At 41.0% G+C, this 144,179-nt stretch overlaps 2 protein-coding genes across 3 annotated transcripts; one reads left to right on the forward strand and one right to left on the reverse strand.

The window, feature by feature from the left end:
• Positions 1-268: 268 nt before the first annotated feature.
• Positions 269-23,086, reverse strand: LOC128468165 (rap1 GTPase-GDP dissociation stimulator 1-A-like). 2 transcript variants are annotated; one of them, XM_053449856.1, is made up of 14 exons: positions 22,911-23,086; positions 9,652-9,810; positions 8,736-8,853; positions 7,828-7,953; positions 7,403-7,531; positions 6,315-6,440; positions 5,279-5,422; positions 4,448-4,579; positions 2,885-3,019; positions 2,558-2,683; positions 2,307-2,446; positions 1,607-1,733; positions 1,105-1,233; positions 269-615 (listed from the first exon to the last, which is right to left on the reverse strand). In XM_053449856.1, exons 2-14 carry the CDS (start codon positions 9,784-9,786, stop codon positions 464-466), a joined length of 1,719 nt encoding a protein of 572 aa, XP_053305831.1. In that variant the 5' UTR covers positions 9,787-9,810; positions 22,911-23,086; the 3' UTR covers positions 269-463. The 2 variants fall into 2 exon arrangements, with proteins under 2 accessions (XP_053305831.1, XP_053305830.1); XM_053449855.1 differs by having other exon boundaries at positions 8,736-8,858.
• An 8,577-nt stretch (positions 23,087-31,663) lies between these two features.
• On the forward strand, positions 31,664-56,018 carry SH2D4B (SH2 domain containing 4B). Its single transcript, XM_053449884.1, has 8 exons — positions 31,664-31,847; positions 35,968-36,127; positions 36,290-36,437; positions 43,570-43,717; positions 44,430-44,640; positions 45,139-45,266; positions 54,599-54,819; positions 55,622-56,018. Exons 1-8 carry the CDS (start codon positions 31,664-31,666, stop codon positions 55,712-55,714), a joined length of 1,293 nt encoding a protein of 430 aa, XP_053305859.1. The 3' UTR covers positions 55,715-56,018.
• The last annotated feature ends 88,161 nt before the right edge of the window (positions 56,019-144,179 follow it).

Here is a 144,179-nt window from a genome sequence, read left to right on the forward strand (position 1 = left end):
GGTGCTCGTGGTAAACCAGAGTTCATCATTTTGGGTTATCGAGGAAAGATTGAGGAGATTATAGATCGAAACTACCTATTGAGAATAGTCATCCGGTCATGGAAGGTACCTTCTTACAGCGTTGGTTATCGAACGTGCTTTGGCACTGTCTTAATCTGCAGAATACTCCCTCATAAATGGAAAAATTGGGAACATCTAATGACTTCCTGTTGGAAAACCATCTTCTGTAAGCACACTGTCCCCGACGATACAGATTTGAGGAGGACCATTTTAGGTTTAAGGCTAAATTTATTTTGCTACTCTCCATTGGAGGTAATGCATGCCAAGGTATGAACGCTATAATCTCCTTATGTTACTTTCACAAAGATGGGGAACATCCCACATGGATGATGGGAAAAGTCAATGCTGGGGTTCTAGATGCCAACCTAGATGCAATTCATATAGCTAATGGATAAGTCGAGAACTAGGCAAAGAAGTGGCCACTGTTTTGGTTGGCGGTGATGAGTATCTGTAGGACAGTTGTGGCCTGCTTGGCTACGTTGCTGTTGTTGTGTCCACGAAGCTTCTCCAAGGTCTCTTTTAAGTTGACTGCTTCCATTTCTTTCCGTAACTCATCTGGTGGAGAAAACACAGTAAGGAGGTCATACGTCTACTGTATCTCCCTCGCCACCACCTTCTGCAAAAACCTTCCATGTTATGATGCCCGGTCTAGTCTATAGGGTTTATTCTCTGAACAAAGACCCCGCGGATAGGTTTGATCTCATCAGAAAACTTTACTTCGACTGCTTAACTTATGAGGAACCAATAGTGGTGGGTTTCTTCTATGAGAAAGCGAGGAACTATCTGGTTGACCTGTACATTGTATAGGCCGGATAAAAGTTCCTGCAGAAGAAGCTCCTCGTGGTTGGCCGGTCATAGCAGATGAGCCTACAGAATCATGATATTGTGAATTAATTCCAACCTCCAGAGGAGTTTGGAGAATATATCAACCACCCCTCTCCCTAAAACCAGTAGACCCACTTTCAATGGTGGCTTCTTCTAGCCTTGGACTTAATGTTCCTCCGATGGGATGTCACACGTTATAGTAATACGTCAGAGTAATACCTGAGTCCATTATGCTGCAGAGTAAGCCCATGGAGTTGTATTTCACCTCTGGACCCATCGAGTCACCCTCTAAAATTTTGTGCAGAACTGACACCAGCTCCGTCTCCTGGAAAGTTTCTTTCACGATATCTGGAGGTAAAAAGGGAGAAGATGGTGAATGACAAGAGCAGAGACTGAATGGGGATTTGGGCTCTTATCTCCTGGCTAGCTCTAGGGTCAACTTGTATGGGGCGTGAAGACTTTGCAAGAAACAGGTTTCAATGTTTATTTTTTAACCTAAACCCCTTCCTTTTCACTAACACCAGCCTTACAAAAACTACCTGAGCCAATCGACATCAGCAACAATAGGGGAGATGTAACTTAATGGGGAGGAATAATCATGTAGATCTTGAGAGCAGGAGTTTAAGATGGCTGCTCCCTGTGGACCACACACAGGGTCGGTTTCTTAAACATATATTGCTTACCTAAACTCCATGAATTAACAATATTGTTACTTTTGTACCAATGTTAATTGCAGAGGCGATGGCCAATGCGATGAGGGCTTCGTTTTGCATGATTGCATGCTCGCTCGTTGTCATGGATACCAGGTGCTTCAATCCGTTGGCCTGCTGAACTGCCTTCACCACGTCCTGGGGGGGCACAAAATACCTTCTCGTTAAACAGACGACCTTGACGTTTATAGGAGATTTTTAAGGACCCTTCAGATGTTTCTATGCAGGTCCAAGCTAGAGCTACCAAGTAGGGTAGCCAGGAGAGCAATGTCTAGAGGTTAGAGTTAGCGTTAGGTGTCTAATGACATCTATCTACTGACCCAAGGGACCTTCCTTACACTAGGGTCGATCACCATCCTCTAGAGGATTTATTTATTTCCATTGATATATAAGTTATGTCCAAAAGCAATTGTCCAAGCGCCCAATGAATTCACAGAACATGTCTAGTACATGCTTAATCAACATGTATTTGCTGTGGTCGCCACCAAAGAATAGTCCTCTGGGAAGTCAACAGCTTATGTGACTTTAGATTTTTTTCTGTTTGGTCCAATGAAAGCTATCATGGTAGAATCAGAGCAAAAGTCAGAAGCCACCACTCCTTCTGAAGGACAAATAACCTCACATGTCCTTTACGTCGACATTGACCAGATACTGGACATGGATAAATAGGAACCTGAGGTCTTTCATCATAACCTCCATGAGGCACGTTACCTGTGACTTGCTGTGACGCAGAAGAGATGCCAGCAGTCGGTTGGCTTCTCCTCGTACCCCTACGTGGTCTTTGGATTCGCTCCATTGGACTAATCTGGCCAAAAGCCTGGAATCCTGTCCCAGTATCCTGGCCGTATCAGCTTCACAAAAAACAAAGAGGGCAGAGTTAACGAGTGCTCTTTCTATCAGGATCTGAACTCTCTCTGGTGTGTCAGATGTCCTTCTGGATGGGGTCTCCAGAACGTTAGTACCTTGTCCATCTGTCAGCATCCTGAGAGTCCCGAGGAGTTTAAATTGTACGGGAGGCATTTCTGATCTAAGCAACATCTGAATTCTGTCGGCCACCCCTTCCTCCAGCATCTGCACCTTGTTCAGCACTGGACAACAAAAAAAAATATATTGAAAAGCGACGTTTTTGGTTAACTGTAACTGTGAAAAGTTCACTGTTTCTGGACTGTTTCTGTGAAGCATCTTAGAGGATTCCGACCAACCCAACCGCTCTACATGTCTCTTTGGTGAATCGTGGGACCCATGTGGTGTCACTTATCATCAAGAAATCCACCGTCGACTATTGTTACCTGGTATTGCGAGGTTCCGGAGTGCGCTAAGGGCCGCGTGCTGTACTCCGACATCTCCGTTCTCCACGTGCATCTCCAAGAGGTCCAACAGCTGGTGGACCACGCCAAGCTTCACCATACACACACAGTTACCGTCTGCGGAGAGAGCCAAACGCAGTCATCATCTGGCCCTACGTCATACTATAGTCCTGTTGTAGGAGTCGGATTTATCAAGCAATTGGTAATTCAAGAAACTTGGTGAGGTAGCCTCAAAAATGAGTTATTGGGTTTAACCGGTAGCCCATTCTCATACCTGGCCCCCAATAACAATAAAAGTTTAGCTGAAATTAGGTGAAATTCCATTAAAACGTTCCAAATTCCATTCCAACGATCAAGAAAAGATGATAAATGTGGCTACTCGTGGCCAGATCTTGCTAGAGGGGCTCCAAAACCTACGAATAAGCCCACCACGTTCATATATCTTACTTAAACAAGCCGATACAGTTTCTATAGCAACAGCCTATCAGCGCCTGCCTTTGTATCACCTGACAATTAAGTGTTCCCAGGAAAAAGTACGAACGGGACGCGGTCAGATCATTATTTCTTTTGCCCCCAGTGTGTTATGGGTGATATCCCTGTAAGGATTCCATGAGGGCCGGTATTACAGCCATTTGAGGGGTCACTACATAGAATCTTCCCGATGGGCTATTGAAGGGTTAATATCTCAAGAGTCTCAGGGCCAGCTCATATGTCCATAAGAGGTTAACCCCCTCATCTTCTTGACTTTAGCCTTTGAGCTTGAAGGCACCATCTGTCTCTCCCCCCCCCATGATCTCTAAACCTGTCTCTTCTGATTGACGACGTCTTTTTCTTTTTCCTCCCCACCCTTAAACTCGCCCTCCAGTCTCCGGAGAATGAGGCTTTTCAATCCCCTTTTGTGAGCCGGTGTCAGGCTACTCGATCTTCGTCCAGTTGGTTTCAGCTAATGGAAGAAAACATCTTCTTGAGACACTTGACAAATGTCTCGGCTCGGAGCCCAGACGCTCCATCACACGAGAACGTGCGCGGGGACGGGAAAGGACTACTTCGAAAGTCTTGTGCAAGGATTGACAAAATATTAAAGGAAACCAATAAAAAATAAATAGAAACCTTCTATTCTCCTATTTGATTCCATCACGTATCAGCCGGCTGAGAGCTATGACATCATATATGACGTCATCATGCTAAACATTTGCACATATAAATTTAAATATATTTTTTAATGGCTCCAAGGTAATTATAAACAGGACTTTAACACTGACACTCCGCAGCTATGGGTGGATTGTATCTCCCATGATGACATTGCCGGCAGATCGGCCCCATCCGGCCCCCGTCTAGTCTGCCGGTTTCTCCTTAATCAGTCGTTGGTCTCGTCTTAGATTCAGGAGCCGTATGTCTATCCCATGCATGTTTAATACCCTCACTGTATTACCCTCTACCACTTCTGCTGGGAGGCTGTTCCACTTATCCACCACCCTCTCAGCAATTAAGCGTCGCATGGTAGCCACAAGGGAGGTCAGGACTGTACCAAAAAAGCATGCTTACCATTTCTAGCGAAGTTCGCGATGGCGAGGGCCCCTGTCATTTGAAGGATCGTGTGCCGCGAGGTCAGCCACGAAGGGACATTCTGGTAGACTATGCCATGCCCGTCGTCAAACAGCTTCTGCATTGACTCATCTACAATTTTACAAAAAAAAAACCCCAAAACATTATTTGATAAAAAAAAAAGACAATTCCTGTGAACATCGTGGGGAGGAATAAGCACGTAGCTCCCGAGAACAGGAAGTTAAGATGGCTGCTCCTATAGTATACACACGAGGTGGGTTTCTTATACAAAAATACAGATTTTTTTAAGCCATAGACATAATTATATAGATTTATCAAATTTACTTAAAATAAAAGAAATGAGAAGATAAGGGTACTTTAAATATTAGCTCCACCCACTTTTGGTCACATGATCGCTACTTTTTACCCTACTTTACTAATGCTCTGGATCATACCATTAACCCATATTTTGCAATTTGTCTCAATTTTATTATTATTATGATTATTATTATAATATTATTATTTATTTATTTTAATTTATTTTAATAAATATAAATAAATATTTAATAAAAATAAATTAAATAATTAATAAATAATAAATGAAATAAAATAATAAATTAACCCCGCCTAAGGCGTAATCTGTAAATTATTCCCTCTGAATTTTTTTTGTAATCTTCTTTGGTTTTGGTGAATACAGAATTCAAATTAAAAATCGAAATACAATTTGTGTTTATTTTATGGCAAAATAAAAATAAATAAATAAATAAAAGAAAAAAATATATATATTATTTTTTTATTTTTTTTACGCAGAATTGGACAAAATTGTCTCACCGCCGAGGAGTAGAGATACGATGAGGTCAGATGATGACTTCATTGTGCACATATCTTCTGTCTGGGAGCTGTCCTGGAGTCTTCGCAGAATGTCACACAATGTCTCTTGCACGGAGGTCTCCACAAGCTGGATTTTTAAGACATCTAAAGGGTTAAAAAAAAATAGGCCGCAAAATTATTATATTGTCTCTCTTTCTGAATGTTTGCTGCATATGAGCAAAAAGTTGAGAGGGTGGTGGATAAGTGGAACAGCCTCCCAGCAGAGGTGGTAGAGGGTAACACAGCGAGGGTATTAAACATGCATGGGATAGACATACGGCTCCTGAACCTAAGACGAGACCAACGACTGATTAAGGTTTGAGTCGTTACAGCAGGAGAAACGTGCGACTAGACGGGGGCCGGATGGGGCCGATCTGCACTCTTAGAGAGAATTAAACATGCAGATTACAGAACAGATAATGTTATTTCCATTTTTCCCACTTCTGAAAACCTCATTTGCTGCCACCTGTTGTGAATGAACATGGGTTTTTTTTCTTATCGTTTTCAATTAAATCATTCTTTGTGCTAAAAATTGTAATTTTAAATGAAACCAGAGTCCTGTAAATCATTTCATGCTGAGAAGCTTCCGTAATCAGTAATAACCCCCAGCGCTGTATACATTAATAACCCCCCCAGCGCTGTATACAGTGATATAACCCCCCCCAGCACTGTATACAGTAATAACCCCCCAGCTTAAATACCACACTGAGCTGATGCTTTATGGCCATGCTAATGAAGTCCGCTCCTCCATAGACTTGCATTAGTGAGAGAGTCCAACTGGCGATTAAGACTGAGCCATTCTATTGTTTCCCCACAGGCGGTATGATAAGGAGTCGGGGGGTTTAGTAGATTGGGGATCAGATAACAGAGCGAGGACTCATACGAAGATCCACCCAAACCCCTGGAGGCAAAGCCAACTTCAAGATGATGAGCCCGGTATTCATCTCCCCCCCAACTCCACCACTCCTGATTATCGGGGTTCCCCATGCGCGTGTACCGTTCTCAGCCAGCATCTGTAGAACTTCGATGATGATTTCAACTCTTTCGTGGTTTTCTGCTCTCTTCAACTGCTTTACCAGCTGCTCAACGACCACACTTTTACTTAATGCTTCCTTCGCACTCTCTACAAGACGAGAAAAGAGAAGAACACATAATGTAACCACCGATGGTGGTGGTCAACAAAAGCCACCAGGTATCGTCAAACACATGCGCTACCAGCATTTGGTGCTCCTCTTCTGTGAAACCCTCCACCGGCTCCCTATAACCTTTAGAATTAAATTAAAATCCTGGTACTGACATATAAGGCCCTCCATAACACTGCCCCCCACCCCATAATACTGTTCCTCAATACATTTGTGCCCTCATAAGCAAATACTCACCTACTCGATCCCTACGTTCTTCCCATGGGCTGAGGCTCTCCTCCTCCTCACTTATCACCTCTTCCTTTTCCCGTCACTCGTTCTGCCCCCATATCTCTGGAATCTCCTTCCAACGAACCTTCAGCTTTCACCCTCCCTCCCGAAATTCAAGAAACATCTAAAAACCCACTTCTTCAGAGAAGCCGCGCCATCTTAGCTGCTAGAACCTCCTTGTCATTGGTACAACCCCCACACTATAATAAGGGATAACAACCAGTACCAATGTATGGGGCCCGGGTAGGCTGTTGGACTTGGATCTATCACGGGTCAACTCAGTGACCCTCATGGTCCACTACCCATGTCTGGGCCCTTGTGGGCTTTGCGACACAGATGGTTCCATTTTGAGATTGCACCCCGGTGATCCCTTTCCAGGATTTGAGATCTAGTGACCTCTTCGCGGATTTTGGGTCCTGGTGGTGGCCCCGTTGCTAGCATGGGGCAGGAAAGTAGAAGGACCATGGGGTGGAATGGGGAAGCGGAACCATGTCTTTAGGTTTGTAATGTTCATTATGATTTCTGGTAGCATCCCCGAGATAGATAACCATGTTGGGTACAATAAAAAAGGGTCATAAACTCAAATATTAGTAATGTAAAATACCAAAAGCGAGGGTAATATACAAGCTGAAATATTGTTACGCATATCTTGAGGTTGAGAGAAGATTCTAACCTAGATCGGCCAAGTTGGACAACGCCAAGAGACCCACACGCACCAATGTGTCATTGTCTGGGAAATCCGTTAAAATTCTGACCAAAGGCGTGATGACGTCAAGTTCAACCAACTGCTCTTGTAGATCATCTGAAAGAAACAGAAATGACCACGATGAGTGTTTCCCAATCCGTACGATTGGAGATAATTAGGGAAGCTGAGATGACGGGACAGTCTGTGGTAGAGCAAGCATTATCTAATCTATTTCATGTCCTGAAGTTCTCTCCCTTCTTCTTCTCCACCCTTACAAGGGCTTCCTGAACCAATCAGCAACAATCAGCAACTTAAGAATAGGGAAGAGATGACTTAATGCGGAGAACACGAAGTTAAGATGGCGGCTCCCATGGTATACAGTGAATACAAAAAATGAGAATCCCGATACTTACTGTTTTCATAGCAGATGCGGCCAATGGCGCGGCCGGCGTGGAGAAGAATCTCTTGATCGGAACTTTGCAGAAGCGGTACCAGGGCTATAACCAGCCCTGCTTCGATACAAGGCTTTCTCGTTTCTTCTGTAGACAGAATATTAATGTTAATAATAAAATTGGGCCAATTTGGGGGGCCTCCCTTGTACTGCCCAGTTATGTGTCTGTAAGGAAGAAGACATCCTGAGGTCAAATCCCTTCCGGTCCAGTTGAGGAGAAGGAAGATAAGTGACGCTCAATATAAGACCAAGGTCGAATGGGTCTTATCTGACGGCAGATTCTATGTTTCTATGTGTTGGGTAGTAACACCATGATCCTGAATCTCTTCAGAAGGGCCATCAGCTAGCAGAGGTAGATAAAAGCTGATGGCCAACGGTGGTAGCACATTGGGTATCATTTTTGAGTCATCCCATACATGGTCATCTTCTCCAAAATGATCAACCACCGGAACCCAACAGGTACAAACTAGAACTTTGATTCTGTCTGGCTTTACTTCCTTGTAGGTGGGATTTGATCTGGAATAAAGGGTCAACCTCAACCATGGGACCACTAAGACCAGACCAAAGACTGATCAAGGTCGGAGCCTTCACAGGAGGAAAAACAGGCCGATTAGATGGGCTGAATGAGTCTTATCTGCCGGCGGCATTCCAAAAGCTCCACCAAAACCCAATGGTCTGTTAATTGTCACGAGGCCTTTATAAATATTGTCCTAGATGTTCCATGACACCCAATTACTTCTCAGATCTCCCCTGTCCTGACATTTCTTTGTACCTCCTCGCCCTTTTTTAATCAAAAAAGGGCATCATCCATATCAAGCCAACGCACTACAAAGGAGAAGAACTTTGACCACTGTGGACCATAACGCTCACCATTCTTTGCCAGCTCTGCTAGGACATGCGCGGCCTTCTCTGCACAGGTGGGGCTTGATTTCAGAATGTTGCCTAGGGCGGATAGAACGTCAAAGTCCGACAGCTTTTTGGCGGATGTCTGCACTATTGTGAAAACACAAAAAAGTGACAATTAATAATCTTTCCCAATGATTCTAAAAATAACTGGTAATAACCGGGTGACGTGATTAATACAAACCAAACACAACGGGGGAAAGAGAGACAAAAACAAAGCGAAAGGGCAATATTAAAAAAGAGCTATTTTATTATTATTATTATTATTATTTATTATTATTATTTTATATTTTTTATTATTAAGTTGTTTTTATAATAATTTTTTTATTATATTATATTATTTATTTTTAATATATATATTTTTTCTTTTTTTGTGATAAACGTCAAATGGACAAAACAAAGGTCACGTGTTAAAAAAATATAGTTAAAAACTTAAGAAATGACGGATAAAATTCCTGTTATGTTACTTTTACAGAACGGATTCCATCGCCATGCCAACAAGGATGAATTAACCAGGCCGACATATCATGTGATATCTTGGATGACTTTCCCGACTCAAACACCACACTGAGCTGATGCTTTATGGAAATGCTAATGAAGTCCGCCCCTCCATAGACTTTCATTATTCAGAGAGTCCACTTGGTTGATTAAGACTGAGCTATTCTATTGTTTCCCACAGGCAGTATGATAAGGAGTCACACTTGTTGATATTGTACTTGTTGTGACCCATGCTTGGTTTGTCACTATTCCAGATCACCAAAACACAATCTTAATGTTCCCTGAGCCCTTATCTTGATAATTTGAAATCCACATATCTTTTGCTGTAAAAAAATTAGCATTTTAGACCAAACTTCAGCTGTAATTTGGCAGAATAATACTTAACTGTCTTCACCCAACGCCTGCAGGACCACATCAAGGCTTTTGAGGATTTCGTTCTCTTCCCCTCTGCAAAGTTTGAGACATTCCAAGTGGTGGCAGAGGCTGTCCGCATGGGACGCCGAAGCTCCGTCCGAGACATCTGGGTTTGTGAGACCCTCCGGCACTAAAGAGAATCAATAATGAGTGTTAAATGCCTTAATGATAAAAATTATATTTGTATAAAAACAAATAAAAAACTAATAATAATTACAAAAAAAATAAAAAAAAATATATATAAAAAATATACAAAAATTAAAAAAAAATAAAATAAAATAATAAAAACATAATAACTAAGGTTTACCACAATAGGTTTTCAATATAATAAATCACTGTTAAATAATAAAATAAAATAAATAATATAAGTATAATATATATGTACAGTATATATTATAAATAATAATAATAATAAAAAAATAGTAAAGTTGAATAAAATGTTATTACTACCAAAGATTTTCAATAAAATACATTAATAGTAAATAATACAATTATATAATTATATTTATATATAAATGCTGAAATTTATGTATTATGTCCTGTCCACCCATTGTACAGCGCTACGGAATTTGATGGCGCTATATAAAACAATAAATAATAATAATATAATAAAACATAAATTTAAAAAAATAAAAAAAATACAAAATAAATAATAATAATGTTAATAATAATAATAATAATAACAGTGCATGGGTTGGCTAGACATTGGCCACTAATTTTGTTATACGTTTTAATAACAGGGCTATGGAATTTATATGTAAAACAATAAATAATAATAATAATAATGATAATAATAAAGTAACATTCATCATATGGTGAATGTACCAAGCTCCAAAAATATATTTCATCCATTGGATTTTGGAAATGGCGAGATATTCACGTTGTTGGAAATTGTTTCTTTATATTAATCAAACTAATTAAAATGTCAAGATAGGAAAAGAGACTTTTCTTTTTAATAGCACGGCTTCAAAACATGATAACCTTTACACGGCTTTAAGAAATATCTTTCACCGCTTACGCTGTAGAGAATTTTAGCTCCTGCATTCTGCCATTTTTTTTTAGAATGATTCGATTGAACGTGGAATGACTTCTGCTTGTGGGTCTTCTCCATTAAACCTGGGTTATTTGGAAGAGGGTGAGAGGTGATTGGCAAATCTAGGACAAGATACGTTGGACAATTCGCACCCAATGGTTGTGTACAGTAGTACCCTGTACAAGGGTTCCTTTCACCCAACTGTAATCAAGTCCAACTTCCTTTTGACCCTCGATTTTCTGTCAGGTCCTCAAATTCAGTGTTTCTAGTAGCTAATTTTGCTTGTCCTTTGAAGCAAAGGCCCCACAGACACCTTCTAGAACCAATCCCATGCAGGAACATACTGGATCTACCTCATTGGTTTTCCACTTGGGCTTCAGATTTGTCTTGCTGAAGGACCTTCATAGCGATGAGCCAGCCAAACCATATGACTCGCGTATCTTAGTCTTCTGTAAGGTATGGCCAGCTCTGCTGCAGAACCAGGATGCTAAAAGGGCTGATTATCAGAGGAGTATTCATAATTACAGCCAGGATTGGTTGGAAACTCACGCTGGACCGACCCACCAAGTCATAAGGAAACCAGGATTCTGAAGGACACTCCATAGCTCAGAACAACAAATCCACTTCCTAGTAGCTAATTTTGCTTTTGCTTGGAACACCCCAGTACTTCACCAGCTCCTGCTCATAGACACCTTCTAGACCTAGTCTGAATCCAGGAACATACTGGATCCAGATCCATCTTGATGAAGGACCTTTAAAATAATGAGCTAACCAAACCACATCATACGCCAACCTAAATCTTCAATGCAGTAGGATCCTACAAGGATTGGTGACCACAAGGGGTAGCCATAATTACTGCCAGTTTTGTAGGTCTGGAGACCATGCTGGACCAGAATCCAGAAGCATCGACCCATCTAGACCTAAGGAAACCATGATTCTGAAGGATTCTCCATAGCTGTGCCACCTCAGAACCACATGATCTACCCTGTTCACGAATACGCCCTTCCATAGCCTGCCTTGCAGTAAGCTCTTGTAACGCGCTGTTGAAGAACGATTCTTCTGGTTGGTGGCATGTCTTCCACTACTCTCAGCCATGGGACCAACAGCTTAAACACAACATTTATTAAGCAGAAAAAGAATTAATGACGTGGGAATTCTAACCTTTGCTTGTCTCAATGATTTAGGTCCATAAATAACATGGTCTTGGCCTGTCTTGTTTCAAATGTCACCATATATATTTTACTAAAATAATATGTAAAAAATACCAATATTAGGCGTTCCCACGCTGGTTCGTGGCTTTATATCCTTACTACAAAAGCAGAGTGAGTAATGGAATAACAAATGTCATTTCAAATGATTTATCCTTGAAACGTTTCTCCATAGGCTTACGACCCACTCCTACGACGTCCTGCCGTGACAATGCGCGGATGTGACCGCTCAGAAAGAACCCCCCCGAAAGGGTTAAAAAACCAAAAAAATTAAAAACCTAAAAAACTGCAGGTGCTCCGTTGGGTCTCTAAAGAGACATCAGCCGAACCACACCATATGCGCGATGACAGATAAACGTCCTTGAAAGGCCTCCATCTGTTTCCAGGAGATTGCGGTTACATAATGATACCAAAGGCTAGAGACGAGAGAAGGAGAATAAAGGCCCCCCCACTCTGCCGGCATCCCGGTCCAACCACGTGGACGGGCTGTCTCTTTAGAAAATGCGGAGATGTGTTCTCTGCCAGCTTTCCATATTTACCTGCCAAGCGTCCCTGTTTCCTCCTCTGACCCCCTCTATTCTAGGAGGTCAGAATGTCCTGCCGGGTACGAGGGGATCGCAGGGTTCTACGGCCCTAAAAAGCCCCCAATAATGTGTATAAAAACAGGCTTTTTTTCTAGTAGAAATGAAAATTTGTAGGTCATGTGCGTTAATTGAAACGACAGATGGGTTTTTTAGCGTTCTGGAATGAGAGGTTCTTGCCCTGATGCCAAAGGCCACAGCGTAGAGTTCCTCATGCAGCTAGCCGTGGATTTACTGAGCAGTAATTGTGTCTATGATCACTTTGTGTCGTGTTTTCAAAGTGACTTTTGCGCTCATGCGTTAAATATAGCCTACTGCTGCAGGGCAAAGCACGCCACGGAATGTCTTACTGGGATTTTGCAGGCTGACTGCTGTATGAGTAGGAGTTTTATCTATTAACCCCCTTATATTAACCCCCAGCAATCTTTAGTTCCTGTTCTCAGGATCTTCTGCATGATTATTCTTGCCCATTAAGTCATCTCTGCCCTGGTGTTAAGTTGCTGAATGTTGTTGATGGGGTGATCTGGACAAAAGCGATAGAAAGCTGATGTTGCAGACTGACGATGGTTCATGTGGAGGACGACAAGATGGTGGTGAGGTAGAAAAGATCTTAATGTGGAATAGTAGGGGTGGAAATGGTGTGTGGTGTTGTGTTGGTGAGGTCATTACCAGGAACAATTTAAATTGTTAACTGGAGTGGTTTAATGTGGTACATTATGAGGTGGTGGTGGTGAGGTCAAAAGGAGCAGAAAGATGATCATGTGGATGGGGTTGACATGGTGGACAATGAGGTGGTGGTGAGGACTAAAGATAATGTACATTGGATGGGGTTGATGTGGACAATGAAGTGGTGGTGTGGACAATGAAGTGGTGGTGAGGACAAAACGGGCAGAAAGATGATAATGTAGATTGGATGGGGTTGACGTGGGGGACAATGAGGCGTGGTGAGGTCAAAAGGAGAAGAAAGATGAAAATGTCAATTGGTTGGGGTTGATGTGGTGGGCAATCAGGTGGTGGCGAGGTCAAAAGAAGCAGAAAGATGATAATGTAGATTGGATGGGGTTGACGTGGACAATGAAGTGGTGGTGAGGACAAAACGAGCAGAAAGATGACAATGTAGATTGGATGGGGTTGACGTGGGGGACAATGAGGCGTGGTGAGGTCAAAAGGAGAAGAAAGATGAAAATGTCAATTGGTTGGGGTTGACGTGGTGGGCAATCAGGTGGTGGCGAGGTCAAAAGAAGCAGAAAGATAATAATGTAGATTAGATGGGGGTGACATGTTGGACAATGAGGTGGTGGTGAGGTCAAAAGGAGCAGAAAGATGTGTAATGACTATTATGAGATATCAAGTTATTTGTCGAGGTAGGAGGAAATAAGATGAAGCATTTGAGTTATCATATGGAAAAATATGGAAATATATATGTATTTATACTGTGCATATACACTTTATATCATTCAGAAACATTGTCTACGCAAATCTCCGTTGGCTCATCAATACACAGAGTGTCCCTTGACATCATTAGTTTGAAACATATAAAGGGAAAGGACAGATTATATCATACAATTCAGACGTATCGTGACCTTAGGTCGCTAATTTCATACTTTGCCATCAAGCATTGGAACCAATATCGTCAACGAGATTGCAACAATGATTCATTTACAGCGGCCTTCATCCGATTGGATTCCAGAAGAGCCGGCCAAAGCTGCGTTCTCCATTCGCCTCGCAATCACCGGGAAAAGAGCTATGGAAATGAGAACTGTCCTTTCGGCGGCAATGAATGAGAAGTGATTATCAGTCACATTGACTCTATCAACGGTCGCGCCGTCGGAGGAGTTTTACGAATTAGCCGGGCCGCAGATGGAAGAGGGACTTCTTTGAATCCCGTTCAGTAGCTCTCATCTAGAAAGCCCTGTTGGCAATGCTTTTATGAGCCGTTCAACAGAGGCTCAATTTAAAGTCAGCGTGTGTACAGAAGTTAAGAGGGACCTTGTACTCATTGTCCGGGATGATAAGAGAAAGATTAGTACCCATCACCATTCACCAGCCATGATGGCTTCCTTCCTTCACCTGCATTATTCACCCTTCCAGAGCTTCGACCCCTCAAAGATCTTAACTTTCCAGATCCAAGGCTCTGCATGTTTATTCCACCCCCTTAAGTTACCTCTCCCCTGTTGTTTATTCGTTCCAGTAGACTGAGGTTCATGTGGTGAAGACTAGGGTGGTGGTGGTGTGGAGGCCAAGATAATAATGTGGACAAGTTGAGGTTGATATGGTGAATGGTGGTATGCTCCACCTCCAACTAAAAAATTAAGCCTTTTTAGCTCAATTATCGATAATTCTTGTGGACTTCCAAGCAATATTTTTGGTGTCCCATGTGATCTCTTTTGCCCTCGTTCTTATCTCGTCACGACAACATGGATTTTTCCATTGCGCGTAGTTGGACTCGTATCGTAGATGCGCCCTCCTGTCTAACAGTATGTCTCCATAAATCCAGACGGTCAACTAAATTATGGACAATGTTCTTCATGTTCTTCATCTCATTGGTTGCTTCTTGTTTATAAAAAAAAAACAAATTTCCATATTTAATCACAACAATGGAGGCTTTCTTGGACCTCAAATGGACCTCTTGGCCTAGAAGATCCAATTTATCTCTCCCCATCTTTCTTCTCTCTTTCATCCCATCCTCATTCTTCTCCCCTTTACCCCATAATTCTTCCAACTCCATCCATTTTTGTTTCCCTTTTTACATCTAATTTCCTGGATTCCATCATTTCCCAGGGTGGCAAAAAAACCCTTAATTACCCTCTACTTCTACCCTTTCCAAAGGAAACGTCTACTTTTGGAATCCTATCATGTATCCTACAATCCTTAAACTAACCTTATCTTCCAATCTTTCCGTTGGCCGTTCAATTTGCCCGCCGCCTTTTCTATAAAAGCGGTATTTTATATTTCACATTTTACTGGAAACCTATCATTTTGCTCTTCCATTAACAAGACCTCAAGTTCTCTCGCTTTTTTCCTTCGGGTTGGTTGTAAAAGTCAAGAGCGTGTACTTTATGACCTAGTGAATGGCATGGCGTCGTCTCTTACCGGCGCTCGATAATTTTCTCTAAGTGAATGGGAAATGTACATTTTATAGAAAATCAAGGCTGCCGGTCAAAGCGTCCCGATGTTACGGGGTTTGTGGTGTAGGGAAAAAATGAAAAAAGGAGAAAAGACAAAAAAAGAAGGAGCCGGCCCTAATCTTTTTTTTTTAGAAGGTCAGCCCCTACAGTGTCGTAATAAATCAGAAGTGCTATTATCTGGACCTTTCGCCGGGTAAAGAAGCCACTCATGGGGGAGACGTTCGAAAAGCTCTTTGGAAAAGGATTATTAAAGCCGGGATTCAAAGTTACCCTCGGGGCAGGATTTGGATGAGTTCTTCAGAAAAAAAGAAGAATTTTTTTTTAAGGCTCATGGTCGGAATGATATTTATACTTAGAAACGTAGCTACGGAAATATATCATTCTAATATAAATTATAGATGGATATTTTAGGAGAAGGGCTGGGAACATTAGCTGTTATGTGAGTTAAGAGCCAGAGGGGCTGCACTTTAATGGGAACTTGGTGATGGTGCCGGTACCATTGTACGGCCGTAGAGGAACACCGGGTTCCCAATCGTCTTCTTCTGGGGCTACACTTCTCATAGGGTTTTGTGTATGCCTGGGAACTCTCTGGGTTCCATCTGGAGGTTCCTGGAGTTCTCGACACCCTCAATTTATCAGTTAAATAACCGTGTGGCCCTCGACGTCAGACGGACTCCCTGCCCGCATCCTACAAGGGAGAGCTCCAGATACCCGGAGCCATAAAGCTCCAAGGTATGGTTACGTGCATTCCTAGAAACTCTCTGGATCACTTCTCCGGCTCTCCCCCTATTCCGCTCCTGACCCATGCGCTGGTCCCATTCATGTACATATCTAGCCCCTGCCCCTTGCATGCCTGGTCCAACCCCTAGCAAAGCCACCATTAAGGTTGAGGGCTCCATGTAGCCTGAGCCAGGAAGTTCCAAGGTATGCATTTGTAGCCCCTTGATGAAAGGTGCCAAAAAACATGTCCAACATATGGGCTGCAAATGGACACCAGATCACCAATCCTTCCTTCTTTGGAGCTGCAGCCCCTGAAGGGGATATGAAACCCCTACCCTCCAAAAGGCCTGCAAGAGGGCCGAATCTTATCTGACTATTGGGTTCACAATCTTTATCTTCTGGGGCTGCACTTCCTACAAGTGGAAATATGCAGCCCCTTCCTTCCCTCCTTGGATGAAGTCAAGGGATGGGCCTGGCCTTCTAGGGCCCACTCCAGAAAGCGAGCACACTGAAGTCCTCATGGAGGAGGGGCGGCCCTTCCACAAAAAAACTGAATCTTCGGGGCCCTAGCACCATGGTGCGACAGTGCTCTTACCAACCCAAGTAGTCCTCTTGGTCCCCATTATGGAGCCCCTGGTTTGGTCCACCAGGGTGCTCTGAGGCGGGGGCCACAAACCACTACAGTGCCAGAGTGCCCTGTCGGACCAAACCAGGGGCTCCATAATGGCCACTCTCCCTTAAGGTCAGAGCATCAAGAGGACCACTTGATCTTAGCCAAAAGGTCCAGAAATATTAGCTGTTATGACCAATAAAATCCAATTTGACCAACAAATCATATTCGTTAGCTGTTTAACCCAAGGACACCTTGCGCCCTAATTTGTTTTATAACATAATTACCAGATTTAGTTATTATTTCAAGAAAATGTGGATTTTTGTGTAAACAAGGAACTTATTTTTTATTTTTACAAATATAAATTGTATGTTTTATATATTTTTTTAAATCAGGAAAATTCTCTATAAAGCAGTGTTGCACGTTAATTCTCTTTAGATGCAATTAAGGAGTGCATTGTGGGTCTTCCCCCCCCCCTTTTTCTTCATTCCTAAGCCTTTGCATTCCTAAATTTAGCTTGCGCGAGTGTCAGTGGTAGAAAACCTAATTAGAATTCACAGCTGAGGAGCCACAAATTTAATCCCTAGGACAGCTCCTGCAAGGTTTTTGTTCAGATGAGTGAATGAGGTTCAGCAAAAAAGGAGAAAAATTTACAGAAAAAGGAGATTTAGATCCAAAACCTTCAACGTATTCTCCGCCGTTGTGAGTTACGTTGAAAAAAAAAAACATTTAAACAAAATCTTATATGAATATTTAACACGTTTTTTACAATATAAATATTCTATAAATTGCATTATTTGAATTGATTTCTTTTTATTTTATTGTTAAGAAAATAAATTCGGCAATTCATTATTAATTGTTAATTAAAATAAATTGAATTAACATAGAAAGAAAAATCTATAAATAAAAAAAATAAAAATAAAATATAAATACATTTAATTAACATAGAAAGAAAAATATATAAATAAAAAATTAAAATATAAATACATTTAATTAACATAGAAAGCATTGTGAGCTACATCAAAACAATATTTAAACAAAATCTTATAAAAATATTTAATATATACCATATAAGTGTTCGATAAATCTTATAAGTTTAATGTATTTCTTTTAATTTTTAGAAAATAAATTGAATAAAAAAAAATATTTAACATTAAAATGAAAAAATCAGCTTAAAACAATATTTAAACATAATTTTATATAAATATTTAATAATACTATTATACTTTTGTTACTATTAATTAAAATAAAAAATACTACTTTTATACCTTTGGAATATTCTATAACTATTACTATTATTACTATTGATAATACTAAAAAATACTATTTTCATGCCATTTAAATACTCTATAACTTATTATAACGTATTATTATTTTTAATTTATTTATATTTAAATTTTAAGTAAATAAATTTGATTTTTATTTATTTTATTTAAAACAATTAGAATAAAAGAGATAATTCCAAGCAGCTTCTGTATAATTAACTGTTTAAACGCATCCTGCGGTGAAGGAAAAAACAGACTCACTGAGCGATTTAGGAAGAAAGGAGCTGTGATTGTCATTTATACACCTTAGTTAAAGCAGGGTTTTTGCTGATCTGTTGGGAATTGCTTCTAGAATAAGTAGAGGGTCCGCCCCCCCCGCCACCGAATGGACCTTGTGCCAGATGACAATGAGACCCGAGGGGACCTGGACCTTCACCACCTCACCACCTCACTAACCAAGCCGGAGTCTCCAGTCAATGATGATGCCTATGATTTGGCCAACATTGGTGAAAGCCATAAAGTCACATGAGCTTTTAGGACCTCAGAGGTCTCCTCTTTCCTTAACCAAACTCGATTCACCTGGACACTAGAGTCCTTGGATAAAGTCCTTGACCGCGACACAAGACATCCTTCCGATGTCCTGCTAATCATGAGCTTGTCTGAGAAGACATCTCCTCATCAGTCCAGACTCTTACGTGATGCGCTACTAGTACGAGTTTGCCCATTCTACAACGCCGCGGACTAGGGCGGTGCTATAGAAGTCAATAAATAATCATTATTATTGGACCCAAGAAATGAGTTCTTTTTTGGAGGACCAGTCAAGCTGTCTTTGGGTTCCATCTTGAAGGTCTTTCAAGATGGAGACTTGTTTTGGGGTTGAGCGAAGGTCCTCCTGAGACCGCAGCAGGGGAAGCCATCCCCGTTAAGTGAGAGCGTCTCATTTAATCGCTTTAATAATAAAAAAAATAGTGCTGACTGTCTCTTTAAGAGACGATATGGCGGACTACCGAGTTGCGTAGCTTCCTCCGGGCAGCCATTACAAACATCGCACTCGGGGAACGATAAATTAACCCATAAATTACTGCAAGAGAGGCACTCAAACTGAGATATGGGCTTCAGAGCTGAGTCAAAATCAATTTTTAGATAGCCTCGCCATAAATCCCCCCCCCCCCGTCGCCTGCATTCGCTCGCGCATGTTTTCATAAGACTGATCCGGCCAAAAACAAGAGATTTATTTTCTGTCCGTCACTATTTTTTCCCCCCGTAAACCCATAAATAATTATATTTTTTTTCTCGTTTTAATGTTCCCTGTGCTGTAAAATGCATATACGCTTTTTTAATGTAAGTTTTATGGGTTTCGGGCGAGACGAGGCTTTTTTTTTTGATTTATAATAAAAAATGAAAAAAAAATCGCCATTATTTATGAGATTCTGGTATGTCACGGAATATATTCAAGGTACGAAGCTTCTATAATACATGACAAGGGTCCTGCGGCACCTACCAACACCAAGCCACAAAATCGGCTGAGCATTGGAAGTTTTACTTTACTGAAAGGGTGGTAGTTAGGTGGAACAGCCTCCCAGCAGAAGTGGTAGGGGTATTACTGTATACAGCGCTGGGAGTTATGCTCAAAGGGGGAAATATTTTTGTAAGGGACTCCTCCTTGTCTCTGACTCTCAACCAACCTACTTCGTCTTACCCAATAGATTGTAAGCTCACTGGACCAGGACCCTCGTGTCCTTCTCTACCAGCATGCCTCAATGTTATTATCAGTTTTAAGCTGTCTTTGCAAAATATCTTCACTGTCCCCCTATTGTAACCGCCCTACAGAATCTGCTGGCGCTATATAAATAAATGTATTGTTTTCTGCTTAATCTTGCCCAAAACGCTCATTTTTTTCCTCAAAACAGCAGTAGGTGGCCTTAATATTGCCCGTCGCCTAGTGTCTCTTGTGTCTCTGCTGTCTGGGCTGTTCCGCAAGATGCGTTTGCATCAGTGACCTACTTACATTAAACCCGACACCGTGTACGTATGGAGAGCGGGGGGGGGGGCATTAATTTTTTTAACCCATTGATTGCCATCCTTAACCTATATATATATATGGTCACAGCACACAAAATATCACAGGTTAGGCACACGCAAGAAAGGGTTAAATAACATAATCGTGCTATACCACGTCTGCTGGGAGGCTGTTTCACTCATTCCAGGAAAAACTTCCTTGTATTCCATCTAAGCCTCTGAAGACGTAGGGGACATGATGGGATGCCCTACCCAATCACTATTGATTTTTCGGACACTCTAGGCCATTCTGTCCAATCACATGGCAGCGTTGTGTGTATAAACATAGAATTTGGGGCCCCCGTCGGCCCCGTCTGGTCACCCGTTTCTCCTGCTGTAAAGACTCAACCCTCAATCGGTCATCGGTCTCATCTCAGATTCAGGAGCCCTATGTCTATCCCCCCAGCGGAGGTAGAATGAAGATACACTGGATGGGCACCGGAGAATACTTTCTTGAAGGCCCTCTAGCATGGTCTCCATAGTATCAATGGGCCTGTTGAGGGGAGCAGAGATCCTGACCCATTGAGTACCGGCACAATGGAGAGGCAGGTAGACCAAGAGGCTGATCTGTTCTTCGGTTTGGCCACCTCCTTGGACCGGCCCTTGTAGGTCCACCCCGCCTCGGCTCGAATCCCTCGCTGTGAGCTGATTAAACGTACCTTACCCAGCAGAACACAGAGCTCCGACGGAGCGATATCTCATGTCTCCCTCCCGGAGCGGACAATATAAACGTATTGAGATTGTATCTAGTGAGGCGTGTGGCGCGTGCATTAAAGTTGTTGGCCCCAAGTGCGCCGCACCTGCTGCATCTATAGAAACTCTGCCAGCGCCTAATTCTGAAGCTCTCTGGTCCATAAACCATAACTAGCTGGTGGTAGCTGCTGCCGAATGACTAAACGCTGTGGAATTAACGCGACTAATATGTGAGGCACGGCGTAATGTGCTAAAATTAAAAGTCTCGCATTCATTCCAAAAGTTCTAGAAGTCACTCCTGAATTTAATTTTTTTAACCAAATTATTAAGGGCTTTAATTAAAGGAGAAGCAGTAGACCCAAGATGATTTGGTTCCAGGGCTTGGCGAAGACGAGGCTAAATATCTGTGGCCTCATTTTTTATGTTGCACCACGCAGCACCCAATCTGCTGACAGTGGCCCATTAGACATTTGACCGGTGCGCCTGTCCAGGCCTGGCTGGTTCTCATGTGGAGCCTAAAAATGTACTTGCCCCAATGCTGTAGGTCAACATGGAGGAGTCCTACAACACATTCAATGTCTAGAAGGACCATCCTGAACCTGGTGGAGTCTTTTAAGGTGTCTTCCATGGTGTGGTCCTAAATTCAGACCCAACTGATTTTAATATTGGATACATTTGCCTGGTGGGCCAGACCTCCAGTCCGAGCCTGGTTGGTTCTCATGCAGAACCTAGAACTGTACTTGGCCCAATGCTGTAGGACAGCTTGGAGGAGTCCTACTGTTAACACCCTGAGAAGGTCCACCCTGAACCTGGTGGAGTATTTTTGGGTGTCTTAAGAGGTCAGGACCTAAATTCAGATCCAACTGATTTTAAAGGGGTCTCAGTTGGATGGGTCACCAAAAAAAAAAAAAAAAAGGGTCGCATGCTTTTTAATTTAACACAATAGCTAAATTTCAAAATTGTCATAAATCAGCTCTAAGTTGCACCTTTTTTCTAATTATACCAACTTTATATGCACACTTTGAATAAACTTTTTTTTTGCATCTAGGGACGGAATAAAAGCATTGTTATGATATAAAAAGGGGTCATCTAGATTCACATTTTCACATTTTCAACAATTCAACAACAATTTACGCAGACAAAATACAGTGATTATGTAAAAAAAAATTGACTGATGTTGAGTTAACTTTTTTCCCCCCTGGTACTTAATGATAGAAGAAAGGCCACAATGAACAAAAATGTTTCAGGTCCTCGTCTCATTAGAGCTGATAAAAACCGTTAATTTGCTATTTTTGGAGTCGATTTGACGTCACCAGTGGTCTAACAGTAAATAATTAAAAGTATTAAAATTCAATACTTCGTATAAATCTAAGTTACCGTGAAGGTCTCAAGTCAAGGACTGCTCAATTCTGGTCTTCATGGGCATCAAACGGGCCATAGTTTTTGGATATATCGCAATTTGACCAAAGGCATCTGGATTGAAAATCAAGTCCCCCCTCGAGAAGCAGACTTGTCCACCTCCGACGCAGAAGGACCACTGACTGTGGTTTTATGACAACCTACTCGCTCTTAAACTTGCCAGATTATGGCTGAAATGACACAATTTTGTATTGAAGGTCAAAAAGCGGACGTCTACCTTCTGCTGAATCCAGAATGGGTTAAGAGAGGTCCATCAAAGTACTGAGGGACACAGACATAAGAGGCCCATGTAGAAGAACCAATACTCGGTAACCCACGGGTTAAACCGCAACAAACCAATCACAGCTAAGCAGCAAAACACAGACGTGAATACGTTCTATGACTTCAAGGTTCGACATTGCCCATTCCGTCGAGAAGAAGAAGCTCTACACAGGGCCCCGTGCTACGTTACATTTTTGAAGGAACCTTCAAAATATCTTCCCACGTCAACCCATTATTGCATAATTTCTACTTACCCATCGCCGTCGTGAATATCAAAAGAGGGAGGCCGCAAAAATTGAGAGACGTTTTTGGAGGCAAACTGTCCTTCACATCTACCAGGCTATGAGGAAGGGATAGATCTCTCTCCCCCTCTCTCTCCCTCTCTCAGTGACTCCCTCTCCGTATCAGCCTCCCTCCCTCTCTCTTTCAATGACCCAGCTCCTCAAACGCATCTAATACTACCTAATTACTTAATCCCTCACCACAGCTTACATGACAAACTTACAATTGTCATCAACGGCGATATAAACATGGAAGTAACGGAGTAGCGGGGACGCGCGGGGGGGGGGGGGGCTCGGAAAAGGGGCTTCCTTTTATGCTTCCGACGAATTAGATTTAATCTCAGCAGGCGAGGTATCATTTATCTCGGCACGTTTACAAAAGGACTCCGTATTCTATTCCCACCACAGAGCTATAAATAGGGCTCTATCGAAGGGGGCGGGCGGGCAGGGGGGGCATTCACTACCAGAAAAAAAGGATAAAACGATCGGAGATAAATAGAAGAGGGAAAAAAATAGGGAAAGGGAAGTTTAACCAGTTGAGTCCTAAGGAGGTCTTCTTACTAAACAACCAAACCATCATTGGGATTTGAAATAATCTTTAAAATGTATTTGTGAACAATTTGCGATCAGCGTGGATTAGGCTTGAAATGTTTTTTGTGGGTGCTGTGTACAGGAATATAACCCCCCCAGCGCAGTATACAGTGATATAACCCCCCCTCGCTGTATACAGTAATAACCCCCAGCGCTGTATGCAGACCTGGAGCCGCCATTTTGGGTGACTTTCCCGGCTCAAACACCACACTGAGCTGATGCTTTATGGCGATGCTAATGAAGTCCGTTCCTCATAGACTTTCATTAGTCAGAGAGTCCGACTGGGTGATTAAGACTGAGCCATTCTATTGTTCCCCACAGGCAGTATGATAAGGAGTCGGGGGGGGGTTAGTAGATCGGGGATCAGATAACAGAGCGAGAATCATACAAACGACTGATATGCAGCAAAAACTACAACGGGGGTGAACAGATTAATATTTTTGAAAACGTATTTTTAATCTAATATTAGGAATAAAAAAAATAATAAAAAGAGAACACAAGACATGCGTGTTCTGAATGGGCCGCTCTACTTAATAAACAGCAGCAAGTCGTGTATCTGCTCCGTATATTCCTGGAAATATTTACATGGCAGCCCCTGAGATGCCTTTTGATTGAAAGGAATAAAATGATGTCACGTGATCTCATTTAGTTTTATGTTCTCCCGCGGTGTTGATGTTCTTATAATTGAAAGATTCATCCATCGGAAAACGCAAGCAATTAACATATAAAAAAAAAAAAATTAGTAATTTGTTAATTTATTATTGGGAGTTAAATTCCAGGAAGGGCATCAGTAATAAACAGTACCAAATAGAAATATCCTAAAGGAGTCATACCTCCCAACAGTCCCGATGTTTGAGGTACAATTGGTATTTCCAGGCATTGTCCTGCTTTTGACCACATAGGGGAGCCTGGGGCCGATTGGGGCCGATCCTCCCAACAAACTCTCTATAGGAGGCGCTTCGGGTAAGGTGAGCGGATGACCACGCCCTCTCCCACGCCCACTTCTGTTGCTGGTTCCGCCCCTTCTGACTTGGACACCAGAAATTGTTTTGGGGAGTTTGAGGAATAGAATGGGATAATAAAAGTTGGGATGTAGGGAGTGGCTAGTGAAAAAGGGGCGGAGAAAAGACAGAAAGCAGTGGTACTGGATGCACAGCGGGTGGAGCTAAAAGCCACTCCCACCATCAAGAGATAAGCACTACATTTATTTCCATTTCCCATGACACCTCACTTCCTGTTGTAGCCCTGCATAGTTTTAGCGGACGGCGCATGTGCATCTAGCACTCCCTCCGCAACGCTATTATCACAGATATTTTACAACGAGGGGGTGCTTTATATATGATGGGGCAAAAAGATGGCCGCCCCCGCATAGAGCACGAATTAAAAAAATGGTTATTTATCAAATTAATACATTTTCAAAGCAAATGTGGAATACACATATTTACTGGTCCTCAATGAAAGAAATCCAGTTGGAGACCGACGTGGTTTTGAAGTGATTATTTTCATTGGATGCCCGTTTCGTAGATGTCTTTCTTGTATCTGGGCCAAACGAGAATCAACCATCTGGAATCGGAGGCTGACAATTAATCTGGACGCGCCTGCTAATCCGATTTATCAACCTTTGTGGCTTTTGTTGACCTACTGGGACCGGGTCATGTGACAGCAATTATCTCTGTTATATAGAAGCACAGAAATGTGCCAGCAGATCAGCCCCATTCGGCCCTTCTTGTTCCTGCTGTAAAGACGCAATCCTTGATCTTGTCTTAGATTCTACTTGCAATTCCTCACACAGCCACTAGGTGTCTCAAGCAGGAAGTACGTGATTTACACTATTTTTTTAAACCTTTCTGTGCTGGCGTTCAGTGACATACTAATCATTGGTACTACCAGCCTCTCACCCCCACCCTGCGATAATTTTTCTGAGCACCAGGATATGACATCATATCCCAACGCTCCGCCTTTTAAAGACCCGGATGCCCTCCATAGCGTTAATGGGCTGGTTGGGGAGATAGATTTAAATTAATATTACAATTAAAAAGGGAAACTCACAGGGCCCTACCAAACAATACGGATCTCCTTTCATGATAATTGCTGCATTAAAACAGCCCACAAAAAATATTTTTGTAAATCTTAAAAAAATATATATTTTTGGGGGGGAAATGTGTTTTTTTTAAAAAAAAGTAATTTACACAGTTGAATAATCAGTGATTTATTAAATAATAAAATGGATTTTAGGCTTCTTTTTTGGAGGTTTTCTTCGATGCGACACGCGTCTTAAACTAGTATCCCCCCCTCCCCCGTTCTTTCGGAATCTCTTAAGCAACCTACAAAATGGAACCTAAGCTGTAATATAAAGCAATTTTTTATTTCGCCATGGCAACCGATCAAATAAGTACATTACCCGGAGCATCCCAGCTCTAATCATTCAATTAAAATAATACCGTTATCATTCCCTGATCCCGCCGGATGAAGTCACCGCGACCTTCTGATGAATTAGTGAAACTATAATCCGTACGGCTTTTTGCTTCATCGCCCAGAATGCATTTTTTTTATATATTTTATTCACATTTCTAGAGCTGTGGGGATTGTGTTAATATCACATGGTGTGTAATTACCACACAATAACCTAATCTAAATGTACATTGTATTTTCTTCTTAATCGCTGATTATTATCAAAGGGGAGCTGCGATCATTTTTTCTGTGCGCCAGGATATGACATCATCTCCCAACGCTATGTTCCCAACGCTCATGTTCATCAAAAATGAAGGTTTAGCATTTTGGGGTCACTATATACCTATCACTCAATGTTTCGGGAGACCAAATTGGGAAAGGGGTGGGACCAGAGACAGGAAGGGGTGGGTCAGAGGCGGGGATGGAAGTGCTGATTTGGCCCGCTCTGCTTCTCAGAGAGAGAGCTACAATGGAGGTCTGTGCTTCAATAGCCCAGATCTTCATTAACTTGGTCCAGGGATCAAAGGATCGCCCTAATTGGCCTGTGCTCTTCAGCAGGACAGTGCCTGAAAGTGGAAACTCTTCCTTGAAAACTAGGAGTGTTGGGAGGTATGCCCAAGGTAACTTGGTAGTCCTTCAGGTTTCTGACGAGACAGTTCTTGAAAATCGAGACTGTCCTGTGAAAAAGCACGACCACTGGGAGGTATGTGTACCAGGTATTTCCCTACCCTACAATAGCCTCAGAGTGATGCATTTAGGTTTGGCCCTAGGACTGACCCTAGGCAGAACCAAAGAAATCCACCATGCCCTACCTCTGCTATGTGTTGCCCTAGGCCTGTACAGTCTATTGGACCTATATAGCCTGCCCCTATAGAGACCTCATATTTATTTTTAGTTATTTTCATTCTTTAGGTTTAGAAGGAAATCTAAAATTTCCAAAATATGGTAGCCTCAACTCACCCCTTGATTCAATACTCCTCCGAAACCAAAAAATATACTTCCTTATTGACATTTTCTGTGCCCAGTGATGCGAGTCATGGCTTTATGAGATCCATCACTGCTTTATGAGATCCCCTCACGTATTTCAAGACCATATCTCCATCTGTAGACCTCACAGGACATGTCGGATGGAGAACATCCAGTTTTGTCCCAGTGTACCCCCATCTTGGCCACGATGGATGGACATCATTCATCTTCTAGCACCCTATTTATGGATCTGTTATGGAGTGATGATTATCTCCAAACCTTTTGGTAACCAAAGAGCAAACGGCATGACCATGAAGATGATTCCAAGATGGAGAGGAGGAGAGGGAATGGAAGGTGTTATCGGGAGGTAGAAGATGAGCTGAAGTGAAGAGGTTTCTAATGGTCCACGGTGTCTGCTGAGATCATTGGTACAATGTCACCATAACAATGCAGCGTTTAATCAGGAAGCTTCTATGTTTACACTTGAAACGTCTGCCTCTAGAGGGCAGCAGAGACAATGAAATATTTTTTTTGTTTCTTTTTTTTGTCTTTTACTCCATTTTGACAACGATGCAAAGAAAATGACATTATATATATTTATTCATTTTTATTATTTCCTTTACTCTTAATATATAGTCTATATCATGATATTGTTCACTATATTAGTACGTATTGTAAGGAAGTTTTACTTTACCGAGAGGGTAGTAGTTGAGTGGAACAGCCTCCCAGCAGAAGTGGTAGAGGCTAATACACAGAGGGGATTTTAGGGCGGCTGGTGACGCTGCCCAGGGATCACCAAAGATAGAAACCCCACTGGATACAACTATATTTATTTCTTGGGAACATCTAAGAAATATCTAGCACCCAGGACCTTTATCTAACGGACACATAAAGGAAAAGCCATTTTGTCTACAGACCTTCAGGAGTGGTTGACAAGGTGGCAAGGTTTGGGGTGGGCTAAGAGGTCACAGGCAGACCATCTGTCTGTGACCTGAAGACCAGTTGGGCCAATTGTTCCTGGTGGGTCAAAGTAGTCATAGATGGGCTAGGAGGAAACAGGAATCCATATTGGGAACCAGGTAGACGTTCTAGTTATGGTGGAATTCCACCAAGTGGCCCCCAAAAATATGCCAAATAACTTCAACACTGGGACGGTATACCGATAACATTAAGTACAGCTTCGTGAGGCTTTGTTACCGCAAGAAGGTTTGAGGAAACTCCAGCCAAAACCTTCTTAGATGATTCTTTGGAAACCCGACCGCATGTCAACATGTAGCTACGTGCCTCCCGAGAGTATCGGGTGCTGACTGACAGGACCATTACCCGGAATGATGGCTCCATCGGAAACATAAGATTAATGTGCCACGTCTGAAGCCGGAATTATCTCGCCGTCGTACATTAACCGGTGCTTCTCCCGTTGGTGGAACTCGACGTCTTGTGTGAGGTTACCTGGACTCTGTAGGATCCTGGTCGTGTTCCAAGATGTCACCGAGGAACGCCGGACCCAGAACTCGTCACCTGACGTATACAAGAGGGCACATTTTGAAAGGGTCCTCAATTTCTGTGATTTTTCAATAAGAAATGCCGCCCCGTTGATGACGGAGGACATAATATCACGTCCCACCAATGTCACTTGACCAAAGGAACTGGCGACACCATCGCGTGGGACATTTAAGTAGCCCATGATCTTCATGATGTGAGCGTCACGTGATGTTACACTCTCTCTGGATCGCCTCCTCTGTAAATTCCCCATGTACAATGGTATTAACCCCTTACATACCGCTACCCAGCAACAAACCCCTCAATCTTCTAACGAAACATGCATTTTTTTCCTAATTACTTGTGCTGAACGGACAGGAGGAAAATCGGCAAACCGTGGTCTCTTGGGCGGGTGGAAACCCCTTAACCCCTTAACGCCCCGTAAGACGATTTCTTTTAATCAAACGTGACTCCAGAAAGGTGAATCGACCTAACCTTTTAAAATGGACCGACGTCTTCAATTTTAGCGAATTGACCAATATATAACGGTCCTAGAGGTCCAATCAATAAATGTACTCAGGCTCGGAAAAAAAATTGTTAACGAATTCCCTAAATCCGGTGGCTTTAAGGCATTTTACAATTAACCCCTTTATTCCCGGGGTATCCGAAAAAAGACAGATGATATTGTTTGTTTCCTGCATGTCCTAGGCATTACTAGGGAAACTATGGAAAGTTTCAGTAATGTTTCGACCTTTAATGGTATAATGTATGGCGATTGTGTGATATATGGATAGGGTTTTCACTACAACAGAGAAAACCTTGATGGCTTTCATCTCTTTGTCTGTTCGGATTAAGTATTTTGTAATCTATTTATATAAAAATGTATAATATAATTATATAACTATATATAATATATATATATATATAATAACTATATAAATATATTATATTTATTTATTATATATATAATTAAAATTCAATAAATATTAAAATTTTGGGTAAATATTTAAATTTTGGGGTCCAGTTAGACCCTAACGTAGAACATGGTCTATCGCCGTAGCTACAGAGAAAATACTTATCTGGATTGGTTGCTATAGTGATAAGACCACTTTAAACATTGTTTTATATATACGACTCCCCATCAGAGCTAATTTACAATAAAATTGACTAAATTGACGATAAGAACTCAAATACAGGTACAGAAACATTTAAATAGACCCCCCCCCTTCCCTCAGTTGGTACGGCCTGAATCTGTCTCAGATTCTGGAGGCCGCCCTTGTTGTCAAACACCACACTGAGCTGATGCTTTATGGCAATGCTAATGAAGTCTGCCCTCCATAGACTTTCTTTAGTCAGAGAGTCCATCGGGGTGATTGAGACCGAGGCATTCTATTGTCTCCCACAGGCAGTATGATAAGGAGTCGGGGGGGGTAGTCGATCGGGGGGTCAGATAACAGAGCGAGAATCATAGAAATGGCTGATATGCAGCTGCCTGAAAACTTTATATTATGGGGCGAAAACTGCAACTGGGGTAAAAAAGAATATTTTGGAAAATGTATTGTTAATCTGATATGTGCGCCCCTTTTTAAATTTACCTATACATGACAAAGGCCTAATAGATTGTAAGCTCCCAAAACCAGTGCCTTCTTCTCCTTCTGTACTAGTATCTCCTAACGTATATTGTTAATTTTAAAGTTATTTTTAGTGTCCACTGTCACAGCGCTACAGAACCTGCTGGCGCTATATAAATTAATGTTATGTAATGTAACCCCCCCCCACCGTAACAGCTCTATGGTATCTGCCGGCGATATATAAATGAATGTAATGTAATGAAACGCAAAGGTCCGCATTACCCCCGGTCATGCACGTTATGAATTATTCGGTACATATCCTGAAATAGATATAACCATGATTCCAATATTCAGAAATAGAACATTACGGGCCGACCTGCCAATAATTCCGATTTTCCATACGTGACGGCCGGCAGCGACAGACATTAACGTCATTCTCCAAGCAACATGCTTCACGTCATTTAAAACAAGTCTGTCGCTTTTCTCAAATGCCACGTTTTTTAAAATAAAGCGAAATAATGCCGTTAATAGAATAAATTAAGCGACAGATATGTATTTCGACTCCCCCCCTTTCTGTGTATGACATGGAACGCTCCAACGTAACTTCCTGCTCTCAGGATCTGCATGATTTTTTTTGAATAGTTTTTGTTTTAGTTTTATTAAAGATTTTATTCAAGCCTTTCGCAAAAGAGGAACGGTTAATCGGCAGAGGGAAATCTTAAAATAAAAAATATATATAATTTTGGGGGATATTTTGCATTAAAAAAATAAGATTCTCGTTTAGATTTTATTCAAAATAAGCAGAATGGTTAAGAAGTGAAATCTTAAAAAAATAAAAAATAATTTTGGGATATTTTGCATTAAAAAAATAGATTCCTAGATTTTTTTGAATAGTTTTTGTTTTAGTTTTTTTCAAGATTTTATTCAAGCCTTCGCAAAAGAGGAACGCTTCATCGGCAGAGCGAAATCTTGAAAATAAAATATTTTTGGGGGATATTTTGCTTTAAAAAAATAAAAATTCCTAGATTTTTTTAATATTTTTTGTTAGTTTTTCTAGATTTTATTCAAGCCTTTGGCAGAAGCGGAAGGGTTAATCGGCAGAGCGAAATCTTACACCCGTTTTAAGCCGCACAAACGTGACTCGCAACAAAGCCGAGACTTCCGCCTGTCACCGGAGATCGCTTCCCAGGGGCCAAACAGACCTGTTACTTTTAACCATGACATCACTCACAACATTGTTACCTTTGAGCAGACGTTGTCACCAAGTCAGAGACAAGCCAGTCGTAACGGAGACGGCGGTAGTTACCGTATTCCTTCGCCGGGTCCCTTAAAACGTCTCAGGCGAGAACCCCCCTTTTTTTTTTTCCTTTTGGATACTTTTCATCGTCCAATCACATAAAACTTTTTTTTTTTTTTTTTTTATAAATTCTATAATTCTGAATGCAATTTTTTTTCTTCCTTTGACGTTCCGGAAGATAGAACCATTATGCCGTCACATTTTTGGTGGACGGACTAAATAAAATATTCTTTTTTTTAAAGATTTTTTGGAAATTTTTGGAATTTTTTTAACCGACAAAAAAAAAAAAAATTTTTCTAAAATTTTCAAAAATTTCATTTAAAAAAAAAAAAAATCAAAAAAATTTAAATCAAGGGCTCATTAGAAACACGATGCTCCAGCAAATTCTTCGCGACATGTACATCGACCCGGATCTCTTGGCCGAGCTGAATGAGGAGCAGAAGCAGATTCTCTTTTACAAGATGAGAGAGGAGCAGATCAAACGATGGAGACAATGGGACGCAAATTTGGATAAGGAAGAATCCAAGATGAAGCTCAAGGCCAAATTCCAGCACAGTAAGTGCCTTTCTCGTGTTCTAGAACAGTAGCACAGCATCCGCCGGCAGATCGGCCCCCGGCGGCCCCCGTTTAGTCTGCCCTCCTGCTGTAAAGACTCCAACCTTAATCGGTCGTTGGTCTCGTCTTAGATTCAGGAGCCGTATGTCTATCCCATGCATGTTTAAATCCCCTCACTGTATTACTCTCTACCACCTCTGCTGGGAGGCTGTTCCACTTATCTACCGTTCCATCTCAGCCTCTGACCCTCTAGTTTAGACCTTGGCCTCTCGGTCTTACATTTGTCCTCCTTTGAAGCAAACTTCCCTCCTGTCCTTTGTTAAATCCCTTTATGTCTTTAAGTGTTTCTGTCCCATCACAGTGAGCGATCGATTCCATTAAACAGCCTAAAATCATATCTTTTAGGAAATATTTTTCTACCTAATTTTAATAAATAAATAAATAATAATAAAAAGAAATAAAAGTTGAGACAGTGCGCACCTTTAAAATAAATAATTATTAAAATGAAATGCATTATTTAAAATAATGAATATTCTATATTCTATATATATAACTTTTTGTTGTGCGCTTACCTTGATAAAGTTCCTAGGTGTCAATCAGAATGTGGGTGTGGCCGTTGTACAGGGCTACGGCATATGAGAGCGCCATATAAACTGATAAATAAGACTTATTATTGAACCGAAGCAGGGTTTTGCAGGCGAATTACGGTTAATCACCCGTTTTTTCCTGCTCTAAAAACCTTAATCAGTCCCTGGAGGAGCCGTATGCCGATCCTGTGTTACCCTCTACCTCCTCTGCTGGGAGGCCGCTCCACTTATCCACCACACTGTCTGTAAAGTAAAACTCCTAAGACGAGACCAAGGACTGATTAAGGTTTGAGTCTTTACAGCAAACACCAAGGGGGGGCCGTGTGGGGCCGATCTGCCGGCAGAGACAAACGTATACTATATGCTTGCTGTGGGTGATGGGAGTGATGTATTCAGAGAGCCAATAGAAGAGAAAAAAATGACAAAAAGGATAATAATGGAAAAACAAAAACAATTTGGGGTTTAGGGATTTAATATTTTTTAAACATGGTGTATTTCTATAGCACCAACATATACTGTAGTGCTGTAAATAATAATAATAATAATAATAATAATAGTAATAATAGTAGTAATAATAATACTAGTAATAAAAATAATAGTAATAATAAAAGTAGTAATAATAATAGTAATAATAATAATAATAATAGTAGTAATAATAATAGTAATAATAATAATAATAATAGTAGTAATAATAATAGTAATAATAGTAATAATAATAATAATAGTAATAATAATAATAATAGTAATAATAATAATAATTATTATTATTATTATTATTTGTGGGCAGCCAACTCCTTTATAACTCAATTTACACCCAAGACTACTGCCTCGTTTAATTATACCAGTGGCATCACTTTTTCTAATAGATCTGGCAAAGAAAGGGTTAAACATTGAAAAAAAATGTGTGGTCGGCACTGACATATTAACCCATATTAACATGTATTTATTGCATGTTGTTAATATGACCACAGTCTTCATTTTTTTTTAGCCTATTAATATTTATTTTACCATAAACTATTTTTTTTTCTACTTCTGTGCCTCGTATGCGGCCCCGTATGCAAATTACTATCAATTCATTTGCATATAGTGCAAAAACACGTAAAAACCCTCTTGGCTCTTTACCTATACATCTCCTTCTTATGGTCTTTTCCCATCGTATACCACGTTCACCATTTTTTTTAAAGGTGATCTATGAGGTTTTTTTTTTTTAATTAACCCCATGAATGCCAGAAACATCAGTAACCCCACAACACGTGTGTATTGCATGTTATCACTCATTTGTTTTAATATACATGTATTCACCCATATATGTGTCATACTTCTCACATGTGAAATCAGCATGCGGCCCCATATGCAAATTGCATTGGCTAATTTGCATACTGTGCCACCGACCACGCACACACATGTAAAAGCTATTTGCTCTTTACCCTTTCCTTGTGATGCTGCTAGCACATCGTATAGATCAACCCTGAGCGCTCTACACGCGGCGTGCGCCCCTCTTTAAGTGACGCTTTAACCCTTTGAGTGCTGGAGCACATTCCAGAGCCATATATATATCCTTTTTCATCTTTAGGCTCTGTCTTATTCCTCCCCAAAAGTAGAATGCCGATCTACCCTCCCCGTACGGCGCTCGAAACGAGTCCCGTTTTCATCCGTATTGATCGCATGCCTGACAAGACACGGCGCCCGATAAATAATGAACGGCTAATAATAGCTCCTGCCGCTGGTACAGATTAAACATCATAAGGCTCGTCTCGTACGAAACAAAGCGATCCCCCAGCAGTCATTCGGTGGGAACAGCTGCGCGGCGGGCTCTGCAGGTGTCTCCTCTGACAGCTCTCCGCCGCGCACGTTGTAGGAGTATCTCATTTCTCTCGCCCCGAGAACTAAAACAGCTCTCTGTAACTTGGTCCATAGTTAAAGACCCAAGTCCCTGTTCGAAGTCGATACCTTAGATCGGGCCAACATAGAGAAGAGAAAAAAAAAGAAGATAAAAATTGTATCAGTGTGGGGACCTCGGCGGTCTCTTCTTCAGATGGAAATAAAAAAAAAAATGGCGCTCAGCAGCTGGCGCAGGAAACTTTGCCTGTATTTGCCGTCATGGCTACCGTATGCCTGCATTGTCTTCAAGTATCCCACTTCCGCCACCAACTTTATGTGATATCCAACATTCGGCCCCCCTAGTCTGCCTGCTTTTAAAGACTCAGACCTCCACCAGCATCTTCAGGAGCCATATGCTTAAGTTCCCTCGCTGTATTAGCATCTACCTCCTCCACTGGGAGGCTGTTCCACCTATCTACCACCCTTTCGATAAAAGAAAATGTAAATTTGGTTAATGGAAGCAATTTAAAAAAAAGGATATGATCCAGGATTCGGTGATTTATCAGGCTGGGGGATGGGGCCGTGGTCAGAATTGATGTATTTATGCACACGGGGAAGATTTACTAATCAATGCCTCGAGATGATTGCTGAGGTTCCTCCACCTTGCCGGAGGTCAGTTCATCATCGAGGGATTCTGACTTCATTTCCACCTCCTCTGCGACTCCTCTGCGTTTATTCCTTCTATGCAAATGGACACCCGGCAGCCACACATACGGGATTGTTGGATTTTACTTGATGTCGACTTTGTATGATATTAACATTCCAGACGCAGAACCAAAAGACTCGGTTCTTTTTTTAATCTTTATTAGAGAGTGATAGATAAGTGGAACAGCCTCCCAGCAGAGGCGGTAGAGGTTAATACAGCAAGGGTATTAAACATGCATGGGATAGGCACACGGCTCCTGAATCTAAGACGAGACCAACGACTGATTAAGGAAAAACGGGCTGACTAGACGGGCCGAATGGGGCTGATCTTCAGGCCAATTCTATCACGCTTAAGAAGGGGTTCCAAATGTAGAGGTTGGCTCTGGGATGCGTCGATTCCGACCAGATAACCGCCTACCGATCTGATGTATCACAGAATCATCTATTTGTTTCCGACACATCACTTGAGTAGAAGGTCCTTGGGTCAAGCATTGCGGAAGTCATAGATGGAGCTGACATGAGGTCATCGATGTACAATTAGAAGGTCAGGTGTTTAGATGTGATGTCAGAAGTAAGTACGTGGTTCTCCCTGTGTCTTCACTCTACCACAGAGCTGGTTACCTCCATAAGCCCCACTTATACTAGAAGTGATTTCAACCAGTGGTCTCATGGAGGTAAGAGACAGGCAATGCTCAAGATTCATGGACTTCGACCCAGTGTGGACATCACGATTCTTCTTCTGGATTGTTGGCCACCAAAAAACGATTAGTCTCCATAGGCATAGAGGAGAAGTTCTGGGTGTGTTATCCGTTCTTAGAGTATGTGTCCTGAGATGTTGACTAAGCCTAAACTTAGGCCAAGGAGGTATGGTGCCCCAGGGATCTTGATCTCCCAGTAGAGCGATCTCCACCCAGTTATGTGGTAGAAGAGCTGCCGCCGGCCCTGGATCTTCTGCTAAGTCTTCTAGACTCTACACCACTAAACTTTTTTTTTTTTTATTTATCTAGATAACTCCAAACATATTCAATGGCTGCGCGGTGCGGATGGAGACGTTTGGGTCTGGATTATGGGAGAAGCCCGTGGAGACAAGCCGTATGAACAAATTAGTGAGGAGCTCATGGCAGAACGAGCTAGACAGCAAGCCCAGAAGGAGGCAGAAGAAGAATGGTGAGAGTCAGTTACCCCCCTATGGCGCAGATCCCTCATTCTTTAATGAAGATGGTCAAACTTCAGGTCCTCTGCTACTTTTTGGGGAAAGTCACCCCAAAATATCCCATGTCTGACCTGTTAATATTGTTAACACTGCTGCGTTATTGTGATTTGCTGAAGGAGGCAGAAAGAAGCCGAGATTGAGAAGAAGTTCAGAGATGCCATGGCCAAAGAAAAAGCAAGAATTGTGGCTGAGAAATGGAAAGTGGAGATTGAAGATCGGAAGGCAGCGAAACTCTTGGAGAAAAAGTTCCAGGAAGAATTAAAGGTGAGAAAAAAAATAAAAATATATATATTTATACATTTTCTTCCATTTACAGGCCATATATTAGCGTTCTATATAAATAATCTAAAAAAAAATCTTTAGAATATATTTTTTTTAACATTTACAATGTTTCTAAATAAATTTGTTTCTAAAATTATTTATTTTCTAAAAATAAGTATTTTCAAACTCTTTTTTCCCCTTATTTTTTCACGCACACTCTCCCAATTAAAATAAAAATGCCATTTTTTAATCATAATTTTTTTTTTCATTGATATTTTGTTGTTGCTCCACAATGACGGCCGCTTTCACGGGCTAAAACGCACATCATTAATTAAAAAAAATATATATTTTTTAATTGTAAGAGTGTGCGTGGTCTAAGACATCATCTTGTGTTAATAAAACGTAAAAAGCTTGAGCGCGCACCAGAATTTAATGAAAAACCGAAACGTATTTGCCGTGGAAACCCTCCTAATGATCAGAAACAAGAGAAAATAAACCACGCGCACTCTTACAATTAGAAAAAGAATGCTGTTTATTAGAATGCTACGGGTTTCGACCCATGAAGGGGCCTTCATCAGGGCATAACAATTAGTTTTGCTGCCAACATACGTCATATGATTAATAAATATAGCATTTTTTTAATTTTTTTATTAGAGTGCGCGTGGTTTATTTTCTATTCTATAGAATCTTGTGTTAGGACGCCGTCGCTTTAATATCAGTTCTTCCTTCTTTAAGAATAAAAATCTCTCGGATGAAAAACGGGCCTATAAAACCTCTCATTTTAATGGAGAATAATAAAAAAAAAAAAAAAAGTATATTTTTCCTCTTTTTTTATTTTCTAGCACAATTTCTGTATAGTAGAAAAAAAAAAGAATGCTGCTAATTAGCAGAAATGCGAACGGCAATCTGTAAAATTCTGAATTTACATACTAATCTATCAAATGCGTTTACACGCTCGCATAATGCCGTGTAGCAGACCTGGCCCTATTGCTTTTCCCGATGGCTGAGCAGGATAAATCGACAACACTCTTTTTTTTTTTATTATTATTATTATTTTTTTTTTTTTTTTTTTTTTTTTATAACCGGCCCTTTGACCTCTGATAAATCACTCGACAGTCTTACTGCTCCGGTTAAAAAAACACGCCGGCCAATCAATGCCGCGCGCGGTGACCCCCTGACGCAAACGGCAGGATTCGCTACGGTCTAAAAATAAGAATTAATTTGTTCCCCGTGTACAGTCTTTTTTTTTTCGCGAAAACCAACGGAGAGGAACGCGCATTCTTAATTAAAGTCATGGATTTCAACGTATTGCAGTAATTACGTCTGCAAATCCTTTCGGAACGAAATAAATCAGTAACCCCGTTTGATAAACGTACATTTTTTTTCCCCGTTCCCATTGGATTATGACGTTTTTTGGTTTTTTTTTTCGCGTGAAATTAACTCCTTTTGTCGAAAAATAAATAAATAAATAAATTAATTAATAAATATTGCTGTCGGCTAAAAAAAGGGGTCTAATTTTCATGCTAATTCCTTGATGGTTTCAATCGGATCTCCAGCTGTTCTAGAATTAGGACTTCCGCCACTGTGTTTTTTTTTCCGATGGATGGATTGCAGCTCTCGTAACCCTCAGCCAGCCTACTGCCGCTTTCTGAGAAGGAAAAAATTAATCTGGAAACAATACAGCAGTCGAAGCCACTTTTAATCTGGATTCATTTATATTGTTCAGAAAAAAATATATATACTATTTCAGAATGGCTATTGGGTGTATTGCATGCATACTTGCCGAACAGCTTAAATTTATTGGGACAGTCCCAAGAGCAGAAAAGCAGAAAGTGGTATGGCCCAGCTTTTTTGTACCCTAGCAGAATGGTTTCTCCCTGTGGTCAAATCTCGCCGGGGAGGCTGCCCTGAGCCTGACTCAGGGTCTTGCGCCAGCCAACCCCTACCTCTTACCTCTGTGGCCACCGTATACCGCGCTGGGCTTCGGGATATGACATTCTACATATGTGGTGCTGGGTATGGTGACTATGAAGGCCGTGCCGGTTAGGCACAGTGCTCTGCAGTGTATAAAAGGGCCGGTTAAAAGGTGATCTCCCCAACCAACCCAAGGAGGAATGCTGTTCCAGAGATCTTGATCTCCCAGTAGAGCGATCCCCACCGAGTTTTGTGGTAGAAGAGCTTCCACCAGCCCTGGACCAGCCACTATAGGCTTCTAGACTCTACGCTCACCCTAGACTCTAGAGTTGACGTGGCCTCTCATCAACACACTACTCATAATTAATTAATTCAGCTTTCTATGCCTAGAAATGCTATGGCTTGGGAATGGATCACCACCATGACCATCTCAATACCTTTATCCTCACCCACCAGTAGCTGCCTTCCATGACCAGGACTACCTACCTTGGGTAAGCGCCATACAAAGTCCCAACATTCCAAATCATTCTACACATGGAATGTTATTATTGAGTGAATTATTCGCTTGTTAACATCACAAGAATGTCCAAGATGGTCCAACCCAACCTTTCAACTTCCGACCTATTTCTACAACCTAAAATCAAACCTTAGTTGACCTTCTTCCCTGTCGTTCCTTCTCCATTTTTTTTTTTAACCCCGAATTCTATCAACGCTCCCGGCATTTTACATTTCGACTGCTAAATCTGTAACGCAGTGAGCCGTTCCCAGAGAACCGTGCCTTCATTAACGATTCACAAGCTTTGAATTATACACAGAACATTTAACGAGCATGCTTTAGAAATGCTAAAATATTTAACACCTCACAAATCCTCCTTCCTAAAAATGATGAGTTGACCATATTTAAAGCAGAGAGCTCGTCATTAAAAAAAACGTCAAATCTATTAAAAGGCCATTTACCCCCCCAAATTTATGCAAATTATTTCTTTGTCGTTTAACTGGCGGAGACCTATTTTGATATATTTGGAGAAGGACAAAAATAGATTGCATTATAGGTCTAAGCAACACTATATGACCAAAAGTATGTGGACACCTGACCATCACACGTATATAAGCCTTTTCAACATCCAAAACCACGGGCGTTAATGTAGAGTTGGCTCCCCTTTTGGGGGTATAATAGCCTTTCTAGGCTTTCTTCAAGATTTTGGAGTGTGGGGTGAAGGACCCACCTCTGAGACCTCAAGTTGTTTTGAACAACTGACGCTCAAATATTGTCTTATGCATTTTTGGCCAAAGTAGTCTTCTTGAACCATGAAAGCCAATAGGAAAGCAGAAGAAGAAGAAGAAGAACTTGTTATAACTAATTTTGATCATTAAGTGCCACCCAGAGAACTTGTGATGTCATGGAAGTGGCCTTAGTTGGAGATGAGATGGTAGGGATGGTACATCTTGACCCATGATCTGAAGGATCTTGCTCTGGGACCTTAAGGTGCTTCAAACGACTAGAAATCCACAGAAAAAATCATTAGACTGTTTTAATTGTTGGCCCATGTGCAAAAAGTCATCTTTGTCGACCATGAAAACCATTAGAGAAGCACAAGAACTTTCTATGAGTTATTTTGATCGAGTGCCGCCAGAAGAACTTAACTTGCAAAGACCTGGCATAGGATGGCAATGAGATGGTAACTAGGGACAGCTCTTCACAAACCGCCAGGTGAAGGATCTAAGCTTGGTCCTCAACTGGCTCCCAATGGCTTCCACCAAAGGACATTTCTAACAAACCACGGGAAAAAAAACACAAAACATCAGGCTTTTGTTGACCATGAAAACCAAGCAGAAGACGTTTCTCCAACATAGATGGAGGACAAGTCAGGCAGTTGCCCCTTAAACAAAGAAAGTAGGTTTTTTATTAAAATAAATTGTAGATTTGGGTGAAAAATACCACAAAATTGGATTAGTATTAGTCGAAATTATTAAGGCGAGACAGTAACGATGATGTATTGGGTTGTAAGACAATTATTAACAAAACGCCGCTCTAGGTGTGTGTCAAGCCGAGCGAAAGGCCACGTACCTTTAATGCCTTATCTCTTGCGTTATGGGTTTTCTCATTTAGACATTTTGCTGAGTTGCTTCGTTTCGAGCCAAGCCTCCTCGTTTTAGTAGCCCGCGCACGTCCGTTCTGGTACAGTCGCTGAAACGCTTTCTACAGCAAATCAATGAAATTTGCAATTCTCAAAGTGGAAGGCCGGTCAATTTTAGTCCATACGAATATTAACCCAAACATCAATGCGACTTCTATATTTCAGTTCTTCTAACATGCCCGTTCGTGTCATCTTAACCCCTTAATGACAAAGCCTGTACATGTACGGGCTCAAAATGCATTGTTTTCAATGGGTTAAGGGACCGCCCATTGTCCTTAAGGGGTTAATTAAAAAAAAATACAATATTTTTGCTGATTTGCTAAAGATTTATGAAGAAGGCCATTCCCATGGATCGGATTCGGGCTTTGAGCCTCCCCAACGGACCCCGGCGCCAATTAACTCAACCTTCTGGCTGGAAAGTCAAACTGTAACTTTGGACGCTCGATTTTGAGAATATGCAGTTTTCACATAAAACCAAATTCCGGCGTTTTTATCGGTGCAAAGATGCCCCTAATTCTAAAACAGGAGGCTACGGATCAGACATTCTATCAGAAAGGGTAGTCGCTGGCACCAAATGGCACTAAGACTGGAATCAGAGAAGAATATGAAGCAGTCGGCTCTAGACTGTGTGACCCTGAGAATCTGCCCCAAAATCCTGAGGCCTTCAGACTGGGGTAAAAACCTTGAGAATATACCCCCCCACCTGAGACCCCCAAGACTGAGCTAAACACCCAGGGAATCTACCCATTCGCCCCAAGACCCTGAGGCAGGGATAAAAACATTGAGAATCTGCCCATCCGCCCCCCACCCGAGACCCCCAAGACTGAGATAAAGATCCGGGAAATCTCGCCATTCACCCCAAGACCCTGAGACTGGGGTAAGAAAAACTGAGAATCTACACTTTCGGCCCGAGACCCTGAGATTGAGATCAAAACCTTGAGAGTTGGTGGCCATCCTCGACAGTTGAGTTGTCCACGTCTTGTGAGCCACATCCCTGCTTCTCTTTTATGAAAGTCAGGTAGAACGTAACTTCTAAACTCATTATCATCTAAAAATGTTCATTGTTATTAATGAGGGGTTTTTTTTTTGGGCGTAATTTGAATTGAATGATCTTTTCCGGTTCTGTGTGTTTCGGTTTCCCGCGGACATGTGGGTGTTAAGTAATACAAATGAGGCATCATCGGGTATTGTTGAGGGTCACTTTATTCCAGGCCTTAATTGCTTTAACAATGAAGTCCACATTCTGAACGCGATACACAAAGCTCTCATAAAGCTTCCATCCGCCCTCTCCTTTCTCTTCCAATGACTCCTTACTACTCCACATCATTACAATCTCATTTCGCGTTCATTATAATCGTGTTAATCATGCCGAACTAATGTGCTGTTCTACTCGCGCTTTCCCCCAGAATCCCGTTATAATTTACCTATTCATTAACGCGCTCTCCATTATTTTAAAGTCTCGCCATAAAATGCCAGAGAGCTCGCGGCCCAAAGTTCACGTCGAAAGAGACTGGGGAAATGAAACGTCTGCAGGCGGTGGGAAGATTAGCTTTGCAAAGTATGTAGAGAAGACATACTGCATACAGCCCAACAGTCTAAATGTCCCAGGAATCAGTTGACCCAAACGTTAGGCTCTACAGCTGTCAGCTAGGACCTCGTTGACTTTGATGACCATTAAGCTTTGGAGGACCATTAAGCTTGGGCTATGCCATTGTTTGATGGACATACTTGGTTGATGCCATCATGTTGGTTCTTGGTCCTGAAACTTGGTTTGCCTTGGGTGGTGGAGTAGAGGAGATCCATTTAGGCCTAGCTCTAGGTCTAGCTCTAGCTCTTAGATTATTATTTATTAATTCATATAGCTTCATCACGTTCCACAGGACAATACAAGTCATACATCACGCAATTTTGACTATTCAGTGGAAAACAGTCCGGTAAGACCAACAAACCAAAGAACTGTTCATAAGAGGATTAGATTTGCCTCAAAAAGAAGATTTTTTTCGAAGGAAATGGAGAAGTTTTTTAGTAAATAGTTTGAAACGGGAACCAGGGAAGGAATTGAGTAAAAGTGATGTAGAAAGAGAGAATGGAGGGGTGGTTGAGTACTCGACGGGATAAGGTTGGTGTCCTCTCCATGGGACATCCAGCAAAGGAACTTTAGGAGAGACCTTGCAGAGTTAGAGTAGGGTGTTGGTCAATGGATGGGTTTATGAGAGCATCTTGGGTAAAGCCACCAAGGCACCAGAATCCCATCCTGGGAGCAGTTCCTTACTGCTCAAAAGAATCAGAAATTTAGGAGAATGTCTTCAGGGGAAGCAAAAAGATTCATCTAGATAAATCAGAAGTATTGTCCTCTGCAAGAACCATCACTAGACCAAGGACTGATTAAGGTCCAAGTCCTTACATCAGAAGAAATGGGCAGAGGAGATGGACTGAATTGGCCCAATCTGTCGTCAAATCCTATGTTCCTATGACCGGTTTTCTTAATTTTTTTTGTTCTATATCCACAATGTACATTTCCTCATCGACGGGATTCTTCATACGCTTCACAATACGCTATTGTCCTGTCGTCCTTGACGGTCGAGTCGCTTCTAAAGTTAAAATGGTTTAGTTTGAAAGGTTGATTTTTCAACAAAAAAATGAAAAAAATTCTTCACAGTTTTGAAAGAAGCAAACAATCCTGAAGGGTTTAAGGTTAAAAAAAGTGCAATTGTTAAATTATTTATAATTGTTATAATTTTTTTTTTATGTTTAGTTTTTTATTTATTATTTTTTTCATTATTTCAGCTAAAATAAAGTGCTTCTGTATCCTAGAGACCCAGACAGATGAAATAATACCCTTATGTGGGAACATTCTAAATGATCTAACCTCGAGACTTTAAATTAACCCTTTAAAAGCCCTTTAAAAAAGTTCCTGCTTGGCTAATGTTGGCGACTAAATGATCCTTATGGATGGAGTCACCTGTGTTCAAGCAGGGATTTCAGTTGGGATATAGCATGGGAAAAAAAACACTTTGATGCTCAGCTATCATGTGATCTGTCATGTGATCTAATATAATTAATCTATTTATGTTTGGAGCCAGAGAAGAGAAGAAGAAGAACGGCGGAAAGGAGAGGAACAGATCCGTCAGCGAGAGGAACTTCGTGCGAAAGAACTCTATTTGAGTCTCAAGAGGGCGCAACAGCAGAGTCAGAAGAATGAAAATGAGGAGGAACAATGGCAGGAACAGTGTAAGTTCTATTAAGCGGGTGATTCTATCTCCATGTACTGCAGTACTCAAACTGTCCACAAGGGCGTGCTCACATCTACCAACAGATGGTTAGATGGAAAGACAGGTTCCAGAACCACTTTAGCCTGCTTTAAATGGGCAACGCCATGATGTGATGGGGCATTCCACCTGTGAAGTGCCTCATCTTTGCCTCATTTTGACCATTCCCCGTTTAGAGCTAGAAGATCGAGGCTACGGCACCCTCTGTTGCTACCCCCATCACATGTATGGTGGGATATAGAGAATAATGAACAAATAGGGGAGGCTCACGGTCCTTATCCCGCTTCTACCACCATCATGTGGCCTGTAGAATGGGTGGGTATAATTAAAAAAAAAACTTACATTTTTGTCGGGACCACTGAATTATCATGTGACACAAAAGCAAGCACCGATAGGTTGTTGCTACAAATGCTTACGAAGCTTCTTAAATGTTTCTGTGTTGTTTTTATGCGATTAAACCTACAGAGGAGAGAATAAAGTAGCAGATCTTCTGAGGTTTGTTTGCTGATCATACAAAAGAAATTAACACCAGGGCGCACGGATTTCGGAACAGGGACTGATCAAATGAAACAGGGGCACTTGGCACATGTGGTATTGTGTAGCTAACTAACATGCTATTGTGCTGACGGCCGCCATTACTTACTGCTCTAATTGCTTGGCTATGTGATTTGCAGTACGCAAGTCGAAGGCAGCAGACGAGGATCGTAAGCACAAGGCACGGCGAGCTCGGGTCGAATACCATCGTCAGTCCTTACGTGCCATACAGAAGGGAAAGGTGGCTGGTCTCAGTAACCTATTTCAGGGCACCATCTGGAATAACGTCCAGGAATCTAATCAAGAAAACACCCTGGTGCACCCACTCATCAGACCCCAGGTGCCAGCTGGGTGAGTTCTTTGTCATATATTTCGGCTATCACTAGAGGTTGCCAAGCTGGTCTGATCCACCATGGAAAGAGCAATGTACTCCTGTGTGTCCAAAACTTTTGGAAGAGGCTGGCATTCGTCTACACCTCATGAGTTCAGCTTGAGTTGACTTGACGAACCCACTTAGACACCCATATCTATTTTTCAACCATGCCAAGATGGCAGCCAGTTGAAGACATCTTGGATCTTCTCGGTTTTGTAATTTTACCATTTTTTACAACAGTTGCATATAGTCATGAAAATATTTAATCAATTCCATCTCAAAAATGCTCCTACAGGACCTCCGATGTACCTGATTCGCCATCAGTTAAAATCTTTCATGACCTGAGCGGTTGGTCTACAGCCAGTCAAGGGGAGGTCAAGGGAATTGTGGGCTTTCAATGTTCTAACCCGTCCATATAGTTAACTCGAGAAACTGTCCTGCTTCTTCTTTAAACTCTTGTCCTTTTTTTTTAAAAGGAAACAATGGGGGAGACCACCTCGTCCAACCTCAAGGGACGTTATCATTCGTTGGTTTAAAGAAGAGCAAATCCCGCGACGGGCTGGTATTGATAAGACCACCGGGAACATCGCATTATGGTTTCATGGTAACGTTGCCCATTTTCATTTTTATATTTCTGTAGTGCCATGCATCATCTTCTGAAGGTTCTTCATTAGTCACCTTGACCTTTGAAGTAGAACCTTGTTTTAAAAGAATCTTTACGTCAAATTTTTAGTCAAAGATTATGCTGACTGGCCTTTGTGAAGGGGTTGGTAACCTTTAACCCAACGTTTCTGATGGTCCTCAACAGACCTGCCTTTGTCTTACTTTGAAGAACCTGAATTCTTGGACAATTAGAAAAAGGCAGGTCATATGCCTTGGAACCTTACAAAACTGACCATTTATTTAATTAGAATTCTAGGGTACATTGCCTACATTGTCTATCCAAGGCCTTTCCATTAGTAACCAAGTGTTATCCAGTTCCTCAATCTCCATCCTCCTCACTTGCATGGTTTAATTTTTTCCATAAATGCTCAGGTAAGGTAACCGGAGGTCCTCTTTGACCAGCGAGGGGTTATGGCAAGCACATTATGTAGGGTCAGCTAGTTCGGGGTGGTTCAGAATGGATGATCTGCTGATGATAGGATATAACCAGAGACCTTTCTTCCTTGGATGAATAAACAGTTATGTATTTGTATAATGGAAATACTCTTGAATCTTGAAGATCTCCTTCAAAGTAAAGGAGTGATGGGGCCACCAAGGTTCCTTTCTGCTTGGGTTCTTTGAGTTGTTTATAAAAGTCGTGGGAACCTTCTTAAGACTCTCACTTCAGCGGAACGATCAAAGCATAAAAAGGTATGGCCAGGATAGTGTTTGTCACCCTACCCATTCCTACAAGTTCCTAGGCCGTCTTCTCCGCATATTACATGTCACTACAAAAAGACGCCAGGGACAGGTCGGCTTGCCAGTACAGAGGTGTTAGAAGAATAACAGAATCCTCGAGATAAGGTGCCGTTTCCAACCAGGAAAGGCATATCTCGGCCAACCATATCCTGTGACCCAAGTTTACGAAACCCAAAACTCTTTAACGTCTTCGCGCTCTTCACGCCTTTACACGTCTGCCCCAATGACATCTTTTCCATTAACCCATTGTTTTCAAAGCTAAACGCAGAATTGTATTTATAAATATAATTTTCGACTCATAGCTACCTGCAAGTTATATTTCATCCATCTTTATTCCCAAAAAAAAAAAACTTGGCTTTTTTTAAAAATTAAATCCCACAAAACCCACAAAATTATGTTTATAGAATAAAATGGGCAATAAATATATCTGAACGCCCACTTTATGAGCACCCCATTGGAGCGGCCATCTTAACTTCCTGTTCTCAGGATCTACAGCAATATTCCAGCCCATTTCCCATGGATGGGCTTGGACTTAAAGAAACAGGATGTCCTCTAAAGTTAAGTCAACAAATAAATAAAAATCCATGAATCCAGACACACCAAGACTGTTGAGAAAGTTGACCCTGGAACCTCTATAACACATAAATCAAAATGGCCACAGAGTTTCCATCTCATGGGAACTAAACTGACCCCAGGGTCTCCTGTAGAACTTGGCAAAGGCCCAAATTTTCTTTTTGTAGATGTATTCTTGACCCCCCATGCCATTTTTACTGTTATGGGAACATCAACTCTTAGGAAACCTTGAATATCTGCTGGGTGACACCACAACACATGCAACAGCTCTATACAACTCAAGCTATTTGGGTTGTGATGTCATATCACATTATGTGATGTAACCGGCCGCCGTGGAAACTTCAGGCATCCTCTGGACACTATTTTTTGCCCACCGCTACTTTGTTGACATCAAGAAGAGCCAACTCTAAAACCACTACACAAATGGTAACAAAGACTATGGACAGAAACAACAAGGGGCCACAGTACCAGGGGAACAATGTAGGGGTTGCCATAAAGTCTCCAAGTCATTTGATGAGTTAAGATAGACAGATGTAGGTTTCTGGACTAACCATAGAGAAGACCTTGACCCATTAAGAACACAGCGCACCCTACAGGACACTGGGAGAATAAGAAAGCGTTTTTACGTGATATGAGTGTGAAAATCTAGATGTACGATTGTCCCTTTAACATTTTGTTGTTGGTAGCTCGGAGCTATCGGTCAATAAATGAATAATCTGTCTGGTTTTAGGACAGTAGCCGTTAGTAATTGCTACAGTTCATCAGCTTTTATTAGCTGTTTTCTCATTACGGCCTGCTTTGCTGGTATCTGTAAAGAGAAGTTATTAGCAAAGCACACCAAGCGAATTAGAACTTCATCACCATAACAAAGAGAGTGGAAAATCGCAGGGTGGTAACGTGAACCGAAGAGCAGATAGAGGGACACAAAAAAAAAAAGGCAACCGAGTCGCCAACGCTTTGAAACCAGACCGTCGGACTGTTCTAAATTATTCACGCAAATTGGCTAATTACCAGTGCGAAAATAGTATTTTTTTTTAAAGCTCTCCATAATACTTATGTCACATGCTTGCTCTTTTTATTGTTTCATTGACACGTCTGATGTTGAGCTCGGAACAATGTAAAACGAAACCTCTTTGTAAAACTTTAACTTCTTGGCGGTGGGGGTGGTGGGGGTGGTGGGGGTTGGATTTTCCGCGCTATGGAAACTTAGCATTCCTGGCTAGATTTTGAATAGCTCTTAAAAGGTTTTAACTAATGCCGCTGAGCAACAGTAGCTATTAACTATTAATCTGTCCTTTAGGTGGACATCTGCTTCTGTGATAGAGTTTCAACCCAACAAGGCTCCAGCACTGACGGCCATTAAATAAGATGAAAAAAAATAAGAGATCTAACAATTTGAGTTGAGTTTCCGCAGCTAGTTTAAGCTAATAAATGTATTTATTATTGACGCGAAATATGGGGACTTCTTCTCAACTCTTGGCCCGGCCAGGACCTCATGTCTGAAGTCAAAGAAAATCTTTACGTATATTTAATTCAATGGAGCTCCAATATCAGGGGCATACTGTAGGCCACTGCAACCCCCTGTAGGACAGATGCCAGGTTAGAAGGGGCCGTCCCACCATGTAAGTGACTTCGTAGACTGAGCTTGAAGATGGTACCTCCAACATGGTTTCTTCAGCATGTCGTAGTGGACGCCAGTGACATAAGTATGACCAGACCCTAAGGAATTCCAAGGCTAACCATGAAGCTATCATCCTCACCTTCCAACCTCGTTCTTTGGTGTCTTGGTGGGAAGCGGGACCTCTAGTGTCTACTTCCGATGGGTCCTACAACGCGGTTCTCAAGGATCAAGCTGAACATTTGAGAAGATTTAACAAATTCTCTTATCCAAATGTATCATTTGCCTTGTTGAGACGTGTCCCTCCATGGCTCATTTTGTCGAGAGAGATGCCGATACGAAAAACCAACAGCGATGGTATAATAATCCCTGTGTGAAAGTCTTCCTGTTAGAATGTGAAGTGTTCTAGCGTATCATAGTTTGGCACCAAACGAGGATTCTCGCCCCTCGCGTCTTTTTGGAAGCTGGATGAATGTCAAAAGCGCCGAATGCGGAGGTCTGATAATACACCGAGTCTGGTTTAGACCCGGCTGCCTCCTGATAGCATTGTCTCATGATGGAAAACCCAGCCAAAGGCCGTAGCTGCGAATTCCAGATTACGACTAAAACTGAGCCATCCTTCTCAATTACGGGGGAAAAAAAACCAACGAGTTTCGTACGCCAACCAGATATCACACATCACGTTTAGAATTTAATTGGTTTACCTTTTTTCCCAAACTTTAGGTTCATTTTGTAACTTTTCAGAAGCACAAAAAAAAGAGAGCTTCCTATTTGTTTTTCGACAATTTTTTACTTTTTTTTTTTAGATATTTTTTTTAGTATTTACTGGTTATTTATTGGTAATTTCCATTTATTTCAAGGTTTAACCCCTCATCTTCTGAAAGTGTTTGCTAATCGCTAGGCAGATTTTCGGCTGTAGGACCGAAGGCATTGTTCACCCTTCATATGGTTTGACCCCCAAAACTTCAAGGAAAGTCTTTAACGCCCAACGTTTTCTGATTGCTTCATATAGATATGAGATTGGGGTACCCATGGGCTGAACCCCACCGTTCCCAGGTATGTTCAAAAAAATGAATGTAGAAATACGGATCTGCTTTGAAAACGAGGAGAATCGGGGCAGGTGGCTTCTCTTCCGCCATAGACAAGTCTCTATTTGTCTTCTAAGCCTAGGTCACATAAACGAACGGTTAAACCCAAGCCTTAAGACTCATTTGCGTTTCCTTTATACATTAACCCTTTATAAATAGCTCCTTAATAGCATCTCTAACGGATTTGCGCTACATAACAACATTGATAATCTCCTTGGTTCCTTGAACAAGTATTCTTGAAGATAAATAGTCCCCAATGGACCTCTTTAGCCCATTTGTAAGTGACACGGCCGACGAGAGCGATTCATAAAGGGTTCTTTGCCGACCCTCGTCCACGGCATAGTCTCCATTTCTTTTTCTTTCCAATTTTTGGACCCTATCAATGATTTCGAAGAAATATAACCCTTGAGCCGAGTTTCTAATTTGGAGAAACCCATCCTTGATTCGGCCACCTGAAGATCTTAAATGGCATGAGATAATTGGTGCGTGGAAAATTGAAGTCTTAAGGGGACGCGAACATTCTAAGAGACAAATTGAGCATTCCGTTAAGAACGCGTACTGTTTATTCTTTCGGGAAGACTCTGAGCTCGAAGCTATTTGTTTGTTAATTTAAGTCATTATAGAGTCGCGGTAGCCGGAGTCGAGGCCGTAAACCAATAATTAGGTGGAATTTGTTGGTTAAGATCAGGTCGTTCTAAAAGTCAAGGGTTTGCCTCGTAATCTGTGCACAAAACTAATGTCTTTCTCCCACTTATGAACGTGTTCATCTCTACACCTCGTAAAAAGGCTCTGTTATCAGAAATAATGGGATGTCTCGCGAAACGAATGACGGCCATTTGAATATTTCTTTTAGGTTTTGGTCAGCTTCATTAACATCAATTTTTTTTTACTTTTTTTCCCCCTTCAATGTATGTTTTTTTGTGGAGGTCGTTTTGATCCCAGTCTCGTTGGGGGTTGATGGCTAATGGTGATACTGGTTTTCCAACTGTGATGAAAGACGGGAACGTTCTTGAAGACCACCTAGATCAAGGGTGTCCAACCTGCGGCCCTCCAGCTGGTGCAGAACTACATCTCCCATAATGCTATCAGCTAAGGATCTGGCTGAGAAGTATGGGAGATGTAGTCCTGCAGTAGCTGGAGGGCTGCAGGTTGGACACTCCTGACCTAGATGATATGTTCAGAAAGGAGATAACTGGGGAAAAGCCTGTTGGCTCACTAAAGAGCTTAACATTTTGTTCTCTGAGCACAAATACTAAAGCATTCATGAGTTGACCTTGTGGAGAAGCTCACTTGGGTATGGTCTTCATCGTGTCCAGTGAGATCAGGAAGAGGGAACATTGAGGTCTCCTTGGAAAATAAATGTTTCTAAGTCGTTTCTAGGTTGGGGTTATGTATTTGTTGACGAGCTAGAGTTTTTTTTTTGTTAGTGAACTGATTATTCTCGTGCCTCCTTCACTCCTTCTGTGTCTACCAACTCAACAGACCAGCACTGGTGCCTTCAGAAGCATCAAGAGGATGGCTATTTCAGGCATCGACACCTTCCATTTAACACATGATCTACGGAAGAAGTAAATGGGTCAGAAGTGGTGAATAAGACTTCACGCTGACCAAGATCTATTATTTATCTGATGTTGTATTAGTATCCTTCTTAAGCCACGGCGGGATTAACCATGTGAGAATCCACGGCGTCCATCAACCAACACGTTCTAAATGGAACGGTTGTTAATTGTGTAGTTCAAGGACGTTCCGAAGGACACCAGCTGACACGACGGATGTGCCTGCCTCTTCCTCATCTCGTATATTCATTATTCTTACCTCTGAGATTTCCATGTTCACGCCGCGTCTAATGATCTAACAAGAACATCAATCAAACGCGGGATTTATATCTCATCATGAAAGAACCTCCACTAGCTCGTTTTATGAAAATTAGATTGAATAATGTGAGCTTTTGTCACAAACATCATGTCTCCGATCTGCACGCTTACACTAATCCGAGGTTTGTGGATAACTACTTCTTACGGAGCTTGGAGAATCCTTTTTTTAGAAGACATTAGTGTTTACGCTAATCTAATTCCACATTTTCTTTCAGGTGGATCTTCCTGCCCTGGAGAATCCAGAGACATCATTTTGTAGATTTGTTTTTCTATTAAAGTTTTTGGGTAAATAGTACATTTTGTGAATATTTTTGCTTTACTTAGTTCAGAAGGAAACCGATGGAACTTTTTGGATGGAGGAATCCAAAAAGCGTCACCATGACTGCTTTAAGGGACTGTTTTATCTCCAGGGAAGCTCAGATCTTTGGTTGACTTTGGTTGACAACAAGATCGAAGCGCCTAGATGAACGTAATTCTTCTGGTCCTCTTGTCTCATGCCGGCCAACATTTCCGCTTGGTTTAGCATTGGAGGCACAGCTCTGGATTAGAGGCTTGGCTTTGGGCAAAGCTTTAGCTGGACTTGGGTCCTACTGATTTTTTGCTGGTTCTGGTGCTTCTACTTTATCCAGGTGAAGAAGTATGGGGAGGGGTGACCAAAAACATGCTCGAAAAGCCATAGGGAAAACCGGATTCCGAAACCTTCTGAGGGATACGCCACCCTCTTCCATCTACTACAAGAGTGCTATGAGATGGACCATCGAAGTCTTCAGGGAGAGGCAGGAGGCCGAAAGGCCACAGCCTGTAGAACCTTGTGATACCCTCATACCCAGCGAACATTACGAGCGTCTAGAAAAGAGGGGCGTCAGGTGAGGACAGAGAGGTATCAGAGGAGGAAAGAGGGCCATCACGGTCTGAAAGAGGTGTATAGAGGGGAGCAGGGCTTTGGGAGAGGGACTGGCCAAGCTAAACACAGGGACACTTGGTTTTTTGTGAGGTCCTCTTGAATTAGAACTCAACCTGTTCTGAATTTTCTATTACTAAATCTTTAATCGTCCTCCCTTATTCTTTCCTCGCCCCCCCTCTATAGTTTCATCTGTCAAGAAACTAATTATAAAATCGCGCATGTGAATAAAGCCACATGGTAATTGCCTCATGGTATATATTTTTTTTCCCGAAAACATTCTTTTTTTCCCTCTCTTTTTTTCCATGGGAGTTAATTACGACGTGATCTTTGACACCAACCTTAATAAGACGATGTCACAAATTAAGAGGCTGATTTCTGCTCGTGTGCGCGGAACGGAACGCGGTAAAGAGACCACCGGTGTGTTAGGTTAATGACTGTTTTTACACTTAGACGCAGAGCTGGGTAATGAGGCGGCCGATCGGCAAAAAAGTATGCAAATAATGTCGGCCTTCCTTCAACATGTTAATTGCTCTGAGTTTTGCCGCTGTCAAGATTTTTTTTTTTAATCTGAATTCCTGAACCTTAAAGATAAAGCGGGTTTGGAGGAGCCTCGGTCGCTCGCTGACCCGATTGCTGTTAGATAAATTGAGGATACGTGTCATACAAGAGGCAGATGGAACATGTAAGAGGTTGGAAGAGGGATCTAACCATAGGGCAATAGTTACAGCAAAGGTTTGGGGTGGATTTACTTACTTGGAGAGCTTCCAGGAGACTGAGATGGAGGTGGGTAGGTGGAACAGCCTCCAAACAGAGGTGGTAGAGGCTAATACAGGGATTTAAACAATAGTCGCTATAGAAGTTGCCCCAACGAGTAGAAGTCAACGGTGCAGTCGAAGCCTCCACGACGCATGAGGGATGTGAATAAGAGATCTATGCCCATAAAAAAGATATGGTGTGTTTGTGGGGTACCAAAGGAGCTTCTTGTCTGGGGTTCTATTTGTGAAGCCTCTGGAGTCCAGTCAGGGGCAGATCGCGACTAGGTTAGAATGGACCTCCTGTCTGCACAAAGTATCTCTGAGCCTTGACTTTTCCTTCCAAGCAGAGAGCCCTGCATCTCCTACGCTTACTGACTGTACCATGTGACTACAAAAGGAGCTTCTTACTGGCCAATCCTGTCACATGACAGGATGCTAGGAGTCTTTCAGTTTCTTTGTAATTACCCCTACTTAAAGACCAAGTGCGTCCTCATCTGCATACCTGGGAACTTGTCTGCTCTGGCTACTGAGAGCTTGCCTTTGGGGGACGCGGCCAGGAGTGACCACTGATGTCAGTGGGAAGTCACACTGACGTCGGTGGGCAGTCCGCTGACGTCAGTGGGAGGTCAAGCTGAGGTCAGTGGGCAGACTTGCTGATGTTGCCAAATGGCCCGTTGACGTTGGTGGGCGATCAAGCTGAGGTCGGTGGGTGGTCCCGCTGACCTCGGTGGGCGGTCTCGCTGAAGCCAGTGGCATTCACTCTGCCATCAGTGGGCATTCCTGCTGTCATCGCGGGAAACACCCCTATTTAAAGTGGAAAAGGGCAGGGAGTGCAGGGAGTGTGGCGTTTAAAGACCCCATCTTGGCACTACAAGTATTGTGTTCTTGTTGTGAAACGCAGGGAAATATATAAATGAGCCCATTTACCCTGTGGAACAATTGCCCCCTTTTGCCCCATTGTTATTCCGGCCCTTGATTTCAGTTACCAGTTTCCTCAAGGTGAGGATAATCCATCCACCATTAACAAAAGAACGAAAATCAGTATGATTTCGATTCTTAAAAGAGAACAAAACCGGACGATATTGAAACAATAACAAAACTGTGATTTTTGATAGAAAAAAAAGAACTGAATTCTACGAGGACCCATAGAATTTCTGGAATGTAAATATGTTGTAATGGGAATTCACGCCTCGGGGTAGATTAAGTTAATTTTAGGTCTTTGTTTAATAAAAGCTGTTGAACTTGATCTAAATGCAACATACATAATTTACTCTGCATCATAGTAACATTAATATATTTCAGGGTTTATTAATAAATTCCACACTAGCAGGGAGCGCAGCGGCGCCGCGGCGCTCTCCTCGCCGAAATATATGATTCTGTGCTACAAAATTTCCTTAAAAAACATACTGCCTGTGGGGAACAAGAAATTGGCTCAATCACACAGTCGGACTCTCTGACTATCGAAAGTCTATGGAGGAATGGACTTCATTAGCATTGCCATAAAGTGCTGAGGGTTATATTACTGTATACATTGCTAGGGGTTATATTACTGTATACAGCGCTGGGGCTTATGCTCAAGGTGGGGACTTTCCATTGGCACTCGCTCCTTAAGATCTTCATGACAAGGCCCTACACAGAATCAGTTAGAACCAGAGACTCGTAGAAATGGTCCTCATTGTATGTTCTTGTGTTGCTCCAAGTTTTTTCTTTCGTTGCTTTTCAGGAATTATTAGTCGTGAAAATGCAGAAGAACTGTTGAAGAACAAGCCGGAAGGTTCCTTCCTCGTCCGAGTCAGTGAAAAAATCTGGGGTTACGCCCTGTCTTACCGCCAGCAGTCCGGATTCAAACATTTCTTGGTGGACGCGTCGGGTGATTACTACAGCTTCCTGGGTGTGGACCCAAACAGACATGCCACACTCACAGACCTCGTTGACTTCCACAAGGTATTACGGCGCTGTTGGGTCCTTAAAAATTGTATGACAGAGAAACAGCTTAACCCATCAGAGTACTTGATATATAACTAAGTTGTCCATGGAACGGAAATATCTGCTGAAGGTGTCAACATAGCAACGGTATATCGACCTTCAAAGAAAGCCAAGATACGAAAATATTTGGGTGAACCCAACCAATAGGTGGGATGGAGGCCAAGAAAATAGACAATAACAGATCTTATGCTGTTCCAGATCACAACGCAAGAATCCTTTATGTAATAATCTCTATCTAAGCTAATGTGGCCTTCAAAACATGGAATTTCACGGCAGAGATGAACCATTTGACCAATATTGTCCGTCCATTTTGGTGTACAAACCTTAAACATTATTCCGTCCTTGGTCTCGTCTTGTATTCAGGATGATGCATACCCCGATATGTTAAGCCTAATGTGTGGCTTGGTCAGACTTGTCAAAAATGGAGACCAAGTTAGAACTGAGCCATCCTAAAATGAGTCTTCCCCTTTGGTAGTTTCTACAGCCAGGCACTTCTAGAGTTAAATCCTTGCTTGCTGTCACTAGGAACTCAAAAGAAACTCGATTACTAATAAAGTGTCCTCCTTGTACTTGGTAGTCTAGATGGACCCTACAGTATGGAGTACTTGGATCATTTAGGTGGATCCTCAAAAATGCTCTTCTAGTTCTTCTGAAAAGTAATTGATAAAATTGCTCAAATTTGTGTATTTCACATTTTGTTAGCTCGATTTCCCATCAGATTCCACGAAGAATTAACAATATAACTTATTCATCTTCGCAGGAGGAGGTCATCACAAGCACAGGCGGAGAACTGCTGGTGGAGCCATGCGGACAGGTCAAGAGTCCACCCGATTACACCATGTTATTTGACTGACCTTCATCAGAAATGATACCAGTGGGTGGTCAGTGACCGATTACTCTCTTAACTCTAGTAAAACCGAGCAAAGGAAGACGACGGGGAGCATCTGAATACGCGGGGAGCATCTGATAGATAAAACCATGGTAGCACAATCTCGATAGCACTTGATGTTGCTCACGCTTAATCATAAATATTTGTGGAGTGTCAATAATGAAGAAATTTGAAGTCCTTGATTCAAAGCTTTTTCCCCCGATTTTTATTTCTTTTGTTATATGCTTTTTATTGTTAATATGACGGCTTTTGAGGGAACATTTTGTGAATATATTCTACAATAAAAACAGACATTAAGCACTGGTATTGTTTTTTAAAATATATTTATTTTATGCAAGGCATGTTCTCGGGATCTGTATGATTATTCCTCCCCATTGAGTTAACTCTAATTTATAGTTAAGCTGCTGGTTGGTTCAAGCAGCCTTTTTTCAGGATGGGAGGAGGAGAAAGGAAATTGATGATAAAATGCTGGCTCTACCACATCAAGCCATCAATCGTAGCTTCTCCAGAGTAAGATAGTCCCTTACATTTATCCAGGTGAGTACCCACTATGAAGGGGATGCATAGCAGGCAAGTAAATATAATAATAACAATATAAATATATAACTATATTTATAAATAAATATATAAAAGGAAAAATAATAATAATAATAATAATAATGATAATGATAAACATAATAATAATAATACAACATAAAAATGTAAAATATAATAATAACATTATAAATATATAACTATATTTATAAATAAATATATAAAAAGAAATATAATAATAATAATAATAAACATAATAATAATAATAATAATAATAATAATAAACATAATAATAATAATAATAATACAACATCAAAATGTAAAATATAATAATAACATTATAAATATATAACTATATTTATAAATAAATATATAAAAATAAACATAATAATAATAATAATAATAAATGTATAAACATATACAACATAAAAATGTAAAATATAATAATAACAATATAAATATATAACTATATTTATAAGTAAGTATATATAAAAAATAATAATAATAATAATAAATGTATAAACATATGCAACATAAAAATGTAAAATATAATAATAACAATATAAATATATAACTATATTTATAATTAAATATATGAAAATAAACATAATAATAATAATAATAATAATAATACATTTATAAACATATACAACATAAAAATGAAAATTATAACAACAATATAAATATATAACTTTATAAATAAATATAATAATAATAATAATAAATGTATAAACATATGCAACATAAAAATGTAAAATATAATAATAACAATATAAATATATAACTATATTTATAATTAAATATATGAAAATAAACATAATAATAATAATAATAATAATAATACATTTATAAACATATACAACATAAAAATGAAAATTATAACAACAATATAAATATATAACTTTATAAATAAATATAAAAATAATAATAATAATAATAATAATATGATGATAATGATAATAATGATGATGATGATGATGAAGAATGGATTCGTAAATGTTAATCTTTTGTTGGAATTTTTAATCTCTATGACATTTGCCGCAGGCTTTCTGTATAAAGCTGTCGTGAGGATTTTTTTTTTTGCTCTGAGCTATAAATGATCTCAATTAAAAGACCCTTTGAGAATCCTCGACGATGTTTAGGAATCACTCGATGTAATTAACGGCTCTTAACCGTCGCCGGTCCTTTTTGGAAACATGAATTTGATTTTTATGCCGTTCTGCTGATTTCCAAAACAAATCAATCACGATGGATCATGTCGCAGGCATTTATAAAACAGTACATTTATAAATTGTAAAAAAAAACTTGTTTTCTACCTCGAAACTGCTGGCCCCGTCGGCCTTAATCAGTCGTTGGTCTCATCTTAGATTCAGGAGCCGTATGCCTACCCCATGCGTGTTTAATACCCTCACTGTATTGCCCTCTACCACCTCTGCTGGGAGGCCATTCTCTCAGTCACAAAAATTGAATTGCTCATCCTAGCATTTTTCCTACTTTATTTCCCCCATGCACCTTGCTTAATTACCTTTTTTGTTTTTTACCTGATTTAATTATCATTGCGTGTTACTGGGTGGAGGGATCGTGGATGTGACATTACTTATATTTATTCTTCAATTTTAAAATTCACCTGACCTCTATTTTCCAGCTCTGACCTCCGCCAAGGATGTATCCGAGACATTTCATGCTAATTTCCCATGATCCCTCAGTGCAGACGGCATTGGAATCCTCCCGTCAGCCCAAACAGGAAGTTCTACCCCACTTCCTGTTCTCCCCCTGCATTGCATTAGTGTTTCTAACCCTGCAGGTCCCTTTGTAACGCTACCACTTTGGGGAAGGGGGAGTGGCTTAATTAAGGGTGGAGTTAGTCCCTGATAGGTTAAATGAGCATAGAGATGGGAGGGGAATATGGCGGACAGTAGGAGTTCCTAAACACCGCTGCCATGACCTGGAGACAGATCGCCGTGACCCGGGGAACCCAGAGAACCCCCGGCAAAACCAAGAGAGAGTTCCCAGGTATAACGGGTCTTTTGTAAACGTCGCGTTTTCTTGGTGATAGAACCTCTCGCATTTTATTTATTTAACACAAATGGAAGACGGAATGAAAAAAAAAAGTTACAGAAGATGAAATAATTTGTCAATTCCTAGAGCAAAATGTGACATGTCTTGATGCTCTCACTTCCCTAGTAATACTATTACTTGTTACAAACTGAGCTGACACCTTTTTGCTCGAGAACCTTACAAATTATTTTTAACACGTTGCATGAATATTGCGGCGAGGACGCTGTACCAAGATCTAATAATCTCAACTGGTATTTATATAGGCAGAAATAGTCGTTTCCTGCCCCAATATCATGTAACAAAGACCATGAGTTGAGTACATTGCATCATATCCATACCTGGGAAATCGAAGAGTTTTGCCAAGTGGTTCCAGGAAATGGCATTGGCCCACTTCCTGTTTTTTTTTTTCGGGGTCTATCTAGCTTCATTTTATGTTCAACCTTGATGATTCATGATGTCTCGCTCCTAGTTCTAGTTTGTGCCTCTGGTACTCATCGTGTAGCATGTGTGTTAAAGGTTGAAGGTGAAGACCCAACTCGCAGGATAAGGAAACTAACTAATGGAGGCCACCACCAAGCAAAGCACATCATATGTTTTCACTCATTCTACCACCATACGTTGTATCTCTGTTCCTCCTGTCATAGCTTCTGCGTTAATAGGTCCCATTAGCAGTCATTGTTGGGAAAGGGGCATATCGGTGGTGAAGACCCAACTCCCAGGATAAGGATATTAACTAATGGAGTCCACCACCAAACAAAACACATTAGAGGTTTTCACTCATTCTACCACCATACTTTGTATCTCTGTTCCTCCTGTCATAGCTTCTGCGTTAACAGGTTCCATTAGGAGTCCTCATTGAGAAAGGGGGCTCTTGGTGGTGAAGACTCAGCTCCCAGGATAAGGATACTAACTAATGGAGTCCACCACCAAACAAAGCACATCAGAGGTTTTCACTCATTCTACCACCATACTTTGTATCTCCGTTCCTCCTGTCATTAGGAAAGAGAGCTCTTGGTGGGGAAGACCCAACTCCCAGGATAAGGAGACAAACAAATGTTGTTCACCAACAAAGTACATTACGTGCAATGTCCTCCAGTCTACCCACGATGCCTCCATAGTCCTTTCATGCAGTCCTACATTGGATTGGATGCTAGATCTGTCTTTTAGCTTAACCACGCAAGTTTCCCTAATGTGCACCACAAGACGTAAAAATGGATCTTCTCCTTCTCATGTCCTCCTAGATGTTTGGACCTTCATCATCTTGGACATTCAAATTTAGATGTCCCTATAAATTAATGATTGTTTCTGTAAATCATGGAACTTGATGATGAAAGTTGACAATATTAGAAGACCTACTAAAATGAATTTGAAGCCTCCTTTGAATGATAGTTTTTCCCAATCAGTCGGAACAGAAATTTGGTGTCCCACCACGTGGTGGTCCACAGTATCACTGTGACCCTGTGACTCAGAGTTAATTAGACATTTTCCGACAATAGATCTAACATGATGATGAGGGCCATGCTCATAAGAACTTTAGCTTTATGGTTTGCCATTCATCTAATATTCTAGAATTGGGAATACTTTCACAGTACTAAAAAAAGAACGACGCTGGATTTTTAAGGATGGAACGGAGGCGAAGACTTGCATCGATTATACTTTTATGTTTTCTCTTTGAGAAACATGAAAAGCAAACACATTTCTGGCATTCGCAGTAAACAAATTATTAAAACGGAAGTGCTTTTAACAAATTTCGAGCTCGAGGAGGTATTCATTGACGATTATGGGCTGTTAAGAGGACACTTGAGTAATTATGCCTATTCATAAACATAGGAACATTTCGCCGGGTGTCTAGTTATCAAAAGGGTTCATAAACAACATTCGATTTGAAAATTAGAAAACAATTTAAAAAACAACAGGGCTGTTTTTAACCGCAAATGGAAAGGGCCATCTATGAACATACGGGGCAGGCTAGGGTTACAGAGAAGCCTCTATGGTCCACACCATGGCCCCCTACACTACAGGTTAGCCAGTTGACTCATGTTGATCAAGGTAGAATGTTAAAAAAACAGACAATGGTCTTCAATGGATAAGAAGTTGGTTGGCTAATGGGTTCCTCCATAGACCAATAAGACCCAACTGTGCGGATATGATGGGCACCGGAATCCCTAAGGCACCATTTCTCATTGGCGGCCACCTACCCAGCCTCAATCCAGAACCACGTAAAGCTCCAGATCAAAAACAGGCCATCCGATGACAGTTTGAGCATGGATTTATGCAGCCACCAGAAGGTGATTTCGTCCCCATTGCCAACTGGAGGAAAAAGCCATCGGAGAACCACTGGCCCAAAGCCTCCAAAAGTAAATTCTGCTGACAATGGCAGCCCCAAAACAAGATCATATAAAAATGGAAACATAGGAGAGTCACAGTACGGGTCAAACAAGATTTGCCCAGGTTATTCTGGACAGCTTTCAGTGCACCAACATTTATAGTGTAACCCATAAGCCGCCATCAAGAATCTAAAGAAATGACTTCTCGGGTCTTTAAAGCTCTGTGACTCTCCATCTTACTCTATTAACAGTGGTCCACTGAAAAGCATGGACAGGGCAGTATCCATTTTTTTGACGCCCCAGCATCTGAAAGCTTCCTTATCGAAAATAAGAAATAGAAAGTCTCTCACGACAAGATAGACAGACCATGACAAACGAGTACATGCAAGAAGTTGTTCTCAACGCTGCCATCTAGTGGCCAGGCGGACTACGCGTCACTCGAGGCAATGCCTAATGTAGTCCGTGTTGTTTTAATGAGATCCCATGCGCTCCTATTGAAAACCAGATTATCCTTTATTGATTATTACCACAACCTACCCTATTAATTATTCAATCTGAAATAATTACAGACCAAATGACCGCAAACCACAAATAACAGAACAATAAAGATAGTCCTAGGGGGGGGTAAAGTCTCCCCCCCCCGCGGTGTCTCCATTTGTGAAAGCCAAATTACAAAAAAAAAAAAAAAACACTTCGAGATTTATGTGCATTTAGCCCAACACAAATCTAAAAGCTTTTTTTTTTCAGTGTACACCGCAGTGTTGTCAAGACTAATTTATAGACATAATGGTCTGAATGGAACTGCCTTATTAATCACTTTTGCTAATTATGGAGATTGCTCGGTGTTAGCGGGTTTTTTTTTTTATCCTTAAACCAGTAGGGACAGATTATGCAGTCGTGACACTTCCCCCCCCCCCCGAAAATCTGACTTTTTACAAGCTATTAAAGTTTAAATGATTGCAAGGGGAGAGTGGGAATAGCAGTATATACCGATCGGGCAAATACAACTATATATCGTTTGGTTGCCACCATTAGACCGTTGGGTTGCCACCATTAACGAGCGGCTACAACAGGATCGACGTGATGGGCTGTTTAAGGGTTAATCTTAATAGACAGTTCCGTATTGATGTGTATATGTAACATATAGAATACAGTATTCTATAAAGATGCTCAGACCTACCTGCAGATAGACAATCTATATATATCTATACGTTACAGCTTATCTTATGGCCAATAACACGTTGGCTGGATCTTGTGTTGCGTAGCTCAGACGTTCTATATTATTACGGGTCTGCTTGATTGTGTAGCTTCGAATCGATAGAAACTGGTTTAAAGCCACATGGTTACAATGCAGGAGTGATAATACGGGATGAAGGGCTGAATCGACCCTTTAACCGATACGCAATGCGTGAAAGCCTGGCTAGCCGGGAAAGCCAGCCTAGCAATGGCGGAGGATCAAGAACGGCAATGGGTAAAAGTTGGTCTGAAGGCCTTTAGGTAGCCTTTGATTTGGTGGGTGGGTGTCATTAGCCCCATTAGCCCCTACCCATACTTCTTCTAAGCGGTCAAAGTACTTGGAGGGACAGTTCACCAAGCTACCCCAACAAAGGCCAAAGAGGAAATGACGGCTTGTGGCTAAAGCTGCGAAGTCCGGCGGAAAAGGGGTCAACCCAAGGTCTCTCTTTGAGAGCTGGTAGCATTGATCCATGTATGCCTAGCAGGATGCATGAACGCACACATAGAGCGGCCCACACTATGAGGGAAGCCCTGGATCCGTGCCTACTTGCAATATGGAAGAGGGACCAGAGGATCATAGTGGTGGCCTGCTGTGACAAAGGTAAAGTCATTACAGTGATCATGTCCTCAGCGACGGGGGAAAGCTCTCCTTCCTTACTCCAACAACATATGGACATTGGATCCAAGGATCTTCTACTGATGTTTCAGATCCAGTACATGAATCGAGCACTCCATGAACAGCTGGCCTAACTCAAGGTCTACTTAGCAGGCCTTGACCAGTGCCTATGAGGACTGGAGACCCACCACAAGAAGCAGCAGAAACTAGGTCCATTGTGTCCCACCTGACCTCCATAACCTTGGCGGTTGTACAGATGGTCATAGATTTTAGCGTATTCAATGGGACGACTGATGTTCATTTTGTCCTTTTGTACACTTAATAAATTACAATTTTCCCAAAAAAAGTCAAGTAAAAAGAATTCGGTATCCATGATTAAGATTCCCCTTACCTACCGTCGATCCCACGCATTTTTAACCTAAATTCCTCTTTTCTCCAGCTTCAGAAGTGTTTTTTTTTCTCTAATCCCCTATTGGTATGCAGCATTAATACTCCAAGTCAAAAACTGTCTGACACTTGCGAAACGCGCATAAACCATCATTACGGTCTAATATCTGACAATCGGAGCGAGCCTGTTGACCCCTCGTCCCGATGATGGCTAGAAGAGCCTGGATCTCATTTTATATACCCCCGAAGTGACGGGGTTAGCCCGCATCTGATAAGCATTTAAAGTCATCAAACGCACACTCTAGTAGAGCACGGAAAAGGGAAAAAAAGAGACAGATTGCGAGAGGGAAAAGAGACATATTCGAGGAGATAATAGAATTCGGTCAGGTTCCATCGCTATCAAATTCCCTGTTTTCTGTTCTCATTATCTATTCAACGATTGCTCTACTTTCTTCTGTTCTTAAAGTCACCGACCAATGAGATAAGATGCCGCCTGTCACTTTTTATCACTTAACACGCAGAACGAGTCAAAAGCAGAACTCGCCGACTGGAAATCTACATGCTGTAGGCCCTTTCGTCTTATTTTCCGAGACTTTGAGCATATGTGTCTGGTAATTGCCACTATATGCTTTCATCTGATCGCTGCCTATAGTTACTTACAGACACCCACCTCAAGGCTCTAAATCGTGTCGCACACAATAATGGCCATTTTAACCAGTTCCCTTCTGAGCCCAAAAAGGATTGGGAACCATTACGGGCAAGAACATAATGTGAAATTGGAATGTAGGCCTAAGAGACGTTACCGGTAAAGAAACCCTGGAGTCATAGGCGTAAGGGGAACATGACCCTGCCAGCACTACAGGACGGTGCACATGGTATTAGGGCAGGAAAGGGTTAACTCAGCAAGGGTTAGCACGAGGTGAGAATGCACAGGGAACGAGGGGGAAGTCACAAGGAACGTGACTGTAGGGGGAAGGGGACAGGGCTATAAAGCCCCTCTAAGCACACGTGCAAGGGGCAATTACTGAACACCACAGGAGCAGTTTCCCGCCCGCCCTCCCTCTTTTTGTCTTTTGCTTTGTGTTTTTGTTTTGGCTTTGTGTGTTTTTTCTTTCCCCCTTTCCCTCTTTCTTTTTGCAGGATCCGTTTTCTTTGCTGTGGCGGAGGAGTTCCCTGGAGAAGTTTGAATGATAATGGGAGTGGCAAGTTGATGGTTTTGGTTAGAGGTTAGAGTTAATGCCCTCCCTGTACAGGATTAACCAAAGCGTTAAGGTGGAGCTCCCCTATCCGACCCGCGGTCGCTTGGGCGATTGTGGTATCCGGCGGAAGGGGTAGTGTGAAGCCATTGTTTTGTGTTTAGGTTGGGAACCCTCAGCTGTTTGTACACAGGTGTACAGAAGACTGTATAGTATTTATACAGAAGTTATTATTAAAGTGTTTTTACAATAATTTATAAGATGTTAAATAAAGTTATGTCGAGACATTTGTTAAATAAATGTCTCGGCCTTTTCTAAATCCAATCCTGCTGGTGTCTGTCTCTTATTTCGGGTTTGAGAAATGGGGAACCGCCTGGGTATGGGCAGTGCAAGGGTCATGCTAAGTTGGCAATTTTGACAATGGCGTATTCTGGCCTAGGTCTTCATGGGCCGGTTAGACGGGAGTGACGGCCTATGAAAGGTGTGCCGAGTCCACCCTGTCCTCCATATTTTCAACGTGACCTTAAAAGGTGGATCTTCGTGATATGACCATGCCTGGGAACATCCAGGCTCTGGCTTCCTAGAGCCCTACCCCTTCGGAACGCGGGTTGGCGGCCCGCTGACATCAGGGGGCGATTTGTTGACAGGAAGTGGTAAGAAGGGAAGTGGGGCACGCCTCAACGTCAATCTTGCAACCCAGAGATATTCTCTGTGGTGACCCAGCGGCCCACAGAAGCCATGTTTCACCCAGAGTATCCAGGCAAAACCTGGTGAGTTCCCAAGTTCGTATATGATGTCAGCAGTGGCGTGGACTAGCGGCGCTTAGATAATTATGACATCACTTTTTGAAAAAGGAAATTGCATTTGATTGTAGAAATGCTGCCATCAAAAAGGTTATGGGAGGTGAATATATCATTTAGGTGGAATCAGATGGCCTCTGAGTAATGTCAAATAACTGGAAGCAAGATCGCATCTTAAAAAAAGGTAGAAAGCCCAATTTTAAGGAACATGATGTTCCTGCTGCCAATTTCCTTATAAAAAAGCAAAACCTGAACGTTGCTATTGGGTTAAGATGACGTTACTCAAGACTGAACCAAAAAAGAGAGTTAAAAGGTTTAAAAAGGTTTTATTATTATTATTATTATTATTATCATCATCATTATCAGACCCAGAATGTCCATCAGGTACTATAAGCGAATTCCCAGAGGGCCAGTGGCTTCCCTTTGACCGCAGCCTCCAGGACATGGTTGGACTCTGTAAGAATGGCTGCATGCCTGCCATTTATAGGCAGCTGGCCTTAAAGGGCCATAACCCATTTTTCCTTTCCAGTCTAATGATTCTTATTTTCTTCGGCCTCAAATTTTCTTATTAAAAAACCCCAATATTATATACATATACGTTAATTAGCAAGTGGCTGCAGAAGAATTAACAGTCATTGAGAGGATGCAGCCATTACGATGCTGCTATTACCTATTTCATGAAGAGTTGTCCCAAGCCAAGAAGCACCATAGAGAGTTGCGTTCTTGGCCTCCATAAGCCATTGCGGAACTCTATAGATATAGAGAACATCGTTGACTGGTATCATAGAGTTCCACATTGGCATGTGGAGGCCAAGAGCGCAACTCTCTATGTTGGGAATTATCCCAAGCCCATGAGAACATCAGCTCTACGTGGTGAGGACATCAGCTCTACGTGGTGAGAACATCAGCTCTACGTGGTGTAGGACATCAGCTCTACGTGGTGAGGACATCAGCTCTACGTGGTGAGAACATCAGCTCTACGTGGTGTAGGACATCAGCTCTACGTGGTGAGAACATCAGCTCTACGTGGTGAGAACATCAGCTCTACGTGGTGTAGGACATCAGCTCTACGTGGTGTAGGACATAGAAGCACTCAAGATGTTTTAGCCGCAATAAAATGTAAGTGATTCTGTAATAACTTGGTCATTTCTCCTTATAAGGGACATATAAAAATATCCACCGCTTGTCACTTTAATTTTTTTAAAGTCCCGTGACCACCAAAAAAAAGCGTTTTCTAAAAAAAAAAAAAAATCCTACTCAACGGATATTACTTAATAAAACCTAAGTAGGAAGGAAGGTCAGTTTTATTCAAGTAAACGAGGTTCTAAATGTCTCCGCTATAGAGGAGCAATTTCACAGAATATTGAGTAGAGGCTAAAAGACGGAGACGAAAACTGGAAAATGTTCCTTTTTAACATGAAATGCAGCTTTGATCAAGCGGCGAGCTGAGTTTCATCAAACCAGCTGTAGAGAATCCATCGCATTTATATTATTTTTTATTTATTTTTTTTATTTTTTTTTCCTAACAAGACTTCAAAGGGTTTTTCTCGGCAGGAAGCCGGATATCACACGTAGGGATACAAAAAAAAATGCTCTGTTCTTGGTTTTAGTTGGACCTATAATAGCGAGAAAAAAAAAAAAAGGCCGTGCACTTGTACATTAGCTTTCATCCAATCAGCATCAAAAGTCTATTTACGCTAGAGAGTCGTCGCTCCGATGTATTCCTGGGGAGAGGGCTCACTCGACAACATCCACATGAGAGAAGATGTCACCGACGCGAAGCACGCGCTCGAAAGATAAAATGACTTATGTTAAGTAGAACAGGAGGGCTTTCCGAGTTCCAGTCCCATTAAAAAAATAATAAAAAAAAAAATACATATATAATTCTGTTTCTCAAAGGAAAGGGGAGCTGTTTTTGGGTGAAAAATCAACTCTATTGGGTTTTTAAAAAATATATATAAATTAAATAAAACCAAGAGAAATAAGGGGGAGGGGGGAGAATTTTGATAATTATTCGAGAGTATAAATTAAAAAATGGGAGCTGGGGTGAAATAAACAATGCGTGTGTTATGGTGAGGAAATTGATTTGGTTAACAAAAACTTTCCAAATGGAGTTTTCATTATGCGGATAATATTTACAGGTTAAAAAAATACAATAAATAAGTAAAAATCAGATTATATGGGGTAATCTAACTTTGTGAGAAGTTAATTAAGACCTCGATTGGCCTTGAGAATGTTTGGTGGGGCAGTGCCCGATGGCGTCGCTTGGTTACCGTTACCATGTGGTTGACGGCTGGCTACAGGAGGGTGTAAGAGCATGGCAGGTAGCCGGATGTATCCCAGGGCCCGCGTGCATGTCAAATAACCTCTGTGTGACCATAAATGGTCAGGGGTTGGACAGGAAGGGACGGAGCAGTGGAGGAAGTATAGAAATCTACTATTTAAGCTCCACTTCCTGTTTCATTTCCACGGTTCTATTAACAGCCACACATGACTTACAATTTCAGTTGTAAAGGAAGTGAGGAACTGGTTAAAAAGGAGATATTATTTAGTAAATGGGTTTATTTACTAAAATGGGAGTTCACTGGGTATTATCAAGGAACTGACCTTATGGAGGCTTCTCCTGTAGGAAGGGCTGAGGAGGCCCTGTATAATGTATAGGTGTACGTCGTCTCACTTTTTTGATCTATACATTGAACAGGGCACTTTCATCTCAGGTGGTAATGTTGGTGTAGATCATGGAAGGCTTAGGTCAGATGACACCAGGACACATGAAAAGAGGCTTCATATGAGGTCCTCTCACCTCTAGCAGGAAGCAAGTATAGCCAAAAGCCACCACCAAATCCTGGAGACCAAGATAATGCCCCAAAGTCCTGACAATCAGCATACCTGGGAGCTCTCAGGGTTTTTGCCGCTATCTCTTGGGTCTGAGGCGGAAGGGGACTCGTGGGAGAATTTTTTTTTTGTAAATTGTATATTATTTAATTGTTTTTTTAATGTATTAGAATACCAGGGCTGGTTTGTACAGACCTGTTTACATTTCTACTACTTAAATAAAATATGAAATCAATAAAAAAAAATATACCATCCTATAAAAACAAGAGATACCGAATTAATAATAATAAGATGCAGTAAAAAAAAAAATATCATGACATGTACAATATTGATCGTCAATTTCTATGTTTAAATCATAGAATGCAACCCAAGCTATTAGTATATAAATGTATCGATCAAAAAATGTGATTCGAAAACCCAACACCAGGTGGCGCTGTTGAATAATGCAACTGAAGCCAATAGGACTTCAGCTACGACTACGATTAAAACACCGTTTCCCACCCCCCCCACACACACTTTTTAAGGAATAAGCGGTTTGAGAAAAGGGATATCGAAATCTTAAATACGTATATATGTGAGTAAATAAATAAAAAGTCTGCTTTTCAACTTTTCATTACTCGGAGCGAAATTAGTTTTCTCCGAAACAGAAAGTGGCTTATAGGCGCGATGCTTTTTCATTTCCGTAGATGATAATAATGTAATATCCTCATAAGCAATTTTCTTTAAGAAGCACCGCTATAAACATTTGGGTATGGAACGGAAAGGGGTAATGTGCGTGATTTTTGCATGCGGAGAGGAGATTGCAGCGATTGGCTGTCTAGTCTGGCTCCTGGTCTCAGTCGGATAAGGGGAACTGTGGACACGACTAAAATTATTAAGTTCTGCCCCATCCCATCCCTTAGAAGGGCTGCCGGAACCAATCAACAACAAACAGCGACTGAGGAAGAATGATCATGCAGATCCTGAGAACAGGAAGTTAAGATGGCCGCTTCACGTAATTAAGGGGTTTCTAACGCTTATGTTAGTCAATAAACCACTTTATATGGATTGATCTGTAAAAAAAAGAGGATTTGGGAAAGTTATTCTTAGGGTGGGGTACTCTAATGACGAAGAAGGGTCACACGGAGTCTGTTCTAAAGATAATCAAGGTCTACCAATAATTATTGGCCATGATTCTAGAACATGTCCTACAAGGACGATACCACACATCCGATACGTTCTTTCCAAAAAAAATCTCATGTATGGAGCATCTAGAACTTTGATAAGAATGTTCTGAAAGGTTCTAGAACTTTTGTAAACCGGAACGCACATAAACATTGAGGGAAAAACTGGAGAGGAACGCCGCAACCAAGGGCAGTAGGACAGGAGAAGACATGACATGCGTATTCGCACCCCAAACGATGGTGGAACGTCTGTAAAGGTTCTAGACTTAGACTTCGTCTCTAATGGAGTTCTATGGACGGTTGGTGACAATTTTTTTGAAGAGTATATTTTCCTGTTAATAAGTTGGTCAGGTTTCGTCGTGTCGTTTGCGTTCCAAATTCAATAGGCGCTTAATCAAACTGCACTGGGATTTTTTCCAGGGAACTACTTTAACCAGATCAATGAAGAAAATTATTAATGTATCCACTTATCTGAGTTTTCTTTGCTCTAAAAACCTGAAACCCATTTGTATTTATCATTGTAATGATCTAGCCTATCGGTAATTACCGAGAAAGAGCTTTCGTTATTGTTCCTTAGCAGAATATAGCTTAAAAAAGGGACACAATGCAGTAGAAATGACAAGATTTCTTAAAATTCTACTTAATCTTAAGAAGGTTATGGAGTATCCTCCTGACAGAGGCACACAGCAGAAGACCATTGCTAGATCTCAGGTGAGATCAATGCCTTGAACGTGCTAGGAGATCCAGCAGAACATTTAATGGCTTGAGCATCTACAATTCCCCAGTCAAGTTCTCCTCGACGGCAGTGGGTCCTCATCGGTCCCTTTTCTTGCTATATGACGCTCACTGGAATAAGCCATCACCAACCTTGGCCTTATCTTACCCTAGAAGACCTATCAGCTACCAAGGTTTGACTCACCGTCCAACTACTATAACCCTTGGTAGATGATGGATGTACTAGGCTAAGACAAGGTCAACACTATGGTCATTATGGGTGAAACTCCTGTTATACTGCCAGGCTACCTACTTACCACAAACTAGGACATACCTCTCCAGCACCATATACCCATGTCCCTCATATGTGGTGCAAATGTTGGGCTTCGGTTCTTCCAACCCCCAAAGAATGTTCCAGCGCTGAACATTCCAAAAAATCTTGTCTGTCCTATACCTTAATCGATGATCTTACATGTAAGGTGGATCTATCACCAATGATGTCCAAAGATTATATATTAAAGGCCCCAGAGCTCTTACTGAAGCACCAGCCGTTGGGTTGCCTCCCTCAAGACAAAGCAGGAAAAAGATTGGACAAACATAGAACCTTTGAGGGCTTTCAGCGTTGAAATGATGTATCTGTCGGACACAGTGGGGTATTCATGTGGGGTATGATGATTTATGATGGTTCTCCTTTAACGTACCTTGATATCAATGTCCACAACCAAGCACAGTAGCAGAGATAAGGTTGTCCAAGACCTTCAAACCATCTGCTCGTTGTATTGGTAGAACAGTTGTGATCTGCGGTCCGTCGGACATTCCTTCGTAGAAGAACATTGATAAAGCAATGATAACAAAATAAGTAAACGAAGGGCCTTGGGGAGGAAGTTATAATGACCAAAAAGAGATATTTTATTTAAAAAACCCCAAAATATAGGTAAATCCCTCTCTCTAAACATTTGTGGAACGGGTTCAATGAGGCTCGCATATGTGTGGACCTTTTTTAACCTATATTTTTTTTTAAGCGCAATTGCGAAAGTTAACCCCTTATGCATTTTTATTGTATACTGTCACCTACACGGGCTGCGTGTGCAATCTACATGTATGTCCCACCGCGTGTATTGCATAAATCTGCTTAGAGGGGCCCGGGGACTTTTATGAAAATTATTCATTTTCTGTTACATTCAAGAATGGTGGAAAAATAGTTGTTCTTTTTTTACCTGGAAAAAAAAAAAATTAAAAATAATAATAAAAAAAATAAAATAAAATAATAAAAAAAATAATAATAAAAATATATATATATATAGCCAAAGTCGCTAATCCAGTAAGAGGGTTACCGTTGTCCTCCTTCAAGAAAGTGTTTTCTAGGATTATTTACAGCGTATATATAGCGATATCACTTGTCAGCGAGGTTTCTCGGCTAACCCACAAGGGAGATCAGTGATTTCCTTCGTCGCTGCCAATGTGACATTTAAGAATGCCAAGGGTTTGCCACCTTGACCTGAGATGTTATCCTCGTTCTTCAACACTAATGGGAGCTTAGTGTCATAGCCTCAAGGATGACATGCAATTTATTTAGAGGGGATTTTGATATTAGTCTTTCTTATATCAAAACCCCAGGCGTAGCTCGGGAGGTAAGAGTTCAAATCGGAATAAGAGTAACAAAATGACTGTTTGTTTTCACAGGTCTTGTTTTTGTGATGTGTTGCAGGGCCGGACTGGGGATGACTAGGCGGCCATGACACTTTAAGGCCGCTAACAAGGTCAGCTAACGCAAGTGCGTCTGCCAACAGGCTATGTGTGGCCACACGTTATGGTTTTGCGTTGATGGACATATCCAGCCTGTGGTCGCCCACTGCAGAACCCGATCTGGCGTCGGAACAAGTGGCATATTCTCGCCTAGGACACCTAGGCCTAGGATGGCAGTTTCTATGGACGGCAGCCCCTTTGGAGCATAACAGGGGGCAGATCAGGCTCCCTGGAGTGCCACCTCTCCTTGGGCCAGTTGGAGGGATACAGATCTCATTTATAACCATACACACTATGGATCAGTGTGCCTAACCAGCAGAGCCTCCAAAGGGATCTTTGCAGTGGGCGGGAATATGACATCATAAGTCGGTAGAGGAACAAGGAAACTAAAGAGCTATGTTTTAGTATTTAAACTTAAACATTGTGAAGTAATTTGAAGAAAGGGCAAGGATGTTCCTTTAAAATGCTGAGCTCTCGACCCCATGCATCACCAGTGCCAATGCTGGTGAAGTGGTGGCCGGGGTTGCACATTTAGGGCTTATGTGGTTAGGACAAAGAATTCCTCCACCGGCCCTCTGTAGATGTGCAGCTCTCCTGTTCTTCTTGGACTACCATTTTTCCCTAATTTCATCCTGTTTTCTCGCTTTGACCTTGACGTATCTTGACCAGATCCTTGGCTCTTGGTTACTCTACCGGATTCTACTCTACCTTTCTCCGACATTTTGGATTCAGAAGCGTTTGTGGCTTGGACTTCTCCTTCCTGGTTCAGATCTCTTCACTAGTCTGCTGTAGGCTCGTTGACCATTGTGATGGCTGCTTACCTCCTGGCTGACCTCAGCTTCATCAAAAAACAGAATTCGGCAGGTCTAGTCGCCCGTTTTTCCCGCTGTAAAGACTCAAACCTTAACCAGTCGTTGGTCTCGTCTTAGATTCCGGAGCCGTATGCCTACTCCATGCATGTTTAAATTCCCTCGCTTTATTAACCCCTACCAGTTCTCCTGGGAGGCCTGTTCCACTCAAACAATGTAATGTAATGTTGCCTCAGCGTCTTTGATGGATTACCTGCAGTTGGGTTCCTCTTGTCCTACAGCTTATCCGTTACCCTTTATACTCTTAACACAACATTGTATGAATGGGCATTTCTTGGGGGGATTCCAACCCCATTTACACCTATTTCCTATGCAAACAAAATGAACCTTAAGTAGTTTCTGGAAACCGAAGTAAGCGAGAAGAGGTCCTGTATATGAATCCAGCCCAGTTGACGTAGAGACATCATATTAAGCTAAGTCAGAAAAGTTGCTTTCTTTCTACGCCGCTGTTAACTCCCAATAAAAAGGCCAATCGTGACTTGATCAAAGAAGCTTTGGCACAAAATAGTTCTAACAATATATTTGATATCGAGGATAATAAAAGGAACGTCTTGCTGGTTCTTAAGTGTATATCCTTACCACTTTATTGAACGTTCTATTTCATAGACCTATTCTCCTCTGCCGAACCAATTTCCAATTGATCTTCTTGCCTTTTTAGTCTACGGAATGTTAAATGGATAAAAAGTAGAAGTCGTCGTAATTCACAAATGATCAAATTGATTTTCTTTTCGCCGGGGACCGGAGCTCGCACACCTCTCTCTCTCTCTCTCAGGCAAGTCGAAAACTGCATAATTGCAAAACTGGTTGAATCTGATGATAGGGTCTGGCGCTTGACTCCCCTTTTGCCCAGCCACGCTCAATATCTGATCGTTCTGCGCTTAAACACTGAAAGTACATTCAGTACAAACCAAGAAAAATCTGAAAAGCAAGAAATTAGCATCAAAATGCGTTATTGTTTTTTTTCTTCCAACTTTCCCTGACCAGCGTTGTATTTGCCTGTTGCACCCAACCTAGCCACCCCTTCCACAGCCGCCATCTTTATTATATTAAAAGACATCCTGAGCGGTGGGACATCAGATACCCCGACTGGCGGAGAGGGTGAGCTAGTTGACCTCGCCTAGGATACGTCACTGTCCATGGTTAGTGTCCTGTACCCTGCCGTTTATCCTGTTCCCTGCCGTGTATCCTGTGCCCTGCCGTGTATCCTGTTCCTGCCGTGTATCCAGTGTCAGTCTCTGGGCTTCCAGCCGTGTTCCAGAGATAGCGGACCCCGCCAGTCCAGCTTCAGTGTCCTAGAACTACCTTGTGCCCAACTAGGGGGGCTATCGTGCTGTTCATCTGCCTTTGTGCCCTATTTGGTCGCCTCTACAGTCTTGTACTTACCTGTCTTGCCAACTTCTTCAATACATACCATCATATTAGTATTCAGCCTGCGGTATGCTTCAAGTCTGTACCTTGCTCCTGGTAATGATGCATTGTGGGGTACAACTGAGCCTCTGATATCCCCTGCAACTGGGCTCCTACCCGACCTGCTTACCCGAGCCCTGACAATCTCTCAATGTCTCCCTACCTTCTCCGCTGATTGCTTCAACGTCCTCTCCTCCTTTCCCGTAGCTCTACTTCTTCTCTTGCCTCTTCTTGTTCTGCTGTCTTCTCTTTTTCTGCTCCTCTCTTTCTCCAAGAATCTGTCTGCATTATTCTAGCCTCTCGGAGCACTTCCATAAAAGGGGCGGAGCCACTGGGAAAGCCTCTCCTCCGTTCCTCCAATCACGGGAGAGGGTGTGCCCAGAGGCTCTGCTCTTTTGCGGAAGTGCTCCAGGAGGCCTGATTCACGGAGAACTGTTCCTATTAATCTATAGGAACTATCCATGGTCTGTAGAAAGGAGGCTGGCCCTCGGGCCCGTCCAGGAGCCCACGGCACAGAGGCTTCCGCGATACAATGAAACACGAAGGGTCGGTGGAAACGCACGACACCTACTTGCACAATCGTAATAATGCAACAGTAAAGGAAAAATGTTTAAAAAAGAATCTACAAACTTTTTGAAAAACTTTCAAAAATTTTCAAAAATTCAGAAAATGTTTTGAAAAATAAGGAAAAAAAATTGCAAAATTTTCAAAAAATTAAGAAAATTCTTGCCAAAAATTGGAAATTAGTCCAAACTTCCAAATAATAAAGATGTACCTGGCTCAATATGCACCTTTTTAGATGATAATTTCTCACAAAGAAATTACCCCCCCCACAGTAACAAATATTCTTTTTCGTGAATTTTTTTTTTTTCCCTTTTTCGATCAAACCTTTTTTTTTCTGTGCCTCTCTACCTCGAGAATCTTTACGCAAGCAGCCAAGCGTTTCTCTGTATTGGATCGTGTCTGTTGATGGCTTTTTTTTCTCTCAGTAGCTTGTCCTATTCAAACAGTAAATTTACTATCTAATCACAAGTTGCCCGTTTATTTTCCAAACCAGACGCTGGGAGCCATGCATAATATAATCGGGGGGGGGGATTATCTGATTTATCTGCGGAGATACCTCGCTGCGGAATGGCCTTGGTTTCGAAGGCAGTCATGGTTCACAACAGGTTAAATCAGATCTAAAAAAAATGTTGTTCTGTAAGGAGGTGGTTGCAAATTCTCTGGTTTGTTAATAAAATAAAAGTGTTCTCAACACTTTTGTTTTTAGAGGGACTGGCTGAACTAAAGAGGGACACTTGGCAGGTATCCAAGCTATATTGTGGCCAGGGTAATAAAACGGTCTTAAGTATTAATGTATTCTGACTTTAGGCCATAATCTATTATGGATGTGCTTTTAGATCTCGTCTTCCATCATCAGAAACGTGGCGTGGAGAAAAACAAGAAGAAAAAGCCGGCCTATCTTTTGATATTTGTGATATTTTATCCTCATTATGATAATATTTGGAATTTGTGAATCAAATCAAACTAATCTATATAAAAAAAAGCTCAATTAATGAAGTCCATCTGCCTTTTACTATTATTTTTCTAATAATACTAATAAAAAAAAATAAAAAATAATAAAAAAAAAAAAATTAAAAAAATTAAAATAAATAATAATAATAATAATAATAATAAAACATTCTAACCATCATCATGGTCATGTTTCAGGAACAATTTGTCTTTCACATTTTTAGGATGAAAATCTTTTTTTTTTTTTTTTGCACATTTCAGAAAGATTTTCTTTTTTCATGTTTTTAGGAAGAAAATGTAATGGAATGTTTATAAAGTATTCTCCTAGGCCAATCACGATCGGATATAACACTATCGGGCGGGGGTGGGGCTTCCGAGGCTGGGTTATTTAAGCCTCTCTCAATCCTGAACCATATATAATTAAGGTCGGCGAGTGGGCGGGGCCAGTCAACAAGTGGGCGGCGTGAGAAGCCACTCCCTTGACCCCGATAATGTCCCAGAAGCTTGAATCAGCATGTCTGGGTACTTTATGGGTTTCACCCGGAGTCTCCGAGTCACTCTTCTCTTTATCTAGGCTGCAAGAGTGGGGTTTATCCATCATATCTGGGGCTACCCCTACTACACGCCATGACTAGCCTTGCCTCTTCATGTGGCTAATCCCACCCATTTTCTGATAACCCCCAACCCATCATCATGAAACTACATCCTTTGGAAGCAGAAGAACTCTGTTGTACCTCCGGTGTAACCTTCCGGGGTTCCTCCATGGCCAGGGAGCCCCTCCACTTCCTGTCGACCAACTACACGCCATGCTTCCAACATGGCCGCCCGGACTCTCATCTCTCTGTGGCTTACAGATTATACTGGAGGCCCCAAATCACTAGCTAACGTCCTCCGGCGACGAAAGGCTGGTATCCTCCTGAACAATATACCGTATTGGCTCGAATATAGGCCGCACTTTTTTCCCCCACTTTAAGACTTTAAAGTGGGGGTGCGGCCTATATTCGGGGTCTAGCGCCCGACGCCCGGGACATGCAGTCCCGGGCGCCGGGCAGGCAGCGGGGTTAGGATACAGATCCCCCGCAGCGGTGCAGGGGACCTGCATCCTACTCCCCGATACGCTCAGACAGCCTCCCCTGCCAGCACTTCCCACGGGGGGGGTGCCGGCACGGGAGGTTGTCTAAGCGCATCGTGCGGATGCGTTTTACCTCTGCACCCCCCCGGACTTACCGGTACTCCCGGGTGTCTTGCGGGGTCGGCGGGGGACATCTACGCAATACAACTTCCGGTGCCGACACCGGAAGTTGTATTGCGTAGATGTCCCCCGCCGACCCCGCAAGACATCCGGGAGTCTGCTCCGGTAAGTTGGGGAGGGAGGGAGGGGGGGGGCAGTGGCAGCGGATCTCGGGGAGGGAGGGCGGTGGCAGCGGATCTCGGGGAGGGAGGGCGGTGGCAGCGGATCTCGGGGAGGGAGGGCAGTGGCAGCGGATCTCGGGGAGGGCAGTGGCAGCGGATCTCGGGGAGGGAGGGCAGTGGCAGCGGATCTCGGGGAGGGAGGACAGTGGTAGCATATCTCGGGGAGGGAGGACAGTGGCAGCGGATCTCGGGGAGGGAGGACAGTGGTAGCATATCTCGATTTTTTTCGCCTTTATAGAGCAGAGCGGAAATATGACGGGCACATCGCCAGCTGGAATAATCAGGACCATGCCTTAAACGATCACGCCAATACACGCAGCCTCATTTCACAAAGTCAGAGCCGCTTGTGTTGCAAGCCATATCGGAGAAATCAGGTAGATGATGAAATTTAAGTAATTTTATTATTATGGTTATTATTATTGTCGGTAGGAGTAACAGTGCAGAAAATCAGAGTTCCTATACCTAAAAATGCTGATTGAATATAAAAAAAATATAACCTATTTAATCTGTACTTCTCATAAATGATATGCGCAAGACGGGGCACTTTTCTTTTAGGGGGCGTGGCTAGGGGTGTGGTTTGGGGCAGATTTTTTATGTGACTTTGACCTATCGATAGTTATTTATGTACCTGAGTTAGACATTCAGAAGAATAATGTTATGCATTTCCACAATTGAATTTATAAACCCATTCTCAATGACCCAAGATGGACATCGGGCCAGGAGGAAAGAAGGATAGAAGGAGTTAAGGCCTGTAGAGGGACTGGCCAAACTAAACAGGGACACTTAGGAAGCTTGAAAAACTAGTCTTCTTAACTTATCTATGTTGAGCTTGCCTTAATAGATAATATTATAATAGATTGTAAGCTACTAGGAGCAGGGTCTTCTTCTCCTTCTGTCCCAGGATGTCCTAACCTGTGGTAACCTTGTATATTGGCAATGTTCTGCCAGTGCTCCATAAATAAATGTGATTGTTAAATAATTACATAATCAGGCCCAAACTGGCCCTCTGGCACGCTGGGCAAGTGCCTGGTTGGCCTCTTCTCGACATTGTCCCATTCGCACTCGGTCTGCCGCTCCTGGGTGCTGCAGTGTAGGGCCACCAGCTGGAGATGCCCGGCCACAAGCTACGTGAGCATAAAACGTGATGCGTGGCCTCTCATATCCAGCCGTCGGCCACGTTTCCATCATTAGGTGGCCACCGGCCTTTAGGTGCCGGGGCTGCCTCGTTATCCCCAGTATGATCCTAAGCCTCATGTTTTTGGGAGAAGATGGCTGTCTATGAGTTTGTCCTTTCTAATCATAAGGGGAGCCTCGTGAGAAACCACCTCAAAGCTCAAACAATCCACGTGAAAGTAGCTAATATTTAAAAATATTAACGGATCCCGTTTCTTCCCTATTAATAACCAACCCCAGAAGACAACACGCTGAGAACACGCTGTGCTGAAAGTTCCGAAGAGGAGACAGATCTTACTGTGAAGGACATTGATAATGCTGTCTACTGCTTTCACGGTTGGACCCCCGCGGTTATTTCTGCAGATCTTCTGACTTGTTAAGACTTGGGTTTGACAAAACGTCATGTAGTCTCACGCTACTAATCAAACACTCCATTAATCAAGTTCATTAATGCTATTAACGTTAGATGTGGCATTATCAGCTCGTTCCACATTCCTGCGATTTTTTGGGGTGGTTTTAGGTGGACATTTAGGTTCCTTGCTAGAAAAGGACCCCGCTTCTTACTGAAATAGAAAATTTCTAAATCAAAAGGGGCAAGGTCATCTAATTTGGAGCCATTAGATCAAATTTAAGAAGAAACTCAAGTGAGACAGTTTGAGTGAATGGTCTACTTGGTTAGAACTTGACTATCCACCAATATCCAACTTTGCTTGTTGTGGCCGGCTAATGGGGGCTTCTTAATGGTGTCCCAGTGTATTTAAGGTCGATCCTTAAGGTATTAAGTTGTACTTATACGGTGATTAATGAGTTTGGGGTATATGTAGGGGAAATGGAGTGCGTAAGAGGTGAGAATCCCAAGATGACTTGAGTTCAGTGTTCCCTCTAAGATGCCCTCCCTCACATGACGTATCCAGTGCAAGGCTGACAGGCAGACATGCATAGGAAGATCGCACCTCAGATGGAGGGGGATGATTGTGATGCAATAAGAGATGATGATGATGATGAAGGGGATGTAAATTTTGGCAGTTGGGGGAAAATGATTGGGGGGCTATGATGGAATTATGATGTGGGGGATATGATGACGGTCAGGGGTAGCTCTACATTTACACACACACATAGATCTCTAACACCTTATATATACATACACAGCCACTCTACCACCATACACTTACACATACTACATACACACATACATACATACATACACACTCTAACACCTTACATATACATACACAGCCACTCTAACACCATACACTTACACATACTACATACACATTTCCACACACACAACACTCAAACACTTACACACACACACACACACACACTAACACCATAAACAAGATATAAACACGTTGAAGGACATTGGGGAAAGCCACTTGAACTTGTATGGAGAGGTCTCACACGTTAAGAGTTTCGAATCAATGAGATCTAAAAATATATCTTAAATATCAAACGCCAGCTAACATAACAGAGGCGTTGCATTTACTTTGTGTATCATTCCAAAGTCAACGATCGCGGAAAAACTTTACGTCGGAAGAAGATTCTACCTTCAAGGAAAATATTGATCAAGCAGCATTAGATCTAACATTCTGACAGCATGACGCTACCGTAGACCTCCTAGTGATCTCCTATGTGTAAGCCTCCATGCCGGCCGCAGTGAATTACCGTATTTGCTCGATCATAAGATTAAAAAATGACCCCCCCCCACACCAAAATTTGAATATTAATTTAGGAAAAAGCCTGAATATAAGATGACCCTATAAGAAAAAAGGTTTTACCAGTAAATAGTATTTCACATGTAAACTATTTTTTCATATTTAATAAAAACTATGATTGAGAAAAATGCATTTTTTGTTTTTATTTGCCAACCTGCCCCCGGTTATGCACATCTGCTCCCAGATATGCCACTCTGCCCCCAAAAAATGCCTTATACCCACTTATATGCCACTCTGCCCTCCAGATATGCCTTTTAACCCCCTATATACAACTCTGCCTCCCAGATATGCCTTTCAACCCCCTATATGCCACCCTACCTCCCAGATATGCCTTTTAACCCCCTATATGCCACTCTGCCTCCCAGATATGTCTTTTAACCCCTATATGCCACTCTGCCTCCCTGATATGCCGTTTAACCCCCTATATGCCACTGTGCCTCCCAGATATGCCTTTTAACCCCCTATATGCCACTCTGCCTCCCAGATATGCCTTTTAACCCCCTATATGCCGCTCTGCCTCCCAGATATGCCTTTTAACCCCCTATATGCCACTCTGCCTCCCTCATATTCTTTTTAACCCCCTATATGCCACTCTGCCTCCCAGATATGCCGTTTAACCCCCTATATGCCACTGTGCCTCCCAGATATGCCTTTTAACCCCCTATATGCCACTCTGCCTCCCAGATATGCCTTTTAACCCCCTATATGCCGCTCTGCCTCCCAGATATGCCTTTTAACCCCCTATATGCCACTCTGCCTCCCTCATATTCTTTTTAACCCCCTATATGCCACTCTGCCTCCCAGATATGCCTTTTAACCCCCTATATGCCACTCTGCCTCCCAGATATGCCTTTTAACCCCCTATATGCCACTCTGCCTCCCAGATATGCCTTTTAACCCCCTATATGCCGCTCTGCCTCCCAGATATGCCTTTTAACCCCCTATATACCACTCTGCCTCCCTCATATTCTTTTTAACCCCCTATATGCCACTCTGCCTCCCAGATATGTCTTTTAACCCCCTATATGCCACTGTGCCTCCCAGATATGCCTTTTAACCCCCTATATGCCACTCTGCCTCCCAGATATGCCTTTTAACCCCCTATATGTCACTCTGCCTCCCTGATATTCCTTTTAACCCCCTATATATATATATATATATATATAGACAACCTCCGCTGCTGCTACTGACACTTCCGCCGGGGCTTCTTTGAATGAGCACCGGAAGGTCAGGTGATGGCGGCGCTCCGTCATAGAAGCCCCGGCAGACCTCCTCCGGTAAATGCATTGCTGGATACACTGGTTTTATTTTTCTCATGGGATTCGCCCCTTCAACTGCAGGTCCGTACGGTTCTGTATAAGTCAGATTTACTTCACTAATAATAACAGCAATGGAGAATAATTGGAGTAAGACTTTTAGCTGTAATAACCCAACAGCCAGTGGAAATGGAAGCGACGGGGAGAACGTCAATAATGAAACAGGCGTTCGGATAAAAGAGCAAGATAGTGATGTCGACCGAAAAAAAAAAAACACAAAAAAACTGTAAGATTGTGCAGGAGACAGCGGAATGGGGAATTTTTACGGCTTATTGAAAGCGCGGACCTCCTTAGGGAATACACATTTCAGCGAGACGAATGCTAATTAAAAAAAACAGCGAGATTCCATTTTCAAGCAGCGGACAGAGAATATTTAGCTCGGTTTTCCTGGAAAGCACTACGTAAAAAAAAAAAAATAGATTTGGAGGTAGAAACAAAATTGATGGTAATTGTCAACGTTTGCCCCCCCCTCTTCCCAACTCTCAGAGTTTTTACCCCACTCTCAGGGTCTAGGGGTGATTGGACAGATTTTAAGGGTTTTTAACCCAAGTTTTAGGATGAACGGGCAGTCTCATAGCGGGTGGGCAGATTCTCAGGGTTTTTACCCCAGTCTCAGGGTTATCGGGGTATCTCAAGGTCACCAGTTTTTGATTTAACGATATCTGAGAACCTGAGCTTTTCTCCCTGCAATATCACAGCTGGAATCCCTGCTTGAATACAGGTGGCTCCATTCAGAATATCTTTACCTACTGATTATTAGCAAGGTAACTGATGTGAAAACTTAACGGGGAGGAATAATCATCCTTAGATCCTTAGAGGCATGCAGTCCACAGACACGGGAGGAGCAGCTGTGTTGCATGTGTATTCAGAAAACATATGTCTCCTATTTATTCAGGTAATTGCGTGGATTGAGCATTCGATCTACCGTATTTATACATTTTTTAAATAAAAATAACCTTTTTTTTAACAGAAATATAGAACACAACATATAAAGAATAGAACAAACAATTACAACACCTGAGGAATAGAAAAAAAAACCAAAAAAAAAAACCCTTATTTTCCCCCCATTGGAAATGGATTGTTAAACAATTAAAAAATTTTGTTAAATAAGCAAAGAAAACTCAAATAACAGTCTAAATTAAGACACAATAATTTCAGTTATTTTTAAATTTTTTTTTATATATATATATATATATATTGTTTTTAATTTAATGACACATTAATTTCAGTTATTTTTAATTTTTTATAGATATATTGTTTTTAATTTAATGACACATTAATTTCAGTTATTTTTTAAGATTTTTAATATTTTTTACATTATTATTTATTAATTATTTATTTATTTTAAATAAATTTAAATATTTACTATTATAAATGTACCTTTCTTTTATTTTATTTTTTTTTCTTCATCACGGGGTCAAATCAGACCCTGATCAAATCTAGGTGCAACCCAAAAAAAAAACAACCCAGGGCTCCATAGCACTTTTGCCCCTAAGAGCAGAGGATCACAGTTGGGGCTCCAAAAGTAGGACTCAATCTTCGTCTTCTGGGGCCACGCGTCAACAATGGGGAAAAAACGACCCCTTCCTTCTGTCTCAGACCAAAGGAAGGTCGGATATTCTAGGATCTTCTCATAGGAGAAGACCCACTGAAGTCTTCATAAGGGGTCGGTCTGCAAAGAGAGGGAGGACTACTTAAAAAAGGAAACCTTTAGGAGACCCAACTCCACCATGTCCTTTTCGACAAATCAAACATTATATTCAATACCCAATAGCCAATTAAATTAATAAAAAAAATAAAAAAACACGTGCAAACGTGAATGAACCAACAATAAAACAAACAATAAAACATAAAAAAATGATGCATTATGGGGCAAAATAAACAGCGCAAGGACTGTATACAATAAACAAACTCATGGCGACCCCAGACCAGGACGTTTCACTTGATTTGTCTTATTCAGTGTGGAGTAGTAATGATAAAATAAGAAAAAAAACAATAAAAATTATTAAAAAAAATAATAATAAATAATAATAAAAAAGAAATAATGTAAAGCATTTTTTTTATATAAAATATTTCATCTTGGTCAAAGTAGTAAAAAAATAAAAAAAAAGAAGACATTTCTCGCTTCAGAGACAGATTGAAGAACATGGAAATTATCCAAAAAGATACTTTAGCACTAAAAATATTCATATTGAGAAATATCCCATGTGAACATTGCTCAAGCTGGGAATTTGCATGGGTAATTTGCATATATTAGCATACTCAGCTACGGGAAGAATTTGGGCTTTAAACTTCGAATGTGTGAATTTAAAATGTTAATTTTAAACACGGCATACACCCGCTGTGATTGATGAGGCGATCTTTATAAAGAAACATGTATATATATATATATATATATTAAAAGAATTTTTTTTACCCCTCCAAAGGCTTCTTAAAGGGACACTCCAGCCATCATATTCACTTTAATGCACAAAGTTACGAGGTCCCTTTAAATTTAAATGGGGCGGAATCCCTGTTTCTTACTGTTTTCTGTTTCTCTCCAGCTCACGATCACAGAGAGAACAAGAGAGACAGAGAACAGAGACATCGGACCGTATCTGTGCCTGTGATTGGCCATAGCAGCGATTTTTTACCCATGACGGATCTGGTACGTCACTGGTCCTCCAGGGATACCTTTTGATGACCTTGGTATGCTGTTGGTTGCGAAAGGGGTTAAACCAAGGTGTCAGCTCCCACATTCCGCACGATGGGAAAATATTAATTGGTTCTGAATAGTTTAGAATAGTTTTAGATTATTATACGCCATAAACAAAAAAGGGGGTGGGGCAATCGCCAAATTTAAAATAAAACAAAAATACATAAAATAAAGTAACAGTTGGGCCAACTTTCAGGAATAAATATTTCTATTTGTTCTCTATATATTTTTTTTTCCTTCTTCGACTTCTGCCGGTTGCCATGGAAATTATGTGAAACAGTGAAATCAATAAATGAACGCGTAGATGAAGCTGAGTAGGGAATTTGAGACCAATTTTACATACTTGCCTAACATTTGCAACTGAACTACAATGGCATACTTACCTACAACCCGAATTTGACAGGACTGGAAAAAAAAATTCAGGAATGTTGGCAGGTATGTGGCTCGAAGAAAATGGGTCACAAACTCAAAATAAGAGTTATAGGGTTAATCTAAGGATAAGGATAGCAGTAGTGTTAAAGATCTATTATTAATTTATTATCTCATTTGAAATTTAATAGGTTTTTATTAAAAATAAGGGGTTAATTTCTTATTATATTATTAAGGTTATTTAATTTATTATAAGATGTTTGCAATTAATAAAAAAAAAAATTTAATCGCAGTATCTATAATTAATCCAAATTTTTTTTCAAACCCCTTTATCATAAATAAATAAATATTTTCAAGTATAATACTATTTTCTCTTAGTATTATTTAATTAAAGTGACCCGTATTATTATTATTATATTATTAAAATTATATTTTATTTATATAGATTATATAAATTATATATTATATATCAGAATCAGCCCAGCTACCAAAATATCCATAATTCATTATTTATTACTTGAAATCTTTAAATATGAACTTCGATATAATACGCGCTGCATACATTGCTGGGGCGGGAAGGCGTTCTATAAGAGAGCAGAATATATAGGATCATAAATATATATTACCATCCAACCGAAATACATAATTCAACCGATACATCCATGTTTTTTACTTCAACCTATATCACTAAAGGTCAGGGGTCAGGCTAAAGGCCCTGTTCGTTCCATTAGGATCCAAATGATTCAATTCAAGCTTTTTAAGAGAATTTTGTGGCTGTAAGTTACGAGGTGCGGCCCTCATGGACGCGTCCCGGTGCCGCGTGTTCTCCAGGTAAGCGACGCACCCGGCCGTCCGCGTGATGTAAAAGAAAATGTGATTCCTCAGACCGGGGCCACCTTCTTCCATCGCTCCGAGGTCCAGTTCTTCTGCTCACGTGCCCATTGTAGGCCCTTTCGGCAGCGGACGGAGGTCAGCATGGGCACCCTGACTGGCAACAAACTGTGACGCTCTACGTGTTCTGACTCCTTTCTATCAGAACCAGCATTAACTCTTTCAGCAATTTGAGCTCCAGGGGCTCGTCTGTTGGATTTGACCACATGGGCCAACCTTCGCCCACTATGTTCATGAATAATGAGCCTTGGCCACCTGTGACCCTGTCGCTGGTTCACTGCTTTTCCTTCCTTGGACCCCTTTTGATAGGTACCACTGCCGACCAAGAACACCCCAAGAGCTGCAGTTCTGGAGATGCTCTGACCCAGTCGTCTCGCCGTCACAATGTGGCCCCCGTCGCTCAAATCCTTACACTGCCTATTTTTCCTGCTTCTAACACGTCAATCTTGAGGACGAAATGTTGACTCGCTGCCTGATTTATCCCCCCCCACCAATGACAGGCGCCATGATAACAAGATAATCAGAGTCATTCCCTTCACTTGTCAGTGCTCAGAATGTTATGTAGGTGGGGGCCATGTTGGAGGCCATCGTCGCCCAACACGGAGCCGAAGGTTCAAGCGCTCCATGTGGTGGAATACTTGAAGACTTGGAAATCGAGTGCCGAGGGACATTGTCGTATTTGTTAGGATCGCGTTCAGGGATAATGTAGAACGCGTCGGTCTCCCCCTTCGAGACGCGAAAAATACACAACCTGACTTAACGTATTTTCCCCCAAATCTGTTTTTCTCGGCGCGCGGTTTATAGGACGGGATCAGGGCTCGTGTCTGAATGGGTTTAATTGCGCCGCGCGCTGATCACTTAATTCTGGCTTCCTTTTAGGCAGAAGTTTGGCCGCCTGTCCCAAATCTCTCCAGGATTTCTGGAATGCCTGTAATCCCGGTAATTGCTCTGTTTACTAAACCGGAGGGCCGAATTCCTTTGACGCCGTTTCATTCCGAGCGCATTTGCAGCTTTCTATTCGATTGAAATATGTTAACCCCTTAAGGACAATGGGCGGTCCCTAAACCCATTAAAAACAATGCATTTTGAGCCCGTACATTTACGGGCTTTGTCATTAAGGGGTTAAACATACCGGGAAGCACAAATTTCTCAAATACAACATAATTTGACCAGACTTTTTTTTTTTCTTCCTCTAAAGCAAGCAGCATGCATTCTCTGGCAAATGTCACAGTTCTTAGTAGAGCGCCAACCTCTTCCTAATCTAAAATTAGAGATGTCGGAGGCTGAAGTTTTCCTTCACTGAGAGAGTGATAGATGAGTGTGGCAGCCTCTCGGCAGAGGTGGTAGAGGCAAATGCAGTGGGGCATGGCAGGGCTGGCACCTTCTGGCTCGAGGGGCAGGTAAAACCCAGCAGCCACCTCATGGAACTAGCATACACGCTGGCACACATATCTGCACACACTCTCAAATTTACACAAGCGTACACATTAACGTTAACACACATACACACTCACACTAACCTACACACTCACGCTAACACATACACACGCGAACACTCACACTAACACAGGCACCCTCTAATAGACACTCACTCTAACACACACTTACAAATTCATATTCATGCTAACACACACACTAATGCTAACACACACACTCATGCTAACACAGGCACCCTCATACTAGTAGACACTCACTAAAACACGCTTAAAACATATTCATGCTGATACACACACTTATGCTAACACACGCTTATGCTAACACACGCTTGTCACAGACACTCATGCTAATACACACTCCCATTCAAACTTACACAGACACTCATGCTAACTAGCACACCCTCTTACATACACTTACACACTCGTGTGAACACACAATCCCTCTGCTGAACAGGAGCACCGCTAGTAAATAGTGGCAACAGGCGTGTTTGTGTGACCAGCGGTGAGGGGCGCGCGAGTGACGCCTGAGGAGGGGAGTCGCTTCAGCTGGCTGCGATTTCAAAATCCCTATGACTATCCGCTCTGGAATTGGACCCATTTTCATCTGACTACCTGCTCAGTGTATGAACTTTGGCCTGTCTGACTACCTTCTTTGGTTGTCACTCGCGGCTTGTCTGCTTTTGATTTTTCGCGCTCTCACTTATTTAGCGAATCATGCCCCAGACCCGATCTGCCATACCTATATCTACCAGTTCCAGAGCCTCCTCACTGTTAGGATCATCGAATACCTGGTGGGCTTTGCTAGGGGTTTAACCCCTGGGACTGTTCTCCTGCCATGAGTGCCCCAGTCAATGGTAGGCGTGACAATCGCATTATGTGTTCCCATTGCATTCCCACCTCCACAAAACCAAAGACACTTTGGAGACATGTCTCTAAATGCAAACAACCTCTTGCTCCCCCTCATGTTAGTGTTTGAAGCCAAGATTTTCTGACCAAGTTAAGGGACAATTCTAATCTTGCCGACCAGACCTGTTGTGCAGCCCACCACCTAGTGGCACCTGGTTGCATTGCACTCTGCCCCAGTGAACTCATGGTAGCCAGGTCTTACTTTTCTTCTCTCTAACACCTCCTTAGAGGGACCTACCAATGAAGACGGCATATTAAAGCACCCTGCAAGTAGCTGCCTTAAGAAGCTCCAACAAGCCTAGGTCTTGGGGGGGGGGTCCATGGGGGGTTATTGAATCCCTCCATGCATTAGCAAGAATGAAAAAAATAATAATTTCAAGGGAACATATACATTAAAGTATGTATGATGACTGGGGTATCTCTTTAAGACCCCGTTAGCGATTCCATAGTGTTCCCATTCATTTATATAACCAAATGTCAACACGTCAAGATTTCTTTCCTTATCAAGCAAGATGTAATTTTATATCAGACATATTATTTATACCGCAATTTCGCAACCCGGGATATGATAACGCACTCTAATGACACCGTTTATTGGAAATGTTACTCCGCTATGATTGGCACGGGTAATGCGCGGCTACGGGAGTCCCGGCTTAAAAATAATGTCCTATAAACACGAGAAGGGTAGCGAGAAACAAATATATTATTCCGCGCTATTTGTCAAGAGCTGTCACAAGCAAAACCGATAAAATGACAAATAATATGTACATAGGAAATCGGTACGAAAAAAGGAAAAGCATGTTTGCTCTGCTAAGAAAATAAATAATGGCGGCCGAAAATGAAAAATCTCATTTAGGAGGATTTCAACAGATTAGACAAAAAACATTATATAAAAAAAAAATACGACACAAATCATCTCTTCTAAGAGAGTATCAATTCGTATCTGTGTATTTAATCACGTAACTAGCCAAGAAATGTTCTTAAGCCCTAAATATTTTGGTGGGTAAAAGAGTTTAACCCTTGCAATATCAACCGTTGGCCTTGCGACGGCTCGTGGACTAGGTAGGGGTATTTAAGGGGTTAAGTACGTCCATTAAAAAAGTACAAATCTCCTCCAAAAAATACAATTTATCTTCATATTTAGAGGTAGGTTTCTCTCTTTTAGTTTTGAGCTTTGGTTGAAATCCAACTTGATGTTCCTCAGGTCAACTCAACGTCGGCTGTAGGTACCAAAAAGTGGACCGACAGACCATTTCCAGTGGTTGCTATGTTACTGAGACCACATTTACAGCCATAATCACTTCAATCGAATAACTCCATTGGCTCAATATCATTGCCCCCCACAATAAAGTTAAGAAAGCCCTAATTAGAATTAGGTGACCAGGTGACCAAGGATCCAAAAAGTTGACCAAGACATTATTTCAAGTGGTTGATATTTCAATAAGACCACATTTAAAACTTTGTCCCGTGATCATTTTTATTTCTAAGTAACGCTGACCCAATATTACTGACCCTTATACCATTTACAGCCCCCCCCTTATCATAAGTAAGGACGCCACCATTCAAATTTTTGGATTTCTAGGTGGTCATAGATCCAAAAAGTTGATCATTTCCAAATGGTTGATAGATTAAGACCACCTCTCTCTTGGTAACCTTGGCTCGATGTTATTGCCCCCATAGCCTTCACACTTCATAGTTAAGAAAACCCCCAATTTGAGCGTTTGATGTCTTTAACACTACGTGACCACAGATGACCAAAAAGTTGGTCAATAGATCTTTTCCAAAAGGTTGATATATTTTGAGGACCCACATTAAAAACTTTGCCCCACTTCTCTCTTGGTAACCTTGGTTCGATATTATTGCCCCCATACCATTCACACATCATGGTTAATAAGGCCTCTATTACATCCCAATGGTAGATGACCAAAGAAATACCGAGTATCGACATGGTTTGGCCCTTTAAAGTTTCAGATCTCAAATATTACAGAACGATCTTTTATTTCAACTGAATTCCGAAAAAACTGAACTCATGTACTCGCCTTAAGGCTATACTGAGTTTGGACTTGACACATGACACTGATCCAACAAGATTTCGGTTGACGCTACAAAATTCCTCTCAGGCCCTTTCAGAAACACTTAAGAAGCATGTCAGTTAATAGAGAGAGAGCCAATATTTGGGGAGATTAGCAGAATATTTAATAATGCGCTAACAAAACGGAGCTTTTAGGACAATTCTTCAGCAGAACGTCCAGGGGGTTCCCTCGTGAGCACCAGCCATCAAATCTTCTCGTAGCTTCAAAACTGGAAAAGAACCGTTCACAGACGTACGACAAGGCAAAATTTCAGCATTTCCGGTCTATATTCATAATATATTTAGTTTTTTTTTGGAAATAGAGGTTCATAATCCTTTTTAAGATTTTATTTTAGGTATTGGCCAACCTCCAATCATAAAAAAACGAGAAGATGTTCTTGAATAACGATTTCTTTTTAGAGATTTGTTGTTGTTTCTTTTTTCTAGGAGCAGAAATGTATTCTGAAACCAGATAATCTTCTTATCCATGACACTCTAGATGAAAAGATTGGCTTCATCGAGCCATCAAAGGCTCCTAGAATCTAAGCAGGAGCACTCGGAGCCGAGGAAAGGTGAAAAAACCTCAAACCGAAGGTCAAACGCAAATATTCAAAATGTCCGACGGCTCGTCCTCTCTTCGTCTCATCTTGTCACCGGAACATCGGCTGGCGGCTGTGTTTGTTGTAGCTTAAAAAAAAATACACAGATTGATTGAACAGAAATGGCACCAAAACGCAGCTATTTTATAGACCAAATCTGAATTCATCACAAGTCGGTCATTCTCTTTGCTGGAATTCAAAGAATTCATTTTTTTACACATATTTTCCCCAAATTTTTTCTCGAACATTATAAACATACCTGGGGACTCTCCAGGTTTGACCCGGAGATCTCCGTGTAAAGCACCAATTCTCCGGGTCAAGACCCAAACCCTCCAGGTCGTGGGAGGGGGTCTTGACACGCCCCACTCGCCGCCCATTTTCCTTTTAAATGGGGGGTGTTTCCTGCTGACGTCAGGGGCGTTCCCGCTGACGTCAGGGGACCTCCCACCGACATCACTGGACCGCCCGCTGACTTCAGTGGGTAGTCCTGGTCGCGTCCCGCAAGGGAAGGCTCCGGGTAGCTGGAGCCCAGAAGTTCTCAGGTATGAATTATTAATTTTTCTACTTTTTTTTCAGCCCAATATTCCTGCGGTCCTTGGTATACTGGGCTTCACTATGTGCCGATTCTAGAGAATTTCAAATTTTAGATTTTCGGCCCCAATTCTCGAGAGGAGAAGACTATATTTCTATCGCTTTCATCAGAAAATCGAATGCACAGGTGGATTTTACTTAAACTGAATTTTTATACGGTATTTTTTATCATTTTTTTTTCTAAATTGAGGAGAGCTTCTCAAGATTTGCAAACTTGTTTTCTTTGAAATAAATTATATGTGATACGGCGGGGGGTACAATAAATATTTTAGAGTTGAAGAGTCGGGAACTTAGCGGTGCTTTTCTGAACAAAGGCTTTAACGAGGCCCGTTATTAGTGGGTCCTTAACGCGCCGGCTGAATTTGTTGTGTAGGTTTAAATGTTTTATCCTCCTATTAATCATTTTCGGCTTTCTATAGGAAAAGCCGGCCATGTTCGATCCTCTGCGCCCGGCGTGGCATTCGTTATTATTCTGTAGACCTATAATATTCTATACCGCGGCTCATTAAATTAATTACCTTCTAGTGTGACGGGGCCCAAATTAAAATGGAGAGGGTCCTTCTAGCAAAAGAAAGAACCAGTGTGCCGATTTATTCTCAGCTATTGAGCAAACCGAAAAGAATCTGTTACTGAATATGGAAGACCGTTCACCGCCTTCTCCTACCGGCGACCTTCGGTCACAATAGGGGAGAGATAACTTCATGGGGAGGGATTATCCTACAGATCCTGAGAACAGGGGGTTAAGTTGGCTGCTCTCATGGTATGTACATAAGGTTAGTTTCCATATATATTGCTAATTTTAATCTGTAAAATGTAGGGTTTTGGGGAAGCACGTTACGAGAACTCCACATTTTATGGCTGACAGCCCCTTGATCAAGCCTTTTGTAATTAACCAAACCTCCCAAGTATTCCTGTGTAGTATAGCCAGTCCCTCTTTTCTCCTCTATGCCCCTCTCTCCCCCCCCGTGCCCCACTTTCCTCCCATGATGGCCCTCTTTCCTCTCTAAATGCCCTTCTTTTTTCCCTCTGTACCCCTCTTCCTTCCCCTGGCGGCCCTCTTTCCTCTCTAAATGCCCTTCTTTCCTCTTCTGTACCCCTCTTCCTTCCCCTGCTGGCCCTCTTTCCTCTCTAAATGCCCTTCTTTCCTCCTCTGTACGCCTCTTCCTTCCCCTGACGGCCCTCTTTCCTCTCTAAATGCCCTTCTTTCCTCCTCTGTACCCCTCTTCCTTCCCCTGGCGGCCCTCTTTTCTCTCTAAATGCCCTTCTTTCCTTCTCCTCTGTACCCCTCTTCCTTCCCCTGATGGCCCTCTTTCCTCTCTAGACGCCCTTCTTTCCTCTGCCGTGTCCCTCTTTCTTCACTTGATAACCTCTCTATCCTCCCCTCTTTTCTAGGAGCCCCTGTTTTTTTGGGGCTATTTGCCGCACAATCTCAATTTTAACGCCGGCGCTAACAAAAATGAATACCTGAACCGCTGCGTCTTCTTTTGTGATAAAGGATTTCTTTAAGGCTATAACTCAAACGACTCTCTACGAACAGAAATGATTCCGAGAAGGTGATGCATCCACCGTAGGTGTAACAAACAGTGTTAAGCTGTTCCCATAAATCCTTCCTGGAAATTAAAATTAACCCCTTAAGGACACTGGGCGGTCCCTAAACCCATTGAAAACAATGCATTTTGAGCCCGTACATGTACGGGCTTTGTCATTAAGGGGTTAAACATATAAAGCTGTTGGGATGGGAGTGAATTATGTGAATTGTTGATCTAGCGTCACCGCGGGTTGGTCAAATAAATCCTTAGCGCCGTATTGTTTATATAGGGAACCATCAGGGGAGCGCACGGAGCTGACGCGCATACAGATATACATGCTCATGCATAATGCATTTGGAGTCAGCCTCAATACAGCTGCGTAGGGTTCAAATCCTATAGGGGATTAACCGTGTGTGTGCCAGAAAGGTTGAGCAAGGGGTCTTCAGGTACCTAAGGAGTCCGTACCGCTATCACAATAGGAGGAGAACGAACAATAACACTGACGATACTGAGTTAAGACAGGCTGGTGCAGAAGGAGAAGGGGGGCCCTGCTCTTGTGAGCTTACAGTCTTTTAGGAGGTTGAGGGGGAACGAGAAGTTGAGGGTCTGCTTGGGTGAGGATGATTTGATTGTAGCGAATGAGAAGGTGGAGGGGACGGGTTGGTTTATTCAGGACGGAGATTGGGGGTATTTTTAAGGATAGATTGTAAGCTTCTCAGAACAGGTGGGTTTTGAATGAACGTTTAAAGTTAGGGAAGAGTTAGAACCCGGGGTTGATCCAGAGGCAGGAGCACTCACGCTTACACAACCGTACACTCACAGTAACACACGCACAATCATACATACACTCATGCTAACACAGACACGCACACAGACATGCTCACACGATCACACTAACAAGCACGCACACAGAAGCTCATAGTAACGCACACATTCAGACACTCACGCTAACATACCCTAACACACAGACACTCACGCTAACATACCCTAACACACAGACACTCATATACCCCTGCAGCATGCGGTCATCATTCACAAAGTAGGGAATTCCGACTAAGGTAGAATAAGGTACAGCACAGACCCTTCCATATTACTTACTTTCCACTTCTTTTACAGATAGTAACGATTTTCTGATATTTTACCAGAATTCTAAAAAATTCCACGATAAAATTCTTTTGATACTTTGTTCGGATTGATCCCCCCCCCCTTTCTGCATAATTAATGTAAGGACCCGAGCAACTCCACGGGTAATACTGAAGCATTCAGGAGCATCTGTAGCCAGCACGAGCATCATCACACGACGAGAACATCTGCCAACGAAGCTAAAAGATCAGCGTTATGAAGTCGGATCTCGAAAACCAGTCATGACACACCGCTTGAGGGAGCCCACAAATCCATAAACAGGCTGATGGAGTTCTTAAGCCTTTCCTCCCCGTAGGAAATGGCGTCTTCGGCATGAATTGGCAGCGTATCCCTGCTAAAAAAAAAACCCCACATCAACACTAAAAGGGTTTCATCAAAGGAAGATGTAGAATGTAGACGGTTGGAACGCGGTGGAACCTTCTGTGTGTTTACGCACAAATTTCAACGCCTAAGGACATTCTGATCCGAGACTCGGCGAAGGGGAATTAACGACGTCCGGAGAGGAAGACGAAATGGCTTTGATTATCAACAGGTTTGCAAAGTTTAAAAAAAAAAAAAATCTGAAAAAAAAAAAATCTGAAGTCTGGAGGAAATACAGATTAAAGCGAGGTGTTAATGAATGGCGGAAACCGAATATCTTAGAAGGAAGACGGTGGGAAACTTTTGCATATTCTTAGATGCGAGTCTCGGGATCAAAGCTTGAGAAGATGTTAGGTGTCTGCAAAAAAACTGTAAACTTCCTGCATGAATTTACGAGATATTGAAGAAAATATCAAAGTTGTCCTATGTCTTCAATAAAAGGAACCCAAAAAAACGTTACATCTCTCGTTGGCTATAAATAAAACCTCAATGAACAAGAGGAGGAGGAGAGTCCACCTTGAAAACCTTGCTGTGGTTCCTCTTGTCAAGGAGGCTGGAATATCCCGTTGTCTGGCCTTGTGTCTGGAGAGGGAATAAGAGAAGATCTCCTGAACCCTCAAGGTGACAGAGCCTATCGTTCCCTTCTAGGAAAGGAAGTGAAAAGATAGGAAGTCATACATAATGGTTTGGATCGCCATGTTTGGCCGGACGGACACTGTAATAGATCAGGGGGGGCCTTGCTAGATCAATGATAAAAAAAAGGTTAAGGCCTTTACAAGACAAGGATTTCCCTATCATGGAGGACTCTGCGTTTGAAGGTCAAGCGGATTATCAGAATGAGGACTTCCTTAGGCATACCATCAGGATTAATAAGGCCACAGTTGAAGACTAAAGGGACGTATTGATCCTCCATTACTTTTCTTGTTATCGTGGTGGAGCACAAGGATCTCCTGGTAATTTTAAAAGCATTAAGTAGAGTACCAGCGAGAGAGGTAACGCCCTGTGTGTTGAAGCCACCAAAACTACTATCGTGGTGCAGTGGTTTGATGGGGGATGTGAGGATATTAGGAGAACCATGGTTAACATTTTAAAAATTAGTCCTGAAGAGAAGGCCTTCATCAGCAGAAAGTAACTTTGTGTTTTCATGGCCAAGTTTCCACATCCAGAATCATTCCTGTTCCTGAACGAGAGGGGTCTGAACCGAGTGGTTCACCTCTGTTGACTTCTATATCAATATCGTTCCTCGAGTTCTTAATGGAGTCTTTTCTACCCCTTCGATATGGGAGCCTACTAGACGAGCTCCCGTGATGGTGCCAAGAAAAACGAGGGTCTTCAAAACCCAATATTGTCTTCTCAACAAGGATGGGGCCTTCAATTTCTCCTTAATTGTTTAAAAAAAAAACAACCTGCCCGTTAGCATGAAAAGAATCTCGATGGAATGTTTCCAACCGCCAAGAAGAACCTTGAAATATTACGTATCCCTTTGGTTATTTCAATTACAGGTCTTTTGAAACACTGCCGTATATAACGCGGATCATCGCGGAGAGTCAGCAGAACAGTGAATAATTTAAAGTCCTGTTTTTTAGGAGAGATGATGGTTTTATTGGATAATAAAGCAAAACAAATTAAAAAAGCTCAGCCGTTCATTAATAACTGTGAAGTCTGAAGCAAAAGTGTGTTGTGTAGACGGAATCCGAAACCAATCAGCCAAGATTCAGGGTGTTCTACTGTGCCTAAACGAATTAATTATACTTTATAAGTACACCATTTCATTAAAATCCTTCATCGCTAGACCGTCTCCGCGCTCGAGAACATCACTTTCGCTGGGTTCAAAGTTTAAATTCATCTTACATGATATTCTATTAACATAATGTTCCAATGTTGTGGTTTATGTTTAATCACATTTTATTTTAAGGTTTTTTTTTATTATTTTTTGATATTTTTCACCCAAAAAAATGTATCAGATGATATCAACGTATCCAATAATAGGACAAAAGATTCATCTGAAGCGGCTCGGTTTTACTTTAAAGGAACAGTTGAGTGTCCCATGTGACCCCTCCAACCAAGCTGGTTAGCCAGGAGCGTACCACATGGGCGCGGACAACAGGCAACGTGTTTGGCCAAAGACTAACTCTTCCGTCTTTTGTGTTGAGGAGGTAAAATTCATGGGCCTCACCACCAGGAATGAACTTGACGAGGTAGAGAGACCATTGGAGTTGTGGTAGGATGGAACAAGACCTTGGATCTGGTTGAATTCTAGATGGTGGAACTCAAGATTGAGACACCTTCAGATGTTAACTCCTTACCTCAGACCAGTGGAGGGGTTTGTCTCCTGCCTGAGCTAGACTATCACTTCTCTGAGTACCCAAAATTGGTTTCCTAAATCCACCAGGTGAAGCCATAGTCAGGGATTCTGGAAACCTGGTCATTATCACTCCACAGAGCTACTACATGGCACACCATGGTAAAGATGTGTCAAGAGCTCCAGTGCCCACTGTGCCCCACTGGTTCCTTTCTAGATCAGGTCATCACCAATCACCATAAACACCTGGGCTAATGTCACCCCATTCAACTTGTTTTAAGGGTACAAAGTAAGCTCAAGTACAATTGGGTTTAGTACAATATGGTGGTGAACATGTTATAGCCATACCCGGGAACTCAATCTCAAGTTCTCATGGAAAAGGGGGGACTCTCAGAGTCAAGGTCTAGAGCTGCCTACTTCTGTGACCATATCCATGACTCCCAATTGGTCCCTCTCAGAATGTTATGGTTGATATCCCTGCTTGAATGCAGGTGACTCAATTGAGTATCTTTCGTTTTTCAAGACGACCGGTATTAGAGCCATTTGGGTAACACATTTGGGTAACACTACATAGAATCTTCAGGATGGGCTATTAAAAAGGGTTAATATTTCGAGACTCTCAGGGTCAGCTCATGTATGTGAATTTGTTTCCTTATACCAAAAAAACCCCAAATATAAATAAATGACCCAAAACGTGGTTCTTTGACGTACACTCTGTATGTTATTTATCAAATATTTAATTACTGAATGTTTTATTATAAATTCACTATAAATAGTACTAAAGAACAAACATTTATATGATTATTGAATAAAATCCCTACATTTTTCAGGAAATGTTTTTCAAGAATAATTTTTTTCCCACCAATTTCTGCTATTTCCTACCCAATCTGGACTATTTTACAAATAGGGATATAATGGAAGAAAATGCACAACAGGTGGAAGGATCATCAATTCTACTTAGACACTCGTCTGCCGTCGGAAAGCTGAATTTATTTATTCAGCTGGGGGGGGATATTTATAAAGAGAGCAATTTACCCCTCCCCCGTCCACTATTTAAAATACAAACACCCTACTTTATGAGCTATATTATAAATAGAGGGTGTTTATGGGTATGGAGAGCTATCAGCCAGCAGCCCTCCCAGGAGACATTCGTACCTCCATCAGCGGCCCAGTCCTCATTCTTCATCAGCCAACGGGGAAGATATGACATCATCCATGTCTTAATGGCGCGCTGCCTTTCAATGAGCCACCATGTGGCCTGATTACCAAAGAGGACGATCTATCCCCAGATTTTACGGTAGGGGACTGGTGTCCCTCTGGACTTGCCACCCGAGGCCCAAGCCTAGGGAAGTCCTAATCTGGTTTGCAGCCCTCAAGGCCTAGAGTTCAGAGGAATATGTTTGACTGTCGTTGGGGTTATACCAGGACTGTTGCCAACAGGTTGCCTGATGAAGTCTGTGACATCTAATGTCACGTGGCCAGTGGAAGGTCACCCAAGGACGCTTCCCTTCTGGACGCCATTTTGTCAATGATCAGACCTAACAGGACATCCATATTAAGAGACGCAAAGTCTAAAAAGTGGTGTTGTCACCATAGCAACCAATGGAACACTCCAATGGAACACTCCAATGAAGACTACTCTGCAGAATTTTAACCCCTATCGGTTTCCATACAAGCCCATGTATAAAAACGTCATACCTAGAAATTAGAGGTGAAACTCCCCAAGTATGGATACCAAGTGCACCTGCACATTATAGAATTACGTACATTACACCCAGACTAAATACCCACTTAACTTCATTTTATTTTTCTAAGTATATAAAAAAAAAAATCCTCGAATATTGTATTAGCCGGCAACTTCTTCTGTATTTTTATATATGTGGTGAAATGAAGCTCTTACGGGACTAATGCATCCCCTCGATGCGCATCTGGCGGGAACGTAAAGTGAATGATAATCTATGATAATGCATTCCTACATTTATAGTATAAAGCAAAGATCGCGCCGACAATTATGTTCATTTTCTAACCGTAGAGTAATCTGCGTCTAAGATACGGTATTATCGCAAAAACCACCGTTGCCTGCTCTTATGCAAATAAGAATCTGTAGTAACGATCATTTTTTTTTTTTGACAAAGAACCAATTTCATGGACAGAAGATGTATTTCGCAACGCCACACATCTCCAACTCTAGGGCCAGACTCGGCCAAGGCATTGTCCACCATTTCTTAACCAAAACGTGGACATTTTTGAAAAGTAGATACCTAACGTAACCAAACATCGGAGGATCCTCAGCAAATATAGGAACCAACTAAGTCTTGGGTCAGTATGGGTCACGGTCAGGCATTGCTAAGGTTGTAGGGTCTGTAATGCATATTGTGTCCATTTGTTCAAAACCTAGGAGATGATGGATCTCCACCGTTACCACCAGCTCGGCGAACAAGGGACACCTCTATGGAGACCCAAGCTACAACACAATCTAAATTGGGAAGGTTAGTAAGAGAGCCATCGATAGCAACCGTATGGGTTTCTAATCATAATGATGAAGAATGGACTAGGGTGGCTTCAAGCTTCTAACCTTTTGCTCTGGAGAGAGACCTAAGGCAGTGATGGACACACGAGGACCTCTTTAGAAGAGTCCTGATTATGCTTTCCACCATTCATAAATAGCAATACACCATCAATTATCGAAGGTAGTCATAGTCAGGGTAGCCCCACCAACATAGATCAACCTTGACAGATCTTTGTCCTCTTCACGCCTCCCACCCATCGTTGGTCATTGTGCCTCTTCTAAAGTACTTTATTGAAGCCATATTAGAGGGCCGTGTCCTTTGATGTCCCCTAATATAAAAAATTAACAGCTGGCCATTGTTTTCTCCCCTTTTCTTTAAACATCTGAGGTGTACATGGCCGACAGAGATGGACTTTCCTTCTACCCCAACAGATAAGTTTGGTTGCCAGGTGATTCACAACCAAAACCATCAACTCCTGGCCCAATTTACAACCAAATAACTCAGAGACTGAATGGCAAGTAAAAAAAAAGTCTGAACTTTCTTAAGATAACTTTTTGAATATAACAATAATAATAATAATAATAATAAGTCCATTTTTTATGTTTATCTGGATAATTTCTGATGGTTTCATAAATGATGCTATTTTTGTAAGTGTAAAAAAATCCTATGTAAAATTGCAAAAGAAAATCTCATTTTTTAAACATTTTTTTTCTCTTTTTTGTAATAAAACAGTACCCCCCTATGATGTCATGGTAATAGTCTAAGGGTCCAAGCAATTATTTTATTTTTAATTATTTATTTCATTATTTTGAAGAAGGAGAAACTCGGTTTTCTCACCTTTATTCCCACTAAACGGATTATTTGCAGCTGACGGCATTGTCTAATTTAATAATTGTCTCTGGGAAACAAAGAGGGACATCCGCAGGGTATGATGTCATAGATGTGTCCATAATACATGAATAGCAGCATGATATCATGCATATATTCTAGATAACTTTTTTTTATCCAGCCATAAGTGATAAGAGGCCGATGCTCCCTTAACTGTGACATTTATATATTTAAAAGCAAACACAGTTTCTGCTCTTGTTGCTAAGGACATACCCCGGAGGAGGTTTTCATCCTTACCTTTTCTATAATAGATTGGGATCTCTCTATTTTTTAACGTTCTAGAGTATGGGAGACGAGGCGGCAGTTAAAATGTCACGGAAATACGTTATATATACTGAAGTTATGCATTTATATTCTGGATACACCGAATGACTCTAAAATACCGTATTTGCTGGATTATAAGAGAAGGTTTTTTTTATTTTTTAAGAAAAAACAAACAGAAAAAACACCCTTGTTTTATAATTGATGTCGTCTTTTAATCAGACCTCAGATTCGCCGCACAGCCGACTAAGCCTAGGGGTTTGTCACTCACCGTCACTCATGCTGTCTCACACTCTCTCATGCTCTCGCACATAGTCTCTCACACTCTCATTCACACTTCCACTCTCTCATGCTTTCGCACATAGTCTCTCACACTGTCATTCACACTCCCACTCTCTCATCCTCTCGCACATAGTCTCTCACACTCTCATTCACACTCCCACTCTCTCATGCTCTCGCACATAGTCTCTCACACTCTCATTCACACTCCCACTCTCTCATGCTCTCGCACATAGTCTCTCACACTCTCATTCACACTCTCTCTCTCAGTTTCTCTGGTTAGTTTGAATGGTGGAGCCGTGGACAAGGAGTAGCTGATAGGACTACAGAGACAGGACTGGAGCAGGCGCTGCTGAAGGGCGGACAACAGGACTGGCACGTGCAGATTCAGACTGAAGGCAGATGCAGGGGGGGAGCAAGCCGGTACAGCAATGGTTAATCTGCCTGAAACAATCAGGAAGGAAGCCGGGTCAGCAACAGTTAATCAGTTCGAAAGACAGCATAGTCAAGAAGCAGGCAGGATCAGTAACGGTTAATCAATCCAAGCAGGGCACCGAGGGTTAATACACAAACCAAGCTGACACCGCAATCAAAGGTCAGAACCGGTAATGAAGTTAGCAGGGAAAAGGAATAGGGATGGGTACTGGTGCAGGACTCAGGGACAGGCAGGGAGCAGACAAACAAGACCGCTGAGTTGCAGTTCAAGTCCCGTTGAATGCTCACGATTCTGTAATCACACTCATTTTTTACCATATTCATAATTTTTTCCGGGAACACTTGATTGTCATGTGACACAAAAGCAGCCACTGATAGGCCGTTGCCATAGAAACTGAAAAATCACCTCAAAAATTTTACGTGATTAAACCTTCACAGGAAAGAATAAAATGAATTCATAGATTAAGCTGAATTCTGTAAAATGTTAACATTATCTCAAAATAATGAGCGGTGGGGGGGTATTGTAACGTGACTACAGAGCAATAAAGCTTCCCTTGTTTTGAAATGTTGGCAATGACAGCTAATTCGAGAATAAAATTCCCTAATGTTTGGATAGAAATACGTCACAAAGGGTCATGGGTAAATAACCGCAGAATAAATGTTAATTTGCTCTTTATTCTGGGAAATAAATTGGCATAATTTCTAAAATTTATTATTTTTTTAAAAAAAAAATTTAATTTTATTTTTACATTTTTTTTTTTTTGCAGAAGACCGGCCAAGAAATAAAAACGTCGCTATTATGTCTACATAATAGAACGGGGGAAATCAAACCAAATTATTTTGAAGTAGAATAATTGAAAAAGATAAATGGATAAATAACCGACCCCCCCCCCCCCCCGTGCCAGCCGGTAAAAGCCGCTTATTTAAGTCAATCGACCCTGGAGGGAAAAAAAAAAAAAAATGTTTTGGGCGATACTTATGCGTATAACACAAATACCCGGAATTAGCTTCAGTTGTTGCCGTGGAAACCGGAGAACATATTTTCAATGTGTAATTCCGGGCTACATTTGGCTTCAGAATCTTAAATAAAAAAAAAAAAAAAAAAAAAAGCAATTTTCTTCACTTCGGCTTCATTCAAATAAAGAGTAATTTCTCCATTTGTAACTTTTGTTAAAAAAAAAAAAGTGTCTTTCAAATAGATACACAAATTGAAAATGGCAGCCGACGCGAGTTTGAATTGTGTTTTAAAACATGAGAAGCGCGAATATAGATCACAGAGCGGTCGCGTTTTGATTATGATAAGTGGTGGTGATGCTGGGTTTTGTGTTTTTTTTGTGGTTTTGCGTTCATTTTAATAAAGTTTGTTTTGTTTTGATCTTTATGCAAGTAGAGGTCCCAAGTTTGGAAAGTGGGCTTCAGGGAGATTGGTAGGGGTCTCTGTTAATTAGATCACCCGGAGTGCTTCCACAAAAGGGCAGAGCCTAAAGCACACGCCGTCTCCAATGATTGGAGGAATGGAGAGAGAGAGGCTGTCCCCGAGGGCCTGAATCCGAGCACCGTCATGGGACATGTGGGTAGCCATACCCTGACTCCACCCACTTCTAGTGCAGGTCCCTGCGCTGGGTATGGCTTAATGGACGCTACCATTCCAAGGTTGTCAAGTTGGAGCTACCATTGAGGTCTTTGCTCCAGCATCATAGGCCTCCATTGATTTCACAGCTCCCTAGTCTGGTCAAGGGAGATCAGAGGGCTTCTCCAACTGGTCCAGGACAGTGGGGCAACTACCCGGGGCAGTCCGACCATGCCTGGAAATCGAATTGTCCTGCTAAAACCCACTGATTTTAGGAAGCATGATGCAGGAATTAGGAAGGTGACAAATCCACTTTGATCTCCATGCCACCAGGACCACTTTTTGAGGTCTGAAACAGCTACAGAAAAGACGACTTGTTGCCTTGGAAAACACATTAAAAAAACACGAATTAAATGACTTCCTTTATTTCTCCCTCATTAGATACATTTTTGTGTTCCTTTGGTACATATAATAGCTGTCTTATAGTTCAACGTTGACAATAATAATTATACGCATTAATGAATTCTATCGTTAACCACAAATAACACCCATTAGAAGAATCGCGCGCCAGACCCCGTAATTACATAGACTATTGTTACAAATGTTTGTGGTTTTTTTTACTCCTCTTTATGATTATTTGTACAAGTTACCAAAAACATTGAAATCATTTAATTGCAGTAGAAAATTAGAAGAGCCGCGCGACGTCTGGCCCGACGGTGACATTATAACGGTCAGGAACCGAACGTTCATTTCATGCACGATCGTGAAGCTGAAATAAAATATTAACAAAGTCAAAGTGTAAGAGACATTTTTTACTGACATTTCTGAAAATTCGGTCATTTTTCACCCCTTAAGGACAATGGGCGGTTTCTAAACCCATTGAAAACAATGCAGTACATGTACGGGCTTTGTCATTAAGGGGTTAATATAAAGTCTCAATATTGGGAATGTATGGGAAAACGGAATATATGGAATCGCAGATTGAGGACTAGGAAATTTTATTGGAAAAACGGGAAAATGTTGAATTAGGGATCAGGGTTAAAAAAAAATTGGGGAAAAGGGAATATGGGGAATCACAGATCAGGGACTGGAAATTCCCTGAGGCATGGCAACACTATTACCATAAATTTAAAGGAAAATATTTAAAAAAATGAAACTGCAAAATATAAAAATTGCAAAAAATGTCACAATGTACTTGTTTTATCTGTTTTTATTTTTTATTTTTTTTTATTATTATTTTTATCGTACAATATCGTATTTATATCGTATTTATTGTTGAATATTAGGTTTTAATATTCAAATATTCTTTAAGGATTTTTACACCACAATATATTTTAAAACATTTTTTGTATTAAATAATAAACAAAAAATTGCAAAAATTACTTTTTTTTGGAGAATCCACTTTGAATGGCAAACTCTTGATTTATGACTCTATTTCCTTACAAACCTTCCAATTTTGAATGCAAATTTATTATATATTATTTCCCACAATTTGTGCCACCGCAGCCGGGGGTAATCTTGATTTATTTGTCAATTCTGCTACAGAAAAAAAAAAGAATTGTGAATGGTTTATTATACATACTCCCTAAATGATTGGGGGCAATAAAGAGTGCCGGCTCTGGAGCTACAGGTAGAAAGTACTTGAATATGGATTCTTTGTTGGGAGTGGGACATTATACCGCCCCTTTAATTTAGAGACACATGGATTGGGGGAGAGGGACTGGACAAACTAAAAAAGGGACAGCAGAAGGGACACCATTTAGCCCTAAGGCCAACTTCCGCCACAAACATCAGGGATTTGGTTCCGATTGGAGGATCGGATTGGAAGCGCCGCCATTTTGGATGAAGAAATGAGAGAAAAGAGAGAGGATGAAAGAAGATAGAAGAGATAAGATGAAGAACAAGATGATGTGAAAGTGGTTGGCAGAAGCGGAAGTGGTCGGCAGAGAAGGTAGGGAAACATTTAGAGAGCGTGAGGGAGAGAGTGTGAGAGAGTGTGTGGGAGTGTGAGTGAGAGTGTGCGTGAAAGCAAAAAACGTGCTATAATATTTTCACCAGGGCCAGACTGGGGATGTCTAAATGGACCCTGCCAGTGGCCACCATGGTCTGCATTTTACATTCTTATACCATCATAACGTACAGCTGTGCGTATCTGTGGCCGGTAGCCTGGTGACCACACCTGGGATCTCTCCGGGCTTCGCCTGGCGACTCCTGATGAAGCGTCGCTCCTCTGGGTCACCATGGAGGAACTCTGGGCCACACTTCCCACCCACTTCAATTGGCCTGCATATGGGGCTAGCCGGAATTCCCACTGACGTCAGCGGGACCAACATACAATGTCAGTGGGACCGCCCACTGATGTTAGAGGACCACCCACTGACATCAGCGGGACCGCCTACCCGCATCCTGAACAGGGAAGGCTCCAGGTAGATGGAGCTTGGCTCTTCCTTGGTATAGACATGACCCACGACGGGCAAAGCTCATTGTCTCTAAGGGCGGGGCTAGCCCCTGATTGCCTTCATCTGAATATGGAGAGGGGAGGGAAAAGGGCGTGCCTAAAGAGCACTCCTACGACATGGAGCACAGTGACCCAGAGAAGCCAAAATTCATACGGAGACTCCCAAAATGCCTATGATCCATCAGCCTACCGGCCGTTTGCTCGGTGTGCCAGATGGCTAGGCCAGGCCTGCTTTTCTCCACAGCCCCAATTCTTTTTTTAATAGCTTCAGATATAAACGTTGAAATCGTGTTTTTGTTTGCGGTTTCATACATAAGGACCAACGCCCTCTTAACATTCTTTTCTGTGAATTGCAAGTAATTAGAGTCACTTTTATGTGGACTCCGTTGTCATGGAGTGGCCTCCTTGCAGATGATTGTCTGAGGGCATCACCTTAAAATGAGAAATCTTTTATCCAAACAAAGAAAAAAAAATACCTTTTCATTTTGTTGTGTAAATCACAGATAATGGAGTTTTCAAGAAAAAAAAAAAACTAGCTATTGTTGGCTCGGTTTTCATCATGTTGAAAATATATATTTTTTTCAGACTTTAGGAAAAATACATTTTGTTTTCCCCAAAATGCAAACTAGCTTTACCGATAGATATTTTAGAGAATAAACTAATAAATACCCATACTACCTGTATAGGTGTAGCCGTGGCAGCCAGAAACACCAATCTGCACCCACCAGACAGGTCAGAAGGCTTGTGTTTCCCTCAGAAATGTTGTGGTGCTGCCACAACCACAAGGTTTTCTGGGTAGGCAAAGCTCGGGAAAGATGTGCAGTAGCCATCACCTTTACCCCACCATAACTTTTGTTCTTGGTATTTCTTTTGCTTCTCCAAGCCTCAAGTATTAAGCCAACATCACAACCTCATGCCGACGAGTCCCATAAAGGAACGAAACAGCTGTCCATGAGCGGCGATCTGGCTACTGCGCCTCTTTCCCGAGGTTCTTTGGCCCATCGGACATTTGCTCTCCTGGGAATCACGATTGGTGATTATTGTTACCCTAATTTGCATCTGCCTACCCAGAATCCCATGATAGGCTTCCATGCCTCCTAAGGTCTTCTCCACGCTGGCCAACTCATGGGAATCTCAAGCCGGGGTGAAAGGAAAGACTCTGATGTCCTTAGACTTCTTCTTCAGGTTGTCCGCCTCCTAGAACCTAGTTGACTCTTCCGACATGACGTCCAAGGGTGGGCTTGATGCATAACTTCTCCTCTGTCTGCTTATGAGTTTTTTTTGGGGGGGAACCATTCTCTTTGAAATATTCAAGCTCGGAATACGCGGTACTTGTTGCTCCGTCTATTAAACATGCATGGAACAGCCTGTGGGTATTGATGTTTATTCCTCATTACCGCCTTGCTCTATGTTGAATTTATGTCTGCGCGGACGTTCTTCTGGGAAGATTAGATTAGAGGTTTTCGGTTTGTTTAGTTGCGTACAGATTTGGTTTACGAGACAGAATATAAAATGCTCTGTCTGGGAAGAACGAACTCGTAGTTTTGGGATTTTGGACTGTTTAGAAGATCTTCGGAATGGAATATCCCCTACAGGGAAAGAGATCCTCGCAGAACACGCTTAGAATACAAATGCGCTTTTGAGAAAATGAGTCCAAGACGTTGTCAATTCCGACAAAAAACGTAGGAATTTATTAAGTAGGGGCTCCTTCAGAACGAATAATTGCACAAAATACATGCGAATAACTGTCTATCAACAAGAAAATAGTGTTAGCTGTAAGTAGATTATTTCAATTTTTGGGGCAATGTTTTCGTTACGCAAAACTCCAAGTCAGCCGAAGCCCGTATCTTTATTATGAGTTTTAAAAAAAAGAGGTAATTGAACTTTTTGGAAACAGATATGATGTCATAGCTACTTAAAAAAAAGGTATCTTCAATAAACTTGGTCCACAAACAGCCAATTAAAATAGCGTCTGACGCGTTTCGACATTTGAAAGGGATGGCATCTAGGTTACGTTGACTGTTAAGTTTGTAGGACTCTAATGGACTCCTGTTCTCCATTGATAGGGCAGATGTCCATCTTCTTTAGATGTTGGATTTTTCGACAGGTGACCTGGCCTGGCTTCCAGTTAGTTAGGACTTGTATTGGACTCTGGTGGACTTACGTTCTCCACTGATCTTATCCATCTTCTTCACAGCCCTCTTATATAAGTATGAAACCAACGTTGGGTCAATGTTGGTTGGGTTTTATTTTAATCATCTTTTTGAAATTAAAATTATTATTTTTTTTTGTTTGTTTGTTATTTCGTTGACTGTAATGTTTGGAAATGGAGTCTAGGAACTGAAGTCCAAATGAGATTTCTTGGACAAGAAGAGATGTTGATTTTTCAAAAGGTGACCTGGTCTGGCTTTTAGCTGCTGATTTGCCATTTAGTTGGGTTTTGAATAGTTTTTTTTAATCAGTTTTTTTTATATTTTACTTAAATTAATTCTTATTCTCCCTCCCAACACTAAAGTGTTTATCAATTTAATAGGTGAACTTGTTATAAATACCCAAGTTACCTGATGATATGCAAAGTTCTTTACAATTGCAACTCCAATGTGGCCATCAAAATTGATTACCCCATTCCATGATGAATGGATGCTGATTTTCCAAATTCATTTTGCCAAGTTCAGAAATCAGTTGACTCCTCTGCTTTCTTTGTTAAAAATATACCAATGCTGTCCTGTTAGCTTACTGTGGTGCTTAATAGCTGGCCAAAGTGGAATTCATGGTCTATGGACCACTGGTTCTCTGTGGACAATCCAAGGTGGTCTTCACAATGATACAAGGAGTGTGAAGAGTGGTCTATGGACCACTGGTGTCTCTGTGGACAATCCAAGATGGTCTTCACAATCATACAAGGAGTGTGAAGAGTGGTCTATGGACCACTGGTTCTCTGTGGACAATCCAAGGTGGTCTTCACAATGATACAAGGAGTGTGAAGAGTGGTCTATGGACCACTGGTGTCTCTGTGGACAATCCAAGGTGGTCTTCACAATGATACAAGGAGTGTGAAGAGTGGTCTATGGACCACTGGTGTCTCTGTGGACAATCCAAGGTGGTCTTCACAATCATACAAGGAGTGTGAAGAGTGGTCTATGGAGCACTGGTGTCTCTGTGGACAATCCAAGATGGTCTTTACAATGATACGAGGAGTGTGAAGAAGGTGACGTCCTTAAAAATGTGTGGACTTGCATAAGCCAGGACTTGTGGGCAAGAATGATCGATGGCTTAAATAAAAATGTATAATTTTTGGTAAGATTAGGCTATGATAAATTAGCATTATGTTATTTTGATGTCTGCAGCTGATCTTATGTGATACAAAGTTGGTCGTGGTCCATGGTGGACAATGTCCTTCAAAAGCTCTCTTTTGGAGAAGCTATGCTCCACGTCTTTCTGTTTTCATCGTTTTTTTGGGTGTTTTTTTATCTTGTAGCTGCTGAGCAACCTGAAATATTACTCCTATTGAACTTCCCTTGACCTCAACGGGCACTCAAGATTACGCGCTGAGTTGACATGTGCCGGTTTAAGCCTCCGAGACCGATGAAGACATCGATATTTGGTATCATCAAAGGATATATCTATTCCAAAAGTTCCCCTCCAGTCATTATTCGCACGAGAACCTGATTTGGTTAATTTTTCAAAGACAACTCTATACAAAACAACTGGCTCTATAACCACAGAAGGTCGATAGCATGCATGCGCGCTCGTCTCCCTCTGATACACAAGTTTATTTAAAGTTCAAATAACAAAATCGTGTTTAAGGTCAGCTGGTATTAGTTCATAGACCTAGAGAAGCTAATAGCCTCCCTAGACGTTCGGCAGCTCAGCTGGAGCGGCCAATTAAGCACATCATAAAATAATTCTTAACCCCTTAAGGACAATGGGCGGTCCCTAAACCCATTGAAAACAATGCATTTTGAGCCCGTACATGTACGGGCCTTGTCATTAAGGGGTTAATATTCCTTCACGGCTTTTATCCAAAGAGATGGATCGCTTGTTTTCTGCTCGTAAAGAACCAGAGGTTATGTTTATTTGGTTAGTGAGCACTGATGTAAATAAGGGAATATTGCCAATCTCGTTTGTATTTTTTTGGGTTTTTTTTCTTCTTCATTTTATCAGAAAATATTACGCTGCCAGAAAAAGAAAAAAAATACGAAGAACGGAAAAAAAAAAAAAATTCTAAAAAAACATAGAAAAATTAGGGAAAACAATTAAAAAAATGATCACAGCTCAACAAATGATGCCTTTTTTTCGTTTAAGAAGCCAACGAAAAGGATAAAATACCAACACTCCGGCGGCTTTGTGTCTCTTTAAAGCGCGCTTCTCACCAGGACGGTGCCTTCGATGGCTTCCGCGCTCAGCGCTTGTCGATGGCGCCTAAGAGCAGGAAAATCTTTAAATATCCCCCTTAAGGGCCGCGTGCAATATTACATTTACTCGCGTATTAAACGGAATAAAGACGACGATATGAAGCCAGATGCGGTTACTTCCCACAAGTGTGTTTTTAAAGTAAAATTATTGTTTTTTTTATACTTTTATTTGTATTTTTTTTTTTACATAAAAATTATAAGAAAAAGCAAATAGTTTTTTTTTTTACCAGCAATATGTAGAAGGTTTTTCCTGCTGTAAAGAGTGCCGTATGTCTATCCCATGCATGTTTAATGCCCTCACTGTATTAACCTCTACCACTTCTGCTGGGAGGCTGTTCCGCTTATCTACCACCTTCTCAGTAAAGTAAAACGTCCTCACATTCCATCTCAGCCTCTGACCCCCTACTTTTACAGTATGGCCTCTTTTTCCCCCTTAATAAATTATAATAGTCATAATGTCAAAGTCTACTGCTGGCAGCCGTCAGCTTCTTCTATTGGTCGGCAACAGTGACGGTTCAGGGATTAAAAGGGTCCATTAAGACTGGTACCGTCATCTTGTTTTAGTGGGTGTGGTTAAAGGCGTGACCAGGGCGGGGCTTTGTTTCCTATTCCGGGGTATTTGTGTAGGTGAGTGGGGCATTTAGAAGAAGAATAATGAGGGGCTTTTAGGGCTGTAGAGCCCTGTGATACCCTCATACCCAGCAAACATTCTGACCTCCTAGAAAAGAGGGGCATCAGGGGAGGAAAGAGGTGGCATCAGGGGAGGAAAGAAGGACATCAGAGGAGGAAAGAGGGACACAGGAGAGGAAAGATGGACATCAGATGAGGAAAGAGGGGCATCAGGGGAGGAAAGAGGGGTACTGGGAGGAAGGAGGGGAACAGGAGAGGAAAGAGGGACATCAGAGGAGGAAAGAGGGGCACTGGGAGGAAAGAGGGGCACAAGGGAGGAAAGAGGGACTGGACTAACTAAACAGGAACACTTTAGAGGTAAGTATTAGGCTGGCATCTGTTAGCTATAAAGCTTCACAATATTTAATATTTCCTTTTAGCTGCAATAAAATGACTACAGAGCTCGAATTTTATTTGCCAAACAATAACAGCTTGATTTAAATTGGTCAACAATTTCTCAAAATATAAAAAAAAACCCTATTGAAAATTCTTTTGATAATCTGCAGATTTTTGAAAAAAAAAATAAAAATAAAATCACCTAAAAAAAAAATAATGCAATCAGTGGCATTCAAAGAACACGCTAAAAAAAAAAATTAGACTTTCAAATATTACGGGACAAGAGGCTCCTTATCTGTAACAAGTGACTTATCACAGAGAATAATAAAAAAAAAAGAATGTACCATTTTAATGGAGTTATAGGTAAGGTTTAAGTAAAAAAAAACACAAATCGGTTCCTATTCATTAAGCTTTTATTAAAAATATTTTTATTAATTGTCAAAAATATATTAATCATCTTCCAATCCTTGCTAAAGCTAGAATATCATTAAGGCTTTAATGTATTATTATAATTATTATGACAAAGAAGCAAAATAGTCTATATTGGAACCATTGACAACAAAAGTAAGTTCTGATTGGCTTCTTGATGTTTTCAACCAATCCCAGAGCCTGTCTTAAGTAATGGTAACCTTGTCGTCATGGGTACATGACGACACCAGGCCAGGCCTTCAAAGTCTGCCTTATTTTCCATTGGGAAGAAGCTTGCATATACAAGATAAGACATAAAATGCCTTATAAATGTTAGATCTCCCCTCCATGGTCACGGGAGACCAACGTCCTCCTCCTCATCGGCTTGGCTCGTTCAACCCTCGAGAAGGTCCTCCAGCTGGCATTCCTCACTGAGACAGGTCCACATCCCTGCACGGCATTGTGCTACGTTGCTAATGAATGTCATAACTCTTGATGTCATCAGACCGTCCTCACTGGGCCTTTGCCTTTGACGCGTCCATGACCTCATTTTCACCAGGGTAATTTGACTTCTTATCTTCAGTCATATCTTTCCAATGGTGCTGTTGCATCGTGAGTTTTGCTCCAGGTAGTTTGTTGATACTAACTGGTGTCCTGACCTTATACCTGTCAACACTGCCCTCTGGTGTCTTGACCTGGCTTGGTCCAGTAGACACTGCTCTCCATCATTCTCTAGTCTGGCTTCTTCTCGGCCTACATTGCAACAGAGCTGTCCCATCTCCGCATGAAGGTTCTAGATTTCATCATTGACCATTACAATAACCATTACCCTCTACACATGATTTGGAGACCAAACAATGACTAGTGAAAAATTGAGAAACCCAAGACTTGTTGGTGGTTCTTGGGATGGTGGGAGAACCACCACAGCTGAAGATGTCTGCCTTCTCCTGGCTCTGGAGACCACATGGAAGCAAGATCCTAACCTTGATCTAGTACCGGTTCCTCCAAGGAAAGGAAAGTGCACGACAGCAAAAGACATGAAAAGGAATCCTTAACATTTATAAAGTTTTCATGTGGACGACTCTTCTTAGTCAACAATTTCTTATTTTCCTGATCTGGGCAAAAAAAAACCCAGCATCTAGTTGGTTAATTTTTTACATTCTGCTTATTTTCTAGGACTAAACCATTTTATTACTTATGAAGCAAAGTATATGAATTAAAATGATTACCAAAAATACAATCCTTCCTTCTGATTTCTAAATTTATGATGAGGAACGTGAAGTATGATTCCAAAATAAGTCGGAAATTCTCCCAGTTTTTCTCACATGGTTCTCACATCTGGAAGAATAAAAAAAAATCCTTCTTATATTTCATTTTATTTCAGGTTTTCTGAAGCTTCTTAATCTGGTCAACAGATGAAACGGAGCACACCACACGACGTCAACGGTTTTTTACGCGCGTAGCCAAATTAAGTCCCAAGATTCATTATACAAACTAGTCTCGATTTTTTTTTTTCCATCTTTGAAGGAACCTATACATTTTTAACCGACTCGAGCTCTTGGGAAGCTTGGTGTCTTTCTATGGATTACTCTGAACGCGATTAACAAAACAGCTTTTGAAGACGACATCTGAATTACCTATCGGCCACCAAAGGTCCACAAAAAAAAATCTTCAATCTAAAAATAAATTGAACTTTTCCTTTTTTTGGGGAAATTCCAAAAACAAAGGTAGTCAGTGAAAACAGAGGGACTATATCCATTAACATAGCTGATTTCATTCATTCACCTATTTAATCATTGAAACTATCTATAGTTTTTCCTTCTTGTTTCTAATTTCTAGTATGATTATTGGGCGGGAATAATGCAGCTTTCATAGAAAGACTTGTGCACATGGACCAACAACATTTTGGACAAATCTTGTTGACACACAACAAAGTTGTTGTCTGGCCTTTTCGTTCGTGCGAAATGCGTAGGCAGCATAAATTTGGTCACGCTGCCACGCTCTCTCATGCTCTCTCGCTCTCTGCCTTACTTATACGCCAAAACCGCTTCCGTGTCTCCACCGCTTAGCTTCTTCTCCTTGTCCTCCTCTTTTTTTTCTTCTCCTTCTTCTTCGCGTTCTCTGCTTCTTCATTCTGCTCCGGTGATCCGTTGGATTACCCTGGCCACAAATTAATGAAACTTGCAAATTTATTGAAATTGGCGAACTTAAAATTAGTTTGAATCCACATGAACAAGTCTACTGTTCACACACACACCACCTCTCCTGCAAACCCCTTATTCTTATGGTAATCATGATGCAGCCCTCTCTCTCAAATCTGACCTCTCTGACTGTACTTTTTAGCGTCTCCTCTCTTAGAAAATAAATCCTTTCTTTGTATTTTAGGGCCATCTATTGTGACGGCACACTAACTTACCTCTCCTCTCCTGACCTTATGCACTCTCTCCTAACTAACCTGGATGGCATCTCACTACCTGAAGCTCAACATCTGGAGGCTTCGATTTATGGTTATACAAAACTCTTGATGTCTCCATTACCGTGCCAACAGATTCTGTGCTGAAAGAGAAGCGCTTCTCGTTCTCGGTGGATCTTCTTTATTATTCTGGCCTCCTGGAGCACTTCCGCATCATGGCGGAGCCTCCATGGGGGTTGTCTCTATGGTGCTCCACCCTGAAGTGCTTTAAGAGACCAGTGTAATGCAGCAGATCACCCGGAGAAGCAGCCTACCATAGACAAAATAAGAATAAAAAACATAAGGAAGAACGAGGAGAAGTGGAGAACAAAAAGAGGAGCAGAGGACACAGAAAACGTTTGGTGGATGAAGTAGGGAGACATCGAGAAAGAGTGTGAAAGTGTGACAGAGCGTGATTGAGGGTGTGATTGACAACGCATTTTATTTCTGAATGGAAAACGCCCTCCGAATTTTGTTCAAACCGAAAAAGGAGAGGAGCCAAAATTCAGTGTCTGAAAACGAATGGACCAAAAACAATTTAGATGTTTCTAGTTTCTACTACATATATATATATAGCTTATTTTAATCTGTAAACATTTCTTTAGTGCAAAATGTAGGATCTGAGAAGGATCCAATTAGCATTAAATACACATTATATTCTACTAAGCACTTTAAAAAAAAAAAAATTGAAAATTGATATTTTTTGGAGGTTCCTTGGGTTCCTCCGAGGGGATCCAACCGCTTCATTGCCAAATATTGTCCGAAAATATTTTCTTTCAACATTATTTGCATGTGGAACGTTAACGACGGACTTGAGTCGTTGAGTTTCTTGATGGATATCCATCGGCGAGTCTTTTGTGTTGTGAAAAAAAAAACAAAAAAGGAAAAATCTGTCACATTTCATTTACCTGCTTCCACAATTCATGTTGACATATTACATCACCGACTATCTCTGCTGTCATTAAACTGTCCCGGTCATTAAATTATTCTCCCCTGACACAAAAGGACAGCGTCTTGGTTCCTTTGCCAAAAGACATTTTTTGACTTATGGCAATCGATGTAAGTCCCTCGACCACAATCTTAGTGGATTAAAGAGAGATTCATGGAGAAGAATGAAGTCTTCCTGAAATTATAGCACAGAAAATGTTTCGGTTTCAACTTAGTTGATCTTAAATGAGGAGAATTTATCAGTCGTTTCTGAAGTCCAGGGACGCTGTCAGACGAGTACAAGTGCATAATAGAGGCACTAATTCACCATAGGATTAAGGTATCTAGTACAGGATGATACATCGCTGCCCCCGGTTACAAAATACTTAGTCGATCATACGTTTCACAATTCAATCCATAAAAATTATATTTAAATGTTAAAATAAGCAATTAATATGTATAAGACCCCCCCGTATTTGTATACAATGGAAGCAGCCATCTTAACTTCCTGTTTTCAGGATTAGGTCTGTCCATTAAGTTATCTCCCCCCTGTTGTTAAGTTGCTGACTGTTCTTGATTGGTTCAGGCAGCCTTTCTAATGTCGGAGGGAAGCCTACCTATCCTCTGCACAAGAGTCAGGGCCCACTATAGCCCATGCTGCCCCCCCCATGGGCAATGGGCATTTAAAGGGTGTTGTCACATCACATTTTTTGGACTTCAGAGGTCTCTTCTACAGATGAAAGCATCATCAAACAACGAAGAGACTCCTGAAGTCCTGAAAACATGTGACTAAACGCCTCTTTTTCAATGTTGACCCAATAAAAGCTATCAACTTCGATTACGGACGCCATCTTCTCTTGGACCAATTCGTTTATATCCATTTCCATATTTTTAGAGACTGCCGCCATGGTAACACGGGGGGGGACATGGGATACCGTTACTTTTAGCCATGATTAACAAGAAGCTAAAGTGATGTAAGTCTGAAACAGAGGAACGATGCAAATCTGAATAGACTCAAGTTGAGTCCATGGAAGGGCTTCATCGAATGTCTGAAACACTAATTATAATTCATTTATGTTTTAAAAAATTCAAAAAGAAAGAATAATTTACTCTTCAATTTTTTTTCTATCAAAATACGCACCGTTTATTGAATTCCGGGTGTACGGAGGGTTAAACCATTCTTAGCACCTGCCATCGATAATTTGAGTCCCCTTTTGATATTTCAGAAAGCTAAATGATTAAATGAACATTAAAATAAAAAAATAAAAAATTGTGTCTCCTAAGTAGAATGATTGGCCAATTATGATAAATTATAGACCTTTTAGGTTTAAAATAAAACTTACAGTCGCCTTTCTGTAGATTAGAAGGTTGATGTATTTCCTTTTTTTTTTTTCTCCCTCTCTTCCACACATTTTTCGGCAGAACGAGACAATCCCCATTACGGTTTAATTGTATGATCGGTAATTTTGTTATAATTGCTTGCAGAGTTAATGAGATATCAAAGCTATTTAGCAAAAGTATGCACGTCACCAAACAAAATCAGCTATCAAAAATAATTAAGTGATTTGGGGATCCATTATCGGTCCTTAGCCAAATGGAAGCGGGCTGCATTCTAGAACTTTGCTGTTCGTTACATACCACAGCTGTTTGACACAGTCACTTCTCAGATGCTTTTATCCCTGAATTAAGGGTCTGCTATCGCCGTTACGGGGTTAACTCTTCGTTAAAAACCCATCTGGAGTTTTTACTTTTTTTCGCCTGAGGTACCTAGTGCTTACTTTGTCGATTGAAGAAGATGAACAAGGTGCTCCAAAGCGGTAGGACCACAGTAGAGACCAGGTCCTCAGTTGTCTTCTTCTGGGGCTGCACTCCCATAGGGAGATAAGCGGCCTCATCTTTTTCACCTTGGCCAAAACCAAGGGATGGCCAGTTCTTCTAGGGTCCTCTTGAAGTTGGGACCTACTGAAGTCTTCAAGGTGGCATGGTGGCCAAAAAGCAAAGCCCACTCACCTCCACCAAAAGGCGAATCTTCTTGTGCTCATGCCTTGAACGTGTTGAGCTCCCAGGTAGACCAGGCCAGGTGGCCAAAAGCTACCATCCCCCATATTAGCCTGAGCATGTCCGTTATCTATTGCACAGTGCCTAGTTTGATCATAATACATGCACATTTGCCATGAAGTTGGCATGAAGTTCGGACGATCTTTACCAAGGGTAGGGCTGTTGGCAGCTTATGATGCACCCAAAACTAGGTAACATGACCCGGATGGAAAACCAACATTAAATGTAACACAAGCAGATAATAACCAGTTAACATCGTTATCTATTGTTTCTCATTAAAATTATTGACCCCTTATCATACTACCTGTGGTGAACAATAGAATTCCTCAGTCTTAGTCACCCAGCTAGACTTTGTGGCTAACGGAGGTCTATGTAGCACATGTAGATAGTACTTCTATTATTCCTTATTTAAATTATTGACTCCTTATCATACTACCCGTGATAAGCAATAGAATGGCTCAGTCTTAATCACCCAGTCAGACTTCATGACCAATGAGAACATGTAGCACATGCAGATAACCGATAATGGCTACTTAGCAGGGCCAAAAAAACAACCAAAATACCAGTATCCTGTAGAAAGTGCATACATTTATAGTTGTTAACCCTTTGGTGAGGACTTTTAAGCAGAAGCAGGCATTGAAATGCACACGTACGCCCTTTACGATCGTAAAAAGCAAGCAAATGATTTAATGGGTAGTTACGGTACCTACCCCCCCTAGTACCTGTCGCACATACCCTTCCATCTTCCCTCTCGTTTCACAGGAGAAGGATAATTCAAATTGTGAAATTGCAGGACTAATTTATAGCCGCGAAGGTAATAAGATTCCATTTTCCAGTTTTCAAATCCTCCGATCACACCGGGTGATAAAGTCAGTAAGTACACGGTATGGAAAATGGAACGTTTATTCCCATACTTTTGATATCTATCTTTGGCGCCTCCCAATGGGTTAACACCTAGTTTTGGCCGTTTGAAAAATGACAGCAACTGGTATTAACCCCTTCAGGACCCCGGTTATTTTACAATGTTTGTGCTACTGAACCAGAGCAATTAAGTGTCCAAAAATGAGGAAGGACCCAAATGAAAACCAAGCAGAGAGCACCAGATTTTCATTTGCATTTCGTTGCTTTTTCAATCTCACCCACTCTTACTCACGCTCTCTCACACTCTCACTCACTCTCTTACACACACACTCACTCTTTCTCCCTCTCCCTCTTAATGTCTCCCTACCTTCTCCATTGACCACTTCCATATCCCTGTCTCCCTTGCTGCAGCTCCGCTTCTTCTTGTTCTTCTCTTTTTTTTCTTTGTCTACTTCTTTCCTGTATCAGCTAGCTCCGTTCTTCCTCAAAATGGCGGAGCCTCCCAGCACACTCTCTCCCCCGAATGGAGGAATGCGGGAGGGGCTATCCCTGTGGGGCATACCGTGGCTCTGCCCTTTTGTGGAAGTACTCCAAGAGGTCCATTCCTGATTGGCTCTTCAACAGTTTAAACTGGTGCACCCTTGACGTACAAGGCGTGTCACTGGTCCTATAGGGACACTTTCTCATTACATATCTGGTATATTATTGGTCGCAAATGGGTTAAAGTAGATCACTTTTACCAAAACAGTGTCAAAATATAGAGGATTGTGATAAGCACCTGGGAGCTCCCTAGCTAACCAGAGCTTTTCTTCTTCTAGGGGAGTGGCTTCATAAGAGGGCGTGGGTTGCCATGCATAGGGCGGGGCTAACTGTGCACTAATCTGTAGACCAAGTAGCGATCCACTCCAGGTTAAACCCAGATAGAGAGCTCCTAGATAAGGCGATATGACCAAGCACATTTTATACATAAACCCCAAATGGTTAAAATCTCTGATTTTTTTATTTATTTTTTATTAATTTTTTTTAATTTTAGACTTTCTAAATTACAATTTAATTTTTCAGTTACGATCTGTTTCCTGCATCCACAGCATCTGTCATGGTTAGGCAGCACTCCGCCATATGGTCCTGAATCAGGCAACGTGGCATCCTGTATTATTTCGCAGCTATTCCCAAAAAACCCAAACGGGATAGAAATTCTCACACAAGGTAGGTAACGGAAACCTGTAAAATTTGGAAAAACAAATTAAAATAATTTCTGTGATGATCAAAAATAATACGTACATAATGTTTGATTGACAGCTCTCTGAGTATGTAATTTTAGCCTTATCCCCTATAAATTAAAAATTAAATTTTTTTTTTTTTTTTTAAATTGTAACAAAAAAACTGTAAAACTTTAAATTAATAACTCAAAAAAAAATGTGGAGCTTGTTTTCTTTGATTGAAGGGTTTGCTTTCCTTATGATTGCCTAATCCTATGTTATCACGAACAAATATTACCTCTGCCCGGGTAAATTAAACATGTTTAAAAGAGACTTCCAGGTTGAAAGTGCACCTAACCTTAGCCTCAAATAATATTTGAAAGATAATCCATTTCTTTTCTTTTTTTTCCCCCAAAGCCAACGAGCGTTAACTTTCCCGCGGAGATGAGCTGAATATACGCCGGCCGACAACCTTAATAAAAGCTTGGAAAAGGGCAAGACAAGATATTGTGGAAACGCATGCGACTTGAAGCTCTGTTTGGATAATGCCTTATTTATATGTAGAATTTAAGAGCAGAAATATTTTTTTATTGAATTTTCTTGAATTGAATTTATAGCCTAATTTATTTATTTTTTTGTAGAATTTTTTTTTTGGGAGAATATATGATAAATAAAATTAATTTGGAAATTTGGTGATTTTTTTTTTTTTTTTTTGAATTTACATCTCAATAAAAGTATTTTTATTTTTGTAGAAATGTTTGAAGAATGTACCATAAATAAAGAAAATCATATTTTGAATTTTTTTGGGATTTTATTGAATTTAAATTCCAAAAAAATATTTTTTGAGGGGGGGTTATTTGCAGAATTTGTATGGGAGAATGTACCATAAATAAGAAAAATCGTATTTTGATATATATTTTTTGTTTTTTATGGAATTTACACTCCGAAAAAAAACATTTCGGGATGAATTTTTCATATAATTTTATTGGAGAATGTACCATGAATAAGGAAAATCGTATTTTGACATTTTGTGGATTTTATGGAATATTTTGTAGCATTTTAATGGAAATTGTGCCATAAAAAGTACACCGGTAGCAGTCTCACATTTAATACACGCCTTTTTCTGCTCGGATATATTAGATTTGATTGATTTTTTTGTAGTTAATGTAATAAAACATAACAAATTTAAAAAATGGAGGCCACAGTATGGCTTTTGCATCTGTTGAAGTGGATCGTGCTGGGACATCAATATTCCCCTCGTATTGACAGTATCAACAAAGCCGGGGCAGTTGACTGCTATGCACGCCTGAACTTCAGCCCTTCTGAGGAACCTACTTAGGTCTTGGAGGACCATGCATAGTTTAAGAGAAGGACCATCATATGGGTGGTGCGCTATTGCCTCTGGCTAATCCTAAATTTACATATATATTTTGTTATCTAGACCAAGTATGATGTAACTGCTCCAGGACAACCCAAGTTCCGATAGTCCGATGTCCTTTCATGAACCTACTTAGGTCTTGGAGGACAATGCATAGTTTAAGAGAAGGACCATCATATGGGTGGAGCGCTATTGCCTCTTGATAATCCTTAATTTACATATATTTTATTATCTAGACCAAGTATGATGTAACTGCTCCAGGACAACCCAAGTTCCGATAGTCCGATGTCCTTTCATCAACCTACTTAGGGCTTGGAGGACAATGCTTGGGTTTGGGGAAGGACCATCATACAGATGGAGCGTCATTGCCTCTTGATGTTTCTTTCTAAAGAGAAAAGGAGACCCCTTAAGAATATCAACATATATTTTCTCTTGTAACCAACGTTACTACTCCATAGCAACCCAAGGTCCTTATGGACCACGATCAGATTTGTTAGAGTCAATGACCTAACAGAACCAACGGTATAAATAAACCAATCTTTGGTTTATTTCAGTAATTGGCAATATCACCCATGTGTATGTACCACATCCAAAACAAAATATTATATAACTGTCAAAAATACTATTTTTTATCATTATTACGGTTTATTATAATTGCTTTATCTCTCTTTTTTTTAATACAGCTCTCCAGCAAAAAAAAAGTCAATCTTTTTTAACATAAATAATGGTTCAAGGCTCTTATTAAAAGCATGCCGCGGAATTGTCACGATGTGTATTGCTTTCCGTGTTGAGAATCCGTCTACCCGTCAATGTGTAATGAGCCACTAATACTCAAGGGTGCAAATAAAATATGGCTCCCCCCCAAGCCTTGGAAAATTGAATGTATTGGAGAAGAATTAATGTCCACTTCCATTCTTCTTGAAGAAATGGTTGTGTTATTTCAGGTGTGCTTATTTTCCCCCCCGGACAGTTGGCGATAGCTGATGAATACTCTTCTACTTCCTACTCATGGGGAGTTGTAGGCCAGGCTTCCTTCTTTTTTGTCATCACTAGGATCAAAAAAGACGCAATAAACCCCCATTATCTGCCTCGCCAAGGAAGATGCATCTTCTAACCATACATGACCCAGAGACCCTTAAATAGCCCACCATGCAGGCTCTATTGTAGTGATCCGGTAATGGTGGCAACCAAATGCTTCTAATGATGGAAACTGGGATTTGTCTGTGGGTAAGGATATTCAGGGTGAAGTCACCTGTATTCAAGCAAGGATTCCAGCTGTGATATAGAAGGGAGAGAGGCACCAATCGGGATGCTCAGATATTATTAAATTAGAGTAGGCTCCTGACTGTGTAGTCCTTGAGAATCTGCCCATTCACGGCATGTTCCTGAGGTTGGGGTAAAAACACTGAGAATCTACTCATTAGCCCTGAGACTGGGGTAAAAACCCTGCCAATCTGCCCATGCACTGGCATACAACCTAAGAATGTGCTTATTCATCCTAAGATGGGGAGGAAAACCCTAACCAATGGGCAAAGGTGGGCCTTTCACATTAATAATATTAGAAAAATGCCCCTAAATTAGCATATGCTTCTTTTTGTAATGCATGGCATAAAAGCCACCGTACTAATAAAGTTATCAGCGTGATCACTCACAAACCTCAGTGGGAACGCCTACTTACTTCAGCGCGATCACTCATGGACTTCAGTGGGACTACCCGCTGACATCAGCAGGACCACTTGTGAACTTCAGCTGGACTGCCCACTGACATCAGCGGGACCACTCATGGACTTCAGCAGGACCGAATACGGACATCAGCAGGGTGGCCAACAGACAACAGCAGGGCCGCCCACTGGCATCAGCAGGACCACTCATGGACCTCTTCTGGACCACCTACCTGCATTCTGAAAAGTGAGGGCCCCGAGTAGCCGGAGCCTAGATGTTCCCAACCAGCCCATAGAGCAGTGGCACCCAATAGACCTGTCTGCCCCATGTTGTGCAGCAGAGTTAGTCCAACTCCCTTAGAACTGCCACCCAAGGCCTAGTTGGGCCAGAACATGTCGCTGCTCTCGACACCCTCATATCTCACCCCATATTTGACAGCCAAGCTCAGCCTTCAAACTAAACGCCAATTTAATGCTATTAACCAAAGTGAATAATAATAAAAAAAAATCCAATTCCTTAATCTTTTCTTCGGCGAGAGGCAGAATGTTGTAATTTACTTGAATTTTGATAGCATGTAATGCTCCGTCGAATGTTAAACTAAACCGTGCTTTCATTTGCAAAACAGGTTTTTTCTGTATAAAAAATTAAATCCATATTTTGCTTTTGTAGATAAAAAAAATCTATACACAATAAACCACCCCGTAGACGTTGATTTTTCTCCCCCCCTCCTTCCTAGCATTTATTTTACCTCTTAATTTCCCGTCTCTTTTCATTTCAGGATTATGCATGTTTGAATAGCTTGTTGGGAAGATGGGGGGGACGGGGGGGACGGGGGGGGACGGAGCTATTTGAATGGCTTTTTTTTTCCACGTGAATTGCAAATACATTAGCCTATGGTGTGATAATTTGAATCACAATTCAAGCTGTAGAAATCAAACGCCTTTTGACGGATTAGGAAACGGCGGAACTGCGTCTGGTTCATTAGTTAACGACGAGATTTACATTCTTTGCCGTTGACCACATTTGCCCTCGAGATCGTATGGGACTCTAGGTTGGAATCGTAATATTCGGGTAGGAGAGGTCTAAAAGGAAAGCTGAATACATAAAACCCCATGTGATATCTCCTGTTGTGCCGTATGTGGGAGCCGCCATCTTGCTCCCCCATTTGTGATAATAGCTTTACAGAGGACCTGCTCGGCCGGACACATTCTCTAGCGCCAGGAGAGAACACGATCACCTGTGGATCTTCTGATCGTCCCTGACCAACCCAACAAGCTATAAAGTCTCCCATATGGCTACCACTCCCTACGTTGGCCTTGCCCATTCCTGCCTCCATCTTTCCCCATCTCACTACGGTTTGGAGACCTGAAATGCTGAGGGTTGACCAAAGTTTCACTTATCTCCGTCTCAACAACATGATACCACTGAAAGCTCAGACCGGTCAATGGCTCTGTAGTTCACCAAAGAGCTTTATGTTAACCTGTGTCTTGTCCCAGCATTGAAGCTGAAACCGCTATTACCACACTTACAGAGGCCATAGTAAATTATTAGGCCTATTGGCTGCAGCCACAGCTAATTCATCATCCCCAGGAAGCTCAATCAATTCCATAATAGGTATATATTTATAGATATATTTATTTTAAGGATTAATGTCTATCATTTAATCATCCTTGAAACTCCAAATTTGTCAAACTTTGATTTGGGAGTAATGTTTAATAAATAAATAAATAAATAAAGGGCCTTTGGTTGACAATCTTGTAGGTGTTTCACAAAGCCCAAAGGACCTGTTTTAGGCATTATCTGGGCTATATTTTGTGTTTACAAAAAGGTCAGAGCTAGCATTGTCCATAGTTCAATCATTCCAATGTCTCGGCGAGATTTTTTGATGGAGAAGCTCCCCGGGGTCAACCCTTGATAATGAATAATGACGTTAGTGAAAGCTAGGCAGATACAACGAGGACAACCATAAAAAGAAACCCAAAGAGAAAATAACCAAAAAAATAGTTCTCTACTTCTTAAAATAACCAATATATCCTTAAGAAAAATGATTAAGTATGTTGATTATTATGTCCTGGTGTTCTAGCTTCTTGGTAACCAACATGGACTTCTCGTAGGGTCCATAAGACCATAAAAGTTTCCGAGAGCTTTCCTTTGCAAACCAAGCACCCTGGCTTTTACCAAGATTGATTACAGCAGGAAAGTTTAGAAATTGAGATCATTTTTTTAAATTCACGGTGTCCATTTATCCTTGAGCTAAAATCTGTATTTCATCTCTGGAGACAAGTCTGACGGCCATACTGTCACAAGGACCTCCAGCGACCGATAAGTCATGGCGTCAACGTTTTACGAAGAGTATTGTTCCTTGCAATTTAGGAGGTGAGAACGGAATTCTAACCCTTTTCACGCACTGGAAGGATTTCGTCGGCTTGGTCCTAGAGAAAATATTGTGGGAAAGAAAAATATTTAACCCCTTAATGACAATGCATTGTTTTCAATGGGTTTAGGGACCGCCCATTGTCCTTAAGGGGTTAAAACCTGAATCGGTCGTCTTTACTTTCATCTCAGATTCAGGAGCCCTATGCCTATCCTCTACTACTTCTGCTGTGAGGCTGTTCCACTTATCTACCTCTCGCTAATGCAAAACCAACGAAGGAGTACACGGAAGGATGAAGGAAGGATCAGGGCCTGAAAGAAACACAACATAAATCTACGATGTCAGCTGAGATGTCCCAGTCGACGGCTAGCGCACGGCCGGTTTGATTGGAGAAAGACCACAATCATACAGACCAAGTGTACTATTCATGACCTGCTCATTAGCTAAAGCCATGAAACATGTTTCAGAATCATGCGCCATACTAAAAAGGTCAGGCGGATTGTTAAAATGTCACCATGTGTCACCGCGTTACCCTCAACTGAAAACGTAGCCCTTTGTTGACCCAATTGATCAGCCTTTTAAGAGCCAATTAAACACGGATTCCAGTTGCTTTCTTTTGATGAGGTCACCATTTGACTAATTATTCCATCCAAAGGTTAAGAACAATGTACAATGACAAGAAAAAGAAGACAAAAACACATCTACATCCCTTTTTTAATTAACAAATATGTCACGGGGCGAGAGCGTCTAAGCGTCGTGTAGGACACCATGAGATGATCATTAATCCTATTCGTGGATCATCGGAACAGCACTTTCACTTTGTAGGTAATTTGCTTAATATTCTTAACGGGCTTAGAAGAAGAAAAAAAACCAACAAAATATAGAATATGGTTTCAAGACCTCAGAGATTTATTCTTCAGATTTTCCTCTCAATGAAGGAGAAAGCTCTAAATTTTTATGTGAAATCAATTATTTTTTCCACACTCTTTTTTACTCTCTTTCACTCTCTCCCAACCTTCTTCTCTCTGTCTGCATTCTTCTCTCCTCTTCAAAGTACTTCTTCTCAGGGGCTCCACACACACCATGAGGACAACCTCTTCCCCCCATTGGTACACCATGGGGACAACCTCTACCCCCCCATTGGCACACCATGGGGACAACCTCTTCCCCCTATTGGCACACCATGGGGACAACCTCTTCCCCCCATTGGCACACCATGGAGATAACATCTTCCCCCATTGGCACACCATGGGGACAACCTCTTCCCCCCTTTGGCACACCATGGAGATAACATCTTCCCCCATTGGCACACCATGGGGACAACCTCTTCCCCCCATTGACACACCATGGGAACAACCTTTCCCTCCATTGGCACACCATGGGGACAACCTCTTCCCCCCCATTGACACACCATGGGAACAACCTTTCCCTCCATTGGCACACCATGGGGACAACCTCTTTCCCCCATTGACCAACCATGGGGACAACCTCTTCCCCCATTGACCCCCCATGGGGACAACCTCTTCCCCCATTGGCACACCATGGAGACAACCTTTTCCCCCATTGGCATACCATTGGCACACCCCATTAGGTGGGGAAGAGGATGTCTCCATGGGCAGAGGGAAGCAGAGGGAACAGTTGTTGGAGATGGTAGGGACAGAGTGATAGAGAATGAATTTTAGGGGGCACATGTATAGTGCACATGTATTGTATTAGCCACTACCACTTCAGCTGGGAGGCTGTTCCACCTATCTACCACCCTTTCAGCAAAAAATAATAATATTTCAATTGAAATAAATACAATCATATAGTTATCCTATGTCTCACTAGCACCATCCAGAGGCATTTATCAGCCAGGCCGCAGATATCAAAAAGTATTCTAAACTATAAACAGACTTTCAACATGAAGATATATAGAGGTGTTTTTCTTAAAAAAAAAAAACAGTGTTGAAAATGAGAAAAAAAAATCAAATTTTATAAAAACATGTACGGATTTTAACATTTTAATAGCAAGCACATGGTACATTGTTTCATACTACATTACCTCCCCGTCTATGTCATATTCTAAAACTCGGGTCAAAGGATATAATTAACTTTAGGTGATACATTTTAAGTAGCTTTCACTCAAGGCTCAGAATTTCCAAATCGCATTATCCTATTAATAGGAAATTAAAAAAAGCCGACCATATGCAATTTACAGCAACTTATTACAAATTCATGGATTAGACATGCCAAGAATGGACAATTTCACACATCGCAGGGTAAAAAAAAAAGCGTTTCTAAAAAAAAAAATATATATATGGTATATATATACAGACATAAATGTTAAATGACATAAAACAAGGGCATCGTTTAGATTTAAAAAGATATCCGCTTATCGACGGTTAAAGGTGCTGTACCACCTAAGGTGCCTGATAAAATATCCCTAGATAAATGCTGGAGGGTCGGCCTGGCCTATCGGGATAGCGGGGGCATAGATGTGTAAGCTGTTGTTGGGCAAAGATGGCACAGGTAGGCTGTTTGTGGGGACTAATAAGCTGTTTAGCAAAGATGGAGGCACAGGCAGGCTTTTTGGGGCACTGACAAGATGTTTGGGGACAAAGATGGAATATACCAGCTGTTTAGGGGCAGTCATGACTGTTTGGTGACAAAGGTTGCACCGTGGGACATGTTGCCTATGATATGGGGCCCTGGGGCAAGTTTAGCATCCCAACCAGCCCATCCCCCCCCCCATGGAGGCTGTGCTTCATCACACCTTTAAGTCACGGAGCACTGGGGTACCACGTGATATCCCGACGGTCCGCAGAGAGGCTGACGGCCAGAGAGGGGGGTCGACAGCTCCCAGGGTAAATACGTCATGGCCCATCATAGTAAAATTGCAAAGGGGGCCAAATTGTGAGCTATCTGAATCAAAACCCAAGGGAACTACTTCTTACCTTCCTCTCCGTTTGAGACATCACCGTATCTTCCTTCTAATTACTAAAAATTTACGGTCAAAACTGAAACTAATGAATATACAGAAAGGTAGACGGATCCTACAAAAGAAGCGGATCGATTATAGAGCCCTTGAGCTGGGAATACTCAAAACAAGAATTGGAATTGATCAACGGAGACAATTATGTCCCCTCGGTGCACATTATCAAAGATATATAAAGACCTGGATGTCTAGTTGGACGGTAATAGCTTTAATTAGTGTGTGCAGGGCCAAAAAGTCATCTCAATAGCGGGTAAAACCTTACTTAATTATCCTGGATTTTATTGTTTTTATATAATTTGATGTATAAAAGTATATAAATATAAATATATATTATATAAAATTACATATTTTCTTACTATAATGATTTTTTTATTTTTATTATACATTTTATACAAAATTAGGATGTAGGTTTTAAAAAAAAAATCTTATTTGAATAATTGACATTGTAGCTTTTATTTTTTTCTGCCTGTGCCATATAAAGGGTTAACATTGGAAAAGTAAAGTTCCAAATGTTAGATTCCTATCGTGAATATAAAAAAAATAAAAAAATCATTTTTTATCCCCCCAAAACCTTAATTGATCACTAGATAAATAATAATAATAATAATAATAATAATAAAAAACATATAAAAAATAATAAAAAAATATTAAAAAATAATAAATATCTACAAAAAATGTAAAAAAACAAAAAAAAAACATAAATACAATTTTATAAAAAAAAACACACAGTTGTTTTTAACTCTATTTAAATGGCAGTTTTTAAGTAACTTTTATGTGATTTGCGGTTAAAGACGACATGATTTCAGAAAGAAAGGAAAGCTGATTAGTGGGGAATTATTACTGTCGCATTGTATTTACTTTGTATCAATTTAACCCCTTAATGACAAAGCCCGTACATGTACGGGCTCAAAATGCATTGTTTTCAATGGGTTTAGGGACCGCCCATTGTCCGTAAGGGGTTAAAGAAGAAGAAAAAAAAAATGCAATTGGATTGGGAGTCCGTTGTACTCAAAAGGTTCGGGTGAATCTTTTATTGTCTGTCTAAGGCAAAGTGATTATTCTAAATGTGCAGGTTTCTTCGAGGTGTTGTAGATGTCTGAGCTCTACAGTAATTCACAAAAGCAGATAAAAAAAAAGGGAATAGAAACGGCACAAATTCCTCGTTGCTAAGCAAAAGGTTGAGCGGAGGGTCTCTGGTCGTCGACGCCAGATTCCTCTTAGCAGTGGGTGGCTACAAGAGGGTAGTTGCTCTGGTTCTTCTAGTAAAACATAGGACCTACCATGAGATTCTGTAGGTCTCGTCCTAGATTCAGGGGCCATATGTCTATCCCACGTATGTTTAACCCCTTAATGACAAAGCCCATACATGCACGGGCTCAAAATGCATTGTTTTCAATGGGTTTAGGGACCGCCCATTGGCCTTAAGGGGTTAAATCCCCTCATTGTATTAGCTTTTTCGGCTGGGAGGCTGTTCCACTGATCCGTAAGTACAACCTCATTATATTTCCAAGCATCTAACCCTATATTTTTTGTGTATGACCACTTGTTTTGGACTTCCTCGTCCTTTGGGTCCTCTGAAGAAGGTCTTCTATGAACCAAGCCACCAAGGACATAACATGCCAGCCAGGCGTAGTAAACCAATGTTATCTCAGGGAATAAACACGCAAACACGAATTGAGTAGACTACTAAGATCTCCAGCCAATGGGAGTTGAGTACATGGGTTTAAACTCACAGTGGAGACCAACAACCAACTAAAACCTCGGCGGCACACTGGGGAAGGTCATAGATAGTCAAACGCTAATTGAGTACAATTTTGCTATTTTTGGACAAAAATGACTAAGAGAACCACTCATTCATCCATAGTTTTTAGTTTTTTTTGTTTCTCCCTGCTAGACATTGGAGGAGAAATGACTGTTAACCCCTTAATGACAAAGCCCGTACATGTACGGGCTCAAAATGCATTGCTTTCAATGGGGGGTTAATGACTAAATATCTGCATTGTGTCTCTACAGTAGACTCTCGGAACCCCCCCTGCATGCTATACCCGGTTTTATGAGTTTTTTCCCCAGTATTTTCCTATTTTCATTTGGATTTTTTTTTTTAGTTTTTTCTTTTTTTTTCGTTTTTTCTTTCGTTTTTCTTTATTTTCGTATTCCAATCCGGTAATTTCCTTAATTTGCTCATAGAAATATATCGTATCATTGTTATTATTTCTACGGGCCTATTGGTTAAATAATACCGACGATATACGGACATCTCCTTGGTCATATCATATACAACTGTGTCGTGTTTATAGGAAAACCAATATTCAGATATTCATGATTCATGCGTTATTAGAGCTGGCCTTTTTTTTTATTTATTTTTTTTGATAGGGAACAATAAAACCTTCTCGAAGACTGAATTTACTATTTGTTTATTTGGTAAAATTCGATAAAATCATCAGCACGTCCTCAGCCTGCTTTTAAATCTATAAAAAGAACTGAAGCATTGCCATAAAAATCATAGTTTTGGACTGGAAAGTTTGACAAAAAAAAAAAAAACCTGAAATGTTCTATAGTTTGTTTGGTGGAAAATCAGTTAATTTTGGTTAAAAAAAAGTGTGAAAACAGTCCATTTCAACCTTTCACGGAAAATGGATAAAGAATATTTATATTTACAGTTGGTAGAAAAAAATAAATTTAAAAAAAGTAAAAAAAAATAGGAAAATACAGTTTTTTTGAGGGCTTTGATGCACTGTACTTCCATGGTTTCAGGAGACCACCAGAAATTACCGTATTTGCTCGATTATAAGACGACCCTGATTATAAGACGACCCCCCAAAATCTGAATATTAACTTAGGAAAAAAAGAAAAAGCCTGAATATAAGACGACCCCAAAGGAAAAAAGTTTTACCAGTAAATGTTAATTCATGTAAACTATTTTTTTTAATAAAAGCTATGATTGAGAAAAAGATTTTTTTTGTTTTTATTTCTTGTATTTTCCAACCTGTCCCCCAGTTACGCACATCTGCCCCCAGGCTTGCCACTCCAATATGGCACTGTGGCCCATGATATGCCTTTTAACCCTCTATATGCCACTGTGCCCCATGGTATGCCTTTTGACCCCCCTATGTTCCACTCTGCCTCCAGAAATGCCTTATACCCCTATATCCCATTCTGGCATTTAGGGGGTTAAAATGCATATTATGGGGCAGAGTGGCATATAGGGAGGTATAAGGCATTTCAGGAGGCAGAGTGGCATTAAGGGAGTTAAAAGGCATTGTATAGAGCACTCTGCCTCCAGAAATGCCTTATACCCCTATATGCCACTCTGCCAATTAGGGGGTTAAAAGGCATATTATGGGGCAGAGTGGCATATAGGGAGGTATAAGGCATTTCAGGAGGCAGAGTGCTCTATTAAATCCCCCCTTAACGCCACTCCAGAAATGCCCTATGCCCATTTAACACACACACACACACCCTATACCCCCATTTAACTAACTAACACACACACACACACACACTCTCTCTCTCTCTCCCCCCCCTCTCTCACCCCCCTTCCCCCGCTCTCCCCCCTCTCTTACCGGTGCTTCCAGCCGGGGCAGCGGGTTGACGTTGCCTTCTGCTGCAGCCGGAAGGAGGTGTGGCTAGCAGCGGGGGTTTGTATGCGTCCGTCGCGTATACTTTCCCCGGCTGTCAGAGATCAGAGTTCCCCGCACCGGTGCGGCACCGGTGCGGGGAAGTCTGATCTCTGACAGTCGGGGAAGGTGTATGCGACGGACGCAGACAACCCCCGCTGCTAGCCACACCTCCTTCCGGCTGCAGCGGACGTTGTCTACGCGGATCGCGTAGACGTCAACCCGCTGCCCCGGCAACACATCAGGAAGCACCGGTAAGTGTGTATGATGGGGGGGGGTCGGGTGAGACAGGAGGATCCAGGTCCCCTGCAGCGGTGCGGGGGATCTGGATCTTAGTCTCCTAATCAGACCTCTATTTGAGGTCTGATTAGAAGACGACCCCGATTAGAAGACGAGGGGTATTTTTCAGAGCATTTGCTCTGAAAAAAACCTCGTCTTATAATCGAGCAAATACGGTAGATTGCGTAAGTTTCATTGAGAATTTTCTGTAAAAAAAAGGACATTTTCAGTACAGACACAAAAATGTTCAAAAAGAAAAAGTTTCTTATGTTACTTGGTACCTTCCGGCCGATAAAAAGATATGAATAATATTTTGGGGCAAATAAATGTCCATGTTCAAGCCAAAATGAGGTATGTGTTTTTGACTTGGTCCTCTTGGTCCAATGTTCTGTCCAATGTGCTGTTGAGGTTGACCCATGGATGGACCACTTCTTCACCAAGAAGACTATGGGGGGGAAGATGCTTCACGAACGTTGTCTCCACAGACCAAAATATCTCTGATGGCTCTAACAAGAAGTCATTTTTTTTAGAACATGTCTTCAGGGGGTGAACAGCAATATGTCCGAGAGAGTTCAACCCTTTGGCAGGCAGCTCACGACAGCTTGGCGCGTTCTTCTGTCTACAGGAAATAGGGCAGCTGTTACATTGCTTTTATATTATGTCTTTTTATATCTCTCTGGCCCAATATCATAAAAAAACGGTTTTTATAGAATCACTGATGCGTTTTGAGTTGTTTTGCACATATTATTCCTATTATTTTTTGTATAAATCCTGTTCATAGGTGGAAATTCCTCAGATCTAGATGTTTGGGGTGTAGCAACAGCTTATAAAGACTCAGAAGGACCTTTTGGTTAGCTTGTAGGAGCTCTAGTTCCACCTTTCTACCTAGTTTCGGCAACTTCCTGACCAGTTCTGAGCCTTTTACCTCCAAATGGTGGCTAGCCGCACCTACCATTATCCGTAGGAGGAGAGATGGCTGAAGCCTCAGGGTTAGCACACTTGGAAAGTTCCCAGGTATGACCCTTCCTATCGAAAAAGTGAAAGCAAAGAAGGAGGGGTGGTTTTGTTCATGGGAGGATTGGCACCTTCTGGCCCGAGGGGCAAGTAAAGAGCAAGTGGCCCCATAGGCCTTTTGACCTCTCTCGGGAACTGTGTTCCTGCCTCCTTTTTTAAGAATTTGAAAAGCAATTGCCCCCCAACATCACGTCCCTGGTCTTGCAAGGGTAATAGTAGATGGCTAGGCAAAAACATTCAATCTAATATGCCTAAAAAGACACGCCGTAAGCACAAGGCCGTCTGGCTTGTCAACAACTTGAGGGAACTTGGCTAGAAGGAGTGTGGGACTGACTCACAGAGCCAATCTTGATTTTGGCTCAACCTCTGCTTGGTTGATCGCCCATCTACTTGATGGATGGAACCTTTGTTTTGGACGCTTCCAATGCATTAAAGATAACTTAGGGTCCTATTTATCAAGCTTTGAGTAATTCTATGGGAAATTCCATTAACCAGAGAAGAAATGTTAATACAGGTTCTCACGTTGTAGCCTACAGGAAAACTGGCATATTGCCTTCCATGAATAATATTTAATGTGAAATATAGACTTTAGAAAGTATATTCATCAAAGGTTCTTATCTTTTTCACTCGTGATTAGAAAACATGTTTAGCCATTTTATCCGAGAAAGAGTATTCATCACCGTACCTGAAATATATACCGCATTTGTTCGAAATCCCGTCTAGCATGGTGGAGCCATAAGTCATACTTATCATCCACGGGATAAATACGATCTTTTTGATTAATGTACCTCGTAATAACACGGAAGGGTAAATCTACCTTAAAAATATGTTACTGATTAGCATTTTTCGTCGTGTGGAGCACTTCCAACAATGGTGAGAAGAAGAATTAATGCAAAATGGGGCAGTCTTAGGTGTCCAAGTAGACCCCGGACTATGCCAGAAAATTAAATGTTGACCTTTTCATCTTAGTTTTGTTGGGTTTCTTGTTCATCTCAACATAATTAATTAATTAATTAACTAATTAAGACTAAAGGAGTAGAATAGTGACATAGTCTACGTTGGCCTGGGGTTCAAGGGGGCAGCAGCCCAGCTTATTGCATAGCTGGGGCAGATCACCATAACTGGGAACTTCCAGGCTTTGACTATCTGGAGCCCTCCTTCTTCAACGGGGACTGAGGATGTCGGTGGTCAGGGACGATGATGTTGTGGGAGGGGGCTAGCCCCCAAAACTCTATATCTGTATGGGGGGGGGATGGGCAAAGATATGGGACATGCCTTAATGCCTCTCCTGCAGCTGGGAAATTTAAGATCATGACCCAAAGAAGTGGAGCTTTACCCAGAGTCTCCGGCCAAACCCCGGAGAGATCCCTCGGAGTGCAGATCACCCTATTGAGTCACTGCTCCATTGGCCAGTCTGGGAGATCAGAGAGGAAGACAGAGATTGACAGAAACAAAGATGGCTTCTTTCAGCACAAGGGCAAAGCCAGTCAAATGACCAAGTAATGTGACCTTACACCCCCCCCAGCTATTCCTACCCTAGATGGGTGGTAGCATATATTTTTTTAACTATATTATTTAAATGTTTCTATTATTAAAATTAGTCATATTTAAAATAATAATTGATTTCAAATTATTTTAAATGTATAATTTATTATTTGATTACTTAGCATAATTATTAATAATGTCCATAATTAATATAATAAATGATTAATTATTTATAATATAATTGACTTAAAAAGCTCCCATTATATTATTTTTTTTGTTTTTGACTTTTTTTTTTACCTATCCATATTTTTTTTAAAAATCAAATCCATAAAAATATCCCAGAATTAACCATAAAAAGTAACACTCTGCTTCTAATATATATATTTTTTTTTCTTCTAAGGCTATACTTACTTTTTTTGTTAAAACTTGCTCAAGTACTTATAAATTCATGCCTAGCTGAGCAAAGAATTTTTATTTGGCGAACAAGGCTCCGTTGATCAATGAAGGTTTTAAGTACAAAACATGGTGATTTATAAAACTGTCAAAGATCTCCACTACTTATGAATTTTCTGGCCCTTTATCTAATAAAGACAGGAACCTTATAGATATAACACTCCAGAATGCCGTGTAATCTACAGAAGATTTTTTATATATTTTTTTTTTATTTCTTTTCTGTTTGCTACATTTTTTTTTTTTAGAGACCATGAAAAATATATATTTTTTAAAATTACTTTATTTATAATTATAATTATTTTTACGGCAAAATCAAAGGCGATGCTTTTCTAAGACTGTTCTTAAAGGGGAATACGCCAGATATTTTACATTATTATAATATGAATTATCTATTTTATACATTATAATAATTTGATTAAGAAGATGCCCATGTGATTGCAATTCTAATTATCAGTATTATCTAATTATCTAATTAAATATAATCTATAATATATATTGTATAATAATTATATAATAATACATGAAATTAAATAATAATTAAATAATATAAATATAAAATATTGTATAATAATTATCTAATGATCCATAGTATACATTTCTTTTATATTTATGCACTTTTTTGGGGCAACACATAAAAACAGACCAATTCAAACATTATTGCATATTTTGATTATAAAAAAACAGATTTTTTTTGTGTTATTGACTTTTTTTTGTTTTTAGAAGGGCATTTTGTAAGACAAATTCCGCAAATTGGATTTCCAATTCATAGCCTAGGATTCACTTGATTTCATTTTGGTTAAATTGCGTGATAGAGAATAGGAAATTGTCCACCTACCAAAATCGACCCCCACGTCTTCCTTAGTTATCGATATTCAGAGGAACACCCAACTTCTCAGCTGTATCAGGACCTTACCTCTCACCACCGGGTATCTCTCCTCTGGACAACATGTCAGGATGTGTGCCCGTGCCTTGTCTTTAGCACCTTGTCTTTAGACATAATATACTAGAAATTGGTTAAAAAAAACATTGACTGTCAACGTTTTCTGAGGTCAAACTCCGGCATGTCTTGCTAGCTTGGTCAACGGGGAGGAACATCTCCAGTGTTTCTACACTCACCATTGTCATTGCAAAAGGAAATTGTTGACCGGCAATAGACTGATCCCATCCAAAATGGCAGCCCAGGCCTAACATTCAAGAGAAGTTTCTTCTAGACAAGGTTTCAGCCTTCAAGAGGCTTGTCGGAGAGGTAAAGCTAATTTGTCTTCAGCAACATCAAATAAAGGGACAATCTTTGGACCTTGAAGACAAGGTGAGCGGTGGGAATCTTCAAAAAGTTCTACAGGACAAGGGGGATGTCCTTCTCCTTCTTCCTGTTCTCCTTGCCTTCACTCTTCTTTCTTCCTTGGTGACTCTGGTATCCTGGAGCACTTCCGCATCAGGGCGGAGCCCCTAAGTGTGTCCCACCCCTGACCACCACAATCTCTCCCCCAATCAACTGCAATCAGCAACGTAACGACAGTGGAGAGATAGCTGGAAAGGAATAATGTTTACCCCCTTGAATTTTGAGGCTCAGGCTACCCAGGGGTTTCCCTCTTTGGAAAGGAGAAAAAGGGGGAAGTCTAATCAATGTGGGTGGGACTAACCAAGTGAGAGGTCGGGCTAGCCATCTATATGGGTGGGGCTAATCCCAGATAGGTTAAATTTTATTAGGGTAGGTGTGCCTAAATGCCGCGCCCGCCATCCCAGAGGAGCAGCACCGGGATCCAGAGAGTTCCCATGAACGTAACCATGGCGATCCTGCAAACAGGAAGTCAAAATGGCTGCTCCTACGGTACACAAATATGGCAGACTTGGGATACTGACATATATGATTATTTTCATTTATGAACACCGTTACATGTAGATTTTGGGGTGGAAAAATACAGATCTGCTAAAAATCCTTGATTTTTTTTTCCAGTGAGCATTTTTATAGAGAAGGAAGTGGCAGGAAATGTCACCAAGTTACCAAGTGTCATCTGGTAAATAAAACGGATAATTAAGAAAGACGACATCGCTGATGTCGTGCTAATTCCTTCATTTAAATGCAAATACGGCGATGCCATCTAGCAGGGAATGTACTTGTTAATTTTAATCCGTTAATATGGATATTTTTTGTATCATTCGGTATAAAAAAAAATATCACTGAGGGCCGGAGCTCGCATCGGCATCTATGAAGAAATCGTCCTTTCTCAGCCAATATGAGGTTCGGATTTGTGCAGATTATGCAAAGACCGTTATCCTAACCTTAGACCAAGAAATCTAGAATTTGCCGGAAGATCTGACCATTGGTCCATCTAGTCTGCCTGTTTCTCCTGCTATAAAGATATACCCTTTATATAGTTTATTAATTATTATTATTACCAGTATTATTATTACTATTATTATTACTAGTGCTATTATTATTACTATTATTACTATTATTATTAGTGCTATTATTATTACTATTATTATTGTTATTATTATTGTTATCACTAGTATTATTACTATTATTATTAGTGCTATTATTATTACTATTATTATTAGTGCTATTATTATTACTATTATTATTAGTGCTATTATTATTACTATTATTATTACTAGTATTATTATTATTACTATTATTACTAGTGCTATTATTATTACTATTATTATTGTTATCACTAGTATTATTACTATTATTATTAGTGCTATTATTGTTACTATTATTATTACTACTATTATTATTACTAGTATTATTACTATTATTATTAGTGCTATTATTATTACTATTATTATTATTATCACTATTATTACTAGTGCTATTATTATTACTATTATTATTATTATTATTACTATTATTACTAGTGCTATTATTACTATTATTATTGTTATCACTATTATTATTACTATTATTATTATTAGTGCTATTATTATTACTATTATTATTGTTATCACTAGTATCATTACTATTATTATTAGTGCTATTATTATTACTATTATTATTAGTGCTATTATTATTACTATTATTATTACTATTATTATTATTGTTATCACTAGTATTATTACTATTATTACTAGTGCTATTATTATTACTATTATTATTGTTATAACTAGTATTATTACTATTATTATTAGTGCTATTATTATTAGTGCTATTATTATTAGTGCTATTATTATTATTATTATCACTATTATTACTAGTGCTATTATTATTACTATTATTATTGTTATCACTAGTATTATTACTATTATTATTAGTGCTATTATTATTATTATTATTATTATTATTATTACTAGTGCTATTATTACTATTATTACTGTTATTATTGTTATATTTGTTGGTATTCAGGCACATTAACTGCTACAATATAAAAAAAAGCCAAGAAGTTTGAATGACAGTTGATTGACACGTCCTCAAATTGCCAAATACGGATATTTTTGGTCACGGGGTGGGGTTAGAGGCGTGGCTGAGCGGCGGGACTATATGTTTATCTGAATGAGGCATTTAGGACAATAATGGATTTTATTAACACAGTTTAATTTATTAACCCGTTCCCTGCTGTTTCTATACACATTATCGGGGGCTTTTAGGGCTGTAGAACCCTGCGATCCCCTCATACCCAGCAAACATTCCGACCTCCTAGAAAAGAGGGGCATCAGGGGAGGAAAAAGGGGATTTGGGGCCAAATCATTTAGTTTCCTATCTTCTGAAAAGACAGACTTTCTAGCGAGTCTTTTAAGCAAATAAAAGCTTGTTTTCCTATTAAATAATTAAAACGCTTTGCTTTCCCCGGCTTGAAGTAACACCTTCTCGCGTATAACTCTTTTATGAATCCAACGTCCTTAATTGGCTTGCTAAAAGTTCTCCTGAGTTATTAAATCTTTGAAGAAAGCGCATCGTTCGTTTTCTTGTTTTTATTGTTCTTTAAAAACAAAAAAAAAAAGCTAGCAATTGGAAATGAAGTCAAACTTTTTAGAATTCTATTTTTTTTTTATTTTTATTTTTTTTCCGGCACACTGACATTTGTCAGGATCTCAGAGCCGACGAAATGAACACAAAATAAAGAATGAACGCCTCTGACATTTCGTACCTCAAGGAAAAGCACAAAAACCTATTGTTCGATAACTGGAAAGAATGGTTCTTTGTGTTTCCGATCTTCCGAAGCGTTCTAATTAACTAAACCGCGCATTTTTTACTCTCTTTTTAAAGGAATTATAGAAAAGCGTTTCATCTTCTCAACGTACGAGCTCTTACGCAATCATGGGTTTGACTAACTCCTTTTAACCCCTTAATGACAAAGCCCGTACATGTACGGGCTCAAAATGCATTGTTTTCAATGGGTTATAGGGACCACCCATTGTCCTTAAGGGGTTAATGTTATATATTTTTTCTTTTACTTCAATGGTTTGCCCTAATTGGCGCTTCCCAGGGCAGGTTGCCTGGACCTCTCCCTCTTTAGAGGCTAAACTGGAGTAGAGTGAACCGGAGACTCGGGGAAGCGGCACTTCACCCCGGAGACTCCGGGTTAAACTCGGACAGTTCCCCCTATTGCTAACTGGTTAGGGTATAGAAAGGGAATTAAATTTACCAACAAGTGACACGCAAGCTTTAGCTGTTGGTATTGGCTGGAGCCCACTTCCTTGAGTAGAGTATCACCAATGGATGCAGGGTGGACATCAGGTCTGAGGAGGCCCTCAGAGGCTTCTCAATGCAGGAGTAGGCCTTTTCCAACTGCTTTTACTGATTTCTGTAATATTTAACATACTTCTGAAGCAAAATTATATGAGCCCCAAAGTATACTATACTAATTGGACACATATTCAAGACACCGCCATTGGATACACACATGGGCAAGGGGCTGGTTGCTGACTGCAGGTGTTTTGTGTTATGGCGTTGTCTGGACTGGAACGGCTCATCGGGAAGGGAGGAATGTAAGCCAGAAAATCTCTTCATACCCTTCCATCATTGGGTCAATGCGGACAAGCGCTTGTCTACCTAATTCCCTAACTTGGTAGACAGTTTGTCATCTTATCTTGAGTTAGTGGTTAATGGGCCTACAGGAATCTACGGGGCGGAGGGGAGAATGGGAGAAAAGAAAGAACTTAAAAGAACTTAAAGAACAAAGACAAGAAAGGTAGATGGAGAGGAAACAATGAATGATCGAAATAAAGGATAGCAATGAAGATATGAAGGGAAGGGAAATAAACGAGGTATAATAGAAAGTTGAAAAGGAAAGTTGGGGGAAATGAGCATTCAAAGGAAATCAAACAATAAAAAATAGATAGGACAGTCAAAAAAATGAACATTAGAATGTAAAGCAAGATCGTAAGAAAAGATGGAAATGAAAAGAAGGGGAAGATAGGAAGGAAAGGAAAGAAGAAAAAAAGGAGAAATGAAATATAGGAAGGGAATAAAAAGAAAGAGAGAAGGTAAGGGGGGGAATGAGAAAGGAATGGAGAACGAAAGACAGTAAATGAATGAAAAGAAAGGGGAGGGAATGGTGAAAAAGAAAGAGAAAATGGGGAAAAGGAAAAAGAAGAAGGAAAAGGGAAAACAAGAACGGAAGGGAATTGAGGAAAGGAAGAGAGGTAGGAAAGAATAGGGAACAGAAAGAATGGAAGAAGGGAAGAAAATGTCATGGGAAAAGGAAGGAAATCTGAGATGAAGAAAAGAAAAGGCAAAAAGTAAGGGAATCAAAAGAAAGGAAGAGAGGAAGGAAAGGCGATGGCAAAGAGGAGGGAAAAAAGGAGTGAAATGAAAGAAAAGAAGGTAACTGAACCAGAGGAAGAGAGGAAGGGAAGCGGTGGGGAAAAAAGAAGGAAATTGGAAAAAGGAAGAAAGGAAGGGAACCAAAAGAAAGGAAGAGAGGAAGGAAAGGTGATGGCAAAGAGGAGGGAAAAAAAGAGTGAAATGAAAGAAAATAAGGTAACTGAACGAGAGGAAGAGAGGAAGAGAAGCAGTGGGGAAAAAAGAAGGACACAGGAAAAAGGAAGAAAGGAAGGAAAGGTGATGGCAAAGAGGAGGGAAGAAACAGTGAAATGAAAGAATGGAAGATAACTGAACCAGAGGAAGAAAGAAAGAGAAGCAGTGTGGGGGGAGGGACACTGGAAAAAGGAAGAAAGGAAGTGAACCAAAAGAAAGGAAAAGAGGAAGAAATTAGATATTAATAAAGACCAAAAAAAGGTTAAAAAAAGCAGGCAGAGAATTAAGTCTGACACATTTCACAGACGGCGACGACGCTCCCTCCGATTGATTAATACCCGCGTTATTACTTCTAATAAATAATACGAGAAGCCGGGCAGCCGTGTGTTTTCACAACGCTCCACTTCAAGATTACAAAAGGCCAGTGACATTTTTAACCCCTTAATGACAGACAAAGGGCATTGTTTTCGATGGGCTTAGGGGGCCGCCCATTGTCCTTAAGGGGTTAATAGACAGGGGCGCGGGCGCTCCATCACTCACTGTGCAAACACCATCCAGAAGTTATCATTAGAGACGGGATTTTACAGCTCGAGAGTTTTAATAACCTGGAATTATCTCCGATAGGCCGAGGGGAACCTGGTACTTTCGGAGTAAAACCACTTGTCATGCAGTGTGTTATATATGAAAGCAGGTATTTGTGGATTATACGCCACGAGGGGGGATGTTGCTCGAAAAAAAAAACTGCTTATTTCTTTTTCAGGTTTTTATTAAAAAAAAAAATCACTTTTTTTTTTTACATTTATTGCAAGAATATATGATATCGCTAAAATCATTCGAGTTGTACTCTATGTTGGTGTGGAGGATTTGTCAAAATATTACGTTATTTGAGAAATTTCCATGATCAAAAAAAATCATTATTAAATTTTTTTTTTTTTTTTTTTTTTTGCATTTGAAGGGGAATGACCTGCTTTCTACAGTTCTATACACTAATTAAACCTTATAAAATAGTGTTTAGAGATGAAAAAAAAATGAAGTCATATCTCGGTACTCCATGTGTTAAAGGCTATGGAGCTTATGGAGGCTGCGTCCATGGTGCCATGGTCCATGGCATTGGGAGACTGGTTGTACATCAAGGTCACTGCCACCCCCCGGACCTGCCACCCTAGGCCTAGTCGGCCTAGGCCTGGATAACCCACTGATAAGAAACCCAATTTATGCTTATAACATGGAAGACACCTTCTGAACTTCCATGTTCTCAGGATCTCCATTAAGCTATGCTCTACTACGCATCCTACTCAGTCTTTGTATGGGAGGTGGAAGAGAAGAGAGAGAACTTCGGGACAATAAAATGCTTCTATAATGCTAGTTCTGCCACATTTTGCCACAAGTCTCAGCTTCTGTAGAATATTTTAATTTAAAATGTGTTAATTTCCTCTAAAACAATTACCCAGATGGACAAAGGACAAATAAATCATTTAATAAATGATTTAATAAATCAATTTTTTTCTAATAAAATCCCCTTTAAGGAAAACCATAATCCACACCAGTATAACATACCAAACATAAAACGCTATAAATGACAAATACTAAATATGTATTATTATAATTATTATTTGTATTTATTATTATTATATTATTTTCCATGGGGGAGGGGGGGTAGGAAATTAGGGAGAAATTGTGGTAGGCTAAAATGTTGGAGCCCAACTTTTTATGTACCAATTTTTATTATTGATTTGTATCGAAATGATGAGTTCCTCAGAGTTTTTTTGGAATATTATTATATGGTTTTGAGCGAAAATAATTCGTAGAGAAACAGATGGGTTTTAATGTGAATTTGGAATGCAGAACAGATACAAATTTTGCCCACAGAAATTCTGTTGTGCTGATTAACAGTAAATTAAGGAGCTCTGCAGAAGACACAACCTTATAATAATTTTTAACGTATAACCCCGTACATTGGCAGCCTGTATGTTGCAATCGTTCTGCCTGCTTGCCTTGTTTGCTGTTTAAATGTCACATTTTATATACCAACACAACTTGGGTCAGCTGATTATTTTTTGTGGTTGCTATGCAGGTTCAGAGAGACCACTTTGGCTTAGAATGGGTTAAATCTTTTTTTTTTATAATGTGCTCTGTCAGAACATTATGAGGACCGAAAATTTTTTGAAGAATAACAATTTGATATGTGGAAAAATGTTCTGATGAACACAAACAGGTTGGTGTCAACTTGTTGCGGTTGTCCTTCTTTGGTTCCCAAGTCCTTGTACTCCTTCTTCCTCCTTTGATGTCTCTCTTTTCCAGCTGCTCGACATGTTTGCTGGGTATGAGCATCTTGAGGGATCCAGGAATGCAGAACAGGTAGGATCAGAAGACAAGGACAAGTCGGGTCTAACCAGATATAGACACATCGAATCTGACGGTCGACCAGCCTCATTTGGCCCGTCTAGTCTGCCCAATTTTCCTGCTGTAAAGACTCAGCCCTTAATCAATCCTTGGTCTTGTCTTAGATTTAGGATAGCTTTATGCCTAACCCAAAACACCAAGGCTGAGGGACAAAGCAGAAACGAACGCCAGAAATCGGAAACTAGGTCAACCAGGAATCAGTCCAATCCAGAACACCAAAACCAGGACAATGCCAGAGGCCAGATATCAATAAAGTCCACTCAACAATCCAGAAACAGACCCAAGTGCAGCCCAAACCAGGTAACAGGAGCTCGGACCAGAAACACACAGATAACCCAACAGCACAGGAGACGTGCGACCTGTTTGGTCCACTAATGGGGTCAAAATACCTGTGCTTGACATACCCATAATGCTCAAGTGGAACCAAGTCAGGGTGAACAGTATCAAAAGGAGATCGAGAACCACATGTCCTCCTGGACAATGGAGACAATATCTAGGTAAGATCCTGTAAGGTCACGGGTTGAAGGCCTGTGGCTTCTGGTAGAGGGTATCTAAGGGTCCTACAGCTCTAAAAGCCCCAATAAAGTGTATTGAAGGAACAGGAAATGTCTTAATAAACTATATTATGTAAATTCTATACATTATTCTTCTCCTGATAGTAACTTACTAAAAACTGGTGTTAGTGCTGTGAATTTTTATTGGAACGTAGATGTCTAATAAAGCTCCCCTTCCTTAGGCCTCATAATCTAATATTTTAACCGGGCCCCATAGATATTCTACGTGGAAGTCACAGAATGACACATTTTTTCGCCGAAAAACACAGTATATGCTAATTTTGCTCAGAGCCCAGACTATTTGGAAGATTAACGCGGATTCTTAACCAAGGATTCAAGTGATAAAGGGAATGGTTTATAACAAGCCTGGTGGTAGTTTATAGGACTATAAATTTTTTTTTTTCACGTACCGCTAATTGTGATCTTGACTAAGAGCGGCAAAAAAAAACGTACAATGCCGAAGTTATAATTTCGTATCTAATAAAAATAATGAATCCGGGAAGTTCTAATAGCCGTCATTAGTCCTGGAACTGGAATATCCGTAAACTAATTGTTTGTATGACAGTATTTCGCAATATCCAAATTTTGCTCTTGGTACCAGTTAAAAAGGGGAAAATTATTGTTGAAATTTGAAGTTTCTGAAATCCAATTAGCCATTAGAAAATCGAAGTCCGCGATTAAATGAAAACGATGAGTCCGGATACAAAATGGCCTCCCTAATGCCTTACGGGGAAGGAGAAATAAATCTGGGTGCAAGAAAGACGTTTTTTGGCTCAAAATCATTATTTTTTTACATTCCTTCTGAGGGAAGTTACATTTTTGGTCATTCACTTGCTTCATAGGAGGTTATAGTCGAAACAAACTGGCTTACCCATAGGCCTGTCTTCCTCCACCTGTGAAAGGGTCTACTACTAGGCCTCACTCGCTGTGCGTGGCCACGTGATTGTGTGGCATTGTGAGCACACGCAAGTGATGTTGTATGTGCGAGTGTGACATAGCTTGCCGCTTTTATTGAAATCTTGACTTTTTGACTTCTCCATGACCTTGTTTCCCCCCAAAAAGTCACTAAAGAATATGGGGATGTTGCACCAACAAAGAGCACTGAGATACTGAAGCCTCAGGGTAGAGATAGCAAGTCCAGGTCGAAATTGAGGTAATTCCAGGTTACTAGAAGTCAGCCACGGGTCAGTGACATCATGTGGACGTGCCCATCACGACATCACGTGGTCGCTCACAGCCAGAAGGACGCAGGCATGGCCAACCGCTAGGCCGAGTAGTCAGGTAAGATAGCAGGTAGCATGTGCTGCATTGACCGGCTACCTCAGAAGATACACCGGCAGGGGGACCTCGCGGTAGACCATCAGATGGCACCCCCCGCCGTCAAGGGCGACAGAGCTAAGCCCTGCACTATAAGGCAAGTGGCCTTCTCATGATGCAAGTATGTGCCGACGGCTCACGTAGCGCTCGGCCAGGATTATCCAGAGTACCTGATCTGTCACTGCAGATGTTGGAGCGCTCTTGGGCAACGGCCCACCAGGCATTCGCCCCGATTTGCCAAATGGCCAGCCCGAGCTAGATCACGTTCCTCACGTATCTGCACGCAACTCCAGATCTTAAGAAAGAAGCTACTTACCAGCGTAGATCGTAATTCTTTCCTGCGACAGACACGAAACGCTCCGTTTAAGGCTATGATTAGAGTTAAAACCACATAAAGTAGTGTTTGGAGCTGTTTGGCTTATTCTGGACTCTGGTCTTCAGGAAAAAAAACAGCTTAGCCGCCTCGGTAAATCATCTTTCTAAGCAATACATCTCCGGCGGCTCACTTCAGTTAGTCTTTCCACGATATTACCTTGTAAATTATTAACCCCGGTTTCATGCAATGCAGAACCCTTATTCATTATTGAGGCGGCCAGCCACAAAAAAAACGACCACGTTTCCACCCGAGCGTCATTAATAACAAAGAAGGGTATTTCATCAAAGCCGGAACCGAAGCCCCAAACGAGCGATGAAAGCGACAGGCAGATAGGAAAAATATCGGATTCGAGGAATAAAATCCGCGAGAAAGTTTCCAAATGGCAGTTAAATTGTATTTATTTGCTGCGTCGGTAATAAATGCCGCAGGAAATGGAATTCGAGAACTTACGGCATTATAGTGAAAATGCAACTTTATTGGGGTTAAAGTATTTAGTAGAAATCTCTCGGGCAGCTATTACATGAAGATGTTTTGATTAGACTATCGACATCAAATTGATAGATATTTATTCACAATTATTCTAACTAATTTTTTTAATTAAAAAAAAAATGTTATTTTTAAAAAAAAAATTAAAAAAATCCTAAATAATTCTGATAATTTCTTGAGAAAAAGTAGACATCTGTCTGATGGGTTTCGAGGTGACTAATAATAAGTGAGGGCCACTGTGGTGGCGGAAACTCCCCCAAAACTGTAAATAATCTATACCCTGCTGTCCCTCTTTATAGAAAAATGTAATTTAATCCGTATTATCCAAATTTCTTACATAAACAGCTATTAATAGTCACATAAAAAGTCTTGGTAAAGCCCCGCCCCTGCGTCGCTGCTAACCACGCCCCCTTAAAACAAAAATATCCTCTTTGGCCACTTTCAGAGTCAGCATATAAACCATTCGTAATCGAACGCTTCCATACGACTCAACGTCGAG

The sequence above is a fragment of the Spea bombifrons genome, chromosome 11 (genome assembly GCF_027358695.1).
Source record: "Spea bombifrons isolate aSpeBom1 chromosome 11, aSpeBom1.2.pri, whole genome shotgun sequence".
Taxonomy (NCBI): Eukaryota; Metazoa; Chordata; class Amphibia; order Anura; family Pelobatidae; genus Spea; species Spea bombifrons.

Coding starts and splice junctions, on each gene's coding strand:
- LOC128468165 (XM_053449855.1), bottom strand. Junction 2,447..2,557: donor GATGCTGACAGATGGACAAG/GTACTAACGTTC, acceptor TTTTTTGTGAAG/CTGATACGGCCAGGATACTG. Junction 616..1,104: donor CTGCAGCATAATGGACTCAG/GTATTACTCTGA, acceptor TTTCTCCACCAG/ATGAGTTACGGAAAGAAATG.
- SH2D4B (XM_053449884.1), top strand. CDS start 31,664: ATGCTCCAGCAAATTCTTCGCGACATGTACATCGACCCGGATCTCTTG. Junction 31,848..35,967: donor CAAGGCCAAATTCCAGCACA/GTAAGTGCCTTT, acceptor TTATTTATCTAG/ATAACTCCAAACATATTCAA. Junction 43,718..44,429: donor GGAACAATGGCAGGAACAGT/GTAAGTTCTATT, acceptor TGTGATTTGCAG/TACGCAAGTCGAAGGCAGCA.